At 45.5% G+C, this 126,161-nt stretch overlaps 1 protein-coding gene and 1 pseudogene across 1 annotated transcript; both read right to left on the bottom strand.

The window, feature by feature from the left end:
• Positions 1 to 8,054: 8,054 nt before the first annotated feature.
• Positions 8,055 to 40,900, bottom strand: LOC120840402. The gene is made up of 4 exons (XM_040210914.1): positions 40,849 to 40,900; positions 32,294 to 32,385; positions 18,969 to 19,064; positions 8,055 to 8,108 (listed from the first exon to the last, which is right to left on the bottom strand). Exons 1-4 carry the CDS (start codon positions 40,898 to 40,900, stop codon positions 8,055 to 8,057), a joined length of 294 nt encoding a protein of 97 aa, XP_040066848.1.
• Positions 40,901 to 61,939: 21,039 nt separating this feature from the next.
• On the bottom strand, positions 61,940 to 84,436 carry LOC115327334 (annotated as a pseudogene).
• Positions 84,437 to 126,161: the final 41,725 nt, after the last annotated feature.

The following is a 126,161-nucleotide window of genomic DNA, read 5'->3' as shown; positions in this document are numbered from 1 at the left end:
CAGATGGCGGGGTCAAGCAGAGTAATTGCAAGTAGCTAGGCTAAATGGCGCTAGGTACCGCCCAATTCCTGTTGTACAAAAAATAATTTGCTTCTCTCAGCTACTACTGCGCTTGGAGATCCTCTACAGTACACACATTACGCTTATTACAACATCAGGCGAACATACATTGAGCACATACACGGCACAGACAAATATCAATACAACCTGAACACCACACTAACCCGAACACTACACCTGTGCTCTGCGTTTCCGTCTTTTATACTGGTCGTTTTGAACGTACGGAACTTTTCGGTGACTCTCTAAGCAATAACAAATATTCCTAGCATGTTGATTTTTTCCCAGCAATGTCATACCACTGAGAGTATTTTGAATGGCTCAGGGGATGAATCTCTTATTAAAAAGTAAACGCTCGATCATGCCGTAATTATTTGAAAGCCAATAAATCAAGCCGCTCCAATGCAGTTCGAAGCCATGAGTTTGTTTCCCCACACGGCACGTCGTAGCCTGTATTTCTATTGGTTTTTTCTATTTGTGCTGTTCGCGCAAAGCTGCAATTGCCGTCTTGAATTAATCTCTGTAGAGTGGATATTCACTCAGCTGGAAGTGATGCTTCACGGACTGAGAAATCGTTTTTCGATCAACTTGAATGCAGTCAAAGCCGCGACTTGCGGCAGGTGTTAAGTGTACGGAGCTACGCCGCGAGCCCGAAAACTTCTAGCGCTCATCCCAGCGCGCCACGGAGGGCAGTTTCTCCAGGAACCGTAGTATATTTAAACAGCAAAATAAAGGGTAGCTTTTTTTTTTTTTTTTCAGTTTTACCTGCTATTGTTTTTTAATGCCCAAATTCCAGGCTGTAAATATACGTACTTTCCGTCACGATTTCGTACTGTTCAGTCCTTGCCCCAGAGCGAAATTGCTCTCGGGGACGAGACAATTCCGAGTCACATTGGCCGCTGTACGATAGGAACTCTGTTCAGACCAGCGTTCCAACATGACTATCCGCACGTTAATCGATTGCACGTAATCCTTCAAGTGTCATTAAACCTTTTAATGTAAAGCGGAATGTAAATCTGCGACACCCCGCCCCCTCCGATCACGGCCCGTCCAGCGGCATCAATGCCCAACAGTTTACGATCTCATCTTCTTGTTACACCACTGATACGCGAACACACGGTCACATCGGCGATAATTCTAGTGTTCTGTTCACAACCCACAACACTGCCATCACGATGCTGCAGCTATGTTGCTGATACGCACAAACACAGAACCACGTTGAACGCCGGTTGCACTCGGCATCGGAAAACAGAACCGAGCTCAGGGGGGAAGGCACCCAGGCAGCCGGCAGCAAAACCTGCCTGTCTTGAACGCAGTTCCTGCGGTTTCCATAATGTCGAAAACGTCGACACAGTTCCGCGTGGTTTCGCTACTGTAGTGACTGTAGTGCTGTAGTTCCGTGCCGTGCGAGTCCCGCAATCCCATGGAGAATAGAAGGGTAGGAGAGGGCATGACGTCGGCCGCGTAGCCTCCACAAGCTATGCTCCCTTGACGCCTCGCCTCTTTCTCATTTTCCGCCTTACTTTCCTCACTTACCATGCCAACGTGACCACATCACGTGACCGTAGCTAGCCTTCGTCTTGCTATGGTGTACTAGAATACACCACAGTCTAGCCTTCGATCTGATAAAACCTACCAGACGGAGCGCGCGCAAGCCTGGAAGGAGCCCTTCTACAATCAACCATCCATCTCACACGTGACATGTCACGCGCACCAATCACCAGAGAGATCCGCGGTCACGCTGGGCACAAAATCGTTTAAACTTTCTATGACTAGGCTTCACCGATATTGCAACGTGCCCCCTCCTAGTACTTCTAACCTCCTTGCGCAATCCGGAGACGGCTATCCCCCAGTGTACGTGGCACTGCTGGCACTGCTCCGGAACTTCGCTATTTCTAGCGGCTTCGTTTGCTCGTGTGATAAAATTAGTGATAAAAACGTCAATGCAACCGAAATGTTCTGCACGTTTAGACTAGAAGACGGAATTACAGACGGCCTTCGCTGCCGCTGAAGCTCAATCAACTCAACAGCTATTTATTAAACAACGTGCGCGACCTGCTCGAAAAACGAAACCGAAAGACGATGAGTCGGGAGGGCGAAAGATTTCTCCCATCTGCCTGGAGAAGGAGAAAAACGTTTCGTTCCTCCCCTTTTCTCGTGTCCGCTTGGGGGCGCGTCGGTTGAAGGGAGGAAGACGCGCCGTTGCTACTTTTTTCCTCCATTTTTTCTTGGAGTGTAGCGCCATCCTTGAGCGTCAGGCGCATTCTCCGTGTGGTTGACTCCATGCCACTTAAACGTTATTCTCACCTTCCATGACTGCCACCATTTACACACCGACCGCGCACTGGTTGCCGTACAGTTTGAAAAAAGAAAACGACCCAGACAAAATGTATTGTGGCAGTCATCAAACCTTCCCTCTCCACGCCCCCTACATTCCTGAATGGCTCGAGCGCCTTTAGGACAAGTTAATCCGGATCTTCACTGAGTAGCGAGTGAAATTTGAGACTCACTTCAGCCTTGTTTGGATCCAACACTATACGGAGTATATACGGGTCTCGACGGTTTTGATTGGTCCGAGAATGCCGGCTTGCAATGGACGCGCGAAGAGGTGGCGCCGGATCTTGATTGGAAGTTCTTTTACGCCCAGTAACTTGTGATTCGTTGCTTCTGAGTAGAACGTGACCTTGTTACATGCCAGAGACATGAATATGTTTATATTGTCTAGGAAACATTCTACAAACTTATAAGAGTAAGCAACGTGTAGCTGTATATGCATAAGATCGAATTATTCAAGGTATGATCAAAACCCAACAGATACCCTCACCTACGCTTCTGCCTCTCATCTTTGTTTGATTTGAGTGTGTGCATGCTTCCACAGACTCTGTTTGCACAGAGGCAAAAACAGACGGTTGAGGCAGGCTGATGGTGACATCTGTAACTAGACCTGAATCCGTGCCGGGGCCAATTGGCTGGCAGTACCCATTGCTGTGTCTGCAGCCATGGCTTCGTCGACAATCTCTGTTTCAAGGAGTTTATCACACCACATCATTTTCATATTTCAATGGCAAATGAGACTTGAATTCTACCAATACATTTCTCGGTCTCGTTTAAATTACATGTTATGTTGACCTAAAATATCGAATAAATCTAATAAATTAAATATAGAAATCGCCCTTAGGCGTATAAGTACAGGGCCGCCTCTGCTCCATCAAGCGCCCTGGCAAACTTCGGCCGTGGATACCCCTCCCCCCACCCTCCCCGCCTTCTTTTTTATACGCCCCTATCTACTATGCACGACGTGCATCACGTTGTTAGTAAACACATGTGAGTAGAGGCCAAACACGTGCGTTTTGTCAGACGAGAACCGCTTTCCAATAACGAACTGCGATTGAGCATATAGCGTTGTGTCGAGCGCCGTGTTGAAAAAAAAAAAAATCCTAGAAAAAAAACACAAAAGGAGGGTGCCCTGGGGGACCGGCCAGGTCGCCCGCCTTTAGGACCTGCGCTGTACGAGTACAAGCTGAACATGAGTACGGCAATAGCGATCACGCAATGAAACAACGTGCCTCTGCGACACTCCGTTTCATCTTCTAACAGACCAGAGCGAAGGCTACAAGCAAAACAGCACGCACAGCCGAGGTTCATCCATGAACAAGCGACTCGCGCTTGTAGCTTCGGTTGAGGTGTATCAGAAAAAAACGTAGTATAGTATGCCCTCATGTCAGCACCGGACATAAAAGCATCCGAGCTTATACTAATAGCTGTCGATCATACAGCCGGAAAATTCTGGATAATTTGCACAAAACCTCGAAGTGAGGTACTTCTCATTCTATAGATAAACGCTCAGGTTAGAACTCGCGAGATATAATCCGACAGTGTTCAGCCTGTCCCCGTGTGTGCTGTACAAAACGTACCAGCTTGAGGTACTATTACTACTGAACGCTTTTAGGCGCGCCTCTTTGCGTCTCATCCTCTTCACAAACGCGCCAGGGTGAGATATGGGTGGCGCAGCAACGTGGTTAATAATTGTTGGCACAGATTCACACATCAGCTTCTGTCCGACGGAGAATTTCCTCGAAAGCCTAGATCACAATTAGTAGCTGTCTTCAGAAAAATGATCGCTGCGCAAGCTGGGTCTCCTCTGGACGGGAACCCAGTGCTCCTTAAGAAAGGCGACGATCCCTTTTGTTCACCGCTGCATGTCTCGCGGAAAATTGTGAAAAGTCACGTCCTGGCTCGCACGTGCTGCCTGGTGATTGTGGGCCCAACTTTGTAACATAAATCTCCCGATCCACGAAAAAAGTCGAGCACAGCAAAGAAAAACTACCAACGTTGGTAGTTTTTTGTAGGCAAACCGGGCAAACGACGAGACGGAAAAAATCGCTTTGCGTTATGTGACATCAGAGCCTCAATGCTGACAACAAAAGTGTCGTTTATTTCAATATGTGACTGGAGCAGTTTGGGCTTCATTTAAAATTTAATTACTCATGCAGAGGGGAAAAAAGGATCAAAATATTGGACGGACAACGCGTTTCGAGGCAATGACAATGACATGGAATTGTCTTCTCGAGCACAAAAGATCACCGGACAATCCTTTTAATAAAATATTACAACACGCTTTTGGTACCAAAGTTAGGATCATTTACTTCATAAAAGCTGTCCCTCCTCTCATAAACGTTTATTCTCCGCTCGTCGAGTTTGCCTCCCATATTGTCCTTGTGTATTGTTAGCGCTTTTAAGTCATGAACCAACTCGGCTTCTTCGCCACTTTAAATTTGTTCTTTATTCGTTTTTTTTTGTTTTTTTGTTTTTGGTAGGGGGGGGTGCGATAAAAAAGTGTTAATAACAAAAGCAAGTGCAACACTGATATAAAATAAAACGTGACATAATTTAATCAAAACGTAATATTATTCAGGTGCCTGAAATCTCAGAAATTTGTCGCAGTACTTTGGGGAACACTCTCGTCCAGGTAAACTCTAAAGACAGGTTGGAACTCAGCAAATTGGATGTTTTTTGTTTCAGGATTTAAAAATTTGCGAAGCCGTGAATTCTGCGTTAATTCGGTCTGTGCAGGTGAGTTATGCGGCCAGAGGGGGCAGACCATTGAGGGCTAATAGTAACATTAAGTCAGTTTATAACTAAATTTTTAAAATGATCATATATTTATGAAAATACTGTATGTTTTCAGTTATAAACTTGCAGGGCGTCTTTGAAGACCACTATATCAGTAATTTTTTTTAAGACTGAACGTACGGGAAGCGTGATATATGCGTTAAAGTCACCACTGATGCAACAGGCACTAGGCTGGCGCACTCGGCACGCATTCGACATGCCCTCCTCTGCAGTGCGGATGTTTGTGAGATGGAGTGTAGATTGAACCATAGCCTCCTCTATACTCACAAAGCCTGGCAGTTCAATCAGGGAGGCATAGAGTGCCCAGACACAGATTTGGAGCGCGAGAGCCTGGTTGCACAGAGCATTTCTCGGCGAACTTGGTCGTCACCGCATAGCTTTTTCAGCGGCGAGGACCCGAAACATGGTTTTCAAACCCTACGAGAAAAGAAGTGGTAGCACGTAGAGCCCTAGGAGCTCGAGAGAAAATTCCATCACTCGGGAGAAGTGTGTTTCGGCGTCTGGTCGCAGCGGGGCGTCCGTTACATGCCTCTCCTCTCATCCGTTGTCTGCCACTCTACCTTCTCATTTTCGGCGGCCACGTCTCGTGGCGATCTGCCAGGCGTTGTCAGTATAGAGGAGGCTATGGTCAAAGCTACAGGCACGAGACCCCAGCTTTGAAACGTTGCGCTTACATTTGAAAGGCCAGTTTCAAAAGGGAGCACTCATGGATTGGTTCCTTCCCTCCAGATCTCCTAGCGGAAGTAGACGTTGCTACTGAGTATACGCTCAGCTAACTTTGTCTGCAGAATTGCATTGCTTATTTCCGGTCGCCGTAAGATAGCGGGATGGCGTGTGTTTTCTGCTTTCACTGACTTGTCACCTTACAGGTGAACGGAGTGCACCTACATTCTTTTGAAATACAATATTTTATTGTTACGAGAACTACTATAATGCGGGCGTATGAGAAATGGAAAGTTGTGTTGCAGAATATGTTTGAAAACATCAAAATAGTTTTTGATGTTTTCTCGTTAAATGTGCGTGAAAAGCAGGGTGTAAGATAGACAGGTGGGGAAACGAGAGCCAAATGAGCGACCGGATTGTGTCCCCCTCAGGTTTCTCTTTTTCTGTGGCGCCACCTATGTGGAGCACCGCGAACTCTCACCCCGGGTGGGCGACCGGTGGCGACCGGCTGAACTGACGGAGACGGTTTTTCATGGATTTTCAATGGAGGACCGTCGTGCTCTCGGTTTATTTTCTGCACTCTCTTATAGAGTTCTACGCAAATTCGATTCCGACTTTTTTTCCTCTCGCCGCAGCGCCATCTGTCGCAAATCGGGGGTACCCGCAAGCAGACGAGTACACAATCCGGTCACGGCGCTGCGGTAGGCTTCTATGGGCCGTTTCCCCACCTGTCTATCTTACACCCTGGTGAAAAGTAACGTGAAAGTAAATCGTAATGTAAGAAGTAAAGTAATCCGTTACTTTTCAGCGATAGTGATTTGTAACGATAATTCATTACATTTGAGACTCGGTAATTTGTAACTGTAATCCATTACATTTTTTTCAAGCAACTGGCACAAGTCTAATCAAGACACGTAGACGACTTCGGCCCGAAAGCGAGGCGTCTCTCATCCAACCTCTTGTCACGTCGGGGCCTGCCGGCCGACCCAAAGTTGAACTGGCTCGCTCTGAGCCAACGAACTAACTACAACAGACAGCAGCACGCAACCAACGCAACCAAACCGACACAAGCAAAAAGCAAAAGTGCAAAAGGCGGTCGTGGGTTCCATGTTGCATGCAACAGCATGAAAACTGCAACCTATGACATCAGAAGCGAAAACAACTAAAACAAGCGGTGACGTCACGTGTCACATGACACATGTCCCGTGACCTTGGCTCCGAGCTCCGGGACCCCGTCCACCTCCGAAAAGGACGGGCCCATTTTCCTTGTGGTATTGTGCCAACGAATTGGATTGACTCGCTGACCAATCACTCCAGAGGGCGCTGTCCTGGTCTCTTGGTCCCGCTTGGTCCCGCCGTGTAGCATAGGGTCCCAGATCCATTTAGTTTTTTTTGCTGATTTTTTTTCACACCGACCTCCTCTCCCATTTCGGAGCTGACAACACCGGACCGGATACAGCCTGGCGCCCGCTCGTCCGGCCGTTCGGAGCTCGGGCGGAAAAAGCGGCGGAAAGTTGCGGGTGCTTGCCGGAGAACCACCACCCGAACGCTGCGCACCGGCCGGAAACTGACCACGCGGACGCTATTGCCAGTTTTCCGGCAAAATACGTTGCTGACGATTGACCACCTGAATTCGCCCTTACACTAAAGAAGAGAGATACTTTCAACACAAGATGTGTTCTATGGGTTTCTTTCTATGATACCGAGCAGCATGAAGGAGCGACACGCTGGGATCGCTACACAATCCAGTTTCCCCGCTAAATTAAGCGGGGATATAAACGTCATGACTTGACGTCACGTGACCTTTGCTGAGGGAGAGATGGGGAAAGAAAGGAACGTGGGGGGGGGGGGGTCGATTGGTTTAAGGGGAGGGGTAGACGCAAATTTGGAGGGAAGGTTCACAGTAAAAGAGTAAACGAAATAACAAAAATAAATAAAAATAAAACAGAATTAAAAAAAGTACAATTACAAAAAATAAGCTTAAAAAGTTCGTAGAAAAGTATGTGAGGTCTGTGCGACACACATTCCGAGCTCCCTGGTTTTTGTCAACACGATTAAGATTGTGTACGTTTTTTTTATCAATTACAGATGTAGAGGAACGACGCACGTTACTTTTTATTGAACAGTCACCGTAACCAAAATTATTTCTTTGCACAAAAAGGGCCCAAAATTGTCAAAAAAATGTTTTATATGCTACTCCTTTACATATACGCCCAATCTCTAAGCTTTTGTTTCACATGTTCTGAATCGCAGTCCTGTAAAAAAAGAAAATGCGCCACTGCTTTTACAACAATCACAACACAGATATCACCCTTATAATACAACTTCCTTTTTATAATAGAAGTGTTTGTAATTGAGCAGCACTTTATACGTAATAAAATATGCTATAAAAATATCCACCTTGAAATACGCCTTTAAATGTGCTTTTTACAAATGTGATTAAATTATTTCAGTGAAACCTAAGGTTAGAAAGGCGAGAGAAATGTTTGTTTCAGTACTCTCACTAAAGTCAATCTTTTTAGCTTCTGAACTGTCATATTAAAAGGGCGGTGCCAATATTATTTTTATATTCACCAAATAGATTAATTCTTGTGTTCATTACGTACAAAAAATAGGTTGTTTTTTGTCAACGTAATGACAGTCAGAGAAAAAAAATTAGAGAAAAAACAAAGGTGTTTATCCTTTCAACCGAAGTACAGAACATGCAGCTATGTGATCTGAAGTGGATTATATGCCGCCTGTATTTAACATAGTCATACGCTGGTGTTGAAAAAGCACGGGTCACGCGCTGAATTCCACACATTGTTAAGACTGGTTCATACTTGCGTATGAATACGACCGACTGCCCCACATCCAAATCTTAAGCCTCTTGTGACTGCTCGTAATCATCTGCGCAGCAGCGGAGGCTGTTCAGTCACAAGAGGCTCAAAAACCGGTATTTAGCCTTTCCGGTAGTAGGCAATTACAAGTGTGTAAAATTTTCTTATAGGGTCTGGCTGCTCCCGTCACTGTAGTGATTTGACGTGAGTCACCACCTCAATACTTGTCAAAGCATTGATTTTCACGAGTCTGTGTTGAGTATAAGGCACAGTGCTCGTGTTTAAACTATGATTTGCATTTGAATATCTTCCTCATAAGTAGGATTTCTTGTTTTCGGAGTTTATTTCTAGGAAAATTCGGAGCATGTTTTTTGGAGTTTCTTTTTTGCTGAAAATTCGGTGTTTATCGGAGTAGGTTTTTGTTAGGTTCCCAATTCTCTGAAACTCGCAGATTATTTTTGCTATGTTCCCAATTTCTAGAATTTGTAAGCAGAATAAATAAAATTCGGGTACCATTACCCGTTGTCCGGAAGGAAACTTGACGAGCTAAAACTTAAAAGGCAAACCGCTTTTGCCAGTATAGTTCGAAATTTCAAAGGAAACAGAAGTGGCATTTCCTCGGGACCACTCGCCAATAGCTTTTAAAAAGCTATTGGCGATTGTAAACTTGGAGAAAAGCAACCGAACACTGAACAGGAAACAAGACACGAGCAAAAAGCGGTCTGCAAATGACAAGAAAAGACCAAATGGATACCCCTAAGTACGTCCGCCTCTATGTTTCCTCTTGTCCCCCTTTCTTTTCAAGTTGTTTTTGAATGGCACTTTACGCTTGGGCCTAAAAAAGTGCTAGTGACGTCCCCATCCGGATTTTACACCAAAACCCCAATTTTTCTCTGAAAATTCTTGAGCGTAAGTTTGGGAGGCCAACACTTGGTGCGATCACAATAGGGAGCTTTCGTAGATTGTTTCCGCTGTCCCGCAACGTTCTCCATAACCCGTTACAATATACGGGACTCTGCATGCTCGGTTAGCGCCGCGCATGCGCAGTAGTGGCGTCTTCGTTGCGGGGAGCGTAGCGGATGGGAGAAAACGGTCTGCGATAAGTCCCTAATTAACCATTCTCGGAAAGCGCCGGTTCAGAAGGTTTTGGTATAAAAACGCGTGAGCACGTATTCAAGCAACCGCAGGCACTCTCTTGGGCAAGGAAGTCGCACCCTGCTGGCTTTATGAACTGCAGTGACCTTGATTGCGCCTCCCCAAGAAGGCCTTTTGAGCGCCTCTTGTGGTCTAAATTTTGCTCCCAAGCTCGCTAAAAACGTTTTTCTATCACACATGATTCTAAACCTGAGACAGACGGACGACAAAAGGACAATCACACACATTTCCGTATTTGTTAACCATTTCACCTGTTTAATAACTTCCTTCCAAATGCGCGAATTGTTTCATCCTCGGAGTTCTCGAACCGAATTTTCCACAGGGTGGAGCTAGTTGTTTCTAAACTATTCTGATTATGAAATCCTGATCTTTGTGCATCAACAATTGTTTGAGCTGGTGCGGAAGAGGGGCAAGGATGTGGATTTTGGAAGCGGTTTTGTTGACACACTCCCGCGTTAGCGGTGTTTCCTTCTAGATATATTTTTTATGTTTTTAAATTTTGTTTGCAATTTTAATGGTACAGGTGTTCCTCCTCGCCCTTGACTGGGACAACTAAGTACTCGCCCTTGGTTGTTGATCAGCGACCGATGCCGCCGTCCTCGAGTTGTTGTTTTCCCTGGGCGTGCACGTATGTCGTTCACTCACGTTCTCATTCGAAAGACTGACTGCCTGAAAAACTTCTACTTCGGCTGTCAGGGGTATGCAATGCCGAACTATATGTTAGGACTCCCGAATCGCGGCAAGGCATATTAAGAACTTATTGCGGAGTGCGTCATGAGCCGAGACGGCCGCCAAACTAAAGAACTGCAGTCTTTATTTCTACAATACTTCAGTCCCATTTGTCCCTAAAATATTTTGCAGCCAGTAGTTGCATATCTTGAATTATTAAAAAGTAACCTTCAATTCCAGCAGCCAAAGCTCGTTTTGAAAATCATAAAGCTCACGGCACATTGTGATTTTCAGCGAAGTCTTCACAACTAGAGTACCCCGGTTTTACTTTTTTATTCCTACATTACCAGCTCGCAACGTGCTTCCTAAGTGTCTGCGAAAATGATTCAGTTAAAAAATTGTAAGGGTGCAGGCGAGCTGGTGGAAGTTAACCATAGTTTTGTTTAACCCGAGACTGGGGTATTTCGGAAAAGGGACGAGAAGAAAAGAGGCCACAAGGAGGCGACGTCTCAAACACAGCTCATAAAACTTGTAGAAATATAGACTGAGCTGTGTTTGAGACGTCGCCTCCTTGTGGCCTCTTTTCTTCTCGTCCCTTTTCCGAAATACCCCAGTCTCGGGTTAAACAAAACTATGGTTATGATTCAGTTACCTTTCAAAGTATTTGTACTCTACTCAAGATGGTTCTCAGTAAAATTAACTTGAATGCTACTATAAATAAATTTTAAGTGGCTATCTAGTATTTTATGTTAAACACTTCTCTTGCATTTGGCATAACATTGTTACTAACACGCAGTGATAAAAGCGCAAAGTCACAGCGCTCGTTGAGCGCCAGGGAGCATGTGACAGTCGGCTAAACCAATCAAGAACAAGGTATGCATCGTGACCTTGCGGTTTTAGTCTCGGTATTTGTGCTTGTGTGTCTTTTAGTTTTAGGTTTGCATGTTCAGCGCTGTCCGTTGCTTCGTCACTGCTCAGTGGTTCCGACCGTCTAACAATCGACACGTGACTTTGAAAGGGGGTTTATAACACCGCGACCAAGACGCTTGTTTGTCAGTGGCGCCGAATGGCGAGTGTAGCTAGGGTAGCACATGGGCCACTAAGCTTGCGTAAATGGGGAAAGGTTCCAACCCAAATACCGTCCTTTGGAATTGAGCGCATTGGGGATAGCGTAAGAACTTCAGAAATAATTAAACATAAATAAAAAAGAGAACACTGACAACATATCTTACCATAGATACGCGTGTTCTCTCCTTAGATGTTACTTTATTTCTGATGTTTTGCAAATATCATTGCACGAACCCTTTACATGCTATTGTAGTGGCTACTACTGCTAATATTTTTTTTTGTTAAATATTGCTTCTAAGTTCAATAAAACTACAATCACCTTTCCTGCAGATATTAAAAGTGAAATTGTGCTTTATATTGCCACGCTCGTCAGCGAGCGGCCGCGCGCGTGGCCAAGTGGTTACCGTGCTTGACTGTCGTGCAGAAAGCCTGGGTTCGATTCCAGTCAGTGGAATGCTCTTTTACTTGTTCTTTCATTGCGTTCTCGTGAGTTCGAGAACATTCTCGTCAGATCGAGTTCTGAATGTTCCAGTCGCCGAACAATCTAGGCCGATTGTTCCAGAACCCAACGCGCGTACCTAAGGGACTCCGCGTGCTGATCTGCAGTCAGTTTTCGCCCAGCGTTCGACTCTGCTGCTACGCCGACTTCGACGCCCGCGACGCTCCGTTATTATCGTTTGTACCCTTTTATTTTTGGCACAAGTTCGCCACATTAAACGTTTATTTCTTTCTGTTTATTTATTGTTTATTGGTCACCACCCGTGACATTTTGGTGGAGGTGCGGGGTACCGCATGCCCGTGCAGCGTTCCCCTCTCAGGACCCGCAGTGCAAGCCCGACTCCGAGCTCGCTGAGAAGACCACTCAGCGCGGAACCTGAAACTCGGACCAGCCGCCACACCAAGGGAGAGGATCCGGAGTACGGTTTGCTCCTGGACAAACCCAAACCGAAGAAGACGACGATGGACAACCAGTCGCAGGCCTCCGCCGCTCCTGCCGTCGTCTACCTACCCGTCGCTCCTCGGACACCGGCTCCCTTCCACGGCGAAAGCCACGAAGACATCGACGACTGGGTCCAACAGTACGAACGAGTGGCCCGTCATAACGGGTGGACACCGAAACAGTGTCTGCAAAACGCTTACTTCGCCTTGGAAGCCACCGCCCGGAACTGGTTCGAGAACCACGAAGCTTCGATCACTTCCTGGGAGCAACTCAAGGCTCAGTTGCGAAGAACGTTCACGAACCAGCAACGAAGAGAACGCGCGGAAGAGCTTCTTCAAGCGAGGATTCAAGGCCCTAACGAGAGCGTCGTTAGCTTCGTAAAAGATGTCCTGCGACTGAGCAACCGCGCCGATCCCGAAGCATCCGAAGCAAAGAAGCTCAGAGTCTTGATGCGTGGCGTCAAGGAAAACATTTTCGGTGGTCTTGTCCGGAGCCCGCCTACCACCGTCGAAGGCTTCATGACGGAGGCCACCAACATCGAACGCGCCCTTCAAGCACGAGCCACCCACTATCACCGAGTTCCCGGCGTCGGTTCCTTCTCGCCTTCCGGCTGCAACACCACGGACACCCGCGAGATGATCCGAGACGTCGTCCGGGAAGAGATCAAGAAACTTCTACCAGCCGCCGCAAGCCCAGCTTCGCCCTCAATCGCCGAGATTGTCAGGGAAGGAGTCCAGCAAGCGCTGCAGCCTGAGGTTCTCGTCAGCACTGCTCCTGAACCATCGACGTTGAGTTACGCCGCAGTGGCCCGACGGCCACCGCCTCCTCGTCGCACCTATGTTACGCCGCCCCGACGTCAGTCTCCTGCGCCGCAGCACGACCGACGCCACGACGACCTTGTCCAGTACGCCTGCCCGGAGCCTCGCGCACCCCGCAAGACCGACGTGTGGCGAACGCCCGACCGACGCCCTCTGTGCTTCCATTGCGGGGAAGCGGACCGCACCTACCGCCGATGCCCATACCGACGACTCGGGCTACGCGGGTTCCACCCGAACGACCCGCGCCCCCGTCATGGTGAACGCCCTATCGAGATCGACGGGTACCTGCGACGACCTCAGTCCCCCGAGCCTGCGTCCCGCCGAGAGTTCCGGTCGCCGTCACCGCGACGTCCAGCTTCGCCGGTGCACCGACCACGATGTGAAAGCCTGTCCCCCTCGATCCTCGCCGGGGAAGCTAGGCGCGGCAACCCCTGGAGGTGGAGTTGCCGAAGACGACCGACGCCAAGATCCTCCACGAACGTCGGGGGGCCCCCACTCGAACGCTACCAGAGACCAAAACGACGCTGCTGCAGTGGTGTCCAATAACCTAAACGTCGTCATCGACGGCCACGAAGCATCTGCAATCGTGGACACCGGAGCAGACTACTCAGCTTTGAGTGGGTGGCTCTCCCGCCGCCTTCGAAAAGTCACGACGCCGTGGGATGGACCTCAAATACGAACCGCCGGAGGGCACCTCATCACACCCATCGGGAGATGCACTGCTCGCGTCGAGATCCGCGGTGAAACGTGCCCTGTGAAGTTCATCGTTCTACAAGACTGTTCCAGAGACGTTATTCACGGCATGGACTTTCTGTGTGAATACGGCGCCGTCATCGACCTTGGTGAGAACAGATTGACGCTGGGCAAGCCCGTTCCGTCTTCAGAGAAACCTCAAACAGCGTCAGCCGCCGTCCGAGTCGCTGCCGACCACGTGAACCTGCTGCCGCGATCAAGTGTTGTCGTACCCGTAGTGGCCGATGTAGCTACCTGCGGCGAAGTTGTTCTTGAAGGCAACCTTCAATTACTCCTAGAAAGAGGAATAGGCGTCGCAAGAGGAGTGGCTGAACTTCAGGATGGGCGCACCGTGGTCTTCGTGACAAACTTTCGACAAGAGGCGAAGCACCTCACGAAAGGTGCCGCTGTAGGCCACGTCGAGGGAATTCAGAACTCCGCCGAAATCGCCGCGATTGCTGAAGAATCATTCCCACCTCAGCAACACATTACGGCGCCAGCGCAGCTCGACATTGACCGCAAGCTTCCACGCCCGAAACGACGGCAGCTAAGTGACCTTCTCGCCGAATACAGTGACTGCTTCGCGACGTCGTCGAGGGTGCGCCAAACCACCATTGCGGAGCACCGCATCGTTACCGAGGACGGCGCGCGCCCTGTGCATCGATCGCCGTACAGAGTCTCCGTTCAAGAAAGGGAGGTGATCCAGGAGCAAGTGCAAGAGATGCTGAATGACGACACAATCCAACTCTCAAGCAGTCCGTGGGCCCCTCCAGTTGTACTGGTTAAGAAGAAGGACGGAACGCTTAGGTTCTGCGTGGACTACCGGCAGCTGAACGCAGTGACGAAGAAAGACGTCTATCCACTCCCCCGCATCGACGACAAGTTAGACCGCCTGCGCCACTCCCGATACTTTTCACCCATGGACCTGAAGAGCGGCTACTGGCAGATCGAGGTCGACGAACGGGACCGAGAGAAAACAGCTTTCGTCACGCCAGATGGGCTGTACGAGTTCAAGGTGATGCTCGTCGGACTGTGCACGGCTCCAGCAACTTTCCAGCGTGTCATGGACACCGTACTGGCAGGACTGAAGTGGCAGAGCTGTCTCGTCTACCTCGATGACGTCGTTGTGTTTTCCAGCGACTTCGACGAGCACTTGCGACGACTCCGAGCAGTTCTCCAAGCCATACGGACCGCCGGACTCACCCTGAAGCCGTCAAAGTATCGGTTCGCCTATGACGAACTGAAGTTTCTAGGTCACGTGGTTAGTAACGAAGGCGTTCGCCCCGACCCAGAGAAGACTCGCGCCGTCGCAGCATTTCCAGTACCGACAGACAAGAAGGCCGTGCGAAGGTTTCTTGGACTATGTGCCTACTATCGGCGGTTCATCCGGGATTTTGCAAGGATTTCCGCACCACTCACAAACCTCACAAAGGACGCCGAGAAGTTCGAATGGGCCGAGAAGCAGCAGCAGGCATTCGACGAGCTGAAGCGACGACTGCAGACTCCTCCTGTTCTAGGACATTTCGATCAAGATGCGGAAACCGAAATTCACACGGACGCAAGTAACGCTGGACTTGGCGCGGTACTGGTTCAAGTGCAAGACGGCACCGAGCGAGTTATCGCCTACGCAAGTCGGACACTGTCCAAGGCGGAGAAATATTACTCCACGACTGAAAAAGAATGCCTTGCTGTCGTCTGGGCAATCACGAAGTCTCGTCCGTATTTGTACGGGAGCCCGTTTTGTGTAGTCACGGACCACCACTCGCTCTGCTGGCTTGCGAACCTCAAGGACCCCTCAGGGCGCCTCGCTCGATGGAGTCTACGACTACAAGAGTTCAACATGACTGTGGTCTACAAGTCAGGCCGCAAGCACAGCGACGCCGACTGCCTGTCCAGAGCCCCCATCCAAACACCTTCCGGCAGCAGCAACGACGAAGACGACGAGCGCTTCCTAGGTGCATTGAACACCGACGAAATGTCACGACGTCAAAGAGACGATCCTGAGTTGCGCGCGCTAATCGAGCACCTCGAGGGACGAGGGGGTACTGTCCCCCGTGTCTTCTCGAGAGCCCTGCCGACTTTCGTCCTCCGACAAGGTGTACTTTACAAGGAGAACTTCGGAGACAACAGCACACCATGGCTGCTGGTAATCCCCACCGACCTTAGAGCGGAGATCTTCCAAGCCTGTCACGACGACCCGACGTCCGGACACCTTGGTTACAGCCGTACGCTGGCCCGAATTCGTGAAAGGTATTACTGGCCCAAGCTGCCGAAGACCGTTCACTTCTACACACGGTCCTGCCACGAGTGCCAGCGACGCAAGAAACCGCCGACGAAGCCGGCAGGTCTCCTGCATCCGATCGCTCCCCCGACCGTACCGTTCCAGCAGATCGGAATGGATCTACTTGGTCCTTTCCCACCATTGACGCAAGGAAACAGATGGATTATTGTCGCCACAGATTATCTCACACGGTACGCCGAAACGAAAGCCCTTCCTGTAGGGACTGCTGTGGAAGTCGCCAAGTTCTTTATCAAATCCATCGTCCTCCGGCACGGCGCTCCCGAAGTTTTGATCTCAGACCGTGGATCATCGTTCATGGCCCAGCTGACGCAAGAAATCTTTCGTCTCAGCCACACCAGCCATCGGCGCACAACGGCGTACCACCCGCAGACCAACGGGCTGACGGAGAGACTCAACAAGACCATCGCCGACATGATCTCCATGTACGTCGACGTGGAGCACAAGACATGGGACGAGGTGTTGCCGTACATCACATTTGCCTACAACACGGCCGTGCAAGAGACCACCGGGGTGACACCCTTCCAACTGGTTCATGGTCGTAAAGTAACGACAATGCTGGACGCGATGTTACCCCACGAACCGGCTCTCGACGGAAGCGACGACGCCCAGGTGGTTGCCCAACGGGCAGAAGAAGTCCGCCAGCTCGCCAGACACCGTATTCAAGCCCAACAACGTGTCGACACTGGCCGCTACAACCTTCGTCGTCGGGACGTCCACTTCCAGCCCGGAGACAGGGTGTGGGTGTGGACACCGATCCGCCGCCGTGGTCTCAGTGAGAAACTCCTAAAGCGCTACTTCGGACCCTACAAAGTACGTACTTCGTCGACTCGGGGATCTGAACTACGAGGTGATGCCCGACGGAACACGGACTTCATCACGCCGCGCTCCACGACCGGAAGTCGTCCACGTCGTGCGCCTCAAGCCGTACCACGCGCGATAAGACTGCGAACTGTGATCTTGTGCACCGCTTGATAGGATTGTGTTTCGCGAGCCTCCGTATGTTCCCATTTTTTTGTTTGTTTCGCTCTGTTTTGTTGCCTTTTACGTGGCATCGAGACGATGCCTTTTTAAAGGGGGGAGTAATGCCACGCTCGTCAGCGAGCGACCGCGCGCGTGGCCGAGTGGTTACCGTGCTTGACTGTCGTGCAGAAAGTCTGGGTTCGATTCCAGTCAGTGGAATGCTCTTTTATTTGTTCTTTCATTGCGTTCTCGTGAGTTCGAGAACATTCTCGTCAGATCGAGTTCTGAATGTTCCAGTCGCCGAACAATCTAGGCCGATTGTTCCAGAACCCAACGCGCGTACATAAGGGACTCCGCGTGCTGATCTGCAGTCAGTTTTCGCCCAGCGTTCGACTCTGCTGCCACGCCGACTTCGACGCCCGCGACGCTCCGTTATTATCTTTTGTACCCTTTTATTTTTGGCACAAGTTCGCCACATTAAACGTTTATTTCTTTCTGTTTATTTATTGTTTTTTGGTCACCACCCGTGACAATATTAAGTCTAGCTCTCGAGTCTGGGCAGCGCCTTTATTAAGCACATCAGATACTTTACTGTCGCATTTTCAGTTGTGCGACAATAGGCTTCCTCACTATGATCGTGGAGAGTAATCTGTGAAATTTACATTGGTGAATATCAATTATAGAGAATCAACAAGGGCAAAAAAACTATAAGAGAATAATTCTTATCATTTTGATAAAATAACGAGAGCACAATTTTTTTTTTTTTGAACGAGCTGGTACCGCGCATAATAAGATATTGACTCACGCTTATAAACAACCGTAGCTCGTGCATGATCAAATGTTGCAGTGCTGCATTATCCTTGATGCAAGCATTACATGGTCGCGTCTTAAGGACGCACTCCCTCCCCCTTGGCCGAGAGAAACAGGCCTATTCTAGCAAACCACTTGGCAGGACATGACGTGACTTCTGAGAAGAAATTCGCTTCAACAATAGTCTTAAAAACAGACGGTACTACACCTGGCAATTGTCACTTAATATTGGCCTACCAGTCTGTGACGTGAGGGTCATTTTGACATTCTAGAAACTGAGAGGCTTTAGGAATTGTGACCTTAATATTGGGTTCAGGGTACGTTGGTAAGATTCATTCTGCTAGCTGCTGAGCTTTTTGTAGAGGCCGTGAATATTGGGATATAGGTATAATATAAGAGTTGTTTGTGGTGTCGTCAATATATGGCATCGAAGTTTAAAAGTAGCTAAACATGTAAATAGTTTCTATACTATCTCCGCACCGGCTGTATACTGAGATAAAAAGAATGAGTTCATCTGCAGAAACAGAAAAAAAAAACGGGGTGTAATTTAACTTGTGAGCCCGGAAGAAATAAATATGGTCTGTCAGATGTTAAAATATAGTTCGCGTGTAGCTAATGCTCATATTTAGAGAGAACCAATCAGTTTTGCCTCGGCTAGTGCCAAACACATGACATTTCCAGAAAAGTTTGATACTGATCTGCCATCCAGGCTGCCCTCAAAAAAGTAAAACTTAATTATAAACAAGTTTATTTTTATATAAAATGGCCACGGGGTGTCGCTTCAAAGGCACCTGTTAGAAAAAGAAGCGTCCAGACAGCAAAAAGCTTTCCTGATGACTTACCACTGTACCGACCGAGCAAACCCCTTCTGGCAACCTCGGCCGTTCTTCATTATCGCATACAACGGTGCAGTTTTTTGGATCATAGCCAACGTATTTCTGAAATATATAGACATAATGTCACAAATAAAAACCTGTCGCAGATATATGTAAGTAAAAAATAAATCTTCAATGTGCTGAACTTGTGACAAAAGCGAAAATACAAAGTGCATTAACTGGTGTCGCTTACGTAAATCTTGTTGCAACAACGGGATCTAGCTCTAGCGCAACGCTGACTGCAGCTGTTTTCTATCCTGAACACAGCGGCAGCTTTCGGTACTGTTGTTGAGGGGGCGCTACTGATGTCTGCGGGTCAGATTCGTGTACGGGGAGAGTCTGGCCAGTGAGTGTGGCGACGAAGACGCGGTAGAGGAGAAAAGTGAAGGAAACCGAGAAGAGCGCCGAAGGTGCGAGAGAGGAAGGAGAGTGCAAAGAAGAGACGAGCGCCATTTTGACGCAACGCGCTACGGGCGCAGAGCACTGTTGAGGCTACTCATCATCTGCTACGGGCTTATTTATTTTTCACCTGAATAAAAGTTTGCGTACAAACCTGGAGAAACTTTATTCGCTAGATTTTTAAGCCACCGAGGAATACACAATAATATTTTCTTGCAATAGCCTGCCAAATAAAAGGAAAGAAACGAAATTTGGATGTCCATCCCATGCATTTCACCGGGCGAAGGAGGGGAAATGGCGGCCCTCCCCGCTCAGCTTGGAGCTGCCGAGAGTTTACGCGCATGCGCTCACGCCTCTCGCTCTGCGCTGCGGACTGATCGGCTCACTCAGGAAAGGGGGGGGGGGGGGGGGGGGGGGGGAGGGGAGGAGGAGGAGGGGGGTAACGGCGGCCAGATCATAAACTGGCCAAACTCGCCCCATATAGGCTCTGGGGAGGGTTCCGGAAAGCGCCACCGTCGGTTGATCATCAGCGCCACCGTGGCCAAACGAGCAACACTGGGAAGGCTAAAATCGACAGCGCCGCTGGCGTACCCTTGTGAGATTACGTTATTACCAACTCCGAGCGTTGGGTTGTTGCGCGTTACACTAGCGAGTGTTTTAAGAATCTATCAAACGTTAAATATATAAATGTGCGTGCGTGTGTGGTTGTATCATTCTAGCATTAGGGAGTTCTAGTAGCTGCCTTCCTCGATAGGTAGAGAGAATTCAAAACTGGAGCTAGCCGAGCAAAATGGAACGCCCTGATATTACGGCCAATATATAAGAAAAAGTAAGTAGACAAGGGCAATTTTTTTTTCTTTTTACGTTGTTTGCGCGCGTTTTAAGATAACAAAAGCGAATACTTCGTCGAGCGAAGACTTCGTCGAGCTACAAAAGCGAACCTGAAAGCGCACCGCTTCCTCCCTCTCTCTCACACTTACCCACCCTTCTTTGGCAGGTGAACTTTTCCCGCATAAATAGCTGACCCCATTTTGGTGGTGTTAGTTTTTTGCCAGTCCTCTCGTCGCCGCGTTGAAGACGATTATGGTGTCCGAGAAATGCGTTTTTCGTGCAGGCTGGCTCTAGTTTGTACGGTGTCTTACGCAGTTGTTCGTCGCAAGTTGATGCTCGTTGTCGCCGATTGGATATGCTGTCCACTTTTACATAGAACGCAAATAAGCGCCGCGTGGATAACCTTTTCTCGCGGGGTAAGTACGTTTTTCTTTAAATTGTTTTTTGAGTAGACTGTTTTCTCGCAGCGGGGAGAAAACACACCAATTTTATCTGTGAAACAATCCACGCTTTTAGCCCCACTCACTTACGGTGTATACAGGTGACTACCGAAATCACCGGTTTATATATGGCTCATTCAGTAGAAACTTTAAATACTAATGGGATATTTCAATAACTGATACTTTCGACAGGCACATGTGCCTCTTCGTGCTAAAAGGTAACGAGGAGTATATACTCTGTTTCACCTTATGATGTACCGCAGGAAAGGCTACAAGCGCGAGCAGCTTGCTCTAGGGCACATCTCGGCGGCACAAGCTCTTGTGCGTTAAGAGCAGCTCCCAACGCCATGTGCTCGCGCTTCTAGCCTTCTCTGCGGTACGACATAAGGTGAAATGGAGTATAGATCCGCCGGCTGGAAAGAACCGCTAGCTTTGGTCACAGTAAAGCCACGATTTTGACCTTGAGCGAACGGCTTTCCCTCCTGGGCCCGTTTGCTGGAAAGCGCTAACAGCGGCTAAAGTTAGCCGCAGTACCTAGGAGAGGCATTTTAAAATCACGTTACTGGTGGGCTCGGTAGGGATGCGGGGAAACACGACGGTGCCCCGGCCGCATTTTTTAGAGAGTCTTTTGATTCTGGCCATTCCTAAGCCTAAATGAACGCGACAACTGTCTGCATGGCAACGGCTTTGGAAAGTGGATTGCCTTGACTTAATCGGCCGAGTACTAATAGCACACAAACCCCTCGTCACTGTACCCTCGTTGAAATTTACTTCCAAGTTCAAAAGAGGACGACGAGGTTCAGTCCTAAAAACGATGAGGAAGAAATGAGCAGTTAAAGGCGGGCGGTACACCGGCAGCATGGTTGGCCAGCATGTAAGAACTATATAACACCATCATAAATTGAAAACCATGTAATTCGGTCTTAGTGAATATAGACCTATTAGTAAATTACTCAAGCATCGAGGAGAACGCGCAAAGCGTAATTTTACGGTCCGTGCGCGCTGGCCTTCCTCTTATAAAAGATTCGAAGTAAATAATCGTAATACGGCTTTAACAAACGCGCGTGCAAGGCAAAATTGGTTTGAGACTTTTTGCTTTAGAACAATTGCTATTGCAGACGCCAGCACGTGCAACGCGTGTAACTACTCTCGTAGCATGCACCTGGGTGCTTGGGACGCTGTCTGCTTTTGGCCATGTTCCAAAATTTATTCCATCTTACTCCAGGGTAAGGGTTTTTACCTTGGCGTCCCAAAACCTACTCGCGTCCAGCGCTTTTCAATCTGTGTTGTCACGTGACACGATCCGCCGGAGTAACTCGAATCCATTTAAGTAAGATTGATTTGTAACACAACCTTTGTATGCTATCAATAGTCGGCCGATTGAGTCAAGGCAATCCACTTTCCAAAGACGTTGCCATGCCGACATTTATCGCGTTCATTTAGGCTTAGGAATGGCCAGAATCGAAAGACTGTCTAAAAAATGCGGTGAGGTGATTGCTTATGCTTTGCGATATAAGAGAGGTAAGGCAAAGCGAAAGCCTCCTGCACCATTCATTGCGGACTAAAGCGCCCAATATTGCAGCTAGAACGACATATTAGTTCCAAAGCGAGCGGCGCTCACTCACCGGAGCACCGCCATGTTTCCCCAATTCCCTACCGATCCAGTCACGTGATTTTAAAATCCCTCTCCTAGGTACTGCGGCTAACTTAACCGTGGTTAGCGATTTCGAGCCAACGGGCCCTTTAACTTTTTCATTGAGCTCTACGTTATGAAGTACTTCTACAGCTGCCGTCAGAATAATATTACCATATAAGATAAGACACTGTTCGCGTGTTCCCGAAGGCTTGGTGAGTGCCATACGTTACTCGGTACAGAGATAAAAAAAAATCGCGTTACTTTCTCGCTGCTCTGGATGTGTCGTTTTTTTTTAAACAGTCGCTGCCTTCCACGTTTTGTCGATAATAACTTGTCGCTTTTGAAACCGCTCGTGGACATAACAAATTCACACAAGTTTTACTTTATAGAGTGATTAGACTGTTTAACCATGTCGAACTGCTCGTGCCAGCTGACACCAGTAGAAACAAGGTTATAAAAACGAGTGCCATGTATTTTTATTTTTGAAAATATTATTGCTCATATAGAGACAAGTGGCAAGAAAACACAAAACAATCCGCTAACGTCAACTGTATAATTTTTGGAACTCCGCGCGAATATATACTCGACGCTATAACGTCACTCAACCAGTCCTCTACCCCGGTGCTGATCGCAAGATCTGGTTATCTTTATTTGTTATATCAATTGAAGCCACGCTGATGCATTCATTATCGAAACGTTTGGTTTAGTACGTTTCAATAATTTCATTTACCGTTTCATTTTTATGCATGCTGGTTATCACTACATGCACGCGTGCATGTAGTGAACACATGTTTGCATCCGCACTCATGACAATGCATCGACAGATGGCAATATTTATGGCTGCTCACGTTCTGGTTATGTTCGCGTAATTTCTCATTAAGACACCTTTTTGTATGGCCTACATATTTACTGCCACACGTCAACGGGATCTGATACACGAATCTTTCTTCGCATACGACAAACCGGTTCCAGTTCTTCCTCAGACAGCTTACCGGACCTTTGGGAAGGATGCATTTTTTTCTTAATTGACCCTGTATTTGATGCGATGTGTCACTAAGGTAGTTGTATTGTGTACGTTACCTAACACGTTGCGGGGTTTCACACATAACTTAAGTTTTTGTTAGAAAACGTTTTTGAACAATGTGGGAACCACGTGTTTCCTGTCTCTTTATTTGTACTATATTTCACCTTAGGATAGACCGCAAAAGGCGCTACGAGCCACCAGAGTCAATACATAGCTTGAAGCGTGTCCCGTGTCCTTCCAGCACGTGACGACGACACCGTTTAAGGGGCAAGAAAAGTCTGACGCACAGGAGGCCATGGAGGGGATTGTATAAGACAAATACAGAGAAAATGCCGAAAGCATCCACGCGGCACAGGTCGCCTAGCTGCCACGCACCGTTACCGAAAGGGCAACTGAGTCGATGAATGTAGTGAACGACATCCTGAACACCGACATGCACCTGTTGAGCTTGTAGGAGAGGCCACTGCGGGCGATCCTTCAATACAGCAGAGACAAACAAAAAACTACACATAAGCATTGATATAATATAGTAAGGGTGTAGGCGAGCTGGTGAATGAATGAATGCGCACCAGAAGGAAAAACGAAATTTCAGAGAAGTTAACGTGGTTGGGAAGGGTTAGAAACGAAGTCCTTAAAACTCTTGGAAACAGATAAGTCCGGAAAATTCGCCGTCTTGCCAATGGCACTATTCAAGGAAAAGAAAAACGGAAGTTGCAATGGAATCTTCGTTTTCTGATTGGACCGGCAATGTAGAAAAATTGAGAAGAAACATTTGTGAAGTCTTCATTGAAGACGACTTCAATAATGTAGCAAAAAGTATCACGAGTGCTACAAATTCGACATTATGTATCAAGTTCTTTCTAAAGGACCATAAACTTGAAATGCCTCTTCGTGCGGTCATTAATGAGAATGGAACTTGCCAGAACGTAGTTTCAAAGTTTCTCCAGCGAGGGTTGATCTATGCATGCTTCGAGAGATCATTGTCTCTAAGAAATTCAAATGAACTGATCGACATGTTGGAAAAGTATGGTCTTTAAGGACCTTTATTACTTCCTAGAAAAAACAACTCAGTTGATGCAGAGAGTGAGAGAGGCATTAGATTTGAACCTCGTAAAGTTCCAAGCAGGTTCAGGTAAATTGGTAGAGAGTTTCCTAACGATCCTCGAGGTTTATCTGAAGTCGACGGTAATCGAATACGAAGGAAATAAGTACGTTAAAAAAGACGGTGTTCGTATAGGTTCGCTGGTCGCACCGATTTTAGTGGAAGTTTACTTAAACTCCTTGGACCAAGCAATGGATGATAAACTGCGGCAGAAGTCTCCGGGTATGGTGTTAGTAAGAAGATATGTTCGCGACATCCTAGTATGCACGGTAACGGATGATCTAACAGGCAGTCTAGAACGCGAGATAAGATCAGTGGCTCCGAAATTGACGTTTACCGCGGAAAAACCGGATAGAGGGGCCCTAGAGTTTCTAGACTTACGTATTTATGTGAATCAAAGGATATGTTGGGAATATGAAAAAGAAAATTTTAAACCGGTGTTGCCAAGGATTAGCTGTCATTGGAAGACCGTAAAAGCTGGGGTTGTAAAGTCGTTGATCAGAAACGCGCTAGACATATCGTTTGTTAATTTTATAATGGATTCGCTTAAAAGACAGTGCAAAAGGTTGATCAGTGTAGGGTATAAAGACAGTTTTATCAAACGGCAGTTAGAAATGGTTATCAAAGGAAGGAGAGAAAAGGAACAAGGTGAAAGAAGCAGATTTGCTGTGATCCCATATTTTCATGAAATTTCGCACAACTTGAAGGCTTGTGCGAAAAGGTTTGGAGTAGACACTGCCTTCAGCTCGGATTTTAAACTCAGTATATTGACGCCATTTCACACAGGTGCGAATGACTGCAAAAAGAACCATCGAGAAAAATCGGTAAATTGCGGGAATGGTGTTCTGTATGATATACCACTGGAATGCGGGTTTAAGTATGTAGGACAGACATCACGATACATCGACAACAGATTAAGTGAACACAAAATAAACGTGAAGAACGGTGCACCGAACTCAATGATCGCAAAACATGTCCACGAATGCAACAACTGCACTGCGATTTGGTCGGAGACAGAAATCATTCACAAGTAGAGGAATGATGCAAAAAGACCAGTAAGGGAGACGGTGTGGATAAAATATCTAGGTAATTGCATAAGTCAGGTTTCGTTACAGTTCGGTAAAAATTCCAAAATCTTTTTAAAAATATAATGTTTTTTTTTTCTTTTTATTGGGATCTGTGCACCTTTTCCCTGTTTTAGGTTCAGTGTGTGTCATCCCTTCATCGCTGGCATAAAAGGTTTTTTTTTTGTGGAGAGGACATTTTTTTAATTGTTGTTAGAATAGAATAGGTACTGATCCTTTTGTTACATTTTGGGGGAGTTTGTAGAGTTATCTTTGTGAATCGGCATGAAGGCCGCCCATAGTACTACTTTGTGTATTGGAGGGTTTGGCGTTTGGACTTTTTAGAGGTTGTCCCTTTGTGTTGGTGGTGGCCGATTGGAGGCTTTGGCATTTGAATAGGTTAGACGTTGCCCCTTTGTGTTGGTGGTGGCTGATTATGGGCTATGTAAGGAGTGGGACTAGATAAAACTGGTAGCTGAGTTTGAGACGTCGTCCTGTCCCTTCGACTTGCATGTTCACTTCTGCCCCAGTCTCAGGTTTATTCAACATACCTAAGCATTCTGCTGTATCGCCGTACGGCTGCGTCACCGCAGCCAGGAGCGGCGCGTTCCAGCGCATGCCCGTGCCGGACATACGTCACCGGCGCGGGAGGTAAAAAGAAAGCGCTTGCCAATAAACAACGTTTCCATGTCCCGGCCACGGCGAGTCTGGTCGACGTTTCAGTGGCGACGAGGGTAAACCGATATGGCGGCACGCCCGCCGCCGTTCGACGAGACGGCAGGCACCTGGGGCACATACCGGGTCCGGTTGGAGGCGTACTTCGAGGGTCACGGTATCACGGACGCGGCGAAACGTCGCGCGTTGCTGGTGTCTTCCCTAAGTGACAACGTGGTCCGAATTCTGCAAGGCCGCTGTCAATCGGCGTCCATCAACAGCCTGTCCTACGCAGACGTGGTTGGCTACCTAGAAGAACACTACGACCCGCAAGCCAACGAGATTGCAGCTAGCTACTCGTTCTTCGTGCGGAAACAGGAAGAGGGGGAGAAAGTACAAGACTTCGTGGCAGAGTTGCGGCGGCTCGCGAAGCATTGCAAGTTCGGCGACACCCTGGACCGGATGCTGCGAGACCGAATCGTCTGCGGCATACGGGATGACGAAGCGCGACGGGTTTTGCTGACGCGTAAAAAGTTGAGCCGGGAAGAGGCGGAGGAATTCGTAATCGCGTCTGAGATGGCCGATAACAACGTCAGGGCAATGGGAACGGCCCCCCAGGACTCAGCTGGCGGTACGCATTTCGTCCAAGGTCGGCGGAGGCCCCCAAGACAAGAAAACCGGAGGCCCCCAAGACAAGAAACCAGCGGTGCGAATCGACGCGCCTGGTGCTGGAGGTGCGACGCGAACCACTCCGAGGACGACTGCCGGCACCGCAAGACCACATGCCACAGGTGCGGCACCAAGGAACATCTGGCGAGGGTGTGCAAGTACAGTCGGCCCAGCCAGCCAGGTGCGTACGCGCTGGCGGACATCAACACCGAGGAAGAGAGTGGCGAGGAAATGCTTCACGCCCTGGTGGCTCACAGTACAGCCAACAAAGACACGACGCCGCCGATAGAGCGGGATTTGCTATGGGAAGGCAGGAAGCTGCGAATGATTCTGGATACGGGCTCCCCAGTCAGCGTAATTCCCGAGAGCGCTTTCAAAAGACACCGTAAACGGTGGCCGGCCCTGGAAACGACCCCCCTACGCTTGTCGTGCTTCCTGGGGCCGCTGCCCGTTGTCGGCAAGATCACCATGAGTGTACAGTACGGAGAGACGCAGGTGCGCAGCTCGTTGATTGTGGTGAACTGCCCTGGGCCGCTGCTTTGCGGTAGGAATACGCTGCGGGCGTTTTACGACGCAGGGGCACCGCTTCTAGAAACTGGGGCACCGCTTGGGGTGAACATGGTGCAGGCCGGCGCAGAGGGGCAGGACCTACTGGAAGAATTTGCAGACGTTTTTGAAGAGAAGCTGGGGTGCTGCCAGGGCCCACCAGTAAAGCTGTACAGGAAGGAAGATGCGCGACCCCGTTTTTGTAAGGCGAGGCCGGTGCCCTACGCGCTTCGCGACAAGGTGTCGGCGGAAATCAACCGCCTGGAGAAGGACGGCGTGCTCTCGCCGGTCAGCGTGTCGGAATGGGCTACACCTGTTGTTCCGGTGGCAAAGAAAAACGGCGAGATACGACTGTGCGGGGATTTTAAGTTGACGGTAAATCCAGCTACACACCTGGAGCGATACCCCTTGCCCAAAATTGACGACATTTTTGCGGCGTTATATGGGGGGGAAATCTTCACCACGCTGGACTTACGCAACGCGTACAATCAGCTTCCTCTTGACGAAGAGGCTCGAAAGATGACTGTGCTGAACACGCACCAAGGATTGTACTGTTACAATCGTCTGGCATTCGGCATTGCGTCCGCACCGGCTCTGTTTCAACGGCGCATTGAGTCCCTCCTGCAAGGGCTCCCAAGGGTGCAAGTCTACTTGGATGACATCGTCATCGCAGAAAAGAAACACGACACGTCGACACTCCGGCAGGTGCTGCAGCGGCTACGGGAAAACGGCCTGAAGTTAAACCGAGCCAAGTGCCGTATCCGGGAGAAGCAAGTGTCCTTTTTGGGCCACAGAATCGATGCCCAAGGTCTTCATCCGGAGCGGACCAACCTCGAGGCAGTGACCGAAGCTCCAAGACCGACCTCGGTAAGCCAGCTCAAGTCTTTTCTGGGGTTTGTCACCTATTACGCCAAATTTTTGCCCAACTTGTCAACCACCTTGGCCCCTTTGTATAGATTATTGGCAAAAGGAGCGCAATGGCAGTGGGACGGGGATCAGGAAAGGGCTTTCCGGAAGACTAAGCAGGCTATGGCCGAAGCTAAGTTCCTGGTTCACTACAACCCCCGGCAACAGTTACGGCTAGAATGCGACGCGTCGCCAGACAGCTTGGGTGCAGTGTTGTCACATCGCATGCATGGGAAAGACTACCCCATAGCGTTCCGGTCGAGAACGCTGACGAAGGCAGAGCGTAATTATTCACAGCTCGAGAAGGAGGCGTTGGCGCTGGTTTTTGGAGTTACCAAGTTTCGAGATTACCTGTTCGGCAACCGCTTTACGCTCGTCACAGACCACAAGCCGCTGACGGCGCTGTTCCATCCTGAAAGAGCAATTCCACAAATGGCGGCGGCTAGAGTACAGCGTTGGGCGTTACTACTCGCAGCCTACCAGTACGATCTCGAGTACCGAAAAGGAGACCACAATGGGAATGCAGACGCTCTTAGTCGTCTCCCGTTGCCGGCGCAGGAGGAGGGCAGCAGTGAAGTGCTCTCTGAATATGTGCTGTACACGCGGGGGTGGGACGACCAACCTATGTCCGCCCAGCAGATGGCCACCATGACTACGCGGGACAGCCTGCTTCGCCAAGTAAAAGCCTGGATTTACGCCGGATGGCCGTCGCACCTGCGCCCGGAGCAGCACCAGTTCCTACCGTACTTCAGCCGCAGGTATGAGCTCACAGTGAGCCACGACCTGGTTTACTGGGGGCATCGCGTAGTTCTACCGGAAGCTGCGCGAGCGTTCATGCTGACGGAACTGCATGATACCCACCCGGGAATGACTGCGATGAAGCGTCTGGCTCGCTCCCTCTATTGGTATCCTGGTCTAGACAAAGATATCGAAAAGCTGGTAAATAACTGCTCGACATGTATACAGTGTTGGACGATGCCCGCGGCACAGGTTCCTTCCAAGTGGCCGGAGACCCACCAACGGTGGTCCCGTTTGCACTTGGACTTCGCGGGGCCACTGGAAGGGTACATGGTTCTAGTACTAGTGGACTCGGAAACAAAGTGGATTGAAGCCACACCACTCAAAACAGCTTCGGCCGAGACTACCATTGGAGTGCTCCGAGAACTGTTTGCGCGTTTCGGAGTGCCACGAACAGTGGTTTCCGATAATGGGCCGCAATTTTCAAGTGCAGCGATGGCACGATTTTTACAAGGGAACCATATACGTCATTTCACCACTGCGCCCTACCACCCTCAGTCGAACGGGTTAGCCGAACGGGCAGTACGCACGATCAAGGAGGGGCTAAAGAAGAACAGGGAAGGCTCGTTGCAAGATCGTATTTTCAGGTTCTTGTGTCGTTACAGATCTACCCCTATGAAAGAGGGCAAGTCGCCAGCCGAGTTGTTGTTAGGCTTCAGGCCTAACAACAACTCGTTGTGTTGTTGTTAGGCCTGAAGCCTAACAACAACACAACTCTAAACTCTAAACCGTTGTGCAACTTAAAGAAAGTTGCACAACGGTTTAGAGTACCCGTACTATTTTCAGCCCCGGAAAAAAAATGGGACGCTTGTGCCGCAGATTCAATAAGCCCCTGCCAGATATGGAGCATTGATGCATAAAACACCGAACCAAATATGCTGAGTATGCCGTCGGGGTGGTGTACGAAATGCCGCTGAGTTGCGGCTCCGTATACATCGGCCAGAAGGGTTGATGTTTCAATGTTCGTGCACGGGAACATGCGGCAGCTATGAGAGCAAGCCCGTCTGGTCATCTCGCTGTTCAATGTAGTCGTTGCCCGTGCTCGCCAGTTCTGCATGATGTAAAAGTTCTGGCGAAATATAAAAAAAAAAAAAAATATGCCGAGAAGTGCACGAGGCGTTTGGGATTAGGGAAAAGGGAGACGAATTCGTTATTGAACCTTCCCTTGCCCTCTCAGGGAAAGAGTGCAAATTTATCAAGGGGTTGTATCGATTGATCTGATGAATAGGCGTTTCTAACAGCCTATATATTATGTGTTATTTTTCTTTTAAATAAACGTTAGTTGCGAGTGCGCCTTGTCTTGTTTACTCTCCTCTTTGTCCTGTCGTTTTTTTTTTGGCGCTTTATATTCTCGAGAAAGAAGTGCCCCGATTTCCCGATCCCTCAAGGTCGAAGCACCCACTTCATCCTTCTCTTGCAAACCTTCCTAGTCTCCAATTGAACTATCTTTCACCGTAACATTCTTTGGCGGAGGTGCGGATCGGCTCCCGACCTGGATACAGAAAGAAAACGTCGCCAACCACCAACCGACGTGACTTCCAGTTCCGGAAGACCATCCAAAGGCACTCCAGCACCGTCGCAGTCTTCACTGGTTATCACCCAACCGCGAGATCCTGACCTTTTCACCGGCACAGGCGACCAGAAGGTCGAAAACTGGATCTACTTTTACGAAAGACTAAGTGTTCATAACCGCTGAGATGACATGATCAAGCTAGCGAATACCCCATTCTATTTGCAGGATACCGCCCGAACATGGTTTGAAACACAAGAAGAAGCCAAGCTTCAAGACCTTTTCGGACGTCCAACTGGTCGCAAGCTCTCGGCCAAGCGAAAGCTGGCATCCAGGGTTCAAACACCGACCGAGTAATATGTGACCTACATACAAGACGTCCTATCTCTGTGCCAGAAAGCTAACCGTGAAATGCCAGAAATCGAACAGATAGAACACATCCTCAAAGGCACCGCAGACGGTGCTTTTCAGCTACTTGTCATTAAGGATTGCCCGACTGTCGACGACGTCCTGAAAGAGTGCCGCAGGTTCGAAACTGCGAAGACTCGCATGATAGCGGACAAATTCAACCGTTTGCCAAACACCCTAACAAAATCATCTTATGAAGACGCTGACACTAACACGAAGAGCATTACTAAAATCGTCCGCCTAGAACTGGAGGCGATTATGCCCACTGACGATGTTTCCCGGTCTCAACACTCATCGACCAACGAGTTAAGTGTCCCAGCCGTTAAAACTGTTAGGAAAGAAACTGAGAACTTCTGCGGCTCGCCGCGCTCAAGACTTCGACCAGCCCTTGATCAACAGCCACATACACCCGAATGCAGCGCATGTTAATCTTCAACTGCGACGCCTCGCTTCAAGTCATCCCACCAACGAAATCCCGCAACGTGGAGGACCTCCCACAACCGACCCATTTGTTTCATCTGAAGTATGGCTGGTCACGTCACCCGCTACTGTCGAAATCGCTGGAACAACCAACAACCAAACCGGACATTTATACCTACAAATGAAGGTTGCTATTACAGCAGAAACTTCGTTTCTCCCTCTGGGCCCGTTTGCTCTAAGCTGGTTAAATTTAACCGCGGTAAAAAGTTAACCGCCCTTCCCTACGTGCATGCCGTGCGGACCGCCATGGTGGCGGCTTCCCAGATTGGGGTGAGGCCGCATTCCTCAAAGAGAGTGGTGTCTCCCCTCCCCCTCCCCCCCCCCCCCTCCCATTGGTGAATCTGCTGCTGGCACATCCGTGGGAGTGATCATTAAAGCAACCCATCTCCGGGCTTATCCAAACCACCTACCCCGGGCGCGTCCATTCCCCGAATGTTATATAAGCCGGCCTCCAAACCCCCAAGACGCTGGGGGAGGGCCTGGTCTTCTTTCTTTTTGCAGCTCCCCCTTCTCAGGAATGTACCTATTACAGTAGTGTGGGCATCTCCAGGTGAATTTGTTTGATACGACAGCACCAACCTTTTCGTTTTTGTTTTTTTTCTTTTTTGCCTGGCCGACGAGAAAACGCGCTGACGTACTCGGCAATAAACACGACGATTCACGGTCCAACGGACATCCTCTGCTTTAACAACAGAGAAAACAAACCTGCAGAAACTTACAACAACTAGTATTTTTTTTTTGTAAAAGTAAGAAAATCACTTTGGATCATCTAAAAAAAAAAATCTACTTTGTATTTGATTGTTTTCTATGCCGACAAAGACTCACAGATCCTCTCTTATGGCATTCACTATGTCCGCCTTCTAAGAGAAGGCCCTCGCATTCGTTGGAAATATGGGTGATAAAAATAAAAGTTTCCCCTGAAAAAAAAAAAAAAAAGTTAGTGAATGAGGGTACTAGTTCGCTGGTTCATATCAACAGCTCATTTCAATCCAAAACGCAAACAATTTTATTTTTGTTTTCTTTTTTATTTTTGTGTTCTTTTCAGCTTCCCAGTTCACATCCCAATTAAAAGAGGCTCATCTAATATCATGTGTATTTTTCATTAAATACGTTAACAAAACTATTGCCTTATTTGTTTTATTAGAAGTGTATAAACATTTATTAGTTGCTACAGTCCTGCTTCAATCACCAATATTACTGACACTATTTTATATCAAGGAAGCCCTCGCTAATCTGTGCACTTTGTAGTTTTTTCTGGAAGCGAACTCCCCTTGTTAATGGGCAAGACCAATATATTTTTTTTCAATTTTAGGGTTACTCCAGTTTTTAGTGAAGGAAGTGTATCTAAATTTTACGGTGACCGTTTTTTTTTTTTATTCGTTGTGTGGTTTTGTAGATATGCCTTATCAAAGTTTTCTTTCGGGGGTTTACGGCGAAACCAAAACTACCGGCTCGAGCATGATGGCAAACCATGTGATCAGCGGCATGGTCATCGTGTGACGCAAAGTTCGTACTCAGGTACCGCAAAAGGTACAACTGGCCTAGTCGCAAGAGTAGTTCCGACCAATCAGGTAAGAGTTACGGCTTTTTTGCTGTTTTGATTTGCAGATATAAAATATCTGTAGCAATCATTAATACACATTCATAAAGTTGCCGACTTAAAAGCAAGTTTTCCAAGATGAACGTATTGTAGTTCTTCTGAGAAGAACTACCATCTTGGTGGTTTGCAATGCACGTTGCGGAAGCGTCGTGGAAGCTAATCGTATTCTCGCGCTGAGAAGAAACGGACTAAACTATGGCTAAAGCACTTTCATGTCTTAAAAAAAAGTAGCGCAAGGTGTGTCGATGCACGAGGAACGTGGAACGTGCAGCCCTTGGGAAGATCATGGCGGCACAGCGCATCACTGAGCTAGATTTCAGACGCCATGCTCTTCTCAGTAGTGACGCGCGGCACGTGTCTCGAGCATTTCCACAACAATGAATGGCGCCACTTTTCTCAGGATAGAGGTGCTTTAACTATGGCTGCCAGTGAATGCCACCTTCGGGACAGCTTCGGCACCACGACGTGCTTGAGCGAGCAGGAAGTCAATAATCGTTCTGCGTGACTGCCGAAGAGTACTTACAAACTACGACCGCTAAAGCATAACGTAACAAGCAAAAATCGTCTGCTGGGATGGCTGAAAAAGCAGCAGAAAAACACGGCGAAAGAAGTGGCACTACGCTCAAGAAACCTTTTCAAAAACCAAGATGTCATTAGGGCACAAGGTTGCTTGATAAGCAGCCAACCCGGTGAATGCCCACTGTGAAGCCTGTGGTAGCATTTTTAATATCGGTTTTTCCGTGAGTCGCGGTTTCGTATTAGTGTAATAGTTCGGCAGTGCTCCTATTTAGTATGCTTAAATTGATACCGGTCATTGCCTTTGGATCTCCCTTTGACCAGCGCTACCTTCTAATGTAGGAGGGGTGATTCATAAGTTTTGCCTCCTGGGCTGTCACTCTTTTATTTGATGATGGAATTGAGTGATGTTACATTCAAATGAAAGTTTGGAATCTCCTCTTTTCCAGGAGCGCCCAACATTTTGATGAACTCTTCACCAGCGGTGATTCAGTCCTGTTACCGGTGCACTGGTCTCTTCAGACCGTCCTAGAAAAATGAGGGTAGCTGTTGACGAGACCAACGTCGCGTTGGAGGAGCTGCAGTATCAATATGTGTTGCCTCACCCACCTTACAGCCCGGACCTCGCGCCATCAGACTTCTGACTGTTTTCCAAGAGGAAAGAACATCTAAAGGGAACACGGTTTTTGTCCGACGACGAGGTTACCGATGCAGTGCGCCATTGGTGTCAACACCCGCTCCAGCTTTGGAGTTCATGATTACATGGCCTTGCTTGGTGGCTTACTGCGGTATAGCCTGCCTATTCTACATGAAACATATCAAACACAATCAAAGCTCTCTAGGCGGTTTAGACTTTTGTCTCCGTGGCTGTTTTTAGGCTTGCCAGCATGTGCTTCGGCTCTGGGCACAGTTGCTGAGGCGCGCGCCACGCTGTAGAAATCCTACTGATGCAGGAAACATTGCGAGCTCATCTAAGGCATGTTACCAAACGTAGTCATCACTCACTTGCTCACCTTACCTTCAAATGACCTAACTCATAATATTTTAAGGCATTATTAAATATGAAGGCAATATATCCCCGACGACATAGGTTCGTTTAGCCTGCTAATGATTCCTCCATGGAGATTCCCTGTTCCCGTTTTAGCAGTTGAAATTCAGGACATTCAAAATAACTCAGACACAGTATTGCTAGTTTTAAAATATCTCACTTTATCAACCATTGCCTGCATTCACGCGTCAAAAACTTACGTATATCCAGACGGATTTTGTGTCGGAAGTAGTTCCACCGCAGGCATTGTGATTCCATCATACATCAAAACGAGAAAATTTAAGCTAAGTCACAAGCCGTCCTGAACAGCAGAAAAAATAGGCTTTATGACTACAAGAAGCTTTTCAATTTATATTGAAAAAGCCAGCTCAAACATGGACAGTGTTTCCAGACTTTAAACCGGCACTCCAAAGCATTTCTATGAACCTACGACAAAGTAAAAATGAACTAACTTTTTGTTACGTCTATGCAATTTTCAAAACTATGTTGATAGGAGACACTTCATTGAGTTTCAATGTATATCGGACACTGTAATATACTTCGAAATGAGGCAGCAGATGACGCTACGACTTCAGCCCTTCCTTATTCTCCGACGTGGAAATACCCTACTCTAAGGCGACATCACTTCGCTTATAAGCCTCCAAGTCTGAAATGGAACTAAACAACTTTGGAAGAGTGCTACACACCATTATCCTCCTCCATATCTACAGGATCGAGATTTTACCTATCGTGTCACGTAACCTACCCAAGCGAATTGAAGCTGTTATACACCGATTACGCATGGGTGCATCTTACACCCAAGAATTCCTGTACCGAATTGGGAAAACGCACGTACCGAACTGTTCAGGGTGTGATTGCGTGGAGACTATATCACACATACGTATATATTATGCCAATGTACAATCGTGACTCATTGAAATACAAACAGCGGAGCGCGTGGCTTTCTTTACAAGCTGCGCAGCCTGGCGACGGGCTATACGGAAGAATGCGGATGCGCCCTAACGCCAGAGATACGAAAATTCACGTCCAACTATGGTAAGCCTTGACCGTGGCCTCGTACCATCGCTCGGTGTGTGAGTTCTTGATCTGCCGCGTCGCGGCAATAGGGGCCCGTTCTCGCCTGTTATACCAGCTCGCGTCTGCATGGCGCGTATACGAGCGGAGCTTGTTGCTGTGGTAACGTTGCGGAGGCGCTTTGTCACGGCGCCGCGGAGCGCCGTGACAAAGCGCTCACGTACCGCGCCAACGCCCTTGCACACCAAACGATATTCAAGCCATATTATAGTTGGACGCGAATCCTCGTACCTCTGGCCTTACTGTATATCGCAACCTTCCCTAGCCTGTCGCCAGGCTCAACAGCATGTAGTACAGAAAGTCACGCGCTCCATTTTTCTTATTTCAATGTATCGCAATTGTAGCCTTTACGACACAGAAAGGGAACTTCTAAAGAACACCCTCTCACATCTAGACGACCGACCATTTGTGACGTCCCAAATAGCAGGGGTTCGAGTTCCTCTAACTAAAAAGGAGAAGGCGTCAAACGCCCTTCTATGTTTCTTTGTTCGCAACTCGTCTTTAGGTCTGTTTGTAAAAAAGTGTTATATTAGCCATTATTATTGTTCGCGTACGTACATAACTCCAAATTACATAATTCCGCTAATGGTACTTTACTGAACTTCGTGCTGGCACATACAGCTCTCGTACTTTGGTCGAACATTTTACTGTGCAAACAACGTACTTTCAGTGCTCTTAGTTTTTGTGCCATTTTCGATAGTACGACTCTCATGATTATGCGCGCGCAGGATACTGCACTAATTGTTAACGCGTATGTAAGCTAGATAGTCATGTCTCCTCTCCTCTCTTTCTTTCCTCCTCCCTTTCATATCCCAATCCCCTTCCCCAACTCAGAATAGCCAAGCGAGGCAGGCCGCCTTGTTTACTCTGATTTTCTCCTCCTGTTTTCATCTTGTGCTTCAATTTTTTTTTTTTTTTTTTACGAAGGCAGACGGAGACTAGTGCACCGGTAGTGGAAGTGCATCGCCGCAGGTGGGGGACTCGACTGAGACGTTATGTGCTTCTGGATAATAAGAGTTTCTAAAGTTTAATTTAAATGTAATATATGTGAGATATAACAGTAAGAAAGCACAAAACGAGCAGAAGGACGGAAACAGACATCTCCTTCTGTTCGTTTTGTGCTTTATTACTGTTACATCTCTTCCAACACACTCGTCAAAATTTTTATATGAGATACATCACTGAATCAAACAGTTACAGCCTAGGAGGCAAACCTTGTTAATCAACCCTCGCATATCTTTCGTACTATTTTAAGTAAGTAGCAATTATCGCCTAGTTCCTCTACTGACTCTTGCGCGCGTTGAAGTGAATGTTACGTAGTACATTCCTTTACAATTTGCCTCCGCGTTAACTCGGATATGTAACACAACATTTGAAGCAAATAGAAACATTCTTGTCAGAAATTCTCTTCAACACAAGATAATGCTCATTTTAGGGGATCAAAACAAACATTTTAAACAGCAGATTTGCAAATTGGTACATCTGTATAAAATACCCGATGGTGTCGATAGGTTTCATCGCTACTTTTTGAAGTATAAAGGGAAAACTCATGCATACTATATTAACACTAAAGTTAAGCAAAGCAAATATTGACTAGCAAAAACATACAAAAATTAGATTACTAGAGTTCTGCGTATCCGCAGATTACGCATGAATCATCCGCGGAAATCTGCAGTCAACTCGAGGAGGCGGGTAAAATTGAATCAGATTTGGCGGATTACGGATCGGATGCAGATGCCAGAGGCTGCGGATGCTGATTGGATGCGGATATCCGGTAATCCAGATCAGCATTTTTGCCGAGCCGACCCATAAATGTTGTGCGATCAAAGACTGTAGAGTGAATGAGTGAGTGATAGTATGAAGCGTATTGTACAATGTTTTGTGGGAGCAAATTACTCTATTAGAAAAAAAGATACCTATCGGGGGGAACATTGTTCTTTACGCCAACACCTGATCTCAAAAGATATGGCTTTAGAGCGTTCCTTCTTGCCAAGGGTGTTTTCTTCTGAAAAAGTGAAAGCCGTTTACAACTCCCTGTAACGCCGAATTAGAGCGCAGCTCTTGAGGAGGAGGAGGAGGGAAGGGTATTGAGGGGGATCAAGTGACCTTGGGTGGGGGTCACGTGACCTAGGGGGGTCATGTGACGATACCGATGCCGATGACGTCATCAGTAACGATGCCGATGCGGATACCGATGACGTCATCAGTGATGATGACAATGACGATGCGAAGGCCGGTGACGTCATCAGTGATGATAACGATGACGATGCGGATGCCGGTGACGTCATCAGTGACGTCACTGATGACGTCATCAGCGATGATGACGATGCGGATGCCGGTGACGTCATCAGTGATGATGACGATGCGGATGCCGGTGACGTCATCAGTGACGTCACTGATGACGTTATCAGCGATTATGACGATGACGATGCGGATGCCGGTGACGTCATCAGTGATGATGACGATTACGATGCGGATGCCGGTGACATCATCAGTGATGTCACTGATGACGTCATCAGTGATGAAGATAATGACGATGTGGATGCCGGTGACGTCATCAGTGATGATGACGATGACGATGCGGATGCCGGTCACGTCATCAGTGACGTCACTGATGACGTCATCAGCGATGATGACGATGCGGATGCCGGTGACGTCATCAGTGATGATGACGATGACGATGCGGATGCCGGTGACGTCATCAGTGACGTCACTGATGACGTCATCAGTGATGATGACAATGACGACGTGGATGCCGGTGACGTCATCAGTGATGATGACGATGCGGATGCCGGTGACGTTATCAGTGACGTCACTGATGACGTCATCGGGGGTCACGTGACCCCGGGGGTCACGTGACTTTGGGTGTCACGTGACCTTGGGGTGACCTTGGGGAGTCGCGTGACCCCCGATGACCCTTGGGGAGGGGTCACGTGACCTTGGGGTGACCTTGGGGTCACGTGACCTTGGAGGACCTTGGGGGTCAAGTGACCTTGGGATGACCTTGGTTACGCCGACGGCGACGCCGACGCCGCTCAAGCCGGGAACGGGCCCCTAAGAGCTGCGCTCTAAAAGTACGACTGAAGGGACATCAATCATCCGGCCACGCTTGTTCTTGTTTTGGCAGGGAATGAGCGTAAAATTTTCTGGAGGCAAAGAGAACCATAAACGTACAAGCCACAAGAAAGCAGAAGAAGCCTCCTTCCTCCATGACTTCTTGATTTCATAATTTTAAATGAAAATGCGAATTGCGCGTCGGAGGAGGTTTCGAACTTAAAGGATGCGGTTCGGAAACAGATACAAAATCTGCGGATGCAGATCGGATGCGAATGATCAAACTGCTATCCGTGCGACAATCAATAGAATATCAAATACCCAAGCTCCTAAACAACCAACCTGATATCATTCTCAGTATAGGGATAAGTATGTCTGTGGAAGCACTGAAGAGACACATCATTTCAGATTGTTTAATCATTTAAAAACAAACTGGCTAGTTTTTTTTTGTTTTTTTTTTGCGGTGGTGCTACTTTTTGTAAACTTTTCTTTGCGAGCGTAGAAAAAAATAGTTGTCCTTTGTTTTATGGGCGAATGGTTGACTTCAAATATCTTGGTCTTATTCTTTCGTGCTCGTTGTCGGTGATTCCACTTTCTCTGTCGTGTTTTGCAGGTAGAAAGAGTTTAACGTGTGTTCTGACGCTTCGGGTGACTGCGGTTTTCATTTCCTTGATTTCGTCCCTTTATTCATCGTTATTTTATTGTGGATGTGCAGTTATGATGTTTGGCTTGATCGAGACACCTGAGTTTCTTCTCCATGCTGAGCGTTCCTTTTGTCACAGCTTGCTGAATAGTGTAGCCAAGAAGGGGGCACAGCAGGGCGGTTGTCGCCTCGTCAAGCATGCCATTGCCTATTGCGACGGCCCCCCGACAGCCGCACTACCCGTCGGTTGTCTAAATAAAACTTCGATTCTGTTTATTATTTGCAACACCGCCCATTATTTGTACTTTCTAAAAATAACTTTGTTTATATTTTGGTGCAGATTTCAATACAGCAATACCCCGGAGAGTCGCAACTGCCTTTCTGCGGCCTCAAGCTAATGTAAAAATAGTCAGAGTGCAGGCGAGCTGGTGTAAGTTGAACATGATTGTAAACCTGAGACTGGGGCAGGAACAGAACACAACAGAAGGTAGTAAAAGAGGAAGCTACGTCTCAATTTGATTGTAAACCTGAGACTGGGGCAGGAAGAGAACACAACAGAAGGTAGTAAAAGAGGCGTTACCTCCTCTTTTACTACCTTCTGTTGTGTTCTCTTCCTGCCCCAGTCTCAGGTTTACAATCATGTTCAAGCTAATGTACTTTCTCGAACTAATAAATTAGAGGAAAGATTATCAGCTAACATTGTAGCCTGCGTGAGACGGTTGAATGTTATTGCTACACCCTGACGTGTTTTATATTATAACAATATTAACGATATTCGTTACTACCTCGTCAGACACGTGACGTTCTAAAGCCTGGCTCGAAAAGACTGACGTAATTCAAAAAGAAGCGGTGGCACCACTCGAAAAGGTTCTGAAAAACAGTATAGAAATAAAATGAACAAAATTTATCTAGAGAAAAATAAAAATGAAAATATATTTCACAATATAAACCTCAACGTACGAAAAAATCAAAATAACGGCCAAGACGACCAAAATTCTTGTCTTGCCTGTTAGTTTTTCCTCCGTCTCTCAGGGTTCAGATTATGGCGTTTCTTAAACAGGTAGCCTGAATACTTTTCTATTTTGTATCACGTGACTTTCGCTCTACCCTGCCCTCTTCAAGTGTTTTAACAGACCCCTTTCAAAAGTCACGTGCCGATTATTAGAGGGTCGGAACCACTGCACAGATGTGGAGCGACTGCATCGAGGAACGTGCAATACTGTTTTACTGGCTCGTCGGCTCGTAGTGTTGGTCGTGCTCCGACGTCCGCTATCTTATGGATAGATTCCTTTCGAAATATACTGTCCTCTGTTGGCACCTGTGAAATCCCTGCACAATGGCAGAATAAAACCGCAACGTCATTGTCCGCTTATACTTTTGGTTGGATTAGAAGACAATATATATATAAATATATATATTTATGTATATTTTTAGATTAAACTTACCGCTTAGAAAAGATGGTAGAACAAGCACCACGGCAAAAACTCCGAGCTGCATTTTGCTCAATGACAACGTCCCACTGAAAGAGTAAAGATAATATAAACATAGCCTCTGAACTCAACACATTTTCGCAGAGTACTTTGTTGGCAGCTGTGAAATCCCTGCACAATGGGGTTTATACGTTTGGTTGGATTAGAAGACACAAACACACCGGCAGAAAAAGGTGATGAGTGCAGTGACATTGCACTTTCGACGCTGTTTGATTGACTCGTCGGGTCCTAGCGTTTGCCGCCCTCCGACGTTCGCTATCTTACGGAATGACTTGCACGTTTCTCGACACCAGTTGTTCAACCATTGTGCAGTGCTTCCTACCTTCTAATAATCAACAAGTGACTTTCGAAAAAGGTCTATGTGACACGGTATTCCCTGGTTAACAGAAAAACAAGGCAGAAGAACGAAAATGTGTATGTAATTTTTAACGCACAATAGTTTCTAGAATCTTATCCGCAACGCACATTCGAATATTTTTCTTTTTCACATCAGAAAGAAAATAGGGAAATAATGAGCTGGTCCAGTAAAATAAACACCGATAGAAATTCCTGCCTTCAACACGGAGTTTCCACGGCTTCTAGATATTACTCTCGTAGGTATTTTTTTCTTCCAGCGGTACACGGCAACATATAGATCGCATTTTGTATTTCCTAAAATATTTGAGAGAAAAAAAAAACTAAAGAGACCTGTAGTGTTAGTAAGCAAACTTCGGTAATAATCTTAATATAAAATTACTAAAAAAATCTTTTTAGGCTGTCTTAGAAAAACGGCGGGAATAACATTGCACAGTTCGCCAGACCCACCTACACCGGTCCGTTATTTAACCGAAGGGTATTATGAATACAATTTCACGAACATACATTGTACTGTAGGCGCTCCTAAGAGAACGACATGGCAACAAAACTAATTCGAGGGCGTTGCAATGCTATAGAAAACTTACGTACCGTTTTCTTGCTTCGAGAAACTTGAAGTGGCGATTGCTAGTCCGATGTGTGGAGAGGTAGGTGGCTTTCTTATATCCCAGATTGTAGGCGTATTACTCGCATCGCGCGATTGCATCAAACCTTTCCCGCCAATGGCAGCTTTGGAAGCCGGCGGGAGGAGACAAAAACTGCAGCTGAAGACGTGGCCCTTAGATTCGATTCAAAGAGCATTGTGCAGAACTTAAAAGAAAAATACAGCAAAAAAACGGGCATCTAAAATTTTTTTTTTTTTATTGCATTTTACATTTGCGTGAAGTTCTTGGACCGCGTTTAGTTCTTCGAATATTTTTCGGAATAAGCGTAGTGTACACCTCTAAAACATAATATTCTACGCTGTGTGCACCACGTAGAGGCGCCGACTATGCAGTCTTAGGTAGTAACGCGTTACTAGTAACGCGTTACTGTTGCTTCGTTACTTTTTTGGTAACTTGTAACTGTAACGATTTACTTTTTAAAATTGTAACTTTTAACTGTAGTTCTATTACTTTTTTCTGAGGTAACGATGAAAGTAACAACGTTACTTCTTTCGTTACTTTTCAGTGTTTTATGATCACTAAACGAGTGCAATTTAGCCTTTCCTTGCACTTTCCAAATCGTCTATTGCGACATTTTGAGTGTCAAGTTGGCCTTGCACAAAGTTGTGAATACGTTCTCCCTCGCGAGTCACGACCCGAATTTAGCCACGTGTGGATTTTGTGAAAAAGATATCTAGTTATCTTTACGCACGCGCTTGTACTTTGTGACTGAACACTTGCATCTTAGTGTCTTGAAGCACTATCTATGTTGTGGTTTTTCTTTTTTCCGTGCAAACGCTTTTCAATCGGGTGAATCAACCGTGAAACAACAATACACGTGGAGGGCACTGCGCATGTCTCGTATTTTGATTTGCGCCACTACTCTGGCGTGGAAACTTTCAAACACTAACTTCAAGAAGCAACTGCTGCTAAGTTACAATATGAAGTAAGAAGCATACTTTTAACTTTTATGCAAAACGTTGTGAGGGGCGTTTTCTAGTTTTTTCTCATTGTTTTGTGTTATAAAAAAGTAACTGAAGAGTAACGTCGTTACTTTTTAAAAGTAACTAACTGTAACGAGTTACTATTTTGTTGCGGTAACTGTAACGGGAACTTCGCTACTTTTTTCTGAAAGTAACTGTAACTGTAACGAATTACTTTTATAAAAGTAACTTACCCAAGACTGCGACTATGCAAGGCTTTGTCTTACAGGACTGTTTCTTATACCCAGAAATGTCCAGGGTAATCTTTAAGATAAAGCAGGGCAGTGTAGTCCATTTCACTAAAATAGCATCGTCACGGCGCTTATCCTTCCTACGGGTTTCTTATAAGTTATACCCAAGAAAAGCAATCAAGTAAATGCACCGCGTTGCTGCGTTTTTTTTTTTTCTGCGCGTGATTGATTTAGCTGTTCAAAGCAAACCCACGAAGACAACGAGCTCACAAGCTCAGCGATCGTGCACTTTTGTCGTTGGTCGATTGGCTACAATACGGTGGAAGGCAGGACGAGTGCGTAGTACATGCTAACGGTCAAATAAACAGCGCCAGAAAAAACGAAGGACAACTATACGCCGTGACAACTTTTCTTGGCAATGCAGTGGAAGGTACAGGCCCGCGTGCCCTCTCCCATTTTGAGTATACGCAGGCAACGCAGGCTCTCCTCCTCCCCCGGAAATGGGGAGAGGAGGAGAGCCTGCGTACACTCAAAATGGGAGAGGGGACGCGGGCCTGTACCTTCCACTGCATTGCCAAGAAAAGTTGTCGCGGAGTATAGATGATGTACACACTCGAAGCGCTGGAACACATACAAGAGCCCAGTGTAGAAGAAAGGAACTGTAAAATGGTGGAATCGTAGCATCCGCTGCCGTCGAACTTAAAGTGAAACGAATATAGTGAACCCCACAATGACAAACAGTTTTGTGCTGCTGCCCCAAAGCTCCAAGCGGTGGGTGGAGCATGATCTGGAAGGGAAACAATTTGAGTTTCCGAGGAAGACGATACAAGCGATTCGTTGGAGTGGTTACTCCGCCAGCTAAAAATTAACTTTTCACCCTCGTAGCTACGAAGCTGTGCCTAAATGAATGACGTGAAGGCTCTTAAAAGTTCAATTCAGCTCCGGGAAAAGTGCTTATTTTCATATATATAACTGACGAAGGCTGGACTCCGGCCGAAACGTCGAAAAATAAACCGTCCGTTGTTGCTGCTTTCACCAAGGTTCTTTTTTTCTTCCAAGTTATATACCCACGCCTTCGGCCTCCCGCCACCATGCCCGTTGTATATTTATATATATATATATATATATATATACGAGATATGCCGGGTCCGTGTAGTTTAGAAGCAATCTGTAAAGGTACTGCCGGTAGAAATTTTGTGGAACAAAAATCGAAGAAGATTACTATTGAAAGGTTATGTCTGAGGAGGTGATGTATCAGACGTACTAGACCCCTTAAAACCCTTTACGGGTTTGCTGAGTCGATAAACGCGCATAGCACCGGCTAAAAAAACAACAAAAAAATACAGGTTTGATTTTTATGGAAACCGGGTTCTAATATTAATTGTAGTTTTGCTTTTTACAATACTTTAATGATACACTCTTGCAATTTTTACACTACAGACTCCTTTTAAAAGACTGGCCTCTGTTGGTACCTGTAAAACCCCTGAACAATGGCGGACTGAAATCGTAGCGTCACGGCACACTTTACGCGTTTAGTTGGAATAGAAAAAAAACACAAAGGCGATGAACGCAGTGACGTTGCACTTTCGACGCTGTTTGATTGTCTCCTCTGCTCCTAGCGTTGGCCGCGCTGCGACGTTCACTATCTTATGGAATGACTTGCACATTTCACAATGTCAGTTGTTCCGCCATTGGGCAGTGGTTCCGACCTTCTAATAGTCGGCCCGGGAAGTTCGAAAGGGGTCTTTTGCGTTTTTAAACAAGTTTCTTGGTTTATTCCCTGGTCGCTCCCTCACCGACATAACGCCGACGCCTTGAAAGACATCAAAGAGGGATGGTCAGAATGCATATCTCTTCCGCTTGTTTTAGAAATAAAAAGCGAGCCAGTAAATTGCCTCGGTAAGAAGCTACTTATTCCCATAAAGATGCCGCACCCCCCCCCCCCCTTTCCCCCGCAAAAAGAACAACAACAACATAAAACCCTACATGACATTTTTGTAGGGTTTTCAATTCGTAAGAGCTGAAAAAAAAAACGTTCAAAGTTCAATCTGTATATTTTATTTTATTTTGCAGCTATGATATGGTATAACAATTTCAGATTACTAGAATGCCTAATGATTCAATCGTAACTGAGTTGCAAGAAAGAGTTCAAAAGCTATTCTGCTTCTTTTTTTACATCACATTTACAATACAATCATCACAAATTTACTTGATTTTATTATTTGTGTATATACACGATGATAAGTGTATTTTCTTACCTGTGCTATATTCACTTGTTTTTATTCGCAAACCAAGCGGAACACGTAGATGTTTCCAAATTATCATCCTCTTACGGCAGGGCCTAAAGTAAAAAGACAAATAAATTTTAAAAAGTCTCGATTTCTAAGTCGATAGGATTTAGAGCTTTCAGGAACGGAGAAAAGCTTTGCGCATTGTACCACTCGGCCGGAGGTTGCCAAATTACTTTTGCTTTCCAAATAAATAACAGTACTAATTACCTTGCCTGACACAACTAAAATGGAATTAAATTACATTAAAAATTACCACAACAAAATGTACTTCATCATAATTACAACTTTCTCCCAAAGTAATTATTTGCTTTCGACATACTTTTGTAATGTCTTGTACAAAAAAAAATATTACTTTCTTGCTACATATATTTTATTTGTTTCATGAACACTTTATTTGCATAATCCGCTGTTTTGCAGTCTGCCACACCAGGCTCGAAGCATGGCTAAGCTTGTCGCGATAAATGTAAATATGTGATAAATGTCTTATCACCCTGTCTGACCTAAATTTTTAATCTGTTCGCGGCTCGGGTGTTTCCAAAAAATATGCAGATAGCTAAGATCAGCATTTTGTTTAAAAAGGATGACAAGAACAACATGGCAAACTAAAGGCCTATTTCTATGTTGCCCGTGTTTTATTTTGGCAATTGTTTTTGTTGTATGTTGAGTTATGCAGAGAGTTCACAGCTACACCCTTGAGGTCACTCGTCCAACGCATCAGTTATTTTTGTGAGTTATACTGTTGTAAAACTGTTAAGCCCCGGGTCATTTAATGACTCAAACCTACGCTTCTCGTGCAAAACATTGGTTCGAGTTCCGCATCTTTTCCGAGGTAAGGTAGAGACCCTGAAAGAGAAGTGGTCGAATTCGACGTGGAGTTAACTTTTTGCCCTTATATACACGACAACCGATCTTCACGGTACTTGTCAACTAGAGCTTTTGTGATGTACTTTATTAGAGGCGGTTCAGCAGGAAGTTTATTAGTAGTAAAACTTAAATGTTCATGCTTCCTGCCCAGTACTACCTTCATCGTTTAAGCTGTTGGGTGAAGCGCCAAAACATAAGCAATGATTATAGCAAAAACAATTACGGGTCAAAAGACACAGAGTAGAAGCTGCCAAACATGAAGTGACGTAAGCATTGACGTAGATGCAGCCTACCGCATGACATTATTGCGAGCTATCTGACTTTCTTGGTCTGTCTTTTATTTTATATTGAAATAAAGGTTCTGAACACGACAAAATAATTTTTCAGCGGGAACTGTATTGCTCTTGAATAAAAAAACAACGCCCGTTTTCGCATCTTGAATGGAAACCAGAGGTACCTCGCCGAGTGCTAACTCGCTAGCATAAGATACTCAAAGCCTTATACGCAACGCAGTCTACTGCGAAACTTTCTTTCTTCCATTGTGTTTTCTTCCATTGTGTTCTCCCTTCTGGCCAAGAAAAATAACATTTGTTCAAATGTTATTTTTCTTGGCCAGAAGGGACGGGCTCTTACTAAAGTTGCGTTACGCAAATATCTCACACGTGTCCCTGCCCAGGTTGCTCCAACAGTTCAAGCGCTGCATAAGTTGACTCCCTCAACTCCGTTTTCCCGTCCGTTTCGCTCCGTTTCTTTTTTTTTTTTTTTCGTCGATTTGGCCTGCGGCAGCAAAAAAGATTGCCGACGCCTGTTATTCGCGATTAATATTAGAAAATATTCAACACGCGTAGTCCCTAAACCCGACAAAAGTATCTGTTTTTGGTCAAGTCACACATGAGCTGTTTTATTCTGGCAATTTTATTTTCGTTGTATGTAATTTTATGCAAAGTGTTCACAACTCCACCCTTGAGGTTTCTCGTCCAACGTATTTGTTAATTTTGGGATATATAGTGTTAAAAGGCTGTAAAACACTGGTACTATTCAATGGCTTGTTCATATGCTTCTCGTACAAAGCATTGGTTCGAGTTCTGCATCTTTTGCGAGTTAAGGTAGAGCCCCTGAAACAAAAAGTGGACGAATTCAACGTGGAATTAACTATTTGCCCTGATATATCCGACAACCGAACTTCGCAGTACTTGCCAACTAGAATTTTCGTGATGTGTTTTATTAGAGAAGGTTGAGCAGGGAGTTTATTAGTAAAATCAAAAAGTCAAATTGGACGTTTAGTGTTTATACAGTGTAAGGTTGGTCTGCCAGGATGAGGCGACACTGGTAGTTTATTAGTAGTAAACCCTAAATGTCCACGTTTTCAGCCGAGTGCACTGTTAGCAAGCCCCGTGTATTTGGTGAATATTTAGCGTGAAAAACACGCTCTTTACAGAAACTAGCTTAAATTTATACACGTTGAGTAATAGATAATTCGTTCAAAAATTATGCAAAATTGTAAAAAATGTGTTTTGGTTCAGTCATACACGAATAACCGTGTAGCCGACCTCTAAAACACGCTTCGCCCAGGCGACGACTGCAGCATTGCCGGTTATCGAAGCACCGGAATGCTTGGGGACACACCTGGAAAGGACCGCGGAGACAAATGCCGCGGAAAGAAACATGCGTCGGAGACAGATTTGCACCAAAAGCAATAGCCAGCCGGCAATGGCCAGCCGCGCCACGAGAGTACGGCATTCAGCGCCACAAGGTGAGGCGTCTTTGTTGATGGGGCGGCCAGTCTGCCCGTCGGGCCGTTGCGAGCGGCGGCTACCCCGATTTCAGCAGTGCCCGTGTCCCTGGTTCTTTTATGCGGTTTTTTAAGACCATCGGGAGCCTTGATAGGTACAAGTGTTTAGAGAATATTCTAGAGTCGTCATTTGGAGACCAGTTTGAGTTGTCTTACTACTTGTGGCAGCCCGATCGGTCTATGCTTCACTCGTCTCCCAGGAAGTGACACAACAGCAGTGGCGTACCAACTTGTTTTTGAGGGGCGGGGGGGGGGGGGGGGGGGGCAAACCAGACCCCCAACCCACCCCCGCGCCGCAAGGGCCGGGGGCGGTGCCCTTGGTATCCCTTGGGCGCCGCCGGCCAGTGCTTGCCCTGCCCAGTGGCGGCTGTTTCTGGGGGGGCAGAACACATGCCTTGCCCCCCCCCCCTTTGGGAACTGGGGGTCATGCGCCCCCCTTAACGCCCCCCCTCCCCCCCCCCCCCCCCCCCCTCGGTTGATACGCCTTTGCACAATACAACGAGAAGGCAGCGAATGGGTTTATTGTACGTCCCGGTTGCCCGTCTTCAAGAGCCGGCAGTCCGGACCCACCGACCCTAGTTGTCGCCCGTCGTTCAGAGCTCACAGTCGGAGACCGTGTCCAGGCATGCGGATCGTCCTTCCCACGCCAGTGCTGCGTAAGCTCTCTGTTCCGGGCTACCAGAGCCAGAGTCTCGCTGCGGAACCACTCCGGGATCGTCATGGACTAGGCCAGTACGGTCAGGGCTCGCTGCTTCCGCCGCTCCTGATCCGAACCTCGCTGGTGGAATTCTCCGGGGTTCGCCATGGGCCAGACCAGCCAGAACGGATCTATCGTTCCTGCCCGGCCCCAGCCTCGTGCAGCACGCTCTTTCTCTTTCTTCGCCGGCTGGCCCCCGCTCGCGTCTCGCTCGGCCGTCCTCTTCTTCTCCCGACGCCCCACACACTAGAATAAAATGTGGGCAATAGACCGATCTCACCAAGCGTTCGACGCATGCGCGAGGCACCCCTAACTTTAGTTCTCAGGAGGCAATCGGCAGTGCACGAGACTGTTCGTGGCCTGCACGCGCAGAGCTCCAGCGAGGTTGTCGCACGCGCAGAAAGACTAAAGTCCCCTCGATGCTTTGCGGCAGCGGTGGCGTAGTCAAACTTTCTGGTGAGATCGGTCTATTAGAACCAAACTTTGCACGCTAGAGAACAGTACACAAGCCTCTGTAAAAAGGCGACAGGCAACAAAGTGTACAGCCGCGAGCGATTTAAAGGTGAACAGGCCTCTTCTTGTTTTTGACGCTCTCTTCCAAGCTCTCTTCCAGAAGAGGGCTAGAACGCACAGTTTAGACCCCGAAGCCACGTACCAGTTGAGACGTTGAGAGTTAAAATAGCTTTAGGAAGCCGTAAAACAGGCAAAAAACCAGGTAAGGTGTTCACCTTCATATTGCCGGCGGGTGTACGTGTGAGGATATTTACGCTTCGCATGAGCTTTTTCCGAAGAAAAGGTTTTGCATCCTGGTTCCTGCACGCCGTCACATCTGTTACCAAACTCAGCATTAAATTTGGTTGGCGAAACAAACAAAACTTTGTGCTACAAAAATCCACTATTTGAAGTTTTGGAGGTTTGGAAGGTTTTGGTTGCGACCGCGCGTGCCGAACGGCTATGCACGCGTACAACTACGAATGCCGGTACGGGCCGACGGACCTCTCGCTTGAAGACCTGATCGCCTGATTCTCGACGTCACAGCGAAGCAACAATCGGCCCGATTGTTCCTATCGTATTTCTCTTTGTGGCTGTCCAAGTGACTCGTAAAACAACTTATATAAATATGTTATTTCGCCGACTAGTCTGCAAAACGCAGCAGTAGCCACCCTTACAAAAGATGTATATCTGTCCAGATCTGAAAATTTCAGATATGGCCATATCGAAAATTGGCCACAAATAACTTGATATGGCATATCTATCAGATATAGCCTGATACCCCTGACCAACTATGGAAATCCCAGATTTGGCTAAGTAAGGAAATTCCAGATCTGGCCAGGCATTTCAAAAGGACACAAGCCTGAAATCAGCAATTTATATATTTTTATTGTCTACAATTCTCCCAACTGCTCCGGCCAGCACTCGAGGAGTTATGGAAACGGTGATCCTTCAGCTCCCTAGTGATCACTAGTTTTGACCAATTCCATGGTTACAATTTCGAGTGTAATTCGTAGTTACCCTGAACAAGCGTCCCATTGGGCTCAAGTACATGTCATATTACTTTTAAATTTTCTCGTCAATGGCAGCGTTTATGATACTGTGCGTTCTGTCCAACTTTCAACAAGCTAAGCAGCCGAAATCTCTTACCATATTATGATTCTCGTGATTGTTGTTTTGGTAGGAATTACTTAAAAGTCGAGGAATCACAACAACCAAAACCGGGATTTAGCTCGGATTCAGCGGAGTTGTTTATGACATTTTTAGCGTTTCTAACTTAATGTCAGCGTCTTTGAAGCTGTACGAGAATGATAATAATGTAAGAGATATGTCTGCAGCTCATCCTGGTTGAAGGTTGGACGGAATGCACAGTACTGACATTGGCGGGACATTTTAAAAGCTGTATGGCAAGTACTTGGGTTCTGTACGGCACATGTTTAGGGTGACTCCGAATTACACTCAAATCTGTGTAACCATAGAATTGCTCGAAATTTTCGATCACTAGGCAGCTGAAGTAACACCGCCCCAATGATTCCTCAAGTACGGGCCGAGGCGCTTGGGTGATTTCGCAAATTGTCTATTCGGGCGTATTGTTAACACTTTGAAATAATTAAGCTACATTGAAATCCCCGTGAAAACTAGCACAAATAATGTAAAACTGAAGCTTCTCAAACCTGAGGTTTGGGATTAGTTGTGCTAATATTTAGCTCGCGAACAATGAGTCATTCAGAGTTTGATAACAAAGAATTTTTTTTAACTTTTTCATGTATTGAAAACTGGACGCCAGATAAGTCTGTATATACGCGAGATAAATCGGCATATACGCCATATCAGGCTGTGTATACACCAGATAAGTCGGTATATACGCCAGATGAGGTTGTATATAGGCCGTATATAATCATATAATGTTTGATATGGCCAGATATGGCCCAGATATAAGATTTCCATACGGGGACGTTTATTTTTTGGGGGAACTCTAGGAGTAGGCGAGATGTCGCTGGAACCCGGTGAGGTGATAGAGACGTGAAGTTGGGACGTACTTTTATGAAAAACGGTTGGAAAATGGCACACGCCGATCCGCAACACCACGTTCACACGTGGTTTCTAAATGCGCCCGCCCGCAGTCCCCGCGACCAAAGAGGATTGAAGGGTAGGACCGTAGGAGCGAACATGACGCCAGCCGCGTAGCCTACACAAGCCATACTCCCTTGACGCCTCGCCTCTTTCTCATTTTCCTCCTTACTCTCCTGACTTATCAGGCCAACGGGACCACGTCACGTGAACGTACCTAGCCTTCGTCTAGCCCTCGATCTGATAAAACCTACTGGACGGAGCGCGCGCAAGCCTACAAGGAATCCATCTACAATCAACCATCCATCTCACACGTGACATGTAACGCGCACCAATTGCCAGAGAGATCTACGGTCACGCTGGCCACAACATCGCTTAAACTTTTTATGACTAGGCTTCACCAATATTGCAACGTACCCCCTCCTAGTACTTCTAACCTCCTTGCCCGCGACCCATCACGGCCTGGCCTACCCAGTTTCTTTATTTCGAAGCCGCTAGATGGCGCAACGTCTAGTGCCAAACTGCATTGCCAATTGCCTATTGGGCCATGTCGCCGGAGGGACGCCTTTTTCGGAGGTCGATGCGCGGCAGAGCAAGGGGCAGAGTAGTAGTCTGACGTCCATGACGTCATATCCGGTTTTCGTGACATCTTCACTAGGGGTGTCGCGAACTTTTGTGGAACCAGAATTTTTGGTCGAACTTTCGGGGTTCGACCGACGAACCTTCGAACTTTTCACCAAATTCGGCCGGTTCGACTTTGTGGACAGTGTGGCCAGACCTTGATACAAGCATGTCTAAGTTTGGAGAATTTTTTTTAAATGGTTATTTTATTTTATAAACAGTTGCGATTAAAAGAAACTGATTTTAATCACTGAAGAAGTTAATAGCTTAATTTTTGTACTGTATTAACTAAAATAACCAATCAGCGCTGCCTTTAATTTATCCCTTAGCCATCACCATCCAATCCGAAGCCAACTGGCCAGCCTGTCGCGCATGCGCACACGAGTCGAACCTCAATACAAAGGTCGTCGAATTTTCCATTATTCGAACCTGGTCGAACTCGAACCTCGGCCGGTTCGCGACACCCCTAATCTTCACCCCTTTACTTCGCACACTCCTCCGGGGTATGCTCCCAGCTTGTTCCACCGAAGTCAAGCAAACTGTCATAGTTGGAAACGACGGCCCGTGCCAGTCGTTTGCAAAGCGACGCAGATGGAAACAAATCGCCGCGGCGTTTTTCGCGGCCTCGGAGATGCAGGAGCGAGGCGACGTTAAAAAAGATGCGTTTGCAGCGTTTTAACTACGAGAGTGTCAGCAAGAGCCACGTAAATACCTCTGCACACTCGGGTCTGACGCGCGCGTTTGATCGAAGTGCTTCGGGACCGATCTTTTACGATTACCACTCGATACTGACGTGACACTCGGCAAAGAAAGGTGGGACCGGCATTGCGTAGCTCTCACGAACTGTTATAGCTGGACAGTGACGTACAGTCATGTCAGGATAAAAAAATGGCCCATAAGAACAAAGTGTACATACCGTGTGGCGAAGATAATCCAAGCGACGTTTATTTGAGCTCCATATCACACAAAACAAGAAGATAGAATCGATGAGAGTCTCTCTTCGACGACAGCGTTCGTCACCGCTGCCTCGGAAAACAAGGAGATGACAAGGGGAAGAGATTGACCTATTAATCTAAAATTGAGGTCAGCGATCAAACTATAATACGGGAAGGGTCCACAAGGGTCGCGCGGGCGGGTATTTCATTCAGCAAGACAGCTGGTCGTTAGCACACTGTCTTGGCCAAGGACCGTAGGAGCAACGCTGCGCCGAGTCGGAGTACCTGCTAGGCCTAAACTCTGCCGAGCTCGCTCGGTCGGTGTCATGGTTGCCGTTGTCGCTTTTTCCGGGAGTTTGTGGGTTTAGCGTTCGTGTTCGTCGTGGCCGGTTTCCATTACTTCCTTCTTTTTTCTTGCTGCCTAAAATCGGGACCCGCCAGAAGAGCACGTAGAAAAATAAATGTCCGTTGGTCGTCGCGACCAAGTAACTGAGCGATGTTGTCGGTCATGTTGATTTGATAGTAGAAAGACGGCTCCGGAGCTGTTGTCATAGGCTGTTAGCAAAAATAACACGCGCAGACGTGTAAACCGTTGTCCCATAGCGGACACGTCGAAACGTGTTCGTTTTACACGCAGCCATCTGTGTTTTTCGTCTACACATGAGGTGCCGTGTAAACTTAACACGGTACACCGTGTTTTTCTTCCGCTAAACACTGTTGAGCGTGTTGGCTGAGCGTGGTCATAAAAGATGGCGGCCAGCAGCCGCGAACAGGGGAGAGACGAGCCCAGCGAGCCGCGCGCCTTTCAGCCGATATGAGAGCACAAAAGACGCGTTTGTTTTCGTTCGCCTTTATACACAATTAACAGTCTCCAAGCGGCGGACGTAGCTACGTGCAAAGGTACGTACGTGCGTCGTCGGCGGTCGGCGGCGTCGGTAGCCGATTTTGGTTTGAAGAAGGCGCGTAGCGCGCATCCCGCATAATATTAGAACAACTTTCTCTCCAATTAATTCTTAAATGTATTGCGAAAGGACACAAAAAAGCGGTTTGTTTTAACAACGCATAACAGGTTTTGATTGTTTTTCAATACTTTTACCTGTAATAGAACAGATGCGACGACCAGCGACGCACAGGATTGGTTGCCGTTCCTTCGCTAAACGCAGGAACTGCTCCCCGCGTCGTAGTAAATCCCACCCCGTATCCCGCGCGTATGGACGCCTCAGGGAATGCGTAGCTCCTTCCGCTCGTCGGGGGTTGGCTCCGAACGCCGCTCAAACGGGTGACAGGTGTCAAGTTTGCGATGACGTAGCGGCGTCAAAGTGGGCAGAGCCGCCACGTGAGTGTTGCTAGGATACGTTCCTCCTTTCCATTACGTCACTTCCATGTACCTTTTCTCAAATGTCCAACCTAGCGATCCAGGCCTCCGTACTTGAAGGGAACCCATCCAATAAGTCTGGCTTGACGAGCTGATAACGAGGTCTTTGTAGGCCTTTCAGTGCCGAGATGATCGCTCCCATTAGCTCGGTTTGCAGCTTCATTTGCTGTTGCTGCAACTGTAGCGACTCCATCATTAATCCTACAGTAAAGCTGACAGGTCCGGGCGATCTAGGTGCGGAAGCTTGGTTTGAGAACCAAGTCTTCAAATGCCGAAAGCTGGATATTCACCTTAGCCGACCGTTTGCTGATCAGTTCTTCGGGTCAGAGCTTGGCCTTTTGAAGAACCAACTCGATGGGCTCAGGAGAGCTGACGTGTCAAGGTAGCTGTCGTTCATCATCGTCCTCTTAGTAGCTTACGAAGACCACTTTGTTACCGTCGTTAGGGGGCAATCGGTGGCCGAATGGGCTAAAGCGCTCACCCAGCTCGACGCACGTGGAGCGAAAGCTCACGCTGCAGTACCCAGAGATCCTGGACTCGAGCCCCATCCGTGCCCATTTCGATCTGGATGAGCATCGTACAGGCGTGAGGTCGTGTATCACTACTGCGTGAGCACGTTAAAGACCTGTAGGTTAGCAGTCGTACTGCACTTGCGAAATTGCCCATCTACACTGTAAACCAGTGTCCTGGCAGACCGACCCTACGCTGCATAAATCGCTGAAAGTCCAATTTGACTTTTTTTACTTCGTTGTCCGCCGTTTTTTTCACGGTTAGTGTTACCCACATGTTAGCTCCTGCTTGAGAATCCAGTCGACTGCGCCAACTTGTAATGATTCCTCGATTGGTATTACGAACTCAGTGGTTGATCTGAAACGTTTTTTTACTCTACATTATTGCATGTCTCGTTCTTATCTTTTCTCCTGGGTTTCTCCCTGCTTTTCGTCGTCGTCGCCGATCTGATCCGAATCCACTTCATATCATACATTGAGTACGCCGTAAGCAGATATCCATATAAAGAAGTAGTTTATTTTTCTAGGACGAATATTGTGAAATGCTGCTGAGTATTTTAGGAGAATTAAAAGTTAACAAAATTTACCGCTCGGCATAGGTCGAACTGTTGAAATATTTCTAGAGTACTTATAACTTTTTATATAAAATAGGCCAAGGCAATATTAATTGTTTGTTTAAATATATTGCGCCACTGTTCGATACCTTTTAGTCTGTGGAATTGGCTAAAAGTTGGGCGCCTACGAAAACCAGACTAGTAAGCTCGCAAGTTCATTTGTCCTATACCCGATTTGTCACGCTGATGTGATTTGAAAAAGTGTTGGGGTTGAGAGATTTAACCCTTGAAAAATCAGTTAGAATGCGAACTTGGCGCCATTCCTCGGACTTCAAAATCCTTGAAATTCGTTGGGCATTGCCCTGTGATGGTTCAATGAAGCCGAAGAAGCGCCGTACCTTGTCAAGAAGAATCTTCTTTCTTATGTAGCTGGCGAGCAGCTTTTTCTCCTTAGATATCCAGGACATTTATTTTTCGATTCCCCATGACGTTTTCCCGCTGATCCTCTGAACAACCATTGGGAAGCAGGGCTTTCAATGCTTCAAAAATGCATCTGGTATGACCCTCGATAGCTTCTTGGAACTCCTAAGATTGTACCTCATAGCGGCTGTTGTTTCACACCAGGAGCAAAACTGTGTACAGAAAAGTGGAGTCTGCAGAGGATCTCGAGTATCCCCATAGCTATGCGATTTGTACCTTGCGGCGTACAAGATTATCCAAGAAAATTGAAAAGATAAACGCATCGAGGCCATCTTTCGGTATGCATATGATTTTCTCATACTGTGTAGCTCCGATGCAGACGAGCCGAGTAACTGGTGTTTAGAAGTTGTCATGCGCACCTTTAAACACAGCTGCCCAGGACCATCTTTCACCCAGCAACTTCCGGTAAACCAATTCAGACGGTTTCTAGATCTCTCCTTAGAGTTCAAAACTACCCACGTGTGCTGGAAAGCCCGTTCCTGTAAAGGTCTCCTTGCGGATAACTCGGAACACTCACAAGCTGTAAAACGAGGGTTGGCCATCAAAGCTCTCGTCTCGGCATTACAAAAATCTTGTCCCCATAGGGTCGGACGCAGCTTCCAGAAACAGCTGTGAAAAGTTCAGGACTCGGGGCACACAAGCACACTCCTAACACCGGTATGCGAGAACCTCCGCAAGCAAGTGCGGAAAACACCGGAGACAAATGCACAACCAATGAAAAATAAGCCAACAAAACTTTCGTGGTGATGCCATACCTCCACGGGATTACGCATCGCCTGAAAAAGATCACCGACCGACAAGGCGTATATGTCGGCTGCTCAGCAACCAACAAGGAATATGTGAATTGTAGGAATGACCGAAATGAGAAGACCACCTGCGGCACCGCGCACAGAACCCCTTACGCCCCATGCGAGAAAGGAGTTCTGAACAACATTCCGTTGACATGTGGCAAATGCTACCTAGGGCAAACTGGGAGTTGTATAAATGACCGCACCAGGGCGCATGCAGCTTCCGTTGGCGCACTAACGTCAGCTGGCGATAATATATCATAAACGGGGTCAACTGGTCCAATCTAAAATCCCTCTGAAACACTCCGTCGTCGCCAAACTTCTTTGCGCACACCGTTAGGTTGTCTGAGACATCCTGGTGACACGGGATGACCACCCGACGATGCCTCCGTGGCTCCAGACTTTCCTTATTTCCCGCAACTAGCTTTTCAATATGTCGAATTATGCTATCACTATATAATATGAATTACTACACAGTGAGCTGTACAATAATTCAGGATTGGGTCCGCGCTACTGAGAAATGGAAAATGGGCTTAAAAGGACACGCAATAAATTTGTGAGGGCTTAATCGCGTGGGACCGGAGATGGACGTTGTCTACACCCCAGCAGACCCGCCAAGATTAAAGACGTCTGACTCCGTCGGAGGTTTGAGCAAATGGGGCATACATTCCACTCTTCTGAAATACAATGGCCTCGGCGTGGACAGGTTTTCTGAGCTTGGCGAGAGCCATGTATCGTCGGGGAGGCCTCGGCTATCGGGCGGTAAATAATGATGATGACGATGGTCGTCCTACATACTATATTCATTGTTGTGGAAATGCTCGAGACACGTGCCGCGTGCCACTTCTAGGAATAACATGGCGTCTAAACTCTAGCTCTGTGCTGCGCCGAATACTTTGCTGCGCTGTGCCGCCATGATCTTTCCAAGTGCTGCACGTTGCACGTGCCTCGTGCATCGACGAACCTTGCGCTACTTTGGAAACATGGAGGGGCTTTAGGCGGAATCGGAGACGACACAGCCGCGGCCGCCGCGAACAGGTGTTCTTGCGCGCGGACTGACACGGACCACCCTCCATTGGGGCTGAATTCGGCGCTGTAGGCGTTTTGTCTAATGCAAATTAGCGGAGTAGAAATCTCTTTAGTAAAGTATTTGGTTTGAGTATCACTCATTTAAAATCACGCCAAAACGCTCGGAGTGCACGGCTCAAGCGCGAGCCCGTGCGTGTGGAACGCCGAGTTCGTTTCGCACCACACCATCCATTTAAACTACTACATTTTCTTCCTTTCTTTAAAAAAAAACAAAAAAAAACGAAACTTGCTTTATACAATAACTAAATTTCCTTGTTTGCAAAACCAAATGTGCTATTCTAAAATCTCTTCCCTTGTTGAAGGAAAAATTGTTCACAGCACATCAAAGCGAAGAGCAGGTCCAATGGTAGCTGACTGCATAACAGCTCAGAGCGTAGCAAAAGTGTTCCGAAAATAAATTGCTCTGTACACCATAACGAAATTCGCGAAAGTGAAGCCAAAACACCGACTAAATTTTTCGTAGAACTACACCTCACAGGCCAAACTCTACATCAGTGACATCACACGCGCAAAAAAAAAAAAAAAAAAAGAGCAATGTAATTTAAATATTATTTTTCTCGTAAGGAGTTGATAGAGTGTGAACATAAAAGTTTACAGGAAAATCTTCAAAACGTTCTGGGATGCTTGTGCGGCGTCCTGGACGCTCATGCAATTGAGGTGCCGATGTCAGAGGAGGCGTGAGTACTATAGAAAGGGGGGGGGGGGGGGGGGGGTTTCGGGAGCATCCCACATTCCCCCGACCTTGAAAAATAACCTTAAAAATAATATAAAAATATTAGTATAGAAAATGACAATTTCAAAAAATAATAAACCCTGTAGGAACGTACTTTACCATGTCTTCTTTATAAATCGTTCCCAGTATATCTTCCCTGTTCATGTCAACTCTTCGCGTGGGAGGCAAGCACGATAACCGTTAGGCCACGGCCACGCTGCCTACTCGGCCGGCTGCGCGCGCGGCATTAGTTCTTTTTTTTTTAATTATTTTCCCTGGCCTTTTTTTTTTTTTCACATGACATTGCTTCACTTTTCACTTCCGCCTTCAATATCTCCCAGCTTACAGCATCAAAGGATGAGTCTCCGACTGCCAAACGCAGTTTTAACACTAAAGCATTAACTATCCCATGGAACATAGCTGGCAACGTCTGCAAAAAAAAAAAAAAAACCGAAAGAAATGTTTTTTTTATTGGCTGATCAAAACAGCTCCTAAATAGCCATTGGCGGCTGTTTCACGAGAACGCGCGCTCGGCCGACGGCCGCAGCCTGGGCAGCAGCGAAACGTGGCCGTCCACGCCCGTACACCGCAGACGAACTGAGGGAGCGGAAGAATGACGTTCATTCTTTCGGATTCACAACTCATAAAAAGGGCTGAAGTGCCTTCGGACTTTTTTCACACTGACCTCCTCTCCCATCTAGGAGATGACGACACCGAATCACTTGACGCCCGCTCGCCCGGCCCTTTGGAGCTCGGGGGGAAAAAGCGCCGGAAGCGAAGTGTTAAAGGGACACTGCACCGAAATTTGGATTTCGCAAAATAAGGCCGCAGAAGCGTTGAACGGGAAGCTACGAACTCCAAAACATCCCTCTTACATCGATATCTCAAGAGGATGGCCGTACTTTCGGAAAAGAAGGTCGCGATCAAGCGAGGGCAATTACGTCATTGTCCCCCTGGAACGTATGAGAATGAGGGGAAGCGGCCTCACTTCTCTCCTCCTCGCTTCGGTTCACCAGCCAACACCTCCTAGAAGAGAAGGCCATAGCGCTCCGAGCGGGCACGTCACAATGGCGGAGGAAGGAAGGCCATGGCGCAACTGCGTGAGAAAATGCGCTGTCGACGCGTATCGGCGCATTAATGTTCGTGCGCGTTTATCCGACATTAATACACGTTTTAAAAGCGCAGTCTTGTACAATTTATTATATATATAATATAAACGTAATATATACGACGCGTTACCACGGTTGAAAGTACCAAATTTATATTTTTGATTATCCCCGAAACCGCGGGACTAAGCGCAGTCCCGCAGCTCCCCACACTTTTCGAATGAACCGGCTCCGAATTCCCGATGCGACATCTTCCCTCGTACGGGCTCTGATTCTGGTAAATTTACGTTGCGCGTGAGCTACTGACTGCATGCAAAGGTACGCTGAGTCATTTCAGAAGGGAAAGGAACCGAAAAAAAATCCATTCATCACCGCCGGGAGGGAGCGCACACGAGGAAGAGATGGGTCGACAATGTTAAGCCTCTCGTCCCACACTGCTGGTGCTGCTCTCGCGCGTGTGTGTGTGTGTTGTTTTGTCCTATCCATCGTTTTCTTTTTTTTTTTTTGTCGTCACCGCGCTCTCGGGTAGATTTTTTTTTTTTTTTTTGTGTGTGTGTTCGCTTGATACTACGGCATTTACGTGGATTCGCGAAACAAGTCCTGCTACGGTTTGACTGACGTGTGTGGCAACTAGTCAACGATGACACTGGCCGATGATCTCTCTCGACAGGGAGAGACTTCTTGAAGTTCTTCTTAAAATTTGTTTGTGATGGATCGTGTGGGACGTATGGATACAATCGACAGGTGAGGAACTTATTTACGGGCTTTCTTGGTCATGTAAGACGCAAGTAAAGTGCTGCAGTCGATTTTTTTAAATATCGTGATAGAATGGAGCTTTGTTCTTCGTCATTATCCTTTTCGTCATTATCGTCATTTGCTATTGCGTGGACATTTATAATTATGTGTGGTAATATTCTAGTTTTTACTGGAAGGTAAATAACAAGTTTGTGTGATTATTGAAAGTGCGCTGTTTGTGGTTATGCGTTTATTGATACTAATGTTATTTTATTACCTTTACCGCGTTTATACTAGAATCTTAACTGTATTAAGGTAAAAGTATTATTGTATACAAAATAAGTCATATTTCGTTCTAAGGCAGCTGAAGTCCATAGGGAGAAGTAAATCAGTTGACTGTAAATAGTAAGTTTAGTACCCCTGCCACACGGAAAAGTTAATATATCTTGATTAAATAATACGGGATTTAATCAGCTCGATGTTTTGAGTGAATATATGAGCATCACAAGCCGATTTGTCGGCCCCATATTTTCATTCGATCGAAATTACATTACTTTTGCCATGTGGCCGGGGTATGATGGAAGAATTCAGTGACTGCACGCGATAACATCGCTTACATTGTCGTAAGTGACATTCCTCTAGCCGTGTCCGCGTTGACTACGTGTACCTGATTTTTCAATGTGACCTGTTTTGCTGTGTCCAATCACTGCGTGTCTTGCCATTTTGTAGATTTATTTCTGTGTAAAATATGCATTCCTGCAGCAATAATTGCGTGAATCAATGTTTTCTCTTATACGCCTTCCTCGTACCATTTCATACCGATCACTTAGCGGTGTAATATTTTGCTCGTGTAATGAAATGTTTTCGAGACCCGTTGCTATGTGCAGCTTTCAATTTAGCTAATAACACACGCGTATGTGACTAAAAGCACAACGACGATCAATCCACGCTCGTTGCCTTCGCTTCGCCGCGCGCCCCCAATGGCCTTCCCTCGCGACGTCACGAGTAGAGCGCTACGGCCTTGTCTTCTAGGAGGTGTTGCACCAGCTCGACGGGACATAGCGTGGAGGAGAGGGAATGAGAATCGTAAAGTGCCTCTTGCCTCGTCGGCCGTGTTCAATCGCGCACTTATTTTTGCAAAATATGGTGATCCGTTGAGATTTTGCTGTATGAGTGATGCTTTTGGCTTGTGCAGCGTCCCGCCTATCCGTCCAGCCTTGTTTTGTGAGCTCAAAATTTCGGTTCAGTATCCCTTAAAAGAAGAGAGGTACTTTGCACACAAGATGTTCCGAGCTTCCCTTCCCTTTCAACACTGGGTCGATCTCGCTATGAGAACGAGTATCATGAAGGAGCGACACGCTGGGAACGCTACACAATCCAGTTTCCCAGCTAAATTAAGCGGACATATTGACGTCGTGACTTGACGTTACGTGGCCCTTGCTGAGGGAGGAATGGGGAGAAAGGAAGGAAGGGGAGTGTGTAAGAGGTTAGGGAGGTAGGGGGACGGAGGCAGCTTTGGAGAGGAAGGCCACCGTAGGAGGGTAAAAAAATGCTAAAAGAAGAAAAATAAAAAATAATTAAATAAATAGTACAAATACTCAAAAAAAGAAATGAGTTGGAAAAAGTTTTAAAAACTGTGTGAAGTTTGTGCGACACGCATTCCAAGCTCCCTGTTTTTTTTGTTTTTTTTTTTCTTTTAGAATGATCAGGTGTGCGTATTTTTCTTATAAATTATAGATATAGAGGAACAACACACGTAACTTTTTATTGATCCGTCACCGTAACTAAAATTATTTCTTTCCAGAAGAAGTTGTCCCAAATGTTTTTGTGTACTCTCCTTGTATTTTGAGGACCCAATCTTCAATCTCTTCTGTCACTTCTGGAGTGCAGTCCTGCAAAAATATGAAAGCCGTTTACGATTCCCTGTAACGCCGTTAGAGCGCAGCTCTTGAGGAGGATGGAGGCGTACTGAGGGATAGGTGACTCCTCGAGGTCACGTGACCTCGGGGGGGGGGGGGGGGGGTCGTGTGACGTCAGGAGAGTCACGTGACCTCGAAGGAGTGACCTCAGGGGGGTCACGTGACCTTATGGGCCTAAGGGGGTCACGGGACCTCGGGGTCATGTGACCTCGGGGGGTCACGTGACCTTTGGGCGTCACGTGACTTTGGGGGGTCACGTGACCTCGCGGTTACGCCGACGCCGACACCGACAGCGACGCCGCTCAAGCCGGAAACGGGCCCCTAACAGCTGCGCTCTAAAAAGAAAGAAGATGCGACACTGGTTTTATAATAATCAGAACACAAATATGAACGTTCTAATAAAGCTTCCTTTCGGTAGCATATATGTCTGTAATTGCGCTGCACTTTTTATTTAATAAAATTTGCTATAAAAATCCACCTTGAAATAACCGTTTAAATGTGCTTTCAATAAATGCAATTAACGTACGTGAGTGGAACTTTGGACTAAAAAGGCGAGAGGAGTAGGAGGAGGACACAACTTTATTTATAATCTATTCGAATTTTTTGTTTTCCTAAAGACAATCCTTTTAGCTTCTTGACTGCCATATTAAGAAGGCGGTAACACGAGTGTTTTATATTCACCAATTATAGTGAATTATTGGTATTCATTACCTATGAAAAATAGGTGGTTTTTCATCAACGTAATGACTTTCACAAAAAAGAAAAATTGGAGAAACAGCAATTGTGTTTACCCCCTCAAATGAAGGACAGGACATACGGCCACTTGATTTGAAGTCGATTATATGCCGCCTGTATTTAAAGGGGTGGTGCAACGATATTCAATTGGAATGTCTTTCACTTTACTCGAGCTTACTGGCACTAGTGGGACTCAAGGATACTCGTACGCAACGCCACTGACCAAGAATCTCCTTTGTTGCGCTGTAATTTCGAGGACAAAACCGAGCGTTTTCATTCAATCTCTCCTTCGCAAAACCTAATGACGTAGCTGGGCGGTAGCTGTACCGCCCAGTGACGATATTTGAATGCGGCTCATAGATTGAACCTGAGCATTGCGTGGGCATTCGATTTGGGCTCGTGATAATCTATAGCTCGAGAAGCATTCGGGTAGTGTCCTGTGTCCAATCGCTGCATTGACGAAAACAGCCGAACCATGACAATGTCTGAAAAACGCAGCGCGTGTCCTGCGCCTTGCCAACCCCAGCGCATGGCTATGATCAACATTGGCGGCATATAATCGGCTCCAGATCACGTGGCCGCTTGTTCTGGCTGCGAGTTGAGGGGGTGAACTTTGCTCGTGTTTCTTTATTTTTTTCTCCGACTTCAATTGCGTGTGGTGAAAAACGGGCGGGTATTTTACAGGTCATTAACGCCAGGGATCCGTTCTAAGCGGTATTTGCGCAAAATACAAAAATCCTTGCATCGCCCCTTTAACATAGTCATATGCTGGTGTTTGAAAAGCACGGGTCATGTGCTCAGTTCCACACATTGTTAAGACTGGTTCACACTTTAGTCTGACTACGACCGACTGTTCCACATCCAGTTTTAAAGCCTCTTGGGACTGCTCACAATCGGCTTCGCAGAAGCGCAGGCTGTTCTAAGCAGTCACAAGAGGCTCAAAAGCCTGCATTTAGCCTTCCCAGTATTAAGCAATTACAAGTGTGAACCATTCTTTAGGGTTTGGCTGCTCCCATCAGTGCAGGAATTTGACGCGAATCACCACCTCAAAACTTGTCAAAACATTGATTGTCACGAGTTTGTGCTGACTAGTAGGCACAATGTTCGTGTTTAAACTATGACCTGCATTTGAATATCTTCCTCATCAATAGGATTTCCTGTGTTCGGAGCTTATTTCTCAAGAAATTCGGTTGATGTTTTCCGGAGTTTTTTTTTTTTTTTTCGTTCAAAGTTTGAATTTTGTTTTTGTTAGATTCCCACTTCTCTTATTTTTTTTTTAGTTTATTTCAATGTGATACAATATTTAGAATTCAAAAACAAATTAAATTAAAACATGGGTACCATGACCCCGCCGTTGTCCTGAACGGGCCTTGATGGGCTAAACGCAAATCCCTTTTGTCAGTAGTTAGAGATTTCAACGAAACGGAATGGGCATTTCCTCAGAAGCACTGACACTATGCTCTTATAAAGTTTACTTGTAAAACATTCTTCATCTTTTTTTTTTTTTTGTTGTCTTTCCTTTTTTTTTTTTTGTTGCGAATTTGAAATTCTGAATTTTCGGAGGAGAAATCCCAATTGACCTTTTTCAGAGATCGCTGGGCGCATGCGCCGATTCTGTGAGAGGAGAGGAAAGGGAAAAGCGTCATTTTTGGTGGCTCTCTCGCTCGCTTGGTCGCTCAGACAGTGCTGGTTATGCTTGACTCATCCGGTATTCTCGCGGCTTGGCTTCATAGTCATCTTACCTCACTTTTGGCGGGTGGTCCACGAAAGCACCCGATGTCAAACACCCCACCCTTTTTGCCCTGCTTTCGAAATCCTATGACGAGAGTCCCCCGTGTCAGGTGGGTGGATCATCAATGTTACAGCGATACATTCTGCTTTTAACTAAAATACAGAAATGTGAACATGATGATATACCTGAAATTGGAGTAGAAAAAGGAAAACGCAAAAGGACACAGAAAAAAAACAGGCAACGTCTCTTGAGACGTGGCCCGTTTTTCCTTTCCGTTTTCCTTTTCCTACCTCAGTATCAGGTTTAATAATTAAAAATGAGAGTGTTGGTGATTAGATACGAATAGATGAAAGATAAAACATCAAGGACGAGGACGGAAACAGAACTTCTTGACAGAAGTACTCTTTCCGCCCCTGTACTTGATCTTCCATCAAGCTTTCATGTATTCATATGTCAAGTTTTCCATCATGTTAAACTTACACCAGATCGCCTGCACTTTGACCATTTTTTGTTAATAGTAAACGTGCAAACGAGGTTGTGCGACGTAATCATGCCGTACCCGGTATTCAATTAAAAATAACAACATAAAGCTTTCCGTTCTTCAGGCGTGCGCTGTACAAATTCGCGTCTTGCCACGTTCAAAAAACTGATAAAACATTTAAAGCGAGCGAAACGAATTTAAGCCTTACGGAGACAATTAACCTTGATGAAACTTCTTGGCAACCAGCCGTGAACCCATCTGTTTGCTGGGCCCACTTTGTCGAAGGTTCGTAAACGTGCCGAATTCAAAGATGGATTGTTTCTAACATACCGTTCCTTACTTTTTGACGGTGCACGCAATCCTTCGCGATATCAAGACGGCTCGTATTTCGCACTGCCCGAGTTTGTTTACACATTCCCAAATACGGCAATGTCCCGTGCCCTCGCGCGGTACACAGGACGGAGAAGTGACGGATGCGATAAGCTTGAATAGCTTAAGCGATCAAGGAGAGTAAAATCAGCTGTTTGTAGTGGCCGGGAATCATAAACGGAGCTCACAAGCTCCGCGCAAGGTAGATGGTTGGTTCGGTATCCAAGCTGGTCACCATTACTTTCCTTACACAACACTCTGCGACTTTACTTTGAAAGCAGACCCCCTTTTTTTAGTTGCTTGCAAGACGCGACACCGCAGTGACTATGAAGTGACTCCTAGTCGATGGTAAGAACCGATGCGGCGTCAGCGGTCTATCCATCCCTGAAGGTATAAAAACGAACGAGGTCCTCTGTATCCTTGACATTGACTTTTGTTAATCCTCCAGGTCCTTCTCAGCCATTTCGAAGAAAATATGCAGACGAAGCGAAAACAGAAAGACATATTCAAATTGGTAAAGGAGGGAACAGCGCCACCAGAGAACACACGCAAACACATGGACCGGGAGACAAGCCATGCCTGGCGCGGACGACGGAGAGACGTTCCCGGAGCCACCAAAAGTGTTTCGAGCGATTCTCGCGAGGGCGCGCCACGATCGTGGTCAAACTCTGAAAAGGTCAATTAAAACAAAATTTACCGGCGAGGGTTTTTTTTGTTTTTTTTTCGGATTTATCCGAAACTCATAAGTCACGCCTAATCATAAGTTACTTCCCGGGTCTAGGACAACAATACCGTGCCCATTAGTAGAGCATCAAACTTTGTGAAGTTGAAAAAAAAGACCACTTATATCGTTGAGGTAAACCTCACTCGAAAGTCTGCCCCGTGTTTTAAAGGAGCGATGCAACAATTTTTGTACTGTGCACAAATACCGCTTAAAACGGATCCCTAACGTTAATGACCTATAAAACACGCGTTCGTTTTTCACCCCACGCAATAGAAGTCCCAGAAAAAAAAATAAAGAAAAACGAGCAGCGTTTACCTCCTCAACTCGCAGCCAGAACAAGCGGCCACGTGATCTGGAGCCGATTATATGCCGCCAATGTTGATCATAGCCAAGCGCTGGGGTTGGCAAAGCACAGGACACGCGCTGAGTTCCAGAGATTGTTATGGCTCGGCTGTTGTCGTCGTTGCAGCGATTGGGCACGGGTCACAATCCGAATGCTTCTCGAGCTAGTAATTATCACGAGCCCAAGTCGAGTGCCCACGCAATGCTCGGGTCCAATCTATGAACCGCATTCAAATATCGTCACTTGGGTGTACTGCGATCCCCGAGTTACGTCATCAAATTTTGCAAAGGAGAGATTGAGTGAATATGATCGCTTTTGTCCTTGAAATTACACCGCAACAAAGGAGTTTCTTGGCCAATGGTGTTGCGTGTGAGTATCCTTGAGTCCCAGGTGTGCCAGTAAGCTCGTGTAGAGAGAAAAACATTCCAATTGAATATCGTTGCACAGCTCCTTTAAGCTTTGAAATCCCTGAACAATGGCAGACAGAAATGACAGCACAACCAACGCTTCGAGACGATCGATAAAAATCTGACTTGTGCCTATCTTAAAAACGCTACTCAAGCTAATTCATTTCAAATACTTTTGGCAGTATTTGGTATCTTGTAAATACATTTTTTCTAGAGTATTTTCTACTCTATTTTAAATACTATTCTCACTATCTTCTGTTCACTGCCTCATAAACACGTTTGAACATTGGGCGAAAATTTGTCTTCGGAACAAGCTGCAGGACTAGGGATCTTCACACTCCAGAGAGAGGTTGCACCGATTGCAAACTTCGACCCTTGCGACCGACCGCAGAACAGGAAACAGGGCACGAGCAAAACGCAGTCTGCAAATCCTAACACAAGACCAATTGGATAGAACCAAGTAAGTCCGCACCTATGTCTCCCCTTGACCGGTTTTTTTTTTTTTTTTTGTAGTTATTAAATGTCACGCCATGGCTTGGAGCTTGAAAAGTGGTAGTGACGTCATCCGGAGTTTACATATAGACTCCAGCTTTTCTCTGAAACTCCTTCAGCGGAGGATTGGGAGGCCAGCGCTCGGTACGATCACAGTAGGGAGTTTTCGTAGATCGTTTCTGCTCACCCGCAACGTTCTCCACAACCCGCTACGAGATCCGGGACTCTGCAGGCTATATTCCGCTCACCTCTAAGCTTTGACTGCTGTGGAAGCTACCTCCTCGTTGGACCAGTCATAGGCCTCTTTTTCGCCTCGTGATCACGCTCCCGCCCATACGCACACGCAGAGAGCCGAGTCAGGTGATGAGAGGGAAGCGGCTGATTGGACCGACGGGCATGTAGCTCCCACTGCAGTCTCAGCTCAGGGGTGAACGGACTATACTCCTTTCCAGCGACAGTCTCAAACGAAGGGATTTACAGCACGTGTCCCTGGCTTTGAGAGTGTACGTTTGTGTTGCCCGACTGCGCTGGGCAGTGGGTTTTGTCGTCTGTGGCCTGTGGCAGCCTGAGCAGGCCCAATTGCGGACGCTGGGGGCGGCTAAATTGAGGCGTATTTTTATTATTTTTGTTTGTGTTTTATGGCGAATATAATCTCTCGAGGGTTTTGAGAAACCACTGTACTATTTTTAGAAAAAAAAAAATGAAAGATCTTTTGGTGAGTCCGTCGGCGACAGAACCACTTCAACTGGAATGTTTTCTCTGATTTTATGTGGATATTTTACGCCACCATACGCTCAGTCATGTCAATCTACAAATGTCTTAACAGTCGAAAATATGTGCACACACAAGATAGCCGAGGTGCATAGGTATTCTCCGCTCACGACATTAAGTTCAACAATCTCATAAACTGAACAACATATTGTACGTAGCACTTCACTGTGCCGCGTTATCCAAACAGGATTTGAGAAGCGACTCAAATAACACACCGCATCTATTATACAATGTCGACGACAGTAACGTCACGCCGATCGGACAGAATCCGGATTGTTTTGGGTCACGTTTCTGAAGAAAGCTGCTTTTTGTTTCCAGAGCACCAAAGCAAATCAAAGAAACGTGTCTATTCCCTTCCCATCCCGTGCCCGACCCTATCAGCTACAGCAAAGTGGTTTGGTGTGTTAGTTGGCTCATAGTCATTAAAAAATAATACCGCCAAAAACACAACAAGGACGAAGAAGTGAACGAGCACAAGGCGCTCTCGCAAGTGCTGTTTATTCGGAAAGAACATTCATAATATAGGCCCACAACAACGTGTCATTCATCACCGTGTCGATGCACTGCTTGTCTATTATATTTAAACTCTTTCTTCGATAGGGAAGATCAGTCTTCACTTATCCCAGATTTCAAACGCTTGATGCAGATTTCTGCTGGTTCTATCGTGGTGCCGAACCAGAATCTTGATGTCATGTAGAGCAGGCGTACAGTGCCGTGCAATATGAAAGCCCCACTGGAAGCGCGTGGTCGAAGCAGTGGCTGGTGGCGGCGCTGCGAGAGCTCCGGGCAATTCCATTCTGCTTTGAGGGGAGGACGGTCACTCGGGGTTCAGCTTAAGCGCAACGCGCTTATCAGTTAGTGCTGAGTACAAGTACACACCTAAATTTGCTGAGTGTGCCTCAGGAGCTGTTTATGAAATACCTCTGTCATGCGGCGCTGTGTATATTGGCCAGACTGGCAGACGCGTGGATGATCGCACCCGCGAGCATGCGGCTGCCATACGATCCAGCCCGTCTTATCATCTTGCTATACATTGCAACAGCTGCCCATGAACGCCTGTTCCATATGTCATTATGATTTTGGCTCGGTACCATGACATAACTAGCAGAGCTGCACGAGGCGTTTGAAATCCGGAATAAGGGTGCAGATTGTATAGGTGAAGCATAACTGGCCCTATCGAAGAAAGAGTTTTAATATATTATAACAAGCAGTGCATCGACACGGTGATGAATGACACGTTGTTGTAGGTCTATACTATCAATGTTTTTAGCGAATAAACAACAGTTGCGATTGCGCCCTGTCTTCGTTCTCTTCCTCGTCCTTGTCTACGTTTTCGGCACTATTACCTTTTAAAGCCTCTCAACTATTTTTCGCGAAAACCGAGAACGTACCCGGGAGCGTATTAGCAAACCATATCCCGTACAGTGCCTGGCCACGCCCCCTTCGGCGCGACGCAAAAGCGGCTACTTCATTGGTTTTCGAAATGTCACGTGACATGACGTCACTTCTGCGCCTTTTGAACGCATTTGAGCGCGTTTTCGTCTCGTCAAGATGGCGTCCGCCGCTACGCTGGTGGGTGAGACGCGCGTTACGCTGCGCCGCTGTAAACCATAACGATTCTTGGAGTTCGCCGCTGCACCGTAGCACCAAATGCTAGCAGGAGGACGACTCGACGCGGACGCAATGCTTTTTATACGTAAATATGTTCTCGTTACGCAAATTCGCGCCTAATCGTGACACGGGCGCGCTGTGCGCCTGATGTCCAGTGCGAATTCGGAAAGCGATGGAGGTGTCGTTCTATCACCATCAAAGTACTCGGGCCCCTGAGAATGACTGACACCTTCAGTAAATGTACCGCAGTAGGTCGGAGTTGCGCATCTCACGACATAATGCTACAGCCTATGCTGTAGCATTATGTCGGCATGCAATCCTGGACGTTCATCTTACCAAAAAACGAGTTCACATCGCCGAGGTGAAAGCATTAGTTGCTAGCATTTGGTGCTGCGGAGCAGCGGCGAACTCCAAGAATCGTTATGGGTCGTACTCGTAGGGGCGACTTCGGCAGCGGCGCGTATGTGGTGGCATCATCTCGGTGTGCAGTCCTGGGCGTTCATCTTACCGAAAAACGAGTTCACATCGCTAAGTTGAAAGCATTCGAATCATCTAGGCACGCGCGTGAAACAAAGTGTTTACAGCGGCGCAGCGTAACGCGCGTCTCAGCCACCAGCGTAGCGGCGGACGCCATCTTGACGAGACGAAAACGCGCTCAAATGCGTTCAAACGGCGCGGAAGTGACGTCATGTCACGTGACATTTTGAAAACCAATGAAATGGCCGCTTTTGCGTTGCGCCGAAGGGGGCGTGGCCAGGCACTGTACGGGATATGGTTTGCTAATACGCTACCCGCGAAGGCATTTCGGAGCCTCTCAACGGAAGTAATCCTTGAAGAGCGCCGCGGGACGCTTGACGTTCGCTCTCTTCATTCGTTTCCTGCGACCATCGAGCAGGCTAAGAGCCCTGGTATTCCCAGGTTCTAACAATGTATGATAATATAAAAAGGTCAAGCATCCTGATACTAATACTAAGAACAAGAATAATGATCTTTATGTGCTCACGAGAGCCGCGGCATCGCAGAAAGGCAACAGCCGTACCATAAAGGCCCGGCGGTGCCGCGTCTAGGGATGGTGATTATGTGATGATATAGCAGTATACAAGATGAAAATGATGGCGATTATGGTAAGATATGTACAAGTGCGTTAGGCCTAGCAGTCGCGACGTTGGTCTTCGCGGGGCCGCCATGGCCTGCTGCAGTCTGGCAGGCCGGCCTCGAGCACCTGGTTAGGGCTCCTTGCGTGCCCGGCTCGCTGACGAGTCTACCAAATTTCCGGTGACGCAGGGAGTCCAGTCACATCGCCCTCACCTCTGGATATGGGAAAATAGCACCATTGCCTTCCCACCTGCTAGCGGGACACAAACAAATACCAACATACATACGATAAAACCTCTCAAGGTGATTAGCTCATCGCTGTTGGTTGCCATAGTAATGCCCGCTTTAGACCCTTTCAAAGCTTTGAAGCTTCGAAAAGGTCATTAAAACCAGTCGCACAAAGATCGCTACGAAGCATCATCGCACTGAAAGCGTCCTTGGCCAACATGAGCGCCTTGCGTGCGTGGGATAGCGTAAGAGCTTTAGAGATAATCAAACATAAATAAAAACAAAATGACCGCATCTCCACGTGGTGAATGTTGATTGGGGCGAAGCTCTGGTGGTACTAATACGCTGAGCCGCAGCATGCCGGGCTTTTCGTTTGTTTTCATCCATGTTAGAAAGAATGTGTGGTATGGAACGTGGTTATATACGCATTTGAGTATTTGACCGCAGCGCCCTCTCATCTATAGACGTCCAGCCGAATCATGCAAAGCTTAAGGCGATTATATACGCATTTGACCGCAGCGCCCTCTCCTGTATAGGCGTTGAGCGGCTACACGTTTCATCCATGACATCCCCAGCTCTTGAGTTACTATCACATCTCAGAGTTCCCTACTCGTCCCGCAGTCGTGGCCGAGTGGTTAAGGCGATGGACTAGAAATCCTTTGGGGTCTCCCCGCACAGGTTCTAATCCTGTCGACTTCGCAGACATTTTTTTTCTTTTTTTTAAGAAGACAGATGGGATGGCAATCGATGTGAGCACGGACGCCGGACGAACAAGGCCAGACCCTAAAGAGGTTTGCCCCTAATAGAGCGCACACTGACAGCACATCTTACCATAGATACGCTGTACGTGTTCTCCCCTGGGATGTTTCCCTATTTCTGATGTTTTACAAATATCGCTGCACGAACCCTTTACATACTATTGTAACTAAAGTGGGTACTACTGGTAATATTCCTTTTTTTTTATATTGCTCCTAATTTTGATGAAACTACAATTACCTTTCGTACAGATATTAAAGAGGAAAATAGTTTTGTTATATTAAAGGGCAACTGCGCTCAATTCCGAAAAATTTAGGCTTACATATGATTCCATTTCACAAAGCGCTACTAAACAGCTCTACGTCCTTGGATTCGCGAAATGTGGAATATTATTTGTGTAACCTTAATTTAAACATCAGCTGATACCGAAACCGAAACTTCGGTTGCGTTAGGCAACATTGGTCTCGTGCCGTCAGAGTCATGGCCACGTCACGTCGAACCACGTGGTCTTGTGACGCTCGTAGGGCGAGGGACAGGACACCCGACGCGGGCAGGTTGCTTCGCATGGCGTGGACAGTGATGACCCGGGGGTGAGGGGGAATGAGAGAAGACAAAAGAGGAGAGGGGGAGCGGAGAAACAGACCGATAAGCGCGCAGGGCAGCGCAAACTAGCGCATCCGCGTTACGGTGATCACGTGGCGCCGTTCAGCCAACACCGGGACGAGAAACTCATGACGCCATCGTTCAATTTCACTCTGAAAAGTAAAAACAAACAAAACGTGAGAATGAAGTATGCATGCCTCTGACGTAGTGGTTTAACGTTGGCCGCTCCAACTCCGTCGCACTGACTGCGCTGACGATTGCGCCTCACGTCGCACGCTAGAGTTGGCAGATTTCGGCGACTTGGCTCATTTGAAAGCTTGCTGGCCAGTTTTTTTAAATAGATAGACGGAATTAGAACGTAATATTTGACATGGGGTCTTCCTATATGATACTGAAGAGGGCTACATAGTTTTCTAAATATCAAAAATGAAGCGGAGTTGCCCTTTAAGTCTAGCTCTTGAATCTGGGCAGCGCCTTCTAAGCATACTTTACGGTCGGGTTTCGGTTGTGCGGCAATGCGCTTCCTCACGTTGATCCTGCAGTGCAGCGTAATCTGGCAAATTTACATTAGTGGATATATATTTGTGAGAGTCAACAAGGACAAAAAACTATAAGGGAGTAATTCTTATCTTTTTGATAAAAAAACGAAAGCACAAACTTTTTAAAGCGCAACTTTACGCGCCCGTTTCCGGCTTGAGCGGCGTCGCCGTCAGCGTAAACTCGCGTTGTATTATGGGACGTTTCCCATAATGACGTCACAAGTGACGTCATGTGTGACACCTCGAGGGTCACGAATGACATCCCTCATGACGTCACCGCGCGTTGCATTATGGGTAAATTTCCCAGCTAAATTTGGCAGAAAATGTTTCCCGCTAAATGTGAGGGGAGCAGGAGAGGAAGGTACGGATGAGGAGGATGGGCATACCCTCCTCTCCGTACCTTTCCCTCCTCCTCCTCAAGAGCTGCGCTCTAATTCGCCGTTACGGGGATTATAAACGTCTTTCGTTTTTTTTTAAACGCGTTGGTACCGCGCCTAATCAGATATTCACATTGACAACCGTAGCTCGTGCATGATCAAATGCGGCAGTGCAGCTTTATCCTTGATGCAAACATTGCATGGTCGCGTCTTACGGGCGAGCTCCCTACTATTCTAGCAAACCACTGTGCTGGACATGACGTGACTTTTGAGAAGAAATCTGCGGTATCAATAGACTTAAAAACAGACGGTATTACACCTGGCAATCGTCACTCAATCGTCGCCTACCAGTTTTTGCATGAGGGTCATTTGGATATTCTAAACACTGAGATGCTTTGGTATTTGTGGCCGAATTATCGAGTTCGGGGTATGTTGGTGGGATTCACTGTACTAGCTGATGATCTTCTTGTAATCGCCGTGATCATGTTGATATAGGTGTAATATTAACGGTGTTTTTGTTCTCGCGAAATATCTGGCATTGAAGTTTTTAAAGTAGCGACACATTTAGTGTTTTTTTTTAACTATCTCTGTATTTTATTTCTGTATTCCTATAAATCAGGATGTACACTGATTTATGGGAAAATATGCGTTCATCCACATGCACGAAAAAAAAAAAAAAGACAACGGAGTGTCTCTTATTAGTGAACCCGATGGAATTAAATCTGGTCTGTCAGATATTAAAAACATAGTTTGCGTGTAAACTCTGCGCAGAATTATGTGAGAACCAATCTGTTTTACCTGTGTTAGTGCCAATCACATGACAATGCCAGAAAAGTTTAATACGGATCTGCCAAACTGCCCTCGGAAAAGTAAAAGTGAATTATTAACAACTTTATTTTATATGAAATAGCCTGGGTGTCGCTTCAAGGGCACCTGTGAGCAAAAGAAGCGCTCAGGCAGCAAAAAAACTTTCCTGGTAACTTACCAATTTACCATTCTTGCAAACCCCTGCTGGCAAATTCGGTCCTTCTCCATTTCTGCATATCACGGTGCATTTCATTGGATCATAGCCACTGTAAGTCTGAGATACATATAAAGAATGTTACGAATAAAAAAGTGTGCAGAAATATGTAAATAAAAAATAAATCTTTAATATGTTCCGCTTGTGAAAAAAACGAAAATACGAAGTGCATTAACTGGCGTCGCTTGCGTCAACTTCGGTGTAACAACGGTATTTAGCTCAAGGGCGGAAGGTTTCGGTACTGTTGTTGAGGTGTCGCTGCTGATTTCTGCGGGTGTCTCTACCGGCGGGTAAGAAGCCGCAACTAAAATTTGTAGGAAATCTGACGGCCTCCGTAGATAGAAAGCACATGGCCTTCCAGCCAATTCCGATCGTGACACATCAGCCTTGCATTCTGCTTTACTTAACTTTCTATCATCACAGTATTTTCCAGAAGTAGACATTTACGCGCTACTTAAAAATATTACCTAAATTCCTTTACTCGTTACTCTCCCAAAAAGTAACTGAGAACAGTGCTAATCAAAGTTATCGGAAACAAGGTAACGGCGTCCTATCTCATTAAAGCGCTATCCTGGAGGTAGTCGAGGAACTGCACTATGACATAGCGCTCTGTGAAACAACCCGGGCAATTGGGACCGCTGGCTAAAGGTTGAAATTGCGGCCCAACCGCAGACAACGCAGCTATTTTGTCTGTGAGGCAATCTACGCTTTTAGCCACCCCCTCACTCTTCGTGTGTAAATTTGACTGCCGAAATCGTCAGTTTATATATGGCTCATTCAGTAAAAGCATAAAATACAGATTTTATATTTCAATCAATGATAGTTTCGACAGGGACATATACGCCTCTTTGTGGAAAATGGGACGATAAGTAGATTTTGACCGGCCGGAAAAAAAATTGCTAGCTTTGGTCACGGTAAAGCCACGATTTCGACTTTGGCCGAGCGGCCTTTCCTGTTCTCGCTGTTCCATTGAGTTCCAAGTTATGAGGTACTTCTGCAGCTGTTTCCAGGATCGTACTCCCATCAGGTCCGACACCGTTTGCGCATTCCGGATGAGCTTGATCAGCCACTATACTTTACTTGGGAAAACAAAGGAATCGCGTTACTTTCTCGCTCCTCTGGATGTGTCGTTTTTCTGAAGCATTAGCTGCCTTCCATGTTTTTGTCTATTATAATTTCTTCGCTTTTGAGCCACTCGTGGACATAGCAAAATCAAACATCAGTTTTACCTGATGGGATGCCTACTCCGTTCAACCTCGTAAAACTACTCGCGCCACCTGACACCAGTAAAAACAGCTATATACACGAGCGCCGTGTATTTTATTTTCGAAAACATGGTTACGCTTATAGAGACAAGAGGGAAGAACTGACAACACGATGTGCTTACATCAACTATAACTCTCGGAAATCGACGCGAATATATATACTATGCGCCATCACGCCACTCAACCAGTTCCGCACCCCAATGCTTATGGCAAGAAGTGGGTCTCTTTAGCCGCCAGATCAATTGAAGTTACGCTGAAGGATTCATCGTCGTAACTTTTGATTTAGTCATTTTCAATCATTCCACTTGTCGTTCTTTTTAAGCGTGCTGAAGATTGTGCACATGTTGAACACAGGTTGGCAGCCGCAGTCATGACAATGCATCGACAGCTAGCCAAATAGATGGCTGCTCACTTTTTGATATGTTTTGTGTCAATGCTGTTAAATCTAGAAAATGGTCTGGCGTAGGCCCCGATCAGGTTCCAAATATTTTTTTTCGATGATATGCAGTCAGTGGCACGTTTTTCACGATAATAATTCATATTTCGTTTGTCACCAGTGCGCTTTCAAATGGCTGGCTCTTAGCACGCGTCGTCCCGCTACAAATGAGACCCATCATCGCTAACAAACTATCGTACCATTTCTCTCGAATGTTGCAAACTCAAAAAGCATATCATTTCCAACATTATTTCTTCCTTCTTGGAGAACAATAACCTTCCAACATGGTTTCAGAACGGTTTTTTTTTTACCACGACTACGCTGCTAGTCTCCATATATCTGGTCAGGTAGACGTAATGTTTTGGATTTCAGTAAAGCCTTTGACAGCGTCCCTAATTAAATTTAGCATTTAAATTAGAAAATGTTGGTCTTCTGATTGATATTGTTAAATGGATTAAATCGCGCGTAAGCAGTTCGTTGATATTGGTGGGGATTTTTGAAATGGGTTGCGTCTATCTTCGTGTGTACCCGAGGGCAGCGTTCTAAGGCCCTTGTTATTTGTAATTTACATAAATGATATAGTGTCCGTTATCGATGAAGGTGTAAGCATTAGACGTTTTGCGGATGATTGTGATTTGTTGAAATATGTATAACTACCTCATTTGACCAGTATGTATTAAACTCTTCCCTTGCAGATATTACAGATTGGTATGCCGAATGGGAAATGAAAATACATTCAGAAAGAACTGTTTCACTACGGGTTACCGAAAAAAAATCCACTTTAGGTTGTTTACGATGTCTGTAGCTCCCCTTTTGCGTGAAGTTTCAAAGTATAAGAAATTAGGCCTGATGATTTCTAAAACTCTTTTATCGGATACGCACATCAATAACATCTGCTCATCCGCATTCCGTAAACTTGTTTTCCTTAGGCGCAAAATAATAAATAAAACCACCATCTAGTGTCAGAATTTTAGCTTTTAACACTTTTGTGCGACCGAAACCCTAATACGCCAGCCAAAGAACATTTTGAGGCTGAAAATGGTTCAAACGCGAGCTGTCAGATTCATCTATGGAAAATTTAAAAGATAGACTCTCCATCGCACCTTAAGAAAACGAATGGCATAGCTACAGTTGAGCTGCGTAGGAAGCTCTCCAGGCTAAACTGTTTATTGCTTATTGTACGAAACAATTGTCGACTTGGCACAGATAATCACGTCTTCCCGTTAATGTCGCGACCTACGAGGCACCATAATCAACATTCTTGGACACCAATATCTCAAAGCACTAATCGTTTCGAATTTTTCTTCTTTCCCCGCACTATCTTCGGATGGAACTATCCACCTTCTAGCGTTTTTGAGGGTACCGATTTTCGTGATACCATCGATAGTTATTTTCCTTAGAAGTGCTTTTTTCGTACAGAATATTTGGCATGTCACTGTTTTGCACGTCCCCCCTCGGTATTGCATTTATTGGTGTATGCCTCGAATATGTATATCCGCCTGATTTATTGTTGGTTTCAAAAGTGCTTAATTCTATTTTACTTGTTATTTCCACTCCCGACTGGGCCAGCCTCTGGCCTGATGATGTTTCAAATTAAAAGAAAAAGAAAAAAAGTTCGCGCGATCTATCATTTACACATATTTTCGTATGGCCTACACATTTCCTGCCACACATCAAGGGGATCTGATTCACGAAACGTTCTGAGCGTACAACGAACCGGTTCCTGTGGTTCCTCAGACTGCATATCTGGATTTTTCGAAAGGATATATTTCCTCTTAATTGCTCCTATGTTTGTGCGATGTGTCGCCAAGGTCCTATAATTTTTTTTTTTTTTTTGCGTTCTCAAGCGTATCACTTGTTTTTACACGAGACGCGCGTGTTTGAAAAAAAAGAAAAAGAAAAAAGTATTTTTTTGAAGTAAACAATCAGTATTTTCTATAAGAGTAAGGAAGTCACTTTGAATTACCTAATAAAATAACTACTTTGAATTTGATTGTTTTCTATGCCATCAAAGACTCACAGTGTTTTGCAGTTCACATATTAACTCTCCGCCTTGTCCGATATAGCCGTCGCATTCGCTGATAAGTTGGGTACCAGACGAGAAGTCCGCTGAAACGAAAATTTTTTGAATTAAAGTACGAGTTGGCTGGCTCATGTCAACAGCTCATTTTAAGATAAATGCGCAGACAATTTTATTTATTTTTTTATTTATTGTTACTTTTAGCTTCCCAGTTCACATTCTAGGTACGAGGCGCATTCCATTCTCGAGTGCATATTTTTCATTTTCATTTAAAGACCCCGTTAGGGGTATTACACAAGGGGTGGGGTTACATATAAAAGCATTTTTAACAGACATTCATGTCGGAAGGTGCTTGACGACAATCTCCATGAATACGGATGGACATGTGATAGCGGCGACGTGGTGGGGAAGGCCGTTCCAGTCTGCTGCTGCTTGAGACAAAAAGGAGGCTAAAAAAGTAGTAGTGCGGGCACGTGGGAGCGTTACTTGAAGCGGGTGACCGATGCGCGGAGATATGCGTGATAGCGGGACAATGTAAGGTGTATGGTCGAGCGAGCCGTAGTAAAACTTGTGAAAGAGGGAGAGGCTGGAAGTGCGACGGCGAAGTGAAAGAGGTGTCAGGCCGGATTCTGCTTTTAAAGATGAAACGCTGATATCGTATGAGTAGGCAGAATGAATGAACCTTGGGGATCGATTTTGAACAGATTCAAGTTCATTACTAATATATGCTTGGTGAGGGTTCCAGAAGGCAGATGCGTATTCGAGTTTTGATCTAACAAGTGATTTGTACGCAAGTAAACGTATTTGTTTCGGGGCATGGCGTAGATTACGTTTAAGAAATCCAAGGACTCTGTTTGTAGCTGATATGACGTTGGTAGTATGCGCGCGTCAAGATAGATCGTTCGACAGTGTTACACCTAGGTATTTAAATGATTGTACAGATTCGATGGTGACGCCAGCAATTGTATAGGGAAAAATAAAGATGTTACGGGCGACGATGGAATGATACAAGTTTACATTTGCTGGGATTAAACGTCATTTGCCAACAGTCGCACCATTTTTGCACATGGTTAAGGTCATTCTGCAGGCATGTCTGGTCAGAGGTGTTAGTGATTGTACGATAAATAACGCAGTCATCCGCAAACATCCGAATGTGGCATGACAAATGCGATGGTAAGTCATTTATGTAGAGGGTTATTCAAGGAGAGGCCAGGCTCTTTAAATCGACCGAAAAATTCGGTTTCTTAACCTATCGCGCTATGACTTTGTGCAGTGTTGCCCACAGATGGTGCATTTTTTTTTTGTAAAATTTACAAAGAGCGAACTTAACTGAGGAAAAAGTAAAGAAAGAAAAAATCTTAGCTCCTATGGAAACGCAGCGAAGCCACCGGTCTTCAAACAACACGGCGCCGTTTCGCACGGGAGACAAGAGATGGCGCAATGAACGCCGCCAACTGTCACAGGTTCGGATGTTAAAGATCCCATTTAAACAAACAAATTTGGAATTTGACTTGGACCGCTGTCCAGGTGTTAGGACCACACCTTGGCGATAGACTTCCTGAGAGGCGGGAGGAATTGAGAGCAAAGCATGCCGACGTTACGAACAGTATTTTATATAAAATAATTCAAAAGTAAGGGAAAGGCGCACAGGACGTGCACACAGTCGAAAGAAGGAAAGAAAAAAATATCAAATCAAATCGAGGTTGTCATACAGTTTTGGAGGGGGAGAGCCGAGTCAGGGTCCCAAGATGCCGGTGGGGGTCCGATTCGTTGCGCCGCCAGTTGGGGTCGAGAAGTCGTGGTGGCTTGGGTGTTGTAGTGACGCACAGCACTCACTCACAAGCACTCACACCCCTCTCCGTCGAATACTTTCTCGGTGGCCGAACTATCATAGCGCCGCGGACGTGCTTAGCGCCGACCATCCACACCGTCGCAACCTTGCTCCGCGGTTTGTTCCACTACCCTCGCGCGCCCGGGATCCCGTCTTTTTTTTTTTTCTTCCTCCGATCTCGCACGAAAAAAAAAAAAAATCCTAAGCCCGCGTTCTTGTCCTCGGCGCTCGCGCACCCCACTCACAAACACGGAAACGGACAACACCATAACCATTGAAGGACGAAAATAGTTATTGAATTCTGTGACACCAACGAACGAGCATACGGCGCCGAGAGCCGGGGTCTTTAGCAGACGATATTTTCGACTCAAAAGCGGCGCGCGTTCCGCAGGCGGCGACAGTCCCAGAAACAAAAACAGGGGTGGTAACAACAAGGAACTGCAGTTTCTTGTCTGCTAAAGACACCGGCTGTCGGCGTCGTCTGCTCGTTCGTTGGCGGCAGTTGGCGTCGCTACCGCTTGCGCCCTCTCTTGTCTCCCGTGCGAAGCTGCGCCGTGTTGTTTGAAGACCGGTGGCTTCGCTGCGTTCTCATAGTAGCTAAGCCTTTTTCTTTCTTTACTTTTTCCTCAGGTAAGTTCGCTCTTTGCAGATTTTACAAAAAAATGCACCATCTGTGGGTAACGCTACACAAAGTCGTAGCGCGATAGGTTAAGAATCCGAATTTTGCGGTCGATTTAAAGAGCCTGGCCTCTCCTTGAATCACCCTGTGTATTAAGAACAGGAGGGGGCCGAGGACAGATCCTTGTGGAATGCCTGGGGTGCCATGTTGCGCTTTTTGGACTCCCAGGAGACTAGGGAGAAGGAAGTGACGTCAACAACGCAGCAAATGCAGATTGGATGTTGATTTTGTTTTCTTCTGTCAACATCCAATCTGCGTTTGTTCTAGTCGTTGATGCCACTTCCTTCTTCCAAGTCTTTTGGGAGTGCAAAAAGCGCAACAAATAGCACACCTGATGTTACTGAGAGAGGGTTAGATGAGTGGCTCTTAACAAAGACAAACTGAGAGCGATAAGGCAGAAATTCCTTGACCCATTGAACAATAGGAGTGTTTAGATTTATTTGGGAAAGTTTTAGAAGGAGGCGCTCGTGCGGTACTTTGTCGAATGCTTTGGCAAAATCTAAAAGAAAAAAAAATGTGTCAGATTTTCGATCAAATGCATGAAAAAAAACCATTCCTTTATTTTTAAACCATGAACAGCTTTTTGACGCTACCATTCAATCCCAAACTTCGTCCATCCGTCCGTGCATTTTCCGTTAAATTTACAAGGCAAGTGGCGTCATGTGACGTCTCCATACGTTACGTTACATTTCCACCTTTTCCACAATGGCGCCGGCAATCTTGAATTGTCGTCACATCCAGTATGGGCGAAAACATTGTTTTCGCGTCGCCACGCCAATAGAATACATTTAGGATATGGGCGTAACCATCACCCATTCCCGTTTTGCCTCCCTTCTATTTTCTGGTATTTTCAGGTTGAAATGTTTTATAAATGTTTCGACTCCCATACCAGGTATGCAAACCATGTGGCTGGGGGGACGTAAGTATATGAAAAGGTATATACACCTTGGGGAAATTGAGACTATGTGACCTATACGTCAACTCTGTTCAACTACGAAATTTACCGAGAAAATTTACGTCTTGTGGCCAAAATATCAACTCAGCTTTCCCGCTAAATTTAGAGGGAAATTAACGGCATGTGATTTATACTCTAATTTGGTTGCCTGCTAAATTTAGCGGGAAAAATCACGTCTTGTGATCTAAACATCAATCCTACTTTGACTTAAAACGAAAGAAACACATAAGAGGACGAAACAGACGACACAGCTTTCGTTGGTGATAATTAAAGACTTTAGCGTGTTGGTGATCTACATTGACTTAAAACAAAAACAAAAAAACACATAAAAGGACGAAACAGACGACACAGCTCTTATGTGTTTCTTTCGTTTTAAGTCAATGTAGATCACCAACACGCTCAAGTCTTTAATTTAAACACCAATCCTATTTCCCCTCCGAATTTAGCGGGAAAAAACGACCTCACTTAATTTATACAACCATTCGGTATCAAAAAATAATTTAAGGAAAAAATTTGTCACGTAACAGAAATTCTCTCACCAATTCTCAACGATTCCGTATATGCCTTTCATGCATTACACGAATTTAAAGGTGAAGGTCGATGCCGATATTTCTTTTTTTTACTAATGAATAAATATCAATTGGTTAGAAGCGTCTTTCTGATCCGATGATCAATACCACTGCTATTAATTTATATGAAGGATGGGGCCCTGCTCATCTGTGCACTTTGTAGTTGTTTCTAAACGCGAACTCTTGCTTCTAAAGTTTAAGTCCTGTACATTTTCTCCATTATATGGTTACGATTGTTTTCAGTGAAGGAATTACCCCTAAAATACGAGGTGTCAGAGTTTTTTTAAGATGCCTTTTGTAGTTTTTTAGACATTCCATCTCAAAGTTTTGTTTCGGGGATGTACGGCGAAACCGAAACTACCGACTCAAGCATGATGGCAAGCTACCCTTGTGGTCAGCTGCATGGCCATCATGTTACGCAAATTTGGTATTGCTGTACCGCCAAGCGTACGACTACCCTCGTTGTAAAAGTAGCTGTGATTAGTCAGGTAAGGTGCTACGGCTCTTTTACTGCTTTACTTCGCAGATATCAAACATCTGTGGCAGATATGGATACATATTCATCAAGTTGGCGGCCGAAATGCGAATTCACCTTCTCCGCCGTGTTTGTGAAGGTAGAAAGGGATTGATGTGTGTTGTTTTGTCGCTTTGGGTGACTCTGGATTCAATTTCCTTGATTTCGTCTTTTTATTCTCCGTTCTTTTATTGTACACGTGAATTTTTTATGTTTGGTTGGTCCGAGTAACGTGAGTTTACTCTCTCTGTTGAACGCTCATTTTGCCCGAGCTTCCCGAATGATGTTACCGGGAATGGGGCGGGCAGGGGAGTTGTCACCTGGTCGGACATGCCGTTGCCTATCGTGACGGCCCCCAGACGACTGCACTACTTGTCGGTTGTGTGAATAAAACTTCGTTTCGGTTCTTTTCACAACACCGCCCATCACGTCTTTTTTTTTTTTTTTTTGCAGCTTTTTTAATTTTTATTTTTTGTCCAGATCCCAAAACAGCAGTTCCCTGGAGAATCGCAACCACCCCTTGACAGCCTCTAGGCTAATACACTTTTTCGAACTAATGCGCTAGACCAGGGGTCTCCAAACCCCGGCCCGCGGGCCAAATCCGGCCCGCGGAGGCCTTCCGACCGGCCCGTGGCTGGCTGCAGTCCTCCCAATGGAGCCCGGCCCACGGCCCGCTTCCAGCACGCCCGCTGCTACTGGCGAAAAAATAAGGGCGTGTAAAACGGCGCCGCGGCGCGCACCAACCACGTAAACGAAGTTACCTGAAAAAAAAACAAAAAAAACACGAGAGAACTGCCTACCGTAAGGCGTGTCCTCTGGTCATATTAGTAATTGGACATTGTCATTAGCAGAATCCACACTACTAGTCCCCTGTTCCATATCTGGGTCCCTATGTATATTGTGCTTGGTGTACTGTGTCGTAGCTATTACATGTTGTCAGCATAACTTCTATCGTTCTCACTAGTCTTCTGGCCTGTGTGAACGTGCCAAAGTTCCTATGCGCTCTGCTTTATGCTATGTTTTCTGGGCTCCAATTATTGTGATGTCATAAGCAGCTAAACGATTAAATTTCATAACAAAGTGAATGCATTAATCCACCTTAGAATCTTGCTGTTTCATGTTTACTCTAACTTAAAATATTGTATATTTCAATGCTTAGAGATCTAGGATTTTTTATTTAGATTTTTTTTTCATTTACATCTGCCCATTTATATTTCCGGCCCTTGAGACAGAGACGGAGCCTCCATCCGGCCCCTTAGCCAAAAGGTTTGGAGACCCCTGCGCTAGACAAAAGATTATAAGCTCTTAACAGTGTAGCGTGCGTGAGGCAGTTGAATGTTAGTGATACACAGATATGTTTTATCTTATAAACATATTAAGAGCATTTGCTACCGCCTTTACAGACACATGACGGTCTAAAGCCTGCTCGAAATCAATAATGGATCACAAAAAAAAGTCTTGCCACCAATCGAAAAAGATAAAAGAAATTACATTTTCCATAAAATTAACAAAAACAAATCTGGAGAAAAATCATGAAGAAGATATATTTCACAATCTAAACTCCAACACACGAACAAATAAAGCAATGGACTAGAGAACACAAATTGTCTTGTCTGCTATTTTTCTCTTGTATCTCATGGTTTAGATTACGATGTTTCCTAACCATCTCGACTGCATACGTTCGCTTCTTTGTATTTGTTCGATTTATAATTTTTTAACCAGACTTACCGCTTAGAAGTGCTGGTATAATAAGCACCACGGCGAAAACAACGAGCTTCATTTTGCTTAATGGCAACGTCCTATTGAAAGAGTAATAGTCATATAAATATAGCCTCAGAACTCAACAACTCAATATTTTCGCGAAATTTAGAGGCGAAGTGTTACGGTTACTTAAGTAGAGCGTTGTATCACCGTTGTATGCTATTTTGCAGGAATTATTGTGTATACGTGTACTTATTCTAAAAGATATGCCCACGCCATAATCACTGAAAATAGTATTCCTACTACATTAAAGTAAATGCTGTTGCAAAATTAATAGAACTCATTTGACAATTAAAATTATCTTGTTGTACAGGGTAGAGCGAAAGTCACATAATACAAATTTCTATAGTTACACAATACTCCCGACGTAATGCAAAAAAGGCATAAATAACCGAAAATGTCTAATTTTTAGCACATAAGATTTTCCAGAATCTCAACCGCTACACTCTAAAAAAAACCCGTGCATCCGCTTTCCCGCACAACACTCGGAGATCAATCACGGCAACTTACGAAGGCAGCTCGGCAAATGACGATGGCGAAACATATGTTTAGACGAAAAAACGCAGTCTGAGTTGTGACATTAAGCAATGCAAGCGTGACGTTTTGCATTGTTTAATGTCACAACTCAGACTGCGTTTTTTGATCTAAACATATGTTTCGGTATCGTCATTCGCCGAGCTGCCTTCGTAAGTTGCCGTGATTGGCTCTCTGAGTGTTGTGCGGGAAAGCGGATGCACGGGCTTTTTTTAGAGTGTACACGCCATATATGAATTTTTTTCACGTCAGAAAGGAAGTAGGAGAATTATGAGCTGGGCCTAGTAAAAAATGAAAAAGACGTCTTTACTCCAACATGGGGGATCCCAAACAACGCCGCTCGCGCACTCGGCTTCAAAAGAGCGTGCGTTGCTGTCGTCGTCTTGTCTTAGTTCCCATCAACCTCAAAGCGTAATGAATGGCCTAACGTTAGGCCGCGGTGTAAGATGCACTCTTTAAGCGAAGACACGGCGGGGCTCAATGCGCGGCGCGAGGAATCAGAAAGTGACGAAAGTAATCCCTGGAGAAGGGGAACAAGAGGGACAAAGGACAAACATAAATCTCCAACCACAGCTAGGTGACTGGTGAGCGACCGAAAAAATCCGCCTGGTCCGGGTCCAGCTCGCTTGCACCTTTGCATTTAATTGCATTATAATCAGATAGTGTTCGTTCCACGGGCATCCGAAAGGCTGCGTCGTCCCGCGGACACCGTGCCCGCGGCTGACAGTGTCGCCGGCGGCCAAACGGCGAAACTGTGCGAGAGCGAAAAATATTATCTCGTTGCCATGACACCCCGGTACACCGTGATCTTTCTGCACGTGCGACAACCTCGCTGTAGCTCTGCACATGTGGAGTATGAGGCGGCATGAGCCATCTTGTGCCCTGCGGCCCAACTTCCTGCCTCCTACGTCTTACACCGTGCTCACGGGTCGACGAGTCATCTACTGGCGCCGCTTGAAACCACAGTGCGAGAGAGAAAGAGAGTGAGTGAAAAGCGAACTTTATCTGCACTGCGCGAGGAGTGCGCTCGCTGTCCTCACCTGAAGAGTATTGTCTTACACCGTGCATTAGGCCTATCGTCAGGCCTAACGTCAGGCCAGCGCCTACCCGCGTCCTCCCCTCCTACTGCGCTGCCAGCCGTTTGACTGGTTCCTTAGCAGCCATGACGCCGTTGCTATGGAGCCACATGACGCGTCGTAGCCATTGGGAATTTAGGTGCCGTTTCGCTGCTCCAGACAACACTGGTTTCGCTCCATTTTTATTTTTATTATTATTATTATTCCGTGCCTCAGAACGACTGAAGTCAGTCTTGGTATGAGGCACATGCGTACAGTGAACAAAACACATGCGGGATTGTTACATGACTATGAATCATAGAGTGAAATTTCAAGTTCATGTTTAAAAGAGATGTAATCTGTAAAAGCATCTAAAGATTTCGATGAAATGTCATTAAAACAGAGCTGCATACGGGTGGTCGGACAGAGCTTCTCCTGTGAATCAGGATAAAACAAGCATGCGTGTCGGCTGAAAGGTACCGGAACATGAAAATTAAAAGTGACAGATATTGCTTGCAATAAACACTGAAAAAAAAAATCCTGTTTCTAACACGAAGTTTTTATGGCTTCCATACATTACCCGAAACATGTTATTCTAGAGGTACATTGTAACAAGGGCCACGTTTTGTATTTCCTCAAATATTTGAGCAAACTTGCTAAAGAGATATGGAGTGTTAGCACGCGAACTTCAGCAGTAATGTTCAGTTATAATATTTATTTTAATTTTGAGAATGGTGCAGGAAAACGGCGCAAAAAACAATGCAACATGGCTCAACAAACCCATCTAAACCAGTCTGTTATTTCACCGAAGGTATTATGAATACAAGTTCACGAAAACACATGGCGCCTCTAAGAGAACAAGATTGCAACAAAAACTAATACAAAGGCGTTGCAATTTCACGGAGAACTTACGTTGGGCTCTCTTGCTTACAGAAACTTGAAGTGGCGATTCCAAGTCTGAGATGTGCAAAATGTGGTGGCTTATTTATATCCCAGGTTGTAGGCGTGTTCCTAGCAACGGGCGATACCGTGAGAATTTTCTCACCAATGGACGCTTTAGAAGCAGGCGGGAAAAGACGAAAGCTGCACCTGTAAACCTCGTCCTTACACTCGATTAGAAGAGCATTGTCCCGCCCCCGAAACGAAAAACAACAAAGGATGTGCGTCTAAAATTATTAGTTTTTTTATCGCGGTTTGTATCTGCGTAAAGTTGTATAACCGTGTTTAGTTCTTCGAATATTTTGCGGTAAAGAGACTCTAAAATATGATATCCTAAGCTGTGCGTTCCACCTAGAGGCGTCGACTATGCAAGGATTTGACTTACAGAGGTGTTTTGTTATCGCCAGAGAGGCCCAGGATTGTGTTCAAGATAAATTAGAGCAGTGTATAGTCCTTTCTACTTTGAGTCCAACCTCAGTCGACGTTACGATCATATATAGCCAATCAGGCAGTTCTGAAAGTGCATCGTCACGGCGATAATCTTTCTACGGGTTTGTTATAACCGACAAAACCAATCACGCGGACTGAACACAACCCAATCATACGTCTTTTTGTGCGCGTGATTGATTTTGTCGCTGCAAACTAACAAAGAATGCGTGCGCAGTGATCATAGTCTTTCAACGTTTTCGAATGGATAAAATACGGCGGAAAGTCGGACGAGGTCGTGGTACATGTTAACGGTAACATAAACAGCGCGAAAGAAACGTCAATAAATGACAGAAAGATGAGGTATTCACACGAAGCGCTGGAACATATAGTAGAACCCGGTGTAGAAGAAGGAAACTGCAATGTGGTGGAATCGTAGCACCGGCGACGGTCGAACTTGTAGTGAAACGGATGAAGTGAGCGCCACGATGTCAAACATTTTCCTGCTGCTGCTCCAAGGCCCCAAGCAGTGAATCGAGCATCATCATGAAGGGAAACAACTTTAGTTTGCCAGGAATCGGGTACAAGCCATCCCTCGGGCTGTTTACTGCGCCAGATAAAAAGAAATCTTTCGGCAACAAAGCTGCAGGTGCCTAAATGAACAACTGTGAAGGCCTGCTGGCTAGGCTTATTTAAGTTCGATTCCGTTCTCAGAAAAACTGCCACGTTTCTTGAAATATATGCGCAATATGCCGTGTCCGTGTACTTTTTAAGCAATCTGTAAAGTTGCTGCCAGCATAAATTATGTTGAACAAATATTGAAGAAGAATACTATTGGAAGGCTTACGTCTTAAGAGGTGATGTTTCTAGTTAACGTAGCAGCTTGGGTGAGTTGGTTGCACATGATTACACACACCACAGCGCACTATAACAAACAACACTCACACCTTACACACGAAAAATAAAGCAAAATTCAAACAAACCGCGCTGACTGACAACTCTTTTTATATAACTTTGTCTTCTTCAACCTCTAGCACCACCGAATTTCCCAAATCACGTGCACCGATCTCCTAGATGCCTAAAAATGTTTTCTCTTTTTCTGTCAAATGTAAAGATGGTGTACTTATACAGTTGTTATAGTTCCTGGCGATATGTTCTGCTTCGATAATTTCTCGAGTTAATTGGTTTCTGTTCCTACCTAAAATTGTACAGTATGGCAGGTGAACGTCGCACCCACAATCCCGGCAGTGTATGCCTAGATGCCCTGAGTTGGCTCTGGAGCTGTTGTTGTTGTGTTCCCGGAGCCTATCATTAAGGCATCGTCCGGTCTGACCTATGTACACTTTCCCGCACGAAAGGGGAAATGAGTACACCACTTCATCGGCACAGTCAACGAACCTGTTCTGATGGTTTTTGGTGCAGCATACTGTTCGGTGGGAATCAGGTGAGTTGACTTGTTTACACGGGTTGCCAAGCTTATTGGGAGCAGTAAAGACGACATTGATGTTGAACTTGTTGGCGATTTTCTTGATGCCATGGGAGAACCTGTGGAAGTATGGAAGCACGACAGGTCTCGTAGATCTTTCTCTGGCTCTTGGTGTGACATATGATCTCGTATTTTTTGTTTTCAAGATGCTCTCAGCAATCGATGTTAATAATGACGTGGGATATCCGGCGGATGTTAATCTGGAAATTTGGGCATCGAAGATTATTGAAATAGAATGCTCGCAAGATTTTTGAAGAGAGTTACTTAGACATAATTTGACGATTCCTCTTTTTACTATAGCTTAGAATGTGCCGAATTGTACGGAAGAATTGGTTCTTTACTCCTTGGCTCATATTTCCAGCATATATGAGTGTGTTGTAAATTGAGCATGAGATCGAGGAATCGGATTGAACTTTCTTCCGGAAGCTCATAAATAATTTCCAGTGGTTTTAGGCAGTTTTTAAAAGTTGATAGAACACCGGCAAAAGTGGTTGGAACATTACTGTTCTCGGCGTCAAGAATGATCAAATAATCATCGACGTACCTGTCGTGCTTCCATACTTCCACGGGTTCTCCCATGGCATCAAGAAAATCGCCAACAAGTTCAACATCAATGTCGTCTTTACTGCTCCCAATAAGCTTGACAACTTGTGTAAACAAGTCAACCCACCTGATTTCCACCGAACAGTAGGCTGCACCAAAAACCATCACAACAGGTTCGTTGAGTGTGCCGATGAAGTGGTGTACTCATTTCCCCTTACGTGCGGGAAAGTGTACATAGGTCAGACCGGACGATGCCTTAATGATAGGCTCCGGGAACACAACAACAACAGCTCCAGAGCCAGCTCAGGGCATCTAGGCATACACTGCCGGGATTATGCGTGCGACGTTCACCTGCCATACTGTACAATTTTAGGTAGGAACAGAAACCAATTAACTCGAGAAATTATCGAAGCAGAACATATCGCCAGGAACTATAACAACTGTATAAGTACACCATCTTTACACCTGACAGAAAAAGAGAAAACATTTTTAGGCATCTAGGAGATCGGTGCGCGTGATTTGGGAAATTCGGTGGTGCTAGAGGTTGAAGAAGACAAAGTTATATAAAAAGAGTTGTCAGTCAGCGCGGTTTGTTTGAATTTTGCTTTATTTTTCGTGTGTAAGGTGTGAGTGTTGTTTGTTATAGTGCGCTGTGGTGTGTGTAATAATGATGTTTCTAGACGTACGAGTTCCATCAAATGTTTTTTTTTTTCCTCCGAGTTATTAGACATGCAAAACTTGGGGTTCAAACCAAAAAGCTCCAGGTTTAGTTCGCACCCGAACAAGTTTTTATTAGGGACCTTTAGTTAACCATTTCTGTGCTTCGCGTACCGCACTACCGGAGCCTTTGAAGCATGCTTCAAAGGCTTCGGTAGTGCGGTACGCGAAGCACGGCAACGGTTTGCTAAAGGTCCCCATTAACTGCTATTTTAATTTTTGTGGTAGATTTTAGATGCACTCGCAATATTTACTCTATCACGTGGTGATCACGCAATCCTCTTCTGTTCCTTGAATGGCCCAGGCCTCCAGCACTTTATTTGCGAAGGAATTCTCGTTCCTATGAAGGACATTTATGCTGGTGAGCTCTGCATCACATGGGGGATCGGTGGCCGAGTGGGCTAGCGCACACCAGCTCGGAGCACGTGGAGCGAAAGCTCGCGCTGCAGAACCCAGGGATCCTGGGTTCAATCCCCACCCCTGCCCGTTTCGATCTGGATGAGCATCGTACCGGCGTGCGGTCGTGTATCACTACTGCGTGGTGCACGTTAAAGACCCCAGGCTAGCGGTTGTACTGCACTGGCTAAATTTCTCATCTACAGCTGGGAGACTCGTCGCCCCTGTGAGGCAGACCAAGTTCTAGGCTGTATAAACATACACACAACCCCCCAATGCATCACATCTACAGGTCCGGCAATAAGCTTACAGATGTCCCGCTGATGTACCCCTCACGGACGCTGCGTGTCCCTTGCTTTTTCCTTTATACATCGGCCAGTTTGGCCGATGTAGCTGTTTCTGTGACAGAGGGGAATTTTGTACACGACATCAGTTTCGCATGGAGCACAGTGAGTTCTATATAAGCTGTGTAACATATCCTCTGTTGGTCACGTCCTCTCTTGGCCCTGCGGCACATGGAGTAGGCTTTGTTCGGTGGCGAACAACCTGCATATCTTGCCTGCCTGCGATATTTTTTAGCCTCTGGGTCACTCCATTCATGTAGGGCACAATGGCGATTTTGCAGCGCGCTGCATGGAATCACCGCTTCCTCGCCGCTTGCTACTTTATGGCAGTGTTTCTGGAGATTCTCTCACGTACACCTCTTGGGAGTGCACTCGAGCAACCACACAAGCGTAGTCGGGTGATTTGTGTTTTTGAAACTTGTATCAACTTGATGATAGCAGGACTTGTTTAGCGCAGAGTCAAAAGCCGTACTCGCAACACTTCTTTTGATAGTCTTCGAATAATTTGACTTGTACAGAAGGAGCACCTTACAGTATTGAAGCTCCTACCGCCAACAGACGTGACCTGCTTGGAACTCCAAAAGGAGGTCCAGAAACTTGAGGGACTGATACAGTGGTGGTTGCTAAAACTGAAAGCAATTTCGGGCAACTTTTTTGAAGAAACGTCAAAACCATCTCTTTACATCCGTGAGCCGGATCTTCTGCCTCAGTGTCACATAGCACCAAAAAGTCACCAACGTACCTGAAGATGGCCTTCAGTTGCGTGTCATGCAGGTTCTCTTGGATGTCCCTGCCGGATGCTGCTAGAAACAAATCTAAAAAAAAAAAAAAGAAACGACCCGAGACCCAATACACACACCGATTGTTTGCACGAAGCGTTGCCCTTGATCGGTCACCACTATCGCTGCCAGGTATACACTGACTAGTTTCAGGAAGTTGTCCATGCTAATCCCAGTCGCGGTTTGGAACGTTGTTGTTCCTTGTTCTTCAATAGCTGCTCGAAGAATCAACAAAACGCCTGTGTGTGGTATTGAATAATACATGCCCTGGATATTGACTGACAAGCCAGAAACGAAACCGGACCCATTCTCCTGTAGATAACCAATAAGTTGTTCTGAATTTTAGATCGTGTAAGAGTCGTTGGAATGTACCGGGGACAGCTGTTTCGCCAAAAAGTATGACACATGGGCCTGCCATGTTGCCCTTTCCGATACAAGGGCCCGAAAAGTTGGGTTATCCTTCTGCGTCTTCACTGAGAAAAGCACCTCATGGTGTCCCATCTTCGTCTTGTTTTTATTTTTGTACAAAGACTATTCAGGTAGGAGGAAGAACAAGGTGCGATGGCTAGGAACAGGATTAAATAAAAGGCAGTTAGTCAGCGGTGTTCTTGTCCACTCATTTTTTCTGTGTTCTCGTGTTTTCATGTTCAGCTGACCCGATTACCAACAGTGTTAAAGGAGTCATGAAATGATTTTTTTACTTTCGGTAAATATTATTTAAAATCATATTCTAACGTTAATAACTGTATAAACTTGCCTTCGTTTTTCTTTCTAGGCAAGGCCAGTGCCAAAACAATAGACCGATCTCACCAGCTAGTTCGAGTACGCCACCGCTGCCGCTATGCATCGTGGGAGCTGTAGTCTTTCTGCACGTGCGATAACCCCGCTGGAGGTCTGCACGAGCAGAGCACGAGGCGGCATGAGCTGTCTCGTGAACTGGCGTCGGCATTCTATGAACTACAGTTATGGCGGCGTCACGCATGCGTGGAACGCTTAGTGAGATTGGCCTATTCGAAAAATATGAGCATTCTTCATCCCTCAACTCAGAGCCAGAGCAAGTGCTCACGTGGTCTGGTGCCTATCCTATGCCACCAACGTTAATCAGCCACGCGCTGGGGTTGGCAGAGTAGAAAATGTCCGCTAAGCTCCAGGCATTGTTAAATTTCGTCTATTCTCATCACCGCAGTGGTTGGACACGAGCCACTACTCCAGTTTCCGCCGAGGTATTGATTGTTACAAACCGAAGTCGAGTTCTCACGCAACTCTCGTGTCCAGTTCATGAGCCCCGTTCAACTGTCGTCAGGCGGGTGGTTTTGATCCCACAATTCCGTCATCAAGCTTTGCGAAGGTTAGACTGAAATAGATTATCCCCTTTTATCCTCTCAATTTCACCGCGATAAAAAAAGCTTCTGAATTAATCGCAGTCTGTTCGAGTTAACATGGGCCAGACTGGGACCAGTACGCCTCTGCAAAGTCAGGAACATTACAACCCGATATCGTTTCATAGGCCCTTTAAATCTGCGAATGTTCACTAGAAACCTAGAGTAAAGAGACAAATAACATTTTAAAAAGGGCTGGTCTCAATGTGAATATAACTTAGAACTTTCAGAGCCGGAGAACAGCTTTTTTCGTCACACAACTCGGCCGCAGTTGGCCAAATTACTTCTGCTTTGTAATTAAATAGCACCACCTAGTTACTTTGCCTGATACAACAAAAAAGTATTACATTACGAATTGCCACGACAAAAGAGCACTTCATAACAATTACAAATTACTCCCAAAAGTAATTAATTTTTCGAATTACTTTTTTACTTCTTATACAAAAACGAATCATTAATTTTTTCATAAATATATTTTTATTTATTTAATAAACTCTGTATTCGCATAGGCCGCTGTTGCCAGCCCGCCACACCAAGCTCGATGCGTGGCGAAGCTCGTCGCGAGGATATAGAGGCGAGTTTGGAGACGAGGGGTCTCGCAGTCCATGTTGGGATGCCTCAGCGAATCTAGATGATTCACTTCTTCACTGCGCTTAGTTTCGCGTTCTCCAGGATGCCTCCGTAAAGAAAACAAAAATGAAGCAGCTGCAGCTGCCCAGTCTGTTGCTACAAAATAAGTGCGAACCTCCTATTGCCGTAGTCGAAAAGAATTGTATGGCTGGTGGCGCAACATCCATTAGGCGTGTAAAGCTGCTGGGAGAGTTGGACAAACTAGGGTGCCTCAATGGATTTCTGTTTAGAGTGATGCCACCCTTTGTAGTACCCGATGCCGACAGCACGTGCTCACGGGGAAAATACAAAGAAATCGACGAAAACAAAATGTCGCCATAGCACAGTCAGTGCCACAAACGCGTGTGACGACAAGCTCTTTCACGTGCTTCTGAACAAAAAATTAAAATGAACGTGTGGGACAAAATGGCGAGATGCCACCACCCTAAGCAAAGCGCATATGAAGGCACCCTAGGACAAACTAAAGGGAAAGCGAGTGAATTAAAAAAAAAAAAAAAAAAAACGACTGTTGGGCAAACGAATGCATTCTTCTGTATATCCGCCGCATGAACTTCTCTTTGAAGAAATCCGCGGCTGCAGTCAAAGGTTGTGAAAACAGTCGCGTTTCCAAGGGAACTGAGGAAATACTAGGAAACGGGTAACTGGCTTTGACTCTTTATTTAGGCGCCTGTAATCCGCACAAAGCCTGGTTGCGCCATCCTTCAGCTGCTGGTTCTCGCAGCTGCTACCGGGACACTTTTCCACCGCCTTGTTGACACTGCCTAAGAGCAAAAAATTGTCTCCTAAGTTCAACGGAAAAGCGTCCCCAGGAAAGCAGTCCTCTAGTCTGGTAAATTGCGTTTACGGTCTTGTATTTTAACCAAAAGGCAGGACGAGCAAAGTCTAATGGGATGCACTTTATTGCGACGAAATCTATAGCGTGCGTCATGGGTACTGGTGATCCATACAGATGCACAGCACAAAACGTTCCCTTTGTTTCTTGGTGTATTAAAACATTAGTAGACTCGTGGTGCCTGCAGCAAATAGTACAGATCCCGACGCAACCTGCAAGGTCACAACTTCTTTCGGAACTTAATATTTTTCGCTTTCCAAACCTCTAATAACGCATTCTCCGAAAAGTGAAATGTTTGCACCGGTATCTAGGAGTGCGGCAATTAGAACGCAGAGCACAGCATAACTATCCCACGCGGCTCGTTAGACTTTCTTGGGCGATATCAGTTGTAGAAACCGCAGGGGCAAGAATTGCGTTTTTTTTTTTTTTTTTGGCTCCAGTATTCTTGCACTTTGGGGGCACTGGCAATGGCTTCTGGGCGATCGGCCCAGAGGCCTTTGCCTCTGGGCCGATCACCCAGAGGCAAGGGCGATTGCGGTTCTGAGGTACAGACTATCTGTGGTCTTTAAAATGCCGCCAGGGTCCGGCCTCGTAACGGTCCACATGAAGGGAACTGCGTTAGAATTCAGCGGGTAAGCAGACGAACCCTACATCTCAAGACAGATTCAGTCCTCAGGCCATCAGCCCTCTAAAAAAAATGGTGTATCGTTACAGCCTTTGTCCCATATAATACGCCCCAAAACTTCAATTCGACCGTACAGCGCCCTATATTCGAACAGTCGGCCCCAAATTTTACGAGGGGCTTGAGAGCTGTGTGGTACAACTTATTAAAATGGCTAATGTACGTGTTACTGACTACAAAAACAATATCGTTTTTTTTTTGCCCTATTGAAAAAACTCCGTGTTTTCTTTATGTCGTCTTTGAAACGTACTTTAGCTCTTTAATAAGTTATATCGTCTGTTCGACTTCAATGCGCTGTACGTCAAAATGAAGTTTTGGGGCGTATTATATGGGACGAAAGGGTGTAAGGTGATACCCGTTTTTTTAAAAGCGCCGTCCGCGGCAACGGTGGAGGTAACCAGTATTTGCTGACCGAGACCGTACTCAGCCGGCCTCCCGAGATCCACCACAGCCGGAGACGCATCAAGGTTCTCCTAACGGTGAAAATTCGGGGCCGCAAAAACCCTCCTTTCGTTCGCCCCAACGGTGGACGCGCCGAGTACCTTATGACAGAGAACGTACTCAGCAGGCCGCTTAATAAAGACTAACAGAACAAAGCAAATACAAATATATCACAAAGCAAAATTAAGCATTTCTCGCGAAATACAGAAGAATCAAATTCGGTAGCAACATCGTCAGTAAGATAATTCCAGTTAGTAAAATGGAGTGCAAGAGGCAATAACGTGAATTTATTACGGCGACAAAATACTGGTTCAATTTTTAGATGATTGACGGTATTGAGAAACGGGGTATAAAACCGTTTGTTTGAGCCCGGGGGCGCGCTGGAGCCAGACTTTTGACGGCGGGCCGTGGTTCCAAATTGCCAAAAGCGCCGTTCGCCTTTCCCGTCGAGCTTCGTTGGACTGGCAAACAGTGATTCGGGATATTATTTCTTTTTCGGTCTCTTCAAAAACTGTGTTATTTTTTTTTTAATTTTTTAGGCGATTTTTTTTTAAAAGGAAGTTTGGTAGTGTGCTTAGTGTCTGGGGTGGATATTATAAATTTATAACCAAGGGAAGATAACATTTGTCTTCTGCGAAGTACGCCTCGCAAGTGTAAAACTGCGTTGATTGAATTGTTGGCGTGCTGACAATGCGATCCCCAGCGTATGTTTCTCAAGCATTTGCGACATTCAAGTCAAGGGAAATGCATATCTTGGGGGGGGGGGGGGGGGGGGGGGGGGGGGGGGCCAAGCTCATCAGGGTCCAGCCTTGTCCGTCCGGCGCCCGTGCTCACATCGATTGCCATCCCATTTGTCTTCTTAACAAAAAAAATGTTTGCCCAGTCGACTGGATTCTACCCTGTGCGGGGAGACCCCAATGGATTTCTAGTCCATCGCCTTAACCACTCGGCCACGACTGCGAGACGAGTAGGGGACTCTGAGATCTGGTAGTAAGTCAAGAGCTGTGGATGTTGTCGAAACGTAGCCCGGAAGTCAGCACTATTTATGAGCAATAAAAAAAAATCAGCACCATCAGCACTACCTATGAACAAAATCAGTATCATCAGCACCACCAGAGCTTCGCCCCAATCAACATCATTCACCACGTTGAGATGCGGTCATTTTTTTACTTTATATGGTTTCGCTCGCTCTTTTAAGTTAGGAGTTATTTGGGATATTGATGAGGATTCTATAACGTTTAAATTTTGTTTTCACGTACAGTTGCGCCAGTCACATACTCTTGAACTCAGTCAAAAGGTCATGGAAAATTACCGGCTGCTGTAAGCCTAATTCGTTTTTCTTCGCGAATATTGTGAATATTGCGAATATTGTGAAAGACGAGGCATGTGCAGCCAGAACCGCGGAAGTTAGTAAAGCCGTTCAAAAACCGACGTGGGGTGTGAACACGACCACTGCTTTTCTGTTTCCGCGTATTTTGAACGTGTCCAATAACAAAAGCAGAATCTTTTACTACTCGCCTTGTTGCACACATCCGCTACCGTCAAAATGACTGCATTGTAAATAATGCATGTGCGTATACTCACTCATACTGTTATGACTAGCACAAGTGATCACCCATCAACTTACATTCGCGTCAATACTGTCGCCTCCCTTTATTTTTTTATATGACCGCAGAATGATAATTGTGAACAATGTTTGCTGTAATTCCAGATACGTTTGCTCGCGCAAATATTTGTTTCATGGTTCTGTAGGCGCAATTATATTTTATACTTTAGAACCTCTGCATCGCGAAAGGACTTCAAATTACTTATATATATATATATATATATATATATATAATATATATATATATATATATATATATATATATATATATAGATATAACTGAGAAGACAAAACCCTTAGTGAAAACAGCAACAACGGACGATTTAATCTTCGACGTTTCGGCTGGAGTTCGGCCTTCGTCAGGAAGACGAAGGCCGGACTTCGGCCGTAACGTCTTCCTGACGAAGGCCGGACTCCGGCCGAAACGTCGAAGATTAAACCGTCCGTTGTTGCTGTTTTCACTAAGGGTTTTGTCTTCTCAGTTATATACCCATGTTTTCGGCCTCGCGCCACCATGCCCGTTATATATATATATATATATATAGGTAAATAAATGGGGGTTAATTCAAAATGTTTATCATAAAATTTCAGTTATCTAGTGCGGTGGTGTTTCTACTCCCCATCGCCCTTATGATGCTTGTTTTACGTCTCCAACGTTACCAGCTCGCTCCAGCATGTCGACCAAAGAATATTCTAGTGTCTAATATTCTAGAGTTCATATTACCTGTCTGTAGCAGCTAGGCTAAGATTGCAGTCGATGCTCATCTAGTTTTGGCCCGCTGCCTTCTGTCGTGCTTTGGCTGCGTTCTAATGAGACTCCAAAATGCCGTCGAAGGCAGAGAGCTCGCGCTGAGGGCGAAGCTTGCAGTATCGGACGTTGCATGAACGCGACAGCGCAGGTTTGGAAGCAGCTTTCGTTGCAAGCACTACTTCCTCGTACACCTTAGACATTTTTCGACTGTTATAAGCTCGTGCCCATGTCATTTCCTAAACTGCGCTGGCTTTTCTCGCAAAGTGACAAAAAGAAAAAAAACCTTTAAGCGAGAAACAAATGAAGTGAGAGGTTTTACAATTTTTAGTTAGTGATTTTAAATGAAACAGGACGAAAATTACGTTACATACCTTGTGACCAAACCCCCTTATAGTTTCCCTAAATTTCCGGAGCTTCAAAGAACATGCACAGCATACGTAATTTTGTAACCTTGACTATTCGTGTGTCTGCTAAATCCCGTGCAGTCTCACAGAGTGCACAACCCTTGCCAATGGAATATTAAAGCGATTTTGATTTGAAGTCTACTGGCCCATGCAATCGATTACGACAATGTGATCTACTGATGATTCACTTGTGGTTTCGCTTATTTCAACAAAACATACCAATAAAAGTAAACTCATGGCTAGAAGCAAAAACACAAAGAGGCGTGCTACTTCGCATAAGGTCGCATTTCTATTGCATGCTCCAGTTAGCGTTAAATGTGCACTGTCAATCAACTGGAGATATAGGATTAACTGCCGTAGTTGGTTTATATTTTGATGAAAGTAACGAGCAAACTTTAAAATTATTTAATGTTTGTTATTGAATTAGTGTGTAAACTGCTGTTGCGAAAAAGTAATGAGGCAATTGAAAAATTACTTAAAAAACAATGACTTACAGGTAATGTGTTACCTGTAACGGATTATCGTTTAACGCTGCACGTGCCCTTGATGTTCTTGTAACCAGGCAAGTATCGCTAAAAGCTGCTCCAGTGATATATCAAAGATGCTTTCGCGGACAAACTGATACCATGATGTTAGAGGAGTCGCCGTCAGTTATTCTTAGAAGTTCCATAAAAAAGTTATCCGAAACCGCTCCGTCGGATTTATTCTCAACAACTAAAATTTTTCAGCTAGTGACAGCGCATTGAATGCCTACCCCTACCACCACCTTCTCCAAAACACGCCGAGCAACATGCGCGCCATCAATGCAGCAAAGATGTTACTACCACCTTTCTTTCCAGAATTCATTGATAAAATGAACCAACTTGGGGAGATTATGATAAATTACCTTACAAAAATCACGCTTAGGACACTCACTTTAGAGTACGCTTCCAGTGTGCACTACTTAGAGCAAGAAACTTAATTATAGCTCCTTATATTTTAATGAGCAGAGGAGTTCACTTTATTCTATCATAGATTTGTTTAGCAACCACTTTATTTAGTACTTCCGTATTTGGGTGCATTGTGATTCTCCCCAAAAAGGCCCGACATAGCTAGCCTTTTTTGTTTGTGTTAAGTTTCTCAGCATGTGGGTTTGCCAGGCTGATTTCTCCAAAGTAAATGACGCCTATAAGCTATTACTATGCCACCTAATCTTTTTTCAAAGAAATGCAGTGTTTGCATGATGCAACACCGTCCTCTGGTCGATCATCAGCGCCATCTTCAGCCCACTTCCACCAGACCTTGTGACCAGAAAGACAGATATATGGTTGTCCAAATAAGTTGTCAACAGTTGGATAAGGAAAAGATTGGTGTTAACTCCAAAGTTCCTTTCTCTATCATTTTCGCTTGGTAGGATTTGCGTGTCGTCCAAGCACCTAATATCTTCTCCTCTCCTGGCCTCCAAAGGTTGAAAGTGTATGACACCTTATTGGCTGCATTTAAATACAAGTATGTTTCGCGCGGACGAATAATTCTGGTTTTATAGTCTGTTTGAAACAAACAAAACAAGCTAGAATAATGATGCATATACATATATATATATATATATATATATATATTATATATATATATATATATATATATATATATATATATAGTTTTTTTGCTTGTTTTAAATTAACACAAAGTATATTTCTTAATTATTTTTAGTTATATATTATATGTATTGCCGGTACGATTAGATACGTTCCTTTTACAAGAATATGTTGGTGTGATTTTATGAAACACCGTGTAAACGCACACTCCGTGTGGTTAGAAAGCAAAGTGGTTAAACCGGAGCGATCGTCCTATAGCAGCCCACCCTCTTTTGAGTTTAGGAAATCTTTTCTTAAAGGAAATGGAGCCTGGAAAGATTTGCTGCCAGAACTTGTATTTCAAGCACCAGGCGTGTTAGTATACCTTTAGTGGTTGAAAGTATTAGCCGCGAGCCCTTCCTTACCGAGTTTGGCAACTTCAAATACGGCTGCCTCCAGGGGTTTGCACCAGGGTTGTAAAGTACCTAGGTACAAGTAACTGGAAATCGGTATCTAGGTACGTCTGTTGTACCTAGGTACAAGCCTAGGTACTTTAATTGCTCGGTATCTGTATTTGCATCTTAGGTACATTTTCCAGTAACTTGTAACTAAGTGAAGCTACTTTTTACAGCTACTTTTCTATTCAAATGGTAGAAACTATAAATCTTTGAAGTATTAACACACTACCAGTCTTGGGTAAGTTACTTTTAAAAAGTAATTCGTTACAGTTACAGTTACTTTCAGAAAAAGTAGCGAAGTTACCGTTACAGTTACCGCAACAAAAGAGTAACTCGTTACAGTTACAGTTACTTTTAAAAAGTAACGACGTTACTTTTCAGTTACTTTTCTATAACACGAAAGAAATGAGAAAAAACTAGAAAACGCCGCTCACGACGTTTTATTGCATAAAATTAAAAAGTACGCTTTTTACTTCATATTGTAACTTAGCAGTAGTTGCGTCTCGAATTAGTGTTTGAAAGTTTCCATGCCAGAGTAGTGGCGCAAATCAAAATACGAGACGTGCACGGTGCCCTCCACGTGTATTGTTGTTTCACGGTTGATTCACCCGATTAAAAGCGTTCGCACAGAAAAAAGAAAAACCACAACATAGATAGTGCTTCAAGAAACTAAGATGTAATTGTTCAGTCACAAAGAACAAGCGCGTGCTTAAAGATAACTAGATTTTTTTTTTTCATAAAATCTACACGTGGCTGTATTCGGGTCGTGACTCGCGAGAAAGAACGTATTCACAACTTTGTGCAAGGCAAGCTTGACACTCGAAATGTCGGAATAGACGATTTGGAAAGTGCAAGGAATGGCTAAATTGCACCTTGTTCAGTGATATATTATTCATAAAACACTGGAAAGTAACGACAAAAGTAACGTCGTTACTTTCATCGTTACCTCAGAAAAAGGTAATAGAACTACAGTTACAAGTTACATTTTTAAAAAGTAACTCGTTACAGTTACAAGTTACCAAAAAAGTAACAAAGTTACAGTAACGCGTTACTAGTAACGCGTTACTACTTAAGACTGCACACTACCATGTGCCGTGATTAACGTTGAGTTGGGTACGGCATTGGAGGAACTGACTTGATCGAACGACGTTTTAGTGAACGAAGCCCCGCCAATAATGCTTCATCGAACGACAAACTTTAGTGAATGTAGGTGTTCATTTGAGCGAACGGTGAATTAGCGATGCCGTTCTAGCGAAACCCATTGATTTAATCGTTTCGGAACTCCGTTTAGGGAAACTAGCGACCTGCTTTCTTCATCTCAAACTGAAATCGACTTCATTGCGGGTTTGAAGCCCCTTAACAGCTATACAAGGGAGGAGATAACTTAAACTTTGTGTGCAGTTTCTGTTGCCCGTATCTTGTCCTGGTGGTGGCATTGCTCTGCCATAAATATAATATAAAATATAATTGCAAATAAATTATAATTACAATCGTAAAGCAATGTAACATTGCGTATATAATACAGTTTCCACTCAAAAAATCGCACTAAAATTTTGCAGTTATCAAATTTGAGAAAGTTCTGAAAGAAAAAAAAAACGCATTTTTCTTTTGACTAACGAAAGAAAAAATAAAACCAGGAAGCTTAATGCCTTTCGCTCGTCGTCGCGAAGGTTAGGTGCATATGCACTCGACTCATGCGTTTCCTCATGCGTCCGACGTCTTCTGGGCCCGTCGGCGTCAGCACCGTCTCTGAGGGCAAGAACGTCAATAAGCGAGTTTCGGCGGTTTCGGTGTGACATGGTAAACAGTGGAAGCTGTGGCCTCGGTGAACCAATTTGAGCGTGGGGACAAGGCACGTGAGGACTCAACACCGATGTGGACATCACATTGACACCAATAAAGCACATTTATCGAACTCCTTTTTGAGTAAATCCATAGTATAAAAAGCTTTCCTTCCAATATATTTTGACAAATTTACGGAAAATAAATAAAGTATCTTTAAAGTAACTGTACCTGTACCTACGTACATCTTTAAGCAAGTACCTAGGTGCCTACCTAAGTACCTTTTTGTAGGAGTAACTGTAACTGTATCTTAGGTACATTTTTTAAGTAACTTTTACCACCCTGGTTTGCACCCCCTTGTGCGGCGCTGAGTCCCTTTCAGGCGGATGTGACATACGACAAGTCATAATTTGGTCCCACCTCCTTGCCATCACCGCTCGAGTACGCCTCTCTTATCTCTGGATGGTGACGTCAGAACATCTGGCGTACCGACGTTGTATTTTTCCCCCTTTTTCTTTGGAACGCGTGACACGGCGTTTTTTGGTTCACGCTCATATCGTCCTAGCTTTGACCTGTGCCTCGACAGCGTTAAATGACTGTTGTTTCTTTGTATCTTCCTCGTTATCGCGTTCCACACTAGAGCAGGCACATTTCTACATGTGTGACAGTTTGACAGTTTGAGACGCTCAAGTTTGTGCAAAGCAGAACAAGTCCTAACAAGTCCCTTTTTTTTTCGCAGTGCTTCCTAGGCAGAGCAGTAGGCCTATGCTGCATGGCAATGAGTTCAAGGAGAAACCTGACAGGCGGCATTCGAACCACGCATATCGCGGTGAATTGTGTTTGCAGACGGTTTTCTGTATGGTATGCGAGCAGTGTGACCCCTCGTTTAGCTCACAAAGATTCTTGTGTCCTACAGAAATCATTGTTAGCATGGTCATTAATTCACAAATATCGCATGTCTTGTCGTTATCTTTAAAAAAAGAAAATATGTATAGTCAGCACTTCTATATAATCAGTGTAAAATTTAAACTTTAGAACATCCATAGTACACGTACACCAGTCCGCGAAAGACGGTCAAATTCAAGTTCTTCCTCCATGATATTATTAGCAATTTAATACATGACGGGGAAGTGCCAAAATACAGAAAGTATGAAACACTTTTGGAATATTCAGCGCGGGCGAAATGGCAAAGAGTCAAATTTGGGGGGTTTACGTGCCAAACCTACCGCGAGCATCTGGCACGCCCCAGCGGAGGACTGAGGATTAATTTCGACCACCTGGGGATCTTTTGACGTGCAACTGAAAGCTCGGTTACACGGCGCCTTCTCCACAAAAAGCCTCCGTCATATTGCGGGCACCTCGGTCGGGATTCGAATCCGCCACCTGGGGATCCGTAGGCCTGCGCTCTCGCCTCGGAGCCACCGAGGCGGCTCGGGCGAAATGGGTTGTACGCAATTTAAATTGACCGCATAAATCGATTTCTTGACTGTTCTCTCTGGGTTTTACTACGAAAGTGCTTGAAGTTGTTGAATGGTTTCGCTAAAATTGTAGAGGAAATATTAGCTCCCCTGACTAAATCAAGAAAAATCACAAACCACGTTTCTCCTATGCTCTGCTTGTGCACTTAAAAAAAAATCATGGTTTTATGTGGCGCTTATTTGAGCGAAATTAAGTGGCAAAAAGCTATGGCAATTCTATTTTGTTTCCATTTCACATTTGTTTAACCATAATAAATTCCAGAATAGCCCTCAACGACTTTCTGATGATTTTAATGTAAAAGAATTCGCGAAATTGTTTTCACAGACAAAATTAGTTTTAATTTTCTTTTTTTTTAACTACGTTTTTTTTAATGTATTCAAACTCTCAATTAATGAATGCACCAGGTTCGAGCACCCGTTTAGTAAATCCGAGCGCGCTAGGTAAAGAAACCGATTTACGCGGTAAGTTGAAAATGAATTCAGTCCATTGCGTCCACGCTTCACTAAGAACGCTCACAAATATATATAGGCAAATTTTAGGAAGCCGGAAAAAGTTTAGACATAGGAGAGACAATATAAGTAAATCAAGAATGTGAAGTTGAGGATTTTGCGTAAAATACAGATTTCTTGAAGACAATTTAAATATGTGGAGCAATGCTCACAAGTATACATACCAACTATGTTAAACAGGGGAAAGAAAATTGGACATTAAAATTTGAATCACTCAATAAAAAACTAAAAGAATAAAGCGAATTAAAAAAAAAAGCAGATTTAAGCATTTCTCGCGCAGCACAGAAGGATCCCCTTCGGTAGCAACTTCGTCAGTAAGAGATTTCCAGTTTGTAAAAGTGAGTGCAAGAGGTGAGAACTTGAATCAATTAGTGTTAACGAATATTCGTTCAATCTTTCGTGCATTAATGGTATCAAGAACCGGAGTAGAGAATCTTTCGACTAGGACAGGTGGCGCGCTGGAGCGAGACTTGTGGCGCCGCGCCATGGCTCAAAATCGCCTAATGCGCCGTTCGCTTTTCCCATCGTGCTTCGTTGCAATGGTGAGCAGTAATTCGGAATATTATTCTGTTTTTATGTCTGTTCAAACACTGTGCATTTTTGTTCTTGTTTTATGGAGATATAGGTGATATTTCTCAAAGAAGGTTTGGTGGTGCGCCACGTCTTTGGGGTGAACCACATAATCAAAGAAAATGAACATTTGCCGTCTGCGAAGTGCGTCTGGCAGGTGCAAAACGGCGTTGATTGCTTCTTTGGCATCGCTGACCATGCGATTTTCAGGATATGTTTCTCAAGCATTGCGACATTCGGCTTAAGATAGATGTATATTTTTGTTTCTTTATGGTTTCACCCGCTCTTAGAGGTCAGAGTTATTTGAATTAAGATGAGGATTCTATACTGTTTAACTTGTCTTTCGCGTACGGTTGCGCAGTCATATATACTTGAACTCAGAAAAGTGATCTTGGAAAGTTACCAGCTGCGGTAAACATAAAAAGTTATTCTTTTTTTTTTTTTTTTTTTTGGGGGGGGGGGGGGGGGGCAAATGACGTCAATGACGAGACATGATACCCGCGCCGTCCGTACCCGAAATCCAAGTTGGCATCGCAAGAACTGCGAGAGTGTCCCAGCAAAACGGGGAAACTTGCAACCCCCTATCTTTTTCTTTTTTCTTGTGACGCACGCAATAGCGCGTGCGCATGTGGGGCGGTAGCTGCGTTCATCTTTACGAGCAGCCAATCCGGCGTTAGCGTGGTTGCTAGGGGTCTATCGCCGGTGCCCTAAAAATAGGCGCCCGGGGATAAGATTCCGGAGCCGGGACTTTTATTCGAAGCACCAGACGTTTTCATATACCTCTAGCCGTGGATTGTTAAATTTCCAGTATAGGCTGAACGTGTCAGGCGCGAGCCCCCTGGTGTCCTGTTTTGCAACTTAAAATACGGCTCCTGCCAAGGGTTGGCACTCCCCTTGTGCGGCGCTGAGTCCCCTCCAGACGGAAGTGACGTAAAAGTCATAATTGTGTCCCACATCCTTGCCACCACCGCATAGGGACGCATATCTTATCTCTCATGGTGACGTCAAAACATCCGGCGTCCCGACGTTTTCTTTTCCCCATTTCTTTGGATTGCGTGATAAGGCGTTTCTTGGTTGACGCTCTTATTGTCTTAGCTTTGACCTGTGCTTCAAAGGTGGCCCGTTCACACTCTTACAACCCAGTACGACCGAGAAAGACGAGACGAACCTCTTACAATTTCTTACGACGAGAGAACACACTGGCACGCTGGCGCCATCTGTGCGTTGACCCTGGAACTGCATTTCACAAGAGCGAAGGTTTTGCGGTATTTCTGAGGTCAAATGTGCGTAATGCTTCTGAGAGAGGCACGTTTATAACGTTGACAGAAGTTTTTCCAGCGAAGAAAGAAACGATATTTCGCGAGAGAAATAGAAAATATGCCGGACCGCCAAGTTTACAGTGCTACCCAATAGATGGCGTCAGTGTGTCCTCTCGTTGTGAGATGTTTCATGGAACCCAGTTTTAAGAGGTCGCAAGAGTGTGGACGGATCTTAAGAGTTTTTTGTTCTATTTTATCTTCCTTGTTTTCGCACTCCGCACCAGAGCAGGCACGCTTCTACGTGTGTGACAGTTTGAGACGCTCAAGTTTGCAGTACGCAGAACAAGTCCTAACAAGTCCTTTTTTTTTTCGCAGCGCCACCTGGGCAGTGCAGGAGGCCTATTCCTCATGGCAAGGAGTTCAAGCAGAACCTTGGCACGCGTCATTCGAAACAGGGATATTGCCGTGACTCGTGCTTGTACACTGTTCTTTGTATGGTATACGAGCAGTGTAACCCCGGCTTTAGCTCACAAAGATGCTTGTATCCCTCATAGCTCATCGTTAACACAGTCTCTCATTCTCAAAATCCGGGACGTCTCGTCACAATCTGAAAATAAAAATATCTGTACAGTCCGCACAGGACTTGTACATGTTACTAAAAAAAAAAAGGAATAACATTTAAGATTACATAATGCCAAATTCCAACTAATTACATTTACGATTACCCTTCCACAAAAGTAAGTGACCGTTACCCCAAAAATTAATTCGTTACTTTCTCGGCGTTACTTTTTACCTTGCTATCCCACGGCAAGAGACAAAACACGAGAGTGTTGTGGAAGCGTTTATTCTTGCCACCAGTCACACTTTAGTGACATTGAGCAACAGCTGGCTCTCGAAAGTCTAGTCGGACGTCTTGCCCCGTTTATAAGTGAAGATGTCGTCCACGGCGCTGAACACTTCTTCAATTGAGGCACACACGAATACCTGACGCACTGCACAGCGCGCTCCTTGAGTGACATGGAACGGCTCTCTCTCCTGGTGTAAGCGCAATGCTACTTTGTTACAGTCGGAGTTTGACGCTGTTGGAATCGCAAAACTAAGAACATTGGAATACAGATACAAAAACTTCGAATAAAGATAATGTATGTCAATATATTATATAAACATATTTTAGCCTGTTAATATATCGAAAAACAGTGGTACAGGAAAAAGGCAAGACACAGTAATCACACCTCACAAATAAATTCGACGTTATGCTATTATATCACTACTGCATTGGCTCTGAGCAGAAGTGGCGCCTTGGTTGAGACATCGGTAAATAAGAACATTGAATTTTTAAAATATATGACACCAAAAACATCAAAGAATCCCTCAGAAAACAAAGTATAACGTCGAATGAACGGAAATATAGGCGCACGCTTTTATGATGCCGTCCAAAACCCACGTAGCACGGGTCGGCCGTAGCACAGCTCAGTCTTCTTTAGCCTAGTGTCAGGTGAGGCGACGGAAGCGTCTCGACATGGACACCCGTAATCCTTATTTTTTGAAATACGACCTACATAAGAGTCTTACTTCATACTTCCACTCCTGGAAGGTCTAAGCAAGCACTTTCATTGTGAAGCCGGACATCCAGAAGCTATGGAGCACGATTTTATTACCGCTGTACGATCATCGCTGAAAGTTACCATATATTACCTATAACGTATCCTGATATTGTAAATTTAAAACAAACACGTGAGAAACGAAAAGCCTTACACAGATGATAGATAAGCAACGTGAAGCTTGTAGAACATTAGGTGAAAAACAGCACCAAATCAAATAAACGTTAGTTTCTTGCAAAGATGGTGTGTTCTAATACCCTTTGAGCAGCTTGCCAGTTCATGTCACATCATTTTCAGTCGGTTTTTGTGGGGAACTTTATTCGGCAGAAAACGGAGCGTCTCCGCCTGTGGTGACATAAAATATTGGTCGCCATTGTAATCGAGGAGGGCATTGTGTTGCAAGACGCGCAGTCGACGATTGTTTTGTGTCCTCTCCGCATCTTCAAAAGCAAAGGACTGAAGGGGCAAAAAGTAAAGGCGCGCACATATCCACGACATAAGCTTGTGTGCACTTTGACAGTTCATTGTTAGAAGGAAACACTGACTTTCAGAGTTTGCCTACTATTGTTGGCGCCGAGAGTCCGGTGATTTGTACCAGTGTGCTTCCCCTTTCGTCGAGTCCGAACTAGCTGGCGAGTTACAATTTAAGAACCACAAAAAATAGGATTCGAAATGTCGAGGTTTTAGGTGAAGTGAAGAAAGTTTTTAGGTTTTTAGCATCCGAATAATGACAGGCCTTGCGTTTGTATGTTGTTGTTGATGAATGAAAACAAAATGTACCAGATACCAATCATACCCTTACTTAAGTATGGAAATTACTTGAAGATTATTTCGTAAAATATCGAATTATTCCGTTACGACGTTAGTGATAAATATAAGGTGTTACAACTAACATTGTTACTTCTAAAGGAGAACGAAAAGGTCTGGTTCTTACCTGTACATAATCAGTGTAATATTTAAACTTTCGATCCTGTATAGTCCATGTACTCCAGTCCGCGAAGTACGGACCGTCAAGTTCAAGTTTTTAGTCCTCAATGACATTCCTAGGAATGTGTTACAGGGGGGCAAGTGCGAAAATACAGAAAGTCTGAAACACTTTTGTATTATACAGCACGTGCGAAATGAATTGAACGCAATTTAAGATGGTCGCGTAAATCGGTTTCTAAACTTTTCGCTCTGGGATTTACTTCAGAGGTGCTTGTAGTTGTTGGACGTTTTCACTAAAATTCTGGAAAGATGTCCTCACGAGAGTCAACCAAGGAAGATCAAAAGCAATTTTCGCCTATACTTTGAATGCACAGTAAAAATAATATGTGTTACTGTGGCGCTTACATAGGCCAAATTAAGTGAAGCATGTGTGAGACAACTTTATGTTTGTATTTCAAGAAGATTTCAATCGTAGTAAGCGCCAGAATAGCCACCAACAATTTTCTGATGATTTTGTGATAAAAGGCTTAGCGACAATTGTTTGATAAACAAAACCGGTTCTTTTTTTTTTACTTTGGAATCTCAGTGCATTTATAGTCTATATTAATAAACACACCAGCTTCGAGCACCTCTGTAGTATATACATCAATAAACACAGCTGACTCGTTAGGTGATATGCTGTCTGAGCCCGAAGATGTGTCAAATGCATTCGCGAGTTATTTTCTTCGGTTTATTCTCGCGGCCAAACTGGACTGCCTGTGCATGGCGTCAGCGATAATGCCAGTGATCACCTGTCAAGTCTATCTTTTGAAATTACTGATATTGAACTTGCTATCAGGAAACTGAAGCCAAAGTTATCAGCTGCATTTGACGGCATTCCAAGCTTCATAGGATGCTCCCCTATTTTTGCTCCCGTCTTAACGCATATTTTTAACTTGTCGTTGCGGAGCCTTAAATTTCCTTCCCTGTTGAAGTACTCTATTACTGTGCCAGTACATAAGAAGGGCAGAACGGATGACGTAAAAAATTACGAACCTGTGTCGTTACTATTTCCCTTTGCTAAGGTCTATGAAATTGTTTGGTTTGAGCGCATTTCAAATTTTGTTAAGCATAAGATAAGCCCTTCACAACACGGCGTGGAAGGTCTCTTGAGACAAATGTGGTGCCTTTTTTAAATTTTGTTTCGCCTACTGTGTGTCAACGTGGACAGGTAGACGTTGTATATTTTAATCTTTCTAAGGCTTTTGACCTAGTAGACCATTCGCTCCTTGTACACAAACTAGAATCCTACGGTGTGAGTACCTCCATTTGTTGCCTGTTCCTAAATTATTTGTCTAATAGACACAATTTTGTTCGTGTTCTTGGACATCACCCCCGGCTTTATGTTTCTTCTTCGGGTGTGCCGCAAGGCTCCATACTTGTGCCGATCTTTTTCAATGTTTTTATTAATGATTTCAGCTCGATTGTTCGCAATTCGGTCGTCTTGCAATACGCAGATGATGTCAAGTTGTTTAGGCAGATCATATCCTTGGAAGACTGTGAAAAACTTATAGAAGATATTAGGCGTGTGTGCAATTGGTGTCGCCAGAACATGCTAACCCTCAATTCTTCTAAAACCGTTATTATGTCTTTGTCTAGATAGGCAGATAAAATGAACTTTTGTTACCAGATTGGCAATGATCCTCTGCGAAGAGTCGAGTGCACGCGTGATCTTGGTGTATACATAGACTCTTCGTTATATTTTACTGTACATGTTAACAACCTTATAAATGGCTCTTTGCGTGAGCTGGCAGTAATTTCTAGAATCACGCGTGAGTTCTCCACATCAACTTGTATTCTTCGGTTATATTTCTCGTTAATCCGGACCAAGTTGGAGTTTTCCTCTGTAATATGGAATTGTATTAGTTCTACGAGCCAAGAGATGATTGAAAATGTTCAAAAGCGTTTTTTTTTCGAATTGTTTACGATCGTTATATTGGTCGTACTGTTTATTATTCTTATGCGAGACTCTTGGAACGATGCAAATGCCCTACTTTGAGTTCCAGATGGTGTGAGCGCGATCTTGTTTTCCTGTATAAATGTATTCATGGATTAATTGATTGCCCAGATCTCAGATCTGCTGTTAATATTCACGTTCCGAGTCGAGTTTTGCGGGTTTCTCCAGCTTTTTATGTTAATCACATCATCCAAACCAGTCCCATGACCCGTATTCAACACTTCTACAATACCCCCAGGGGAGCAGATATTGATGTTTTTAACCCAAATTCCGTAGCTTTTAAGACTTTCGTAACTAACCTGTGAACATTTTGTTGTGCATCATTACCAAAGCGTCAAGCTGTTCATGAGCACAAAAAATAAACAAATGAATGAATGAATGAATATCCCAGTGGGATAACTTAAGAAACCGATTGATTGATCCGGTAAGCTTAAATTGCGTTCAATCAATTTTGCCTACGCCGCACAAAGAGAGTTCATAAATATACATAAGAAAACTTAAACTGGCGCAACAAAGTTAGACATATTAAAGAGAATAGGGAGTTTTCGTAGATCGTTTTCGCCATCGCTCAAAGATCTCCGCAATCCGCTACGATACTTGGAACTCTACAGCCAAGACCATCGGCGCACAGGCGCAGTAGCGGCTCCTTCCTTGTGGAGGGCTTAGCGGAGGCGGAAACGCGGCCTACAAAAACTCCCTAATAGAGGGAAATCACTGAAGTGGAGTTGAGCATTTCGCGCAAAATACAAATTACTTGAAGACAATTTGAATAGGTAGAGTGATGTTCGCGCGTGTACATATAAACTACTTTAGACAGTCGAAATAAAATGAGACATTTAGATTGGTATCACTCAATAAAGACTAACAGCATAAAGGAAATATACAAAACCAAAAATGCAAAATTAGGCATTTTTTGCGAAATACAGAATGATGGCATTCGATACCAACTTCGCTAGTGAGAGAATTCCAGTAATTAAAAGATATTGCAAGAGGTGCAAACTTGAATCGATTAGAGGTAACGATTATTGGTTTAATATTTAGTGTATTGACGGTATTGAAAAACGGAGTATAGAGTAGCGTCGCCGCGCCGTGCCTCAAAATTAGTGAGTTTTAGTATTGCGTACGAGCAAACGCAATCGCTGTGCGTTTGCGTTAGTGTTGCGTTCTCCACGCTGCGCATACGCAAAGTCGCCATGCGTTAATTTAAGGGCGCAGTTTGTGGTCCGCGCACGCACAGTGTGGAACACGCAGCGCTAATTAACGCAAACGCGCAGCACTTGCGTTCGCTCGTTCACGCAATACTAAAACTCACTATTGCCTAATGCGGCGTTCGCTTTTCCCGCCGTGCTTCGTTACAACGGCGAGCAGTGATTCAGGATATAGCTCCTCTTTTTTTCTGTTTGTTCAAAACTGTGGTTTTTTCTTCTTTTTTATACAAAGATAGGCCATTTTTCGCAAAAGAAAGTTTTGCGGTGTGCCAGGTCTCTGTGGTGGACAATATAATCAAGGGAAAAGAATATTTGCCGTCTGCGACGTGCGCCTCGCAAGTGCAAAACGGCGTCGATTGAATCGATGGCGTTGCTGAGAATGCAACGCCAGGATATGTTTCTCAAGCATTGCGACATTCATCTCCAAGTTAAATGCGTTTCTATTCTTTCATTGTAGCTTGGCTCGCACTTGGAAGTCCGAGTTATTTGGACAAAGATGGGGATTTTATATTGTTTAAATTGTCTTTTTGCGAATAATTGCGCAGCTTCACCGAGGCAAGTGCTCTTGCAAAGTTACTGGTTGCTGTAATTATATATTTTTTTTTGTGGGAATGACGTCAATGACGAGATATGTACAACCAGACCGCAAAAGGGTAAAGGCTCTGCTGTATTTACCCTGACATTGAGCGTAGGAAACCCGGTGTGGCGCAGCGCACACAAATACCGATTGGTCAGCGATATTGAGTTCCCGCTCTTCGGCCACTAAGCGCGCGTGTTCTGAGCTGCGCTGCGTTCACTGCGCTGGACGTCGGAATATGACAGAGCCTTAAGTAAAGCTATCTAAGAAAAATCAAAGCAAGACGTGAACGGGACCACCGCTTATCAGTTTCTACCAGTGTGTCGAACCGAAAAAAATACGGGTTCGGTTACGGTTCAGGTTCAGGTAAATTTATTTTGTTCCGGTTCAGTTCCGGTTTGATTAATTTGATCCGCGAACCGGTTCGCGAACCGGTTCGGGGCGCTGAACCGGTTCCCGAACCGGTTCGGAAATTATAAATGACAAATTGCAACATCAAAATAAGTTACAAATAAAACATCTGAAATCAGCACATACGAAACGGGATACATCGTAGTGTGAGGCTCAGGGATTTCTACCAGGAATGGTTTCTTTATGGGCACTCAAAGGTTACCTCACTGACGTTTACGCATTCAGACTTCATCTTATTGGGTCCGACGCAGTAGCTGTAAAATCCGCGACCTCCTTACAAACCCACTTACAAGTAGAACTCGCTAACTATCCCGCCACCTCGGCGTGTAAGCAATTGAAGGAACAGTGGGGAGAAAATACAGCTTTCTTTATTTGAACTAGCCTTCGGTAACTCAAATTAGACCCTTAAAGAAGTTTTCATTAAACAAGATACGGAATATGAAAAACACTTCACCGAACGCAACGCCAGAAGGACATTATAGGATAAATATTAAAATAGAAGAGTCGCTGTCTCACAAATATATTAGCTTCTAAGTGCCTATACGAAACCGGATGCATTATTATCAAACTCCACTAGCGTTTTCTTCTCTCATTCCGATGGAAGCAAGCTTCAAAAACTCGCGCGTTTTAGAAACGTGTTATGAAGTGAGCACACAGCAGCATTTAGGATTTACGAGATTGTAAAAAAATAAAATCCCGTGACGCGATTTTTTTTTTTTTTGCACAGCCTTTCAATTCTTTTTCTTCCGTGCAAGCCGCTACCAGCGCAATACTGGTTCCTATGTCAAGATTCATGGATGCAGCGTTTGTCAAGATTCATGGATGCAGCGTTTATATTCCTAAGACTGAGTGGAGAAGAAAAATATGTAAGCGAGGTGTGTGTCAGTTGACGGCACTTAAAAACAAATGGCATTGATAGCACATTCATTGTCAACAGCGCGTGGCCGAACCGTTTTGACATGAGCCGGTAACCGTTATTTTTTTTTTCCGGTTCAGTTCCGGTTCGGGTTCATCGCGATAACAATATAACGGTTCGGGTTCGGGTTCAGTTCCGGAAAAATACCGGTTCGGTTCCGGTTTTCGGTTCGGTTCGGTTCCGGTTCGACACCCTGGTTTCTACGCATATCCGAGCGGGTCGAATAACATAATCATAAGTCCTTTTCTTAACACCTTGTGGCACACATCCGCTGATGTCTAAGTGGCAGCATTGTAATTAGTGCATGCACGTGTACCCACTCATACTGTTATGAATAACACAAATGAGTAGTTGTTAAAGTGTACACGATCAGCCCAATAATTATTGGATGCCAAAACATGTACTTCCGCGGAGAAAGCGTGTTTCTGATATCGATATATTTCTGATATCTGGTATCTAGTTTCTGATATCAATCCCATCTATTCGGAAATCTAACTGGCTAACTGGTCGCGCACTGCTAGGTGTGACGTAGAAGCCCGCGACCAGTTAGCCTGTCCCATCCTATCCTAACCTATTCAGGTATTAGAAACATGTGTTTCAGATATTTGAAAAAATTGTGATTTTTGATCCTCAACTACTGATAATCGATCAATATATTGATCATTGACCGATGATCGATAATCCGCATTGAAATCAGTGAACATTGAGGGAGAACCAACAGCTGCTCTTCTGCATACTGGTGCGCAGATCAGCCTGATCAAGACAAAACCTGCCGCCCAGCTAAGCAAAACGAAGTAGCAGTAACAAAGCAAAGTAACAAAATAGGCGGAACATGCAAAATTCAGGGAAGATCCAAGCCGACCTCGAGGTAGACAGCGACCTCTTCAAGGCAGTGAGAATGCAGGTGGTTCCAGACAACATTTTCACGGGTCCCGACATCATTCTGGAAACTGACGTCATCGACACACCAAACGTTGTGCTACTGCGGAAAAAAAGGAACGACTATGCTGCTAGGCCAACGAGACTTTCCACTTCTCAAAGTAATCAAGGTTGACCAGTTGCGAGTTGCGTTCTACACCAGGGACCGGGTCAAGCTTGAGAAAAACACTGTGCAATAGGTCACACTTGTTTCAGATTATGACAAACAAAACAATCATTTCCTGATGGTTGGGGAGGACGAGATAGACTCCCTGTGTCAGTTAAAAGACAAGGAAGGAAGTTTTCCTATCGTGAACGTCACCAAATCTGACGTCATCCTCAAGAAGCGCCAGACAGTTAAAGGGCCCATGAAACGATTTTTGGGTTGGGATAAATCATTTTAGATTGGGATTTTACTAATAGCCCATCGTTCAGTGGACCAAAAGTAAAAAGGTAGAAAGTCAAAAGCCTGACTTTCAGTGCGAAAATTTGAAAACAGAGCGGACTATTTCGTACCTCCTCCCCTTCGCAACCTCTCTGCCTTTTCACTGTGATACATCCGCGGTCCCAAAAGCGCGTCAACGGGTCCAAACTGACGTCACACGCAACCGGACCTCACTTATTCCCTTCACCCCTAAGCTGACATTGCGGTGGAAGCTACGCGCTTGCCGGACCAATCAGCCGCCTCCCTTTCATCACCTGACTTCATTCTCTGCAGCCACATTTGCCACGCTGACGTGGCAAGTATGGCTGGCCCAACGAGCACGTAGCTTCAACAGCACTGTCAGCTTCGGAATGAACGGGGTGGGGAAAGCAACTTTTGTCTGAATTTTAAGCGACGGGCTAATCTTCTAGGGGGAGAATGGATGTGTCCGGATTACACAAACGAGAGTGCGAGCTAGAGGGGACTCCCCCTTTTCGTCTTCTTTAACTGTTTGGTGGAATGCGCGATTTATGAGTTAAGGAGGAAAGCTAAACAGGAAAAACTTGGACAAGCGTTTCATGACCCCTTTAAAGGGCAACTCCGCTCAATTCCGAAAAATGTAGGCTTCCATGTGATTCACATTCACAAAGCACCACTGAACAACTCTACGTCTTCGGATTCGCGAAATGTGGAATAATATTTGTGTAATCCTAATTTAAACATCAGCAGATACCGAAACCGAAACTTCGGTTGCGTCAGGCAACATCGGTCTCGGGTCGTCAAAGGCATGCAGGTCACGTCGAACCACGTGGTCTTGTGACGTTCGGGAGGGAGCGAGAAACAGGACACGCGACGCGGGCAGGTCCTTTTTTTCTCTTTTTTTTTTTTTTATTGGACGCGGGAAGGTCGCTTTGCGTGGCGTGGACGGTGATGGCCTGGGTGAGAGGGGGAAGGGAAAAGACGAAAGAAAAGGGGAGCGGAGAAACAGACCGATAAGCGCGCAGGGCAGCGCAAAGTAGCGCATCCGTGTTACGGTGATCACGTGAACGCCCGGTCAGCCAACACCGGGAGGAGAAACTCATGACGTCATTGTTGAATTTCGCTCTGAGAAATAAAAACAAGCAAAACGTGAGAATGACGTACATGCCTCTGACGTAGTGGCTCAACGTTGGCCGCTCCAACTCCGTGGCATTGACTGCGCTGATGATTGCGCCTCGCGCCGCACGCTAGAGTTGGCAGATTTCGGCGACTTGGCTCGCTTGAAGGTTTGCCGGCCAGTTTATTAAATAAATAAACGGAATTAGATCGTAATATTTGACGTGGGGTCTTCCTATATGATACTGAAGAGGGCAGCATAGTTTTCTAAATATCAAAAATGAAGCGGAGTTGCCCTTTAAGGCTGCGGTACCACGGCGGCCATCTTGAACAAAACATTAGTTGAACCACCAGGGCGGCGTTGGCTGTCCGTATGAGCAAATGCTGCAAAACCTGCGCGCCAATTTCGAAACCCTTTTTCCCGTCGCTTGCGACCTTGAGTTTCCTTCTCCACTCTTACGCCCCTCCTTTCACGTGTTCACCCTCTGGCGCGTCGCGCCCACGTTCATTGTTGGGAGGACAATGTACCGGATAATCCCCAACTTGAGGCCCCCTGCCAAAATTGTCCGGCTGCCAAGTGATTTGAGCGAGATGGGGTTTTGAAGCGGTATGGAAAAGTGGGACCGTCAATTTGAACTATGCCTTTTCGATACTGCATAAGTTGTGTACGGGGCTGGCCAAGGCACGGGCGCGAGGACGTAACTGTATACAATGCTTGGGTTGCAGGAGCACTCGCGCGTAGAAATGGTAGGACGCGCTTTCTGAAATCACACGCCTACATTCCGCAGCGTTGCAATCCTACGAGTAAAACAGTACATCTTCGGACAGTGCGTGAGTTGATGCCGGCCGTACGAAAGACACACCTCGCGCTTCCTGTCACTACTGCCTCTGCTTGCACGCGCTGCCGATTGGCAGTCCTTTCTTTATTTTGTTTCGTCGCTCTTTTGAAAATACTGAAACTAATATTTTCTCAGACCCTGCTCATCGTACCTCTGGACTACAGTTGTGTAAACACGTTGTGATGTAATTTGAGATATGGGACGGAGTGTCTACATTCTTATTTCGTGTGTAATGCCGGCATAATATTCCTTTGCTGCCAGAGGGTCAAAATAATGGTAGGGTCGGCAGCAAAAACTATTTCAATGACCGAATTATGATCAAACACCAGTAAGAACATAAAAAAGAAATCACATGGGGACAATAAAAATATTGCTACAAGAGGATGGTGCGCGGGGCACAAACAATATTCGGAGTGACGTTGAGGGAACGCGACAAGCCAGATCTTTCCTGATGGCAGCCGTAAAAGTTGATCTGGGGCCTCGTTTTGATCGGCTTTGCACGGAAACTCGTCGACTACCGACTATCTTGTCAGTGGTGAACATAGTGAACATGAACTGGATGTTTTTTTGTTGTTGTTTTGGTTTCTGTAGGTAATGAGAGTATGGAAATATGAGACGTCCGCTGACGCTTGCGTCGGCTAACGGAACCTCAATCGCCGATCGCGGCCGATGTCATGGGCGTATACAAATACATCAAGTCGTCTGGGCGGGAGCAGTTGAAGGCCGCACTTTTTTGGCCGGTCAGTAGAGACTCCGCGAATTCTGACTCGAGGCTACTCTGTGCGGAGAGAGCCGCTACTGAGCGCGACCAATCGGAAACCAAGGATGGCTGAAATTTCCTAATTGCCATGAGATTTGCAACTTCGTTCTTCCCGCCGTAGTAAATTCGTCCGAATCGCTATTCGATTTACTAATCGATAATTAGAGTTCACGCGCAAGCGAGCTGGTGGAAGCCTATACTAAAAAGGCCAGAAACAAGAGAAACAAAAAATAAATAAATAAGAGCGGGATAAGCGCAACACAGTCTCAAATCACAGCTGAAAATGGTTACTTGGTAAGTGTAAATGTCCAGACATTATATATATATATATATATATATATATATATATATATATATATATATATATATATATATATATATATAACGTCAAAAATGCGTACTGTCGGAGTCACTAATTAGAAGTTTATTCCGACGTTTCGAGCGGGGACCGTTCTTCATTAGGTGATGAAGAGTGGTCCCCGCTCGAAACGTCGTAGTAAACTTCGAATTAGTAACTCTGACAGTACGTATTTTTGCCTTTGTATATATATATATATATATATATATATATATATATATATATATATATATATATATATATAATATATATAGAGAGAGAGAGAGAGAGATAGGTAGATAGATATTTTTCACTATTTGCTGACGGCCGAAACTAACTATGCAACACAACAATTAAAACCACAGAGCTGCCCCGCCTCATATCACCCTCAGTTGGAGCTCGACTGACACATTGCGCCGATCAAGCATCACCAACAGCTCAACACCTAAACGCCACGGCGTTCACTATCTTTGTTTGGGTGATTCCACCCACTAATATAACAACTCATACAATGCGCCGTGATAAAGTGCTTTTTGTCTTTGTGTATGTGTTTTCGTGACATCTAACCTCTGTTTGCGCTCTGACTAAGAATGAAACCATGTATACTAAAACATCGATAGTGGTCTCTATTTTTAGCGACGCTCGCACACGTCTTGCCTTTGACGCAGTGGCATTCTCATCTCCCATACACGGACATTTGGACAAAATAGGTTGGTCGGCCTTCACTCATTAGCTGCGGAACGTTTTGACCGTGACGTATGTATAATTCAAAGAAGCACCGACAGGCGGGTGCCCCTTTGAAAACAAATCATGTTCGCGTAGAGATATTTAGCGGCTATAGTATAGTCCGTGGGTATTTATTTCTAGGCCAACTCGTCGGCGTCAGTCGGTACAGGCGCTGGAGGCGTGATGAAAATGCTGGCAGATGTCGGCTTGACGAGCCCCACACTCTCCCCTTACAGCAGATGGCAAATAAACCAACAACAATATTTGTCGACGGGCAATTGATTGAAGAGGCCAATCGGTAGTAGGATGACTCGACAAAGGGTACTTCAAAAATTCCAACTCGTTGACAATTGTTTGTGAGGCCACTCAGTTTCCACATTGCACTCATCTTCTGTATTAGAACACATACACATGTTAGACATTTTAATATAAGCAAGTTTCGGGCACCGCATATTTTTTTGAAAAGCTGTTTCACCGAATTTCGCATCTCCCTGTTCGTCGAATTTTGATATGAAATCATAATATAATTATTATACTGGTCACTTCTTCAATTAGAAATGGTTACAGATAATTATAAAATAAAAGTAGGCTTTCGCAAAAATTATGTCGATTATAGGCTATGCCAACGTAGCCGAACAGTAAAAAAAAATGTTATGAGGGTGTTTTTGTTAGGGTTCAAAAAAGACAAAGGCGATTCTTCAAATGAGCACTGGTCACACAGGCCGACTGGTAACATAATTAAAATAAAAGCACCGACTTCACAGAACAGGAAAAAACAATTTCACTAGACGTTTCGCCTCCATGAATAAACGCCTCCATGAATCATGAATAACCAACTCGCCCAAGCTGAAGTTCTGACCAGTTTCGCCTCCCTTGCGGGAGGCATCTTCAGTAGTCACACAACAATGCCTGTGTAAGCTTCGTGGAGAGGGCCGCGTTTTTTGTTACACACGGATGTGTGTGTCCCTGCGAACAAACCACGATTCTAGGATTTTCGGGACCCCCATCTGTCCTCCCTCGCCAAGGTCGTCGCGGCCGGGAAGTCAAAATAATGCCCTATTGTCCACACCTAGTACACCAGTTCAGACTTCAGTCGGGTCGCGTGGGATGCGCACGTGACGTCACGCTTGTGTTTACAAAGCAAATGAAAAGTTCAACCTCAAGTCAACGCTATTTATCAAATATGTCCGTACTTCGTAGAGAGGGCCGCGGTTTTTCTTACACACGGATGTGTCTCTGAGAACAAACACGATTTTAGGAGATTTTCGGGACCCCCATCTTTGTCATAGGGTGACTCGTTTATCGGACTGTTCGTCGCAGCGAGAGTACAGGGAAGGATAATAATTCATGCCCTATATCGTGCAGAAGAGAAGAACATTGGGTCCGGACATTTCGTCGAACGCCGTTTCATCGAACGCCGTTTCATCGAAGCCGTTTCATCGAACACCGTTTCATCGAACGCCGTTTCATCGAACGCCGTTTCATCGAAGCCGTTTCATCGAACGCCTTTTCATCGAACGCTGTTACAGCCTGCAATATTTTTGCAATTTATTTTGATTTTTATACACAACGTCATCCAATTCTCCCTTTTTTTAAATCACAGTATGCAGTGACGAGATAAGTTCAATTGTGAACATGTCCTGCTTCGAGAAGAAAGCCTCCATGAAACAATGACCCCCTCTCCATGTTACATAAAACAACTAAAAATGAGACAAAAAAACAACAACAACAGAAAGCACCATGTGCTTTCTGGGAAGCGGGTAGTGTTTTATTGTTTGACAGCCTGTACCTGTAACCCTGGGTTATGTGAGGATCCGAAAGGGTTCTGTCTTCTTGGGTGACAGAGTACACCCAGGGCTTTACTATTGTCTGGCGCGGGTTGGCTTTCCTAAAGGCTCTGTTATACTCCGACGTAACGCGTGCGCGCGTGCGAGCGCGTCACAGCGACGTCACGTCGGCGAAAACCCACCGACCGCCTCGACGCCAAAATGGAGCATGCCGTATTCCGCGCCGGCCGCGCCGGCGACGCCGGACCAGGATGCATCACGCGCTGGCTCCCGGCAGCCCTCGCCGGGGCAGCGCGGCGAATATGAGCAATAGCAGACGACAGGAGCACCACTCCGTGTGGCGTCATATTTGCAGAAATGGACTCGGTCGGGTCGAGAAGCTGGTCGAGGGAATTCGCTCTCACCCGTGTGTCTACGACACGAGGAGGCTTGAGTACCGTAGACCGTGCGCTTGTCAAAGGTGTACCGTATGTACATTAGGGAGTTTTCGTAGACCGCGTTGCCCCCTCCGCTAAGCGTTACGCAGCGAAGAAGTTGCTACTGCGCCTGCACGCCGATAGCCTTGACTGTGGAGTTCCCGCTATCGTAGCGGGTTGCGGAGGGCCTTGCGGGACGGCGAAAACGATCTACGAAAACTCCCTATTGACCGCCTACGCTTGCGGCGCAGGTGGAGCACCAACAGTGCAAGCGCGAGTTTTCGTCGTGCAAGGTACGTCCACGCCATCGCTCCAACTTGGCGCTCAAGAAGCGCGAGCATTTTCGTCTGCTATTCGAGACGAAAAGGAACCGGAAGTGGCGCACTCTCACAGGAAACGTGCCCTCGTAGTCAGACTCTGCGCATGCGCCACGCCAGCGGCCCACCGACGCACAGCCGCGGGAGTCGCCAGGGCCGCCGGAGTGTAAAGAGGGCGAATTTTTGACGCGCGCGGCTTGACTGACGTGACGTAGACGACTTCGGCCAGCGTTCGCCTGCGCGCGCGTTACGTCGGAGTATAACAGAGCCTTAAAGGGCAACTCCGCTTCTTTTCCAGTAGTGCAAAACTATACGGTTCTCTTTGTTATCATCTACAAAACCCCCATGGCAAATATTACGACGGAATTCCGCCTAGAAGTTCGTTAAAATCGCTGTCAAAGTTTGACAAGCACGAATCCGCTGGTTTTGGATGAGACGTGCGGGCCAGACAACACTGCCCGGCTGCATTTCCGCTTCCTCCAAATTCCTTCTCCCGGCACGTCCGCGACGTCACCAAGCATGTACAGCTTTTTTTTTTTTTTTCTCGGGGAGAGCGTGGGTGGCGCCAGCGCCGTGAAAGACGTGAGTGACGCGCTCGGCCGGCCCGGCGCTCGACTATTGATACTACTGATCAGCCGATCGCCTCGTTGAGCGCGGCTTGTGTTACATCGCATACTTTTGAACACCAAGTAAAAGGAGGAGAGGGAAGCTGCTTTTGTAAGAATTTTGAGTGACAGGTTAATCTTCTATAATCTTCTGGGAGGAGAATAGCGACGCCTGTGCTAATCCAGGAGGCACAAAGGAGGATCCTGATAAGAGGGGAGCTCCCTCTTCCCCTTGTATATCACGTGGGTGTACATGCTTAGTGATGCCGAATATACAATGTTGTCCGGCTTTGCCACCGTTTCGGTTTCGGTTTGTGATCATGGCTAGAGTAAAATTACACGAAAAATATTTTATTTTTCGCGAAACAAAAGATTGGGGATTGTTTTTGAGTGCTTCAAAAAGCAAAATCGGCCACTATCTCAAAATTTTTGAAATTAAGCGGAGTTGCCCTTTAAGAAAGCGTCCTGAAGATGATTCATAGGCAAAAGGGTCGGTAATAAAGACATTCAAAAGTGTTTTAAGTGTCGGTCCTTTACCTCCAGTGTCATGTTTTCTGACATGTACATCAGTAAATCTTTTCAGTAAGTCGCAATCCCATTTGTTTTAATACCAATGGTTTTTATTTCTAGTAATTTGGCTCCACCCTAAAGATAGTTTCACAAGTGACTACCTTAGTCTTAACAAATGTAAGGCAAAACATCTATAAAGCACTGTTATGCCCCAAAACTCGATACAGAGAAATTCGATGAAACGGCCCTTAGCGATTCGATGAAACGGCGTTCGATGAAATGGCGTTCGATGAAATGTCCATTCATTCGATGAAACGGCGTTCGATGAAACGGCGTTCGATGGAATGTCCGCTACCCGAAGAACATATATATAAAAAAAAAAGAAAACGAAGCGAAAATTTCGATTTCCTTTCTTGTGGACAGGGCATTGTAGGTGAACGTGGCTTCCTTGTTTGATTCACCAAAGTAGCAACAAAGCGACATTTTACGATCGAGCGAGCACCGTCGGAAACACTGCCCAAAATAATTTTATAGGGAGTTTCACGGCTTTCCACTGCGACATAAGCACGTGGATAGAAAAACAAATATTGACAACAATAATTGTCGAATATTTTTGGCACGCTCACACCTGGTTTTTCTTCATAATTTGATGACTCATATGTTGATTTTGTTTGCGGAACCGTACTTCTGACCGGCAATTTTATTGCGTACGCGAAGCTTTTGCGTGCGATCCACTACAGTTAATTATTTTGGGGTGTCCAAGTTGAAGCGGTGCGTGTTATTTTTCGATCTCTGTCCAAATGATACAAATTTAAGTTGCACGTTTTCACCCTGTGAGTGAAGTAAGTTGGTCAGTGCTAGCATCGAAGGCTAACTTCGAACTCTAATTTGGAAATAATGTCTCTGTTGCCGCATCGCGGACAAAGATATATATGCTCTTATCACTGTAGCAAAATAACGTGGCAGGATTTGTGCTCTTGTTATGATCGTGTACCATTGTAGTCGACGTCATCCCAGCACGGCGTATCGTTTTTGTATTCGGTTCAGCCCTGCAAACCACAATTAGGAAAAAAATGAAAGTTTGCACCTTGTTTGTTCAATTTTTTGTTATACTGCAGAAACGTATTGCGCCCCGTGTTTTTGAAGGCACGGTAGACGGTGGTGACGGTGAGGTGACCGACCCCCATGTCAGCCGGCGTCTCGCTCGACCTCCTCGGAGGACAGGTCGTTTTTACTGGTGACTGGTGCATACGTGGAGCAACTCCGCGCGCATTGCGTTCTTCATCTCAGAGAACGCAATACATGACTCAGCTCTATCTCGTCATCGCTCCAAAATGACAAGTGGAATTCGCAACTGTAGTCGGTGACAGGTCAAGAACGAAGTGGGAGCTCCTCCCACCCTGTTCCACTTCAGCGGAGCGAACGGGGGAGAGGAGGTCGCCCCCTCTCCAGCGTTCGCAAATGGCAAATATTAGTTTATTAGGCCACTAACTGTCAATTTACGCTCGTTCCTTTACGTCCGCCGCAGCCGATAATGTTATGTATTCTTGCAACTATGAGGTTCCAGTTGTACTTACACATGCATTATCGTCAAATCTGACGGAGTTCCTTCCAATACTAAAGAGTTGTCAAGAGTGAAGATTATAAAGGAGAATATCAGCAGGAATCTATTGTCTGTTCACTGAAAACAAAACAAGCATCAGAAAAACGCATTTGGGCGGCCGGGGAGGCCAGAAGCACGGACTCCGCGCACCCAGCGTGGAACCAGCGAATGAGAGGGCACTCCTAGCAATCTGTTTTCAGAGCCACGGTATGCCGGCTGCCGGCCAAATGTTTACTTTAATTCTATTATGGCTTTCGAAACGTAAATACACGCTCGAGAATTTTCAACAATATCACGCGAGCGCCGACCGGCCTGTAGATCAGCGCATCGTCACGGCGCGAAGTAGCGATATCAATGACAGTACGCGCGTGCGCAGAAGAAACGCGCCGAAGTCGGCGTCGGCTGCTAAGCTGTTTCCCCAATCACGACCCACCCCTGGCGCGGCGACCACCGCTTGCTCCACCCCATAAGCAGGGGACCTAGTAATTAAAGCGACACACACGGTACGCAAACACGAACAGCAGCCAGTAGGAAGGACACCGACACGAGCTTAGTCAGCGAACGAAAAGACAGACACGAACCTCACTCTAGGCAAACAGAGCAGGGGTAGTTACAAGGATGAGATGCGTGCGCAGACGGAGGTAAGCAGTGCACAATAAATACGCGAAAACTCGCAGCAACCGAAGAACTACGCAGCAAACACGTACGTGCACACGCACCAGAAGCACGTGTGTCACGCTGCGTATCTACGCAGAACTGACGATTTTGGCATTTCGGCAATTTGAAACTTCGATATCGATTCCGTGAACAATTTATTCAGCAAACTGAACCGGTGGAGCCTCGCATAAAAAAAAAAAATCGTTTAACAATATGAAAGCGACTGAAATTCTTCCTAAAAGCTATATTAGCAGAAAGTACCGTGTTATAAAGGACCTCACGAGTTTCGACCAAGTTTTCCAGCACGTTATTTTGCAAGAAACGGAAGAAGCCAAGTGTACAACCAGTTTCCGAAGCTGGCAACCACAGCTGGAATCAGCGCCATCCTCGGCAGTTTCCTGAACCTCGCGTAGTCACATTTCAGCCACCGCCACATAGAGGGCGCAACCAGACATCCAATTTGTGTTTTCTGTGTGTTTTATGATTATTTTTAATAAAGAGGCTCGATTAGTGAAAATGTGGGCTAATAATCAGGACCTGAAACAGTAATCTCCATTTAATACTAAAAATATCGGCCTAAATGTCTGCCAAAAGGGGTCAAAATACTCGTTTTTGACTATCAACAAATACGTGATTTCACCTATATTCAAACTTTTTTTATGGAAAATCAAAAGTGAAATTTAGAAAAAGGGCCTCGTTTGCAAAGCAGAATATGTTTTTCTTTGCGGGCCTACAATTTTATTCATGTGTGCCCATCCCTAAGCGCTGTACCACTGTACTACCAAATGAAGTTTGCCAAAATTAACGGTTTTTGTCACTTTTCACGTGAGCATTCCGAAAAAAGTTTAAGCCATATTACAATAAAATTTAGCGCAACTCTTTCGACCATAATTACAAACTGATGTAAAAAGTTTCAAATAAAATGACCGAGTAGGCGCCCAAAACTTTGCGACTGAAGTGCTTCCGCAAAGTCAATGTTTCTAAAGTAAATATCTGTCAAAATAAAATAAAAAACGAAAAAAGGGCCTCCGTTGACAATGAACGCACTCTTCTTCTATAACATTCTAAAATTATAAAGAAATTGCTCCAATAGCGCACCCTGTACCACTGTACTACGAAACCATGTTTTGCCGAAAAGGTCAATGTTCGCGGGTGCCCTCTGAATTAGCTTTTTGCACTAGGAAAACAAATCCTACATCAGATAAAAGATAATGTTGTACACTACAAGATGATATATAACACATAATTTTAGCAAGCTTGAACACGCCACGATCGCATTTCGAAAACGTGCTGAAAGCGTCATATGTCATGGCCGCCGTGGGACCGCAGCGTGGAGACCTGGTCGAACTTCAGGATACCAATGAGCTGTTGATTTCACAATGCGTAGTCCACTACGTTTGAGCGTGGAAAGGCTGCGGCTGAGAACTTAGGCATGTTACGACCCGTCTCTTCACTTGACTTCGGTATTGGACATTAAGAGATGAGATTTTAGAGGGGTGGCGTGTTATAATATCAAGTTGTTTAAAGAGCGCCTAAAAAAATTACGCTTTTTCTTTTTTTGTTGCTAAC

This window comes from Ixodes scapularis, unplaced genomic scaffold, assembly GCF_016920785.2.
Source record: "Ixodes scapularis isolate PalLabHiFi unplaced genomic scaffold, ASM1692078v2 PGA_scaffold8__174_contigs__length_109621045, whole genome shotgun sequence".
NCBI classification, from domain to species: domain Eukaryota; kingdom Metazoa; phylum Arthropoda; class Arachnida; order Ixodida; family Ixodidae; genus Ixodes; species Ixodes scapularis.
The sequence above is the reverse complement of the archived record's forward strand: the minus strand, read 5'-3'. Positions and strand labels throughout refer to the sequence as shown.

What these genes read in the sequence shown, in the direction of transcription:
- LOC120840402 (XM_040210914.1), bottom strand. Translation starts at nt 40,900, where the DNA reads ATGCAGCTCGGAGTTTTTGCCGTGGTGCTTGTTCTACCATCTTTTCTA. An exon ending in TCTACCATCTTTTCTAAGCG is followed by an intron (nt 32,386 to 40,848) that starts GTAAGTTTAATC and finishes TTTTTTTTTCAG; the next exon opens with GGGAAACTTTTATTTTTATC. An exon ending in TTTGCTCGGTCGGTACAGTG is followed by an intron (nt 8,109 to 18,968) that starts GTAAGTCATCAG and finishes CTTTTTTTACAG; the next exon opens with GACTGCGATTCAGAACATGT.